A 144,179-nucleotide genomic window follows, 5' to 3' on the forward strand; every position below is an offset into this window, starting at 1 on the left:
GTAACGTATACCAGTGACATTTGGATTTTGGAATTATACAGCTATCTGGTTGAAATTTGGCCAGTTGAAAGTGCTTAACCGAAGAATATTGATGTTTGCGTATGAAATTGTAAATCTAATATTTGACATTTTAACATTTACACTCAAGGCAATAGAAATAAAAAGTTAGTCAGTTTTATTTAAGGGACTGTACACCAGATTGGCACTAAAGCATTTTTTTTCCGCTAGGGCAATTATTTTGTTTTCGATAATTGATAGGGCCAGCTCATTTGAATGAACCCAAAGGGTATTGCACATATTAATGGCTAGAGCCACTGATGGAATATCACTTTATTTATTTAAGGGGCTGCTGATCTTTTGGTTAATCCTCATCTTGGAGGACTCCTTTGAGAGCTTGTGGATGCAGTAATCTGCACAGCCGAGTTATCTCTTTAGGAGCCTTCCTCTGATGTTTGAAACATAATTATCTTTCTATAGATAGAGTTTTATTTCTTATTTCGGGAATGTAACGTATACCAGTGACATTTGGATTTTGGAATTATACAGCTATCTGGTTGAAATTTGGCCAGTTGACAGTGCTTATCCAAAGAATATTGATGTTTGAGCATGAAATTGTAAATATACTAATACATAATATAAATTAATAATACATTGTTTTCTGATAAAGTTTTGACATTTTAAAATTTACACTCAAGTCAATAGAAATAAAAAGTGAGTCGGTTTCATTAAAGGGACTGTACACCGGATTGGCATTAAAGAATTTTTTTTCTATAACGAATCTCATGGCAATTATTTTGTTTTCAATAATTGATAGGACCAGCTCATTTGAATGAAGCCAAAGGGTATTGCACATATTAATTGCTAGAGCCACTGATGGAATATCACTTTATTTATTTAATGGGCTGCTGATCGTTTGGGTTATCCTCATTTTGGAGGACTCCTTTGAGAGCTTGTGGATGCAGTAATCTGCACAGCCGAGATATCTCTTTAGGAGCCTTCCTCTGATGTTTGAAACATAATTATCTTTCTATAGATAGCGTTTTTTTTTCTTATTTCGGGAATGTAACATATACCAGTCACATTTGGATTTTGGAATTATACAGCTATCTGGTTGAAATTTGGCCAGTTGACAGTGCTTAACCGAAGAATATTGATGTTTGCATATGAAATTGTAAATCTAATATTTGACATTTTAACATTTACACTCAAGGCAATAGAAATAAAAAGTGAGTCAGTTTTATTTAAGGGACTGTACACCAGGTTGGCACTAAAGCATTTTTTTCCTTAGGGCAATTATTTTGTTTTCAATAATTGATAAGACCAGCTCATTTGAATGAACCCAAAGGGTATTGCACAAATTAATGGCTAGAGCCACTGATGGAATATCACTTTATTTATTTAAGGGGCTGCTGATCTTTTGTTTAATCCTCATCTTGGAGGACTCCTTTGAGAGCTTGTGGATGCAGTAATCTGCACAGCCGAGTTATCTCTTTAGGAGCCTTCCTCTGATGTTTGAAACATAATTATCTTTCTATAGATAGAGTTTTATTTCTTATTTCGGGAATGTAACGTATACCAGTGACATTTGGATTTTGGAATTATACAGCTATCTGGTTGAAATTTGGCCAATTGACAATGCTTATCCAAAGAATATTGATGTTTGAGCATGAAATTGTAAATATACTAATACATAATATAAATTAATAATACATTATTTTCTGATAAAGTTTTGACATTTTAAAATTTACACTCAAGTCAATAGAAATAAAAAGTGAATCGGTTTCATTAAAGGGACTGTACACCGGATTGGCATTAAAGAATTTTTTTTCTATAACGAATCTCATGGCAATTATTTTGTTTTCAATAATTGATAGGACCAGCTCATTTGAATGAAGCCAAAGGGTATTGCACATATTAATTGCTAGAGCCACTGATGGAATATCACTTTATTTATTTAATGGGCTGCTGATCGTTTGGGTTATCCTCATTTTGGAGGACTCCTTTGAGAGCTTGTGGTCATGCAGTAATCTGCACAGCCGAGATATCTCTTTAGGAGCCTTCCTCTGATGTTTGAAACATAATTATCTTTCTATAGATAGCGTTTTTTTCTTATTTCGGGAATGTAACGTATACCAGTGACATTTGGATTTTGGAATTATACAGCTATCTGGTTGAAATTTGGCCAGTTGACAGTGCTTAACCAAAGAATATTGATGTTTCAGCATGAAATTGTAAATATACTAATACATAATATAAATTAATAATACATTATTTTCTTATATAGTTTTGACATTTTAACATTTACACTCAAGGCAATAGAAATAAAAAGTGAGTCGGTTTCAATATAGGGACTGTACACCAGATTGGCACTAAAGAATTTTTTTCTATAACAGATCTCAGTCGTGTATTTGTGCAAACAGAATAGCGATAAATCTGAATTCTGAGATTTTCACGCTAGTTATTTAACATGTCCAAGGTATTTAAACCATTAACATGTGACCAGTTTAAAGTTTTTGAACGGTGTGTATATATTTGCTAAAGTTTAAGGGCGTTCACTGTCAAATCGTTTTTGCTCATGGCAATAACTCCGAGGTGAAAGGATAATTTCCGGCTAGTTATCTAACTTGTCCTAAACATGTTGCCCATGTTATAGCTAACATAAGTGCATGGACATTCTCTGTCGTTTTCAGATACACTGTGTTGTGTGTAGGCAGAAATGCAGAATGGTATCATCAGTTCCTTAAGCCACCATTCCTCTCACAGACAAAAGGCTGATTGGGATGGTCCCTGCAGTTTACAGCAAAGCCCTACAAACTTCAGGTAAGTGATAAATCTGGGCTTCAAGATATCTATGCACTTGCTATAAGTTCATACTTAATTTGAGCGAAACTCACAATTTCAACATCAAAATCCAGGTTTAGATCCCAGTCCGAACTTTGTCTCCTTCAAAAAAATGAAGATGTTCTATAAGCAACAAACATATTTACTAATTATAGCGGATAAGAATTTTCCCAATTTGATAATAAATGCTTATTCAAGACTTACACTCTCCTCTTGCAGATTAAATGCCGAGCGCTGGTGCACCAAGCCGGTTTTCCAGCCATGTGGAATTGACATTTCCAACTGCACTGGGCCCGGGAATAATATTGGACTCCTTACCAGCACAGTGAGCTTTTACATATTTATTTCCAGGCTGGTATACTCCACCAGACTTGGTGCGTTTAAGCTTTCCTTTCGTCATTTAAAATAAATAAATACCTCAAGTCTTTCAATGAAATCACAACTGTGACATCTTTGGAGACTAGATACAAATTAAGAAACCATAGTGTGTAGTAAGCCTTTAGGGTGATTTAAAATCAGATAAGTAAACAGGATTCTCATGGTTTATAAGAGGTCCTGAACTTTTGCATTTTTTCATGATTCAAATTTAAAAATGCATTGCTTTTTTAGTGAAAATTTTGAAGTTTTTGTATCATAAAGCTCTTAAAATCACATTTAAAATGGTATGAAGGGACCTAATCGGGTATCAGGAACAAGTATGACACAAACACTGTTACATGTTCTTTATTTCATGTAAATCTATAAATGATCACTGGAGAAACATCACATTTAGTCTGATCTCCATCTCTCTGATCTTCCACCTATGAGTATCACTGTCTTTAAATTGTTGTTGTGGTACAGTTTTAAAATAGCAATAGGAAAATAAGTGTATTTCCTTTTTAGATACACACTAAAGAGTTAGGAAAAGTAATAGTTTTTTAATGTACGAAGAATTTAAATCTTGCATAAAGGTGTCGGCCCACAATGAATGCTTCCGGGTTGTTGTACCCCTTCAAGTAGTTCTTAAAAAAGAGTTTCTCCCCATTCAGATAACACTTGATGATGTGTAGATTGTACTCTTGTATGTATTTTCGAGTTAACTCATGATTAATATTAGATTTGAACATAATTAAATAATGTGGTTTTGAATGATATTTTGCAGGACCTCTTTCTTGAGAAGAATGGATTCAGAGATGACTCCAGAGATGCGGCCATGACTGTGGCACATGGACATTATAGATAGTGACTGTAAAAAAAATGATGATAGCAGAAAAATGAAACTATCTTGATATGGTTTTCTGGTGTTGAATCAACAGACAGTGTTCATAATTTGTTGGAAAATAGTGTCATAGCTGAAATCTCTTCCGCAAATTCACAAGTGGTGAACAGGAGTGATTTTACATATAACAAAAGTGGCAATTTCATTGCGTGCCGTCCCGACATGCTTTAGAGCACTAAAAAACTGCATTACTTGACTCGTGTTACTTAAAAATCCCAAACTGTTTTATCTTAATTCATGAACCTTGGGGCAATACTAATGGGGTGTTGAAATTTTGCACTTGTTTTTTTTTTTAGCTGCACTTAATAAAACATGTGTTATCGCTCTTGATTGAGCAAAAAAAATGGTATTTCTTGTCCGGATTCCAAAAACTACAGTATATTACAAATAGTCATGAAAGCTTGGAGGAATATAAATGAGGTTATTAGTTGTGCATCTGGTGTTTTGTTACCTGCTGCAAAGAGTATAACAAGTGAAAAGCCCTTGAATAAGCAAAAAGTGGATTTTTGGATTGCTCCACTAGAGTCACACATTACTTCACCTTTCAGGTTGTGGAACTCATTATATTGATGCAGATGTATGAAGAAGGGACAATAATCGCCATGCAGTTGTGACGAACTTGACCTATTGTAGCATCGTGTACTATGGACACATTTCTCTTTGAACATGTGCCATTAAATGAAGATTATGTTTCCTCAAGTTAATGCATAGTTTGAAAAGATTTGCCATTGAAGTTTTCACTTTGTTCAGGATTGTTGGGAAAATAGTGAAGTTGTGCACACAAACTGGTTTAAACCCACAGTTAATACATTTTTCGGACCGTTCCAAGGCGGTACCTGACAATCCTAGTTCCTTTATAAAGTATGTATGCACTGTGTTGTTTGTGGAGTTTTGAGCTGTTGTTGCATGTTTGTAATTCTTTGTTTATGTGCTCTATATCTATGTGATATACCCTGTCCCATTTAACGGGGTATATTTTTAAATTTTTGGCTACTGAGCTTGTTTCTGTAGTTTTTCATATAAATATGTCTTTTAAGTAAGTTTACTTTTTGGCGTTGGAGTATTTCAATGGTTTTAAAGATTTTGGCGTTGGAGTATTTCAATGGTTTTAAAGATTGAATAAATTGTCTGGAGTTTTTAATCCCAGTTTGCCATGGAACAATTTTAAAATTTATTATTATCCGATTAATTAAAATGAAAAATAATTATATGCTAAAATGCCAAGAATTCAGTAGTACATTTAATTAAGCAGTCTTAAAATCAGTTCTAAAATGTATTTATGGTTCCATTACCCAGACATTTTCATTTTATTTTAGCAATATTATCCGCAGTTAAATAAAACAAGTGCAGATGTTTTACATTGCATTTCATTCTTAGAATATAGTTATAAGACAAAATTTAATTTGTTGACAGAAAATATCTTACCTATGTTTCTTTTTATGTTTTAACCCACTTAATAAGTTGATAATCTTGTATGTTGCTTTAAAAGAGTGCTTAGATTATGTTTCACAATAATTTTTGCAGTTGTAAAATAGCTGAATTGCTCATGTTTCTTGTTATAATATACCTGACTGCAAATAAATAAGATGAAATTGACCAAGTAATTATCTTTCAATTTTTAGCTCCACTGGCCGAAGGCCATGGAGCTGTTGTCGTCACAGATTGTCCGTCGTGAGTGCGTGCGTGCGTGCGTGCGTGCGTGCGTGCGTAAACTTTTACTTTAAACGACATCTCCTCTGAAACTGATAAGCGGATTTTGACAAAACTTCACAGGAATGTTCCTTTGGTGGTCCTTTACCAAAATTGCTCAAATGGTTCCGGTCCATTGCACAATATGGCGCCAGAGCTAATAATAGCAAAATCTTTAAACGACATCTCCTCTGAAACGGTTCGGCAGATTTTGATGAAACTTGACAGCAATGTTCCTTGGGTGGTCCTTTATTAAAATTGCTCAAATGGTTCTGGTCCATTGCACAATATGGCCGCCACAGCTAAAAATAGCAAAATCTTTAAACGACATCTCCTCTGAAACGGATAGGCAGATTTTGATGAAACTTGACAGAATTGTTCCTTGGGTGGTCCTTAACTAAAATTGCTCAAATGGTTCCGGTCCGCTGCACAACATGGCTGCCAGGGCAAAAAAATAGAAAAACCTTTAAAGAACATCTTCTCAGAAACCGATGATCAGATTTTGATGAAACTTAAAAGAAATGTTCCTTGGATGGTCCTTTACCAAAATTGCTCAAATGGTTCCGGTCCATTGCACAATATGGCCGCCAGAGCTAAAAATAGCAAAATCTTTAAACGACATCTCCTCTGAAACGGTTCGGCAGATTTTGATGAAACTTGACAGTAATGTTCCTTGGGTGGTCCTTTATTAAAATTGCTCAAATGGTTCTGGTCCATTGCACAATATGGCCGCCACAGCTAAAAATAGCAAAATCTTTAAACGACATCTCCTCTGAAACGGATAGGCAGATTTTGATGAAACTTGACAGAATTGTTCCTTGGGTGGTCCTTAACCAAAATTGCTCAAATGGTTCCGGTCCGCTGCACAACATGGCTGCCAGGGCAAAAAAATAGAAAAACCTTTAAAGAACATCTTCTCAGAAACCGATGATCAGATTTTGATGAAACTTAACAGAAATGTTCCTTGGATGGTCATTAACCAAAATTTGTTAAATGGTTCCAGTCCACTGCACACCATGGCTGCCAGAGCTAAAAATAGCAAAATCTTTAAACGACATCTCCTCTGAAACGGTTCGGCAGATTTTGATGAAACTTGACAGTAATGTTCCTTGGGTGGTCCTTTATTAAAATTGGTCAAATGGTTCTGGTCCATTGCACTATATGGCCGCCACAGCTAAAAATAGCAAAATCTTTAAACGACATCTCCTCTGAAACGGATAGGCAGATTTTAATGAAACTTGACAGAATTGTTCCTTGGGTGGTCCTTAACCAAAATTGCTCAAATGGTTCCGGTCCGCTGCACAACATGGCTGCCAGGGCAAAAAAATAGAAAAACCTTTAAAGAACATCTTCTCAGAAACCGATGATCAGATTTTGATGAAACTTAACAGAAATGTTCCTTGGATGGTCATTAACCAAAATTTGTTAAATGGTTCCAGTCCACTGCACACCATGGCTGCCAGAGCTAAAAAATAAAAAAAACTTTATACGACTTGTCGTCGAAACCGATGACCTTTTTTCGATAAAACTTGACAGAAATGTTTGTTTGGTGCTCCTTTACTCAAATTGCCCAAATCATTTCGGTCAACTGCACAACATGGCAGCCAGAGCTATTAAAGTAAAACATTTTTTTAAATAACTTCTCCTCAAAAATTGATGATTGTATTTCTATGAAACTTGACGAAAATGTTCGTTAGGTGGTCTTTGCTTGAACCTTTTGGCCAGTGGAGCACAGGCACTGATGTGCCTCTTGTTTATCCCTCCCCCAGTAAAATAAACATTGGAGGTTTCATGTTTAGGACATTAGATCTTATAATGCCACAGCACCATGCAGATTTATTTTTATTTTTATAATCGAAGAAACTGGAAAACAATTTTTGAAGATATGTGTAATCTGTTGGCAAAAGTTCTGGAAGGCATATTCTGGCTTGAAAGAGCATCATATTTAAAGATATATTTTTATTCTGTGCGTTGAATCTTGCGTACAGTTTATATTGAATTTAAAAGACATTGGCTTCAACAGACCCTTACTTAATAAAGGCATGTAATTGCTTACTGTAACTGTTATAAGCTACGTCAAATAGCATAGTACATTGAAGCATTTCTAATATGAATATGCATTTAACTGATTTAAAGTGGTTCAAACTTACGAAACTTGTATTAAGAATCTTATAAGCCATTGGATACATGATTATGGAGGGCCGATACGTTTGTGCTAAATCAGCTGAATCTGAGACGTTTTTAGCTCACCTGTCACTTTGTGACAAGGTGAGCTTTTGTGATCGCCTTTTGTCCGGCGTGCGTCGTCCGTCAACAATTTACTTAAGACATCTCCTTCTTAACTGCTGGGCCAATATTAATAAAACTTCATAGGAATGTTCCTTGGGTGGTCTTCTATCAAAGTTGTTCAAAGAATTCAATTCCATGCAGAACTCTGGTTGCCATGGCAACCAAAAGGAAAAACTTAAAAAATCTTCTTCTCCCAAACCACAAGGCTTAGGCCGTTGATATATGGTAGGTAGGATCACCAAATGGTCCTCTACCAAGGTTGTTCAAATTATGGCCCTTGGGTCAAAATTGGCCCCACCCGGGGGGTCATGGGTTTTCTCTATATGTTTATAGTGAAAACTTCAAAAATCTTCTCCTCTGAACTTATTTGGCCTAGAGCTTAGATATTTGGCATGATTCATCGTCTAGTGGACCTCTACAAAGTTTGTTCAAATTATGGCCCTGGGGTCAAAATTGGCCCCGCCCCGTGGGGTCATGGGTTTTCTCTATATGTTTATAGTTAAAACTTCAAAAATCTTCTCCTGTGAACTTACTTGGACTAGAGCTTAGATATTTGGCATGATTCATCGTCTAGTGGACCTTTACAAAGATTGTTCAAATTATGGCCTTGGGGTCAAAATTGGCCCCGCCCCTGGGGGGTCATGGGTTTTCTCTATATGTTTATAGTGAAAACTTCAAAAATCTTCTCCTCTTAACTTACTTGGACTAGAGCTTAGATATTTGGCATGATTCATCGTCTAGTGGACCTCTACAAAGATTGTTCAAATTATGGCCCTGGGGTCAAAATTGGCCCCACCCCTGGGGGGTCATGGGTTTTCTCTATATGTTTATAGTATAGTCTCCTCTGAACTTACTTGGACTAGAGCTTAGATATTTGGCATGATTCATCGTCGAGTGGACCTTTACAAAGATTGTTCAAATTATGGCCTTGGGGTCAAAATTGGCCCCGCCCCGGGGGTCATGGGTTTTCTCTATATGTTGATAGTGAAAACTTCAAAAATCATCTCCTTTGAACTTACTTGGACTAGAGCTTAGATATTTGGCATGATTCATCGTCTACTGGACCTCTACAAAGATTGTTCAAATTATGGCCTTGAGGTCAAAATTGGCCCGCCCCGGGGGGTCATGGGTATACTTGATATGTTTATAGTTAAAACTTCAAAAATCTTCTCCTCTTAACTTACTTGAACTAGAGCTTAGATATTTGGCATGATTCATCGTCTAGTGGACCTCTACAAAGATTGTTCAAATTATGGCCCTGGGGTCAAAATTGGCCCCGCCCCTGGGGGGTCATGGGTTTTCTCTATATGTTTATAGTATAGTCTCCTCTGAACTTACTTGGACTAGAGCTTAGATATTTGGCATGATTCATCGTCTAGTGGACCTTTACAAAGATTGTTCAAATTATGGCCTTGGGGTCAAAATTGGCCCCGCCCCGGGGGGTCATGGGTTTTCTCTATATGTTTATAGTGAAAACTTCAAAAATCATCTCCTTTGAACTTACTTGGACTAGAGCTTAAATATTTGGCATGATTCATCGTCTACTGGACCTCTACAAAGATTGTTCAAATTATGGCCTTGAGGTCAAAATTGGCCCCGCCCCGGGGGGTCATGGGTATACTTGATATGTTTATAGTGAAAACTTCAAAAATCTTCTCCTCTTAACTTACTTGGACTAGAGCTTAGATATTTGGCATGATTCATCGTCTAGTGGACCTCTACAAAGTTTGTTCAAATTATGGCCCTGGGGTCAAAATTGGCCCCGCCTCTGGGGGGTCATGGGTTTTCTCTATATGTTTATAGTATAGTCTCCTCTGAACTTACTTGGACTAGAGCTTAGATATTTGGCATGATTCATCGTCTAGTGGACCTTTACAAAGATTGTTCAAATTATGGCCTTGAGGTCAAAATTGGCCCCGCCCGGGGGGGTCATGGGTTTTCTCTATATGTTTATAGTGAAAACTTCAAAAATCATCTCCTTTGAACTTACTTGGACTAGAGCTTAGATATTTGGCATGATTCATCGTCTACTGGACCTCTACAAAGATTGTTCAAATTATGGCCTTGGGGTCAAAATTGGCCCCGCCCCGGGGGGTCATGGGTATACTTGATATGTTTATAGTTAAAACTTCAAAAATCTTCTCCTCTTAACTTACTTGGACTAGAGCTTAGATATTTGGCATGATTCATCGTCTAGTGGACCTCTACAAAGATTGTTCAAATTATGGCCCTGGGGTCAAAATTGGCCCCGCCCCTGGGTGGTCATGGGTTTTCTCTATATGTTTATAGTATAGTCTCCTCTGAACTTACTTGGACTAGAGCTTAGATATTTGGCATGATTCATCGTCTAGTGGGCCTTTACAAAGATTGTTCAAATTATGGCCTTGGGGTCAAAATTGGCCCCGCCCCGGGGGGTCATGGGTTTTCTCTATATGTTTATAGTGAAAACTTCAAAAATCTTCTCCTCTGAACTTACTTGGCCTAGAGCTTAGATATTTGGCATGATTCATCGTCTAGTGGACCTCTACAAAGTTTGTTCAAATAATGGCCCTGGGGTCAAAATTGGCCCCGCACCGGGGGGTCATGGGTATACTCTATATGTTTATAGTTAAAACTTCAAAAATCTTCTCCTGTGAACTTACTTAGACTAGAGCTTAGATATTTGGCATGATTCATCGTCTAGTGGACCTTTACAAAGATTGTTCAAATTATGGCCCTGGGGTCAAAATTGGCCCCGCCCCTGGGGGGTCATGGGTTTTCTCTATATGTTTATAGTGAAAACTTCAAAAATCTTCTCCTTTGAACTTACTTGGACTAGAGCTTAGATATTTGGCATGATTCATCGTCTACTGGACCTCTACAAATATTGTTCAAATTATGGCCTTGGGGTCAAAATTGGCCCCGCCCCGGGGGGTCATGGGTATACTTGATATGTTTATAGTTAAAACTTCAAAAATCTTCTCCTCTTAACATACTTGGACTAGAGCTTAGATATTTGGCATGATTCATCGTCTAGTGGACCTCTACAAAGATTGTTCAAATTATGGCCCTGGGGTCAAAATTGGCCCCGCCCCTGGGGGGTCATGGGTTTTCTCTATATGTTTATAGTATAGTCTCCTCTGAACTTACTTGGACTAGAGCTTAGATATTTGGCATGATTCATCGTCTAGTGGACCTTTACAAAGATTGTTCAAATTATGGCCTTGGGGTCAAAATTGGCCCCGCCCCGGGGGGTCATGGGTTTTCTCTATATGTTTATAGTTAAAACTTCAAAAATCTTCTCCTTTGAACTTACTTGGACTAGAGCTTAGATATTTGGCATGATTCATCGTCTACTGGACCTCTACAAAGATTGTTCAAATTATGGCCTTGGGGTCAAAATTGGCCCCGCCCCGGGGGCTCATGGGTATACTTGATATGTTTATAGTTAAAACTTCAAAAATCTTCTCCTCTTAACTTACTTGGACTAGAGCTTAGATATTTGGCATGATTCATCGTCTAGTGGACCTCTACAAAGATTGTTCAAATTATGGCCCTGGGGTCAAAATTGGCCCCGCCCCTGGGGGGTCATGGGTTTTCTCTATATGTTTATAGTATAGTCTCCTCTGAACTTTCATTGCTTAGAGCTTAGATATTTGGCATGATTCATCGTCTAGTGGACCTTTACAAAGATTGTTCAAATTATGGCCTTGGGGTCAAAATTGGCCCCGCCCCGGGGGGTCATGGGTTTTCTCTATGTTTATAGTGAAAACTTCAAAAATCATCTCCTCTGAACTTACGTGGCTTAGAGCTTAGATATTTGGCATGTTTCATCGTCTAGTAGACCTCTACAAAGTTTGTTCAAATTATGGCCCTGGGGTCAAAATTGGCCACACCCCGGGGCTGATGGGTTTTCTCTATATGTGTTATAGTGAAAACTTCAAAAATCTTCTCCGAACTCACAAAGACAAGTAACGTCTTAATTTAAACTGGATAACATATTTAGTACACATACCAATTTTCAATATAGGCCACATACAACAATTAATAACAAATATACATATATAGATACACACGTAAAATCAAGTAGTGACAAGAGCTTAGATATTTGGCATGATATATCATCTAGTTGACTTGTACCAATATTGTTCAATCTTTGGCCCTGGGTCAAAAAATGGCCCCTATCGGGCGGTCATGGGTTTCCTTATATATGTATAGGATGAAAACTTAAAAAATCTTCTTCTCTGAAACCAAAAGGCGGAGGCCTTAGATATTTGGTATGAAGCATCGTTTATCAGACCACTATTAAGATTGTTCAAACTTTAGCCCTGGGGTCAAAATTGGCCACACCCCGTGTTCATAGGCTTAGGTTTTCAATATTTGTATATAATGGAAGAATGTGCAATATATGACAGGTGAGCGATTCAGGGCCATTTGGCCCTCTTGTTTTTATAAAGGTCAGTCTGTAAGAGTGCAGCTTTGAAGAAACTTGTTCATGTTACCAGGCATCAAAAAGAAGTATGCAAAGTGATAGTGTTATTTTACACTATGTGACAAGAACTATTCCTATTTGGCGGCAATTGGGACATTGGATCAGATCTAGCTGTAAACTGATATACACGGATAATTATAATTTATTTAAAATGAATTATAAAGGGAGACAATATATGACTTGATTACTTCAAATCAATGTAGTGCTGTACAAAAATATAATCAACCCCAAGGAAAAACAAGCATAACCCGACCAGAATATTCATGAACAGAACAGAAAGTTTAATTGATTTGAACCATTACGGTATGTCGTTAAATGTGTGCATATGCGTAAATAAATTGATCAATAATGCATGCTAATATTAATAAAAGAATATTGGGTTCACAAGCCTTTTTTAGCCATTTCACGGGTCGGATATTCTTACATATTCCCGATTTCATTCCCAAATTAAGGCGATTATCATTAAATATTCCTAAATATAGGTGTAATTATGTGTTACCAAAATAAAAAAAACCTGGTACAATGCTAATCTTAAAAGCACATGGATTTCTCCAATAAATCATCGTGCACACATGATAGGCACATTCACCCCTATCAATGCGACCCACCCCCAACGCATCTTCCCGTTTCAGTCTGTAATGGGTATGCAAACATAGAGAAAGGTTTGGATCTGGTAAATCGGCATCCAGTTTAGATGTTTCTTGAGTAGGTAGGATGGGGATAATCGCTGACCATCGAGGTGGAAGTGGAAAAGCGTTCAAATTTAAGCATAGCAACAGCAATGTACAACATTTGCAAATCTGGCTATTTCATGACCAGTTATTAATAGAAGAATCAGTCGATATTAAGATATATCTTTATCCATAGATAGCTCGTACTATTGTGGCATCGGAGGGTTTTTTCCAAATAATACTGACCGTAAACAAATGTTGTTTTTCATTTCTATAATAAAATTACTCTTCTGGAATAAAATGATTTCTGGAAGCTAGGCAGTAAATAAGCTATTATTTCTGTTTTTCATAAGAGTTTTTGATAGGTCTGATAAACTCAAAACATGTGTTAAACTAAACATATGTAGTTTGTTTGTAAATTGCGACGCTTAAATTATCGGTAATTAAGATAAATAATATTCATTAGTTATGTGCCGGTTATGGAAGATAATTATCTCGATGCTGTTCAAATTATTATTGAATAAACTTTGCATAAACATGTCCAAGGGTCATTGTGCCTTTTATACAAAACGATCTCTACCATTCTTTTTCTTGCTGCAAAAAGGCAAATCACAGTCTAATTCAAATTTTATTTCAACACAACAAAAATAACTTATGTACGTGAAATTTATAGTCCTTGTTTTTAACTGTATAGAGGGAACTTGTTGTCACACAGCGATTTTAACCTCACAAACTGGAAAATACATTAATTATTCTCTGCTCTTCTGCTACATGATTGTGCTAATTCTCTTAACGTTAATAAAGGAAAAAGAATAAACAACACCAAATGATAGTCAATATGTATTGTTCACTTGTCGTGCCTTTGAATGCATATAATTAAACATTTTATGATTAAATAACCAGAAACATATAAATCCGCCAACCCAAAGCCCAACTCAACAAATCAAAGTACATTAATTTAACTCATACCAGACAATAAAACCTGCAAAATCAATACAAAACCATGGTCACCTCACTATATAAATAATTAGAAATATAGAATATATATATGTGAACAATAAGATGAAAACACAACAACAGCAAAAGTAACATTAACTATCCTACAACAATTGCTGAAATGGTAAAACCTAATATCTAAGAAAGATAATCAAACAATCATTAAATGAAACAAGACCATGGCTTACTTCCCTTAACAAGACAGTCCTTAGTAGGAATCACTATAAATTTGAAATGACTCTGAGAAAAAAATTCTCAAACGATTAATACCCTCAAAATGTAAATGCAGACCTCCATCCATGCGAGCAAACAAATGTTTTTGTTGTTTTTTTCGCCTTTATAACAAAATGGTCTATATGATCTGATTTAAGTCTTTAGCCATGACCTTTTCCAAGTATGAATTTAAGCCGTGAATAACGTTTTTTGACTTCGCATCATCTACCGGTCGAGGGAGTACTGACGACACTATGATACGAATATAAGGATGACGTGATTTTATTCCCCTAATCAGATCAGCAAAAGCACTGCACATAAAAGAAACATTTTCACCGTTGGCCACATTATTGGTGCCCACATGTATCAAACTAAAACTAAATTGCAGCAAACTAATTCCAGCAATTTGACGTGTTAGTCGTGAAATAATGGTCCCTGGAAATGGATACACATCTACTCCCTCGATCTCGATCGGTGATAAATGTTTTATTATAGAGTCTCCAACAATAATGCCTCTACGAACTTCTGAAAAATACATCAAAGAACATGTAAACCAATGACAAAATTTCATTTATTATTTTTGTAATATATACATTTATATGAACAAATTAAAGTAGCACATTTTACCTAATAACATAATCTTAATCCTACAATTAAGAAAGTAAAACTGAGAAGGACTTTAAACCTTTCTAAACATGACTTTAAACCTATCTTAAATTTACTGACCAAATACATGTACAAAAGATCCCTAAAGACTTTACTGGCATTTGAATACCATATCTTGTCCAGTGAGTGTAACCATCTCACTGAAAACAAAACCCCTTCGTTAGGACGAAGGAAAAAAGCCAGTCAGAAAACACCCTTGTACTCACTAACTTCAGGATCTTCTTACTTTATAATTTTAATGAATAATAATAATAATAATAATAATAATAATAATAATAATAAGTAAATTTTTATTTATTATACTTCGCATACACGTTAGAAATAATAAAAATTATATTTTATATACTATAAAATAATTATAAAATTACATAAGTTGAATAACATAGACCGGCAGACCTGAACGAAAGGCATAAGTCTAATACCTCGTCTAAATGAATGAGAAGAAAAGTCTACCGCATTCAAACCAATTAACATATTTTTTTCTTTCAATACACTTAAAAAATGACGATAAAATACTGGTTTCCCTGTCATCAACAAAAACAAAGGCTTATCAGGCGTTCTCCTAATTACATCAATCATATTTGAGTATGCTTTAACTGGACAAAGACTTGAATTATGCAATGCTATTAAAGGAATTCTCAACACACACTCCCCTGCCTGTATGGTCTTGGACCATCTAAAGTGCACTAACAGGCCATAATCAGTAACTATCACATCTTTTGATAAAAGAAACTTAGGATCTTTTAAATCTTTATTATAAGCCGGAACTAAATTAGATTTCCTTGCCATTAGAAAAAATTAAGGCAAATAAAAATAAACACCAAAAGACCTTTTTTCTTCTTTTTTATAAAACTTATTTCAAGAACAACTGTCAGGCACGACAAACAAAGATCGAATGAATATTTTAGCGCGGAAAAATTTGCACCAAAACTATCGCAATACAAAGCAATCAATCAGAATTGATATGATATTAATTACTGTCGGAAGTGACTGCCTGTAAACTTTGACATATTCGAGGTGAATAATTAAATATTTTATAGTTAATATAAAACCATGTTAAAACTAACTCGACGCTGCACAATTGCTTTATTTTCATACAATATTTAAAATAACAGAAATAAAATAATATTAACCTTTAATAATCTGACCACCGATGATTTAAGTCATTGAAATAGAGCCATAAAAAGTATGAATAAGGTCGTGTTCATTGCCAACATTGAGCTTATCGGGGTAACGACGGTCTCTATCGATTTCTCCTCTCAGTGAAATAGTAGCGTTAAGATACGCTTGTTTAGCACTTATGTATCTACTGGACGCAGTGTAAGATTAGGGCAGATAAGAAATATAGAATTTATGAGGGTCATAAAGTTGACCCGTCCTTTTATTGTTGCCACGGACCTATGGTTTATAGGTCCATGTTGTTGCGATAGAAAATTTCAGTTTTGACGATTTTAGATTTAGCCATAATTAGGTAGAGCGTTTCTGTCAGTTGATAAACTACTAAAATATCAAATCATCTCTGATACTTACTTCTTTTACAATTACATTCCGCGTCTTTTTGTTAAAATCTATCATTGATCGTTTATCAAGACATTTAATTGGTGCCGTTTCCACACCTTTATTTTAACAGTTTGGTATTTTTTCTAATAGCAGTGTAACACAAAATCGTGTGTGAAATTTCGGATAGGAACAGCTAAAATGAAATTTTAACTGCAGTTGCTATCATTTAGTACCGGTCTTTAACGATACAAATCAAGTAAAATGTCATTAATGTTGTATCGACAATAAGACAGGTATACCCTTTTATTCCATAACAACACGTTGATTTAATGGCATTTTGACACGTTAGAAAAACCTAGTGCACTCGTTATGCTACGTTTACACTATGTTCCCGGTGGCCACGGCAGTCCCGTTTCAGACCACCGTGGAGAAAACGGGATATACGTGAGACAGCGCGGGGGAACGAGATATGCAAACGTGACAGACCGTTTTTGCCGTGCATGCCGGGCCAGAGTTTTAAACTGTCAAAAAATTTGCCACGGCAGCCACGGTGTGGATGAGAAACGTAGTAGGTCGTAGTAAAACGGGGTAAACGTAAATGACACGTGACAGTACATGACAGTTCGTGACAGTGCGTAATAGGCCGTTACACAACTTATAAATCGTCCGTGTGTCTGTGTGTGTGTGTGGGGGGGGGGGGGGGCGGGAACCATATGTAATACCCGGCTTATGAAGTTCCTTTCCAGTTTTGTCACGTTGTGCTTCGTTTTGTCACGGTTTTCACGGCAAGCTAGGGTGGACGATAGCCGTTTCGTTACGTTTCATTTGCGGTTAAAACACAAAATCTTCATCTTGGAAATTCATGTTTACTTGTCGAAGTATTCTGATACAGTGATTGCTGTTGCTTGGGGGATTTTCTTAATACCGTGGACACAAACGTAATCCAAAGTTTTGCGGTGTTCGCGTTCGATGCATAGGAGGCCTTGGCAAAACGTGGAAAACGCATCAGACCTGGATGAAGACGTGAACAACGTGAGGGATCCCATCAGAACGAATCGGACCGGGACGCAACGTACATGCATCCCTGGTAGACCGCGCCCGGACCTTAGTGCGCCTTGGACGACCCACTTTTTCGCCCCTACGGCTTGTCACGGTTACCTTGATAAAACGTGAGGAAACATAGCACAACCTAACAAAACTTGTTTATGGAGACAAAAATGGCCAAAATCCCACGGCGCAATACGTTTCGGGTAAACGGGTCTGCCGTGGCTACCGGGAACATAGTGTAAACGTAGCATTACAAAAATATGCCGACAAAATTTCATGTAAGACATTTCTTGCCTAATCAAAATAATAATATTTACGCTAGATTTATAAACATGTTTGGTTGAGTGCAAAATGGTAGACCAAAATGTTTACCATTAAGAATTAGAACTTAAGCAATACTAATGAACATGTTGACTCGATGTAGATATGTAAATTATTATCTTCAAATACGTTATCCAAAATATAAATAAACACGGTCTATGGTTGTATTTTGTCCATCGTTATCTAGACCTCTCTTGGTTAGTATAAAATAATTACAAAAATAATCGTATGCATGTTCATTTTTCAATAGCCTGTTTCTTCATAGAATTTCTTGCTATTTGTAATGCCTTTGGCTGCATTCTCACAGATATACCGTTTTTACAACTTATATATTTTTTGTCTTTGAGAAATCAACATTTTTCGTAAATATATGCAAACCAGTGATAAAAGACTGCTGACGAAATATGAGATCGCAAATTTTCATATTTCAGTTCGAAAATTAAGGTTTTGTGGTTTAAACCGTTACAAGCGGTTTAAAAACATGCATACAACATACATTTTTTAGCTTTAATAAAAAACATCTGCGATCAAATTTTTGTCAACATTTTTATTGAACGGGTTCCATGCATTTTCGTTCAAAGACAATTTTTTTTTCAAAATGTTCAATCTGTGAAAGGGCAGCTTTAAAATGATACTACATTTTGTACTTAAATGATTTTCGTAGTTAGATAATTATAACTAAATAATGCACTAACATTATTAACACCATATGGACATTACAACTCATGTGAGCCTGGCAGTTTGCCTTTGCGTCATGTGGTTTATGTTTTAGACGACAATTCTTTGAAAATCTTCAAGTGAATTCTCAAAAGGGGATTCTCTTGCTCTTTATCACTTATCCTGTAAGCCTATCTTTGTGTGTTATAAACAACGTGACAGTCCGCATTGCAAAAGTGTTCCGTATATCATACAACTAAATGATAAAGTAGAAACCGGATCAATGTTCGCCCCAATTTGAAGTGCTGTTTAAGTGATTGGGAGAACAATCTTAGGCCATACACGTTTGGTTGTATGTTCAGCAAACGAAAGAAACAAAACCTGTCCTATTTGGTACTAAAAGGTGCACACGTACAGTATAGGTTGGTGCATTTTTATTTTAATGCACAATCGAAACAAAAAGAGATTATGATGTACCAATAAAAACAGCGATGTTTTGGCACATTTTAACTGAGGAATGTGTGGTCATTTAGCTAATATTTATATCTGTACCTTTATCATATGCTTTTTTTAAAGTCAAGGCATTAAAGTCAAATGACGGATAAAACAATAATGAATTGAAATTAAAATGCCTAAAAAAATATCCGTTTGTAGTTCATGTTAAGGTTAATAAAATTGGTATGATTAATTTTATTTGGTACGCAATACATATATTCTTATGATTTTTACTGACTGATTTTAAGTACTTGGAACTTCCACATTTTGTCTCATATTCCTACCAGTCAGCAGGGAGCAGTTTCCATTAAGGTATTGTTCGATTTCAGTCGTAATGTGAAAAGATTTTAGTTTCATTATTTTACAAATAAACACATTATTGAGGAATTTAAACAATGTGTTGCCATTTATGACATGTATACGAGAAAAAAAATTAAGATTATAGAAGTTACGACTAAGATATTTTATTGAAACGTGCCGGCCCCAATTTCTCGAAACTTCTCAAGTCCCTTATTACAGGATGAAGATAATCTCACTATCTTTGTAGTTCTATAAAATGTGTTATATTAACTTCTTCAAGAATTTTTAGAAGTTATGTAGGAATAATGTGTATGATTATCAGAATAAACCATTTTTCATTGATCAAAATCCATTTTCAGTATGTATTTTGGCTAATTGAAATAAGCGACTTAAGCCTGTTAAGCTTAAGAAGTTCGAGAAATTAGGGCCAGGTGACGTTAAACAGAACAATTTAAGCATCGCCTTATTAACGATGAAGAGGCGTTCCTTAAGCTTTAAAAGAAAAACTCACTATCAAAAGTTTTGGGATAAAACGCTTTATACTCTACGTCAGAGGTCATACTTTGGTCAACAAATCAAGCTTCGATATTTATGAAAGAAACCAGGAAGAAAACAGGTCCTTTAAAATAACTTTTAGATGTTGACTTAAATCAAGCTTAAGTTTGCATTTTACGCAGTTCTGATCACGACATTTAAACTCATCGTATAAATCAGTGAAAAGTATTTTCACATTCAGATTGTAAAACATCTATCTACTGGAGCGAAACGCGATTACATCAAAATACAGTATAATTAATGAAAACAAAAATGTCTACATCGGACGAAGAAATACTTCAGCGACTTAATTATGAAGAAGCTAAACAATACGTCGGAGGTGTTGTGTTTGTGACTTTAATCATGATTGCTGGCGTTGTTGGCAACCTCCACGTTCTCTTTGTGTACGCCTTCCGTATCAAGCCTTCCAACCATCAAGTGTTTATTTTGACGCTAGGGGTGCTGGATTTCACAACGTGTGTCATCGGGATGCCGTTTATTCTGGTGGATCTAAGGCATCCACTGACGTTCACGCTCATAGCTGCTTGTAAGCTGCTGCGGTTCGTCAATTACTTCATCTGCATGTCATCTGGACTCCTATTGGTTGTCATCGCTATTGACAGGTATTTTTTTAAGTTTTAATTGTTGTTCTTCTTCTATTGTTGCAATTTTGTTTAAAGTAACACCATCGCACTAGAAGAAGACCATGAAAACCGCACTACGTCCTGGCAATTTCAACGAACGCAGTGAGGACGCGGTAAAAATCTTTAAAAAACGCTTTACTCAAGTTCATACTACGTCTTCACTGCGTCCCTGCCATGCAGGCATTCACTGCGTCGAACACGTTCCAAATACGTTCTTACAGCGCGCACACCAAGTCTAATACGTTCTTTGTACGTTCTTAATACGACTAGGAAGATTGCGCCACGCGCTTACCAAGTACTTATCGCGTTCTCCTTTCGTTCTTATGTCTTGAATTTAACGTTTTGTAAATGTGATAGAGATGGAATGAAAGTGTTCTATTTATAACTGGCCCTTTTTATTCATATCTAGTGTTGGTATAAAGTTGAAGTTATAGGTGAGTTAAATCCCGTATTTATACATGATCACTGTTCAAGACCTGACAGGACGTGATAAGAACCTGATAAAACGTGTCTTAGACGTGTTAAGCACCGAACGAGGTCTTCTACAACGTGGCACGAACGTACCAGAATCGTAGTAAAAGCGTGGAGAGGTTGTGGTGAAAACTCCATTGACGTAGCAAGAACGCAATGACAACCTAGAGACAACGCGTAGAGAACGCCATTCAATATTTCCCGTCCAGTACCACGCTTGCTCTACGTCAATCAAGCTCCTAATATGTTTTAGTTACGCCGTCTCTACGTTCATGTCATCGTTAATACGTTCTTATTTTAAGTTCATACTACGTCCTGATTCGACCACGTCCTCACTACGTCTTTTTAACATATTCAAAGACCGCTCACGTCCTTCACGTCCTTCACGTCCATAAAGACCATACCACGTCCATATCGGTGTCGTCTGCTTTCATTTTATGTTGACCATGCGCTTACTGCGACCTGACAGATTGTTGAGGACGTGGCCTTGTGTGATGGGGGCATAATTTTTTCTAGAACAATCTTATTTGTTGCAGATATTGTTAGCTTAAGCATTGAACATAAAACATTCCGCGCAGAGAATGTTTATACCCTGTTTTTCATAAGAGGCGTCAAAGGGTGCAGACTTGATGCACTTTATATAAACTATTACTGTATTGTAGTAAATAGATTTACGATAATTATTTGAAAGCAAATTGTTGGTTTTATTTTATCCAAGTATCTTTTCGTAGTTGGCTCTTTGTTGCCAGCAAAACTACTCCGTTTAAAACAAACAGCACGAACAAACGTACGATGAAATAGCGCAAAAAAGGAAAAAAATAGTAAATGTTTTTTTCTTGTTATAGAATTAGTATGTTGTTGTTTTTCAGGTACAGAAAAATCTGCGTTCCATTTGGTCGCCAGATGTCACTCACACAGGCCAAGATTTCTTGCGCCGTCGTTTTGGGCGTGTCGCTTCTGATATCTTGGCCAGCCCCTGTGCTCTATGGGCGTGATACTATTGTGACGTCAGATGTAAACATCAACGGCACGCGGTGCTACGAAGAGGACCGATTCCACGGCACCAAATACATGGCCTACTTCAACGCCCTGTTAATCCTCGTCTTCTTTTCAGCGTTGATTATTCTAGCTGTGCTCTACTCTTTGATATGGCGAAAAATTAAGAACCATAGTGCCACCAAGAAGAAATTCAGCCAGAAAGAAACTGAATCAGGAACAAGTACAGCCATGTCGGTAGTGACAACTTCAGGCAGCAATAGTTGTTCTAAAGGCGAAAAGAATGACGTATCCAGTGATGAAAACATTCCTGAAAAAGTTGTGTCCAAAGGCAACAATGTGCTTCCCCACTCAGCAAAATGCAGCGAAGGGAATGATCAGAGGGCCAGTCGAACTACCGTCATGTTCCTCCTCATAACAGCCGTGTTTTTGCTTAGCTATTTCCCTCATCTGTTGTTGAAGATCATAACATTCCTTAACAAGGGTTTTGTGGAAAACATGACTTTTACGGGTAAAGTGTTTTATAACACGTTCATCTGGTGCTTTTTCATTAACAACATGGCGAATGCGTTCATCTACGGGTTTTTTGACAGACGGTTTAGGTCTGAAGTGAAGAGCATGTATTCCAAACTGTTTTCATATGGAAAGAAATAAAATGTGTGCATGCTTACCATTTCATTGTAAACATTTCTTTGCCACGTGTTCATTCATTTCATATAAATGTAAATTAACTCATAAACTCTTCAAAATCTATCATTGGCATTTTTATGTATTGGCATACATTAATATTTGATTTGAGAAATCCGGAAGCTTTCTTTTGTCTTGGACGAATATGAGGTGGCATGTTATTAAACGTTGCTTACTGACGAAGCCCATGGTTAAAAACATTATTATATGATAAACAATAAAAACTCTTTGTAACACTTCGACATAGCGGAACATCGAGATATCAGAGTTCGACATTGAATTTCACATCTTGTTACATAAGTATGCATTTAGCCCGCCCTTTGGTCTACAGTGTAGTCATACACTTTCAGGATTTAACACCAAACATTATGACCAAGTTATATTTTGAAATACTTTTCGAAAGGTTTTGAAGCGGATGAGTTTCGCTAGAAAGGCTATGACAACCTAAACACCTAAACACTTCACTTCCTTCAAACTGTTCTCATTTTTGTACATGTTATTGTGGTAAAGCTTTTACTTTGTAAGTTATTGGTACCGCAGCCACACAGTGACACAGTGACACAGTGATTATGATCAGAAGTACCAAAAGGAAGATAACAATTTAACAGTCATGTATGTTCATTTCTATTCTTTTAATGTCATTATTACAGATACAGATTGCATTGAAATGTGTCAACCACAGGAATAATTCACAATTAACATGAAAGAGAACTTCAGTTTTACACAGAACACAATACTTTCAAAACACACCATACAATACCAAGACACATATAGCCAAATAAATAATAAAAAACCTGTCACAAGTTTATCAGTCTTACAACAATTTATAAGTAAAATAACTGAAATTGATATGAAAGAAATATGTTAACCTTATTTCTAAGTTAATGGATAAGTTCATATAAATGTAAAACATGATATATTGGTCAAGTCTTGTAAACCATAAGAATTTTTAATATGAAATGTTATAGGTCAAAATATATGTATATTTAAAAAAAATGTAGATGTCTTCTTTGTTCTGTTCTTAAAATAGTTTTGGTATATCTTTTTCATGAATCATGACATATACATAGACAAGAAAAACATATCTATGAGTTTGCTTTAAATCTTAAATCTTCAATTTTCACATTGAAATAATGAAGCTAATACGGAATAAATTGACTACCGGTATGTTAAAAGACAGGGAAACAAACTACTGTATCATAGTAAAAAGTTATTATAATAATTGCTAAAAAATCAAAAAGTGAACATACACTATATACTTCTATGTCTCAGAGCGTTTTCTTTGGTGTTTTTTTTTCAAAACATTTACTCCTAACATCTGAGCCATTTCTAGCATGTGAGTAAATGATAATGCTTTTCACTTATACTGTACAATAGTTATTGAATGTTGTCCTTGACAACAAGTACAAAACAGTTCTTGCCCCCACTTCCTGAATTATTGAAATAAAACACTTCCGCCATGTGCCAAATTTCAATAACTTGGTTAGTGGGTGCAGTAACTTAAACATATATACATACACTGAACAAATAATACATACAACATTCTGTAGTTTTGGAATTGTTCAATTTTGATAAATAACAATCAATATGGATAAAAAAGTTAATCTATAGGGTAAAAGATACAAAAGACATAAAATGTTTAACCAAAAAGAGAAGAAAGCATTAACAATGGCAAAACAAAAACCATATAAAGTTAAACATGTATGTTTAAAGCAGCAATACTAGAATATATCACATTTTTGAGACTTTTTAAAGCCGCACTCTCACAGTCTGAACAAACAATAAGATCGCTTATTTTTATATCTAAGTTAAAAAATTGATGTTAAATGCATTTTTCTTAAACCGTTAGTAACGCTTTTAGCCATAAAACATTAATTTTCAAACAGAAATATGAAAATCTGCGATCTGATCTTTTGTAAGCAGTCTTTTATCACTGGTTTGCAGATATTTATGCAAAAATTTGCTCATTCCAAGACAAAAAAATAAAAAAACTTGTAAAAACAGTAAATCTGTGAGAGTGCAGCTTTAACACAGAAAACAAATCACACGTTGAACCCTGAACAGAATTAAATACATTTTGAGATGAATTTCATACGTCAAGAAAACAGATTAATTGAAACTCACTTGAACATGATGCTTTTTTGGCTGTACGACAATTACTAGAGTTAAGAAATACAATCAGTTTTCTGTTCAGTGTTGCTTAAGAGCATATGTCTATAAATTGGAACAACATAAAATATATAACAACTAAAGCTTTATGCATTACTGGTTCACATGCATTCAGAAATCTTTGTATAATAACTGAAGAAATAATATCAAAACTGTTTCATTCTTGAAGGCTTGGTCTGACGACACTGTTACTGCCTGAGTGGCCATATTTATAACACACGTATAGTAACATCAATTTATTTTTTTAATTCTGAGAAGTGATGATATCTATTTCTAAACAAAACACTTTATCAGTCAGTTCCAGCAAAGTTGAACTCATTTTGCAAGTAAAAATATAAATATGTAACAAAAAAAACTTTAAGAGGTTTTACGTTATATTTTGTCATAAGCTTGATTTTGACATGACCCCTTAGGTAGGTCTCAAGCTAGTTTACAAAAAGGTCCAAATATAAACCTCAATTATTGCATCAGCATTAATTACAGCATAACACTTGTAAAATAACAGGACAATTTATCAATTGATTGGAATTACAGCAAATTTTTTTTGAGCAAAAATTCACACGATCATTTAAGTCACCAGCTTGGATTCAGATAATAACTTCTGCTTCCTTTCTTGGCATAGCTGCATAAACTTCCTGAAAAGGAAATAGCTTACAGATTAAGGAGAGTAATCAACCTATGAGAAAAATGTGCTGTATTTTTCCGTGTCAGTTGTACTTTGATGAAAAACAAATCAGAATAACAATAGTCAATTTTCTCTTAAAGGAGAGAGGAAGTTAACAAAAGTTGACCATAAGTGAACCAGTGAGTGGCAAATCTGCCCTTCACACAGGCAAGTAAATAAAAACTTAATATTTGTTTGTTAAAATCATAACAATCAGCTCTTGTCAATAGAACAAAAATCAAAATTTGTCCAGTTTAATGCTAAATTAATGAATAAAATGTTGTTTTTCCTTTAGTGGCAAAGCAATTAATGATACATTTTAATTTCACCAGAATAGAGCACAAAGCATTGAAGCATGATAACAAGCTGTACCATACCCTTCATTGCTCGCAGATGTTTATGTTTACAATAAATGTCTATTTTGGTAGAGTAAACTTAAAATATACCTAACTTGACTATCGCTCGACACCATCAATCATGGTCTGGTTTTGTTTGTTAACATTGAGAGTTTAAATATTCTAAATATATAAACCTGTGACAGTTGCATGTTTGCAATTATTCCTACACTTTCTACATAAAATGGGTTATTTTATTACAATTAAATATTGTTTATGATACTGACTCAGTTATAAAAAATAGACTTTCGGATGAACAACCCCAATTCATATACCCTTGCTTAGCAATTTTTTTAACAAGTCCTGCTATATAAAATTAAGAATTTGAGCAAGCCCGGATGACATTTTGCCAGTGCAGGGCTTGCAGGCTTGTGCTAATTTCGACCACTGCTGACTCTGCGTTATTTTACGTATTTTGCTTATTTGGCAATCCAGTGTGCTATACGGTCTTCAATTGCTGTAACACCGAAGAGTAAGAATGTTTCTCACCACAGACATAACATAAGTAATCCGTTACAGCTAGAGATTGTTTTTTAATGCCGGTGAAAAAATACTTGAAATATGTACGGTATCTCCTTCAGATATGTAAAGGTAATTGCTTATCTATCCATTTCTTTAATCAGGTTGAACTTAATTGTTAAACTTCGGATAACAATTTCAAAATGCAACATCTATTAAGAGTTACATAATTCATTACAGTAGCACTGTTTTTTTTTATAATTGTCACTGAGGCCGAGAGAAGCACTGAACATTTAAAATTAACGACCACACTGAGGCTTCTGGAAGTCAATGCTTGTTCGTGACACAAATTTTATGAATGAGGCTTGCTAGATATGTTCACAGCTATTGAAAACATGTGTACCAAGTTTCATGTGAATATCTAAGAATGGTTCATCAGTAACTGCCAACAGAAGCTTTTTTCGCATGAATCCAACACAGCTTTGACATTTACGCCATCTACACCATTTTATTTTTTTTAAATACTTAAGTTAAATGCCATTGGAGAAGTGCATTATTTCAGATGCTAACAGTTTAAGTACCTAATGATATCTGGAAGTTCTGGTGCCATAAAAATGAGCTTGTGGCCATATCCAAGACTGGCGTTAAAGGGAACAAACTCTGCTGGGCCATACATGTCCGGCCTTGTTGATACAGCTGCTTCATAAAGCTGAAGAGAGATAAATATCATGTTACAGAAGCGGATAGTATGGGTATAATATTATACAGTCAAATATCATCATCATTCATTGAATGATAAATTAATTGAGTGAATGGGATGGTTGAACTATTTAAAAAAAACATGAAGCAAGGTAAAAAGCATTTCTAAGGGGGAAAAATCCAAAGAAAAACAATGCAACTGCCTGAATGTACTAAAAGAAAATCATCACCACTTTTTTCACTGTTTAAATGATCTACCATTAATGTATTGGTATATATGATTATAAAGTGCTATGTGGTTAACCATATAATATAATTGGATTTAATTTATTATAACAACAAAGGGGATCATGTAAAGCAGCTATCTATCGATATGGCTTGGCTGCCATATATCTGTCAGAAATATTGTTACCTTCACTCCGAGATGGAATGGAACTATGACGTCATCTTCTGCATGCAGGATTAACAAGGGTGGCGACACTTCAGCAATGCTGCAAACAAAGATCAGTCTCTATCAACTATTAATACAACAGTCCAATTATTATCTGCCTTGGCAAACTTAATGTAGCAGTTTCTTCCCTTTGCTGTGCCACTCTGCATATTATTTAGTCATGATAAAAACTAGCTTGTCAGAAAAAATGTCAACAATGTTTTGCATGCCAATGTTTCAATTATTGAATTATGGAAAGGTGAGAAAGATTGCTCTTTTATCAAATTCAAACAAAACCATGACCTTTGACCTACAGATATGGGTGTCTATTCATGGGAAACATTTGTTTTAAATCCTTTTGAAATCCGCAATATATGGCCAAGCTACAGTCTGGAAGAGCAAATATATAAAGAATTTTGACAAAATGACTATTGAGTGTGACCTTGACCTTTGACAAACATTCATGGGTCTTACAACCCTACATGCAATCTCTTAATTACACATCATTGGTATTGCTGTATAGATACATCAACATACATATTCGGTACCTTACGTACTAATTTTATTTTGTATCCATGTTGTAAAAATTGTAAACTAATAAAAACAAGTTTAATCTTCTATCTGGCTATCTGGTATTCTTCATGAGATGCTTCAAGAGAATGTGCAACCCACCAGCGCTCCAAGTTGGACATCTGGTGGGCAAAAATAGGGGTAATAAATGTTTGTTTTACTATGCAACCAAGCTTCCCATGGACCTCGGCCTCAGTGAGAGTATCAGTCTTGTAAAGTCTTGGGTTATAGTGAACAGACAGGATTTAAGTCAGATCATAGCTGGTTGTTTAATGTGTGCCAGTTTACAGCAATGACACATTTAATTGAGGATGGGACCCAATTTATCATCCCTGCTAGATGTTCAAGTGGTGAGGCAGGGGATCAAACCTGTGAGCCTGTGAAATGTCCTTTCTTACCAGACTAGTGGTTGATTTTAACAAACAAGGTAACCCGATCTCACATACATACCTTTGATCGCTTTGGAAGTGTATGTTGTTTTCTGTGATTGTGTCCAGGAAAAGCCAGTGGAACCAAGGCATTTTCTTGTAGGGCTGATTACCAAAAGAAATACTACAATTGCATGAAACTCTTTCCAGATAAACAGAAAATCATGATTAGTTTGAAAATCATTAGGGTAATTCTGTTTTTCTATTTTGTTCAGCTGATTAAAATGCCAATAATATGATTTTGCAATATGCGAAACTGACAAGATCTTAAAGCTAAAACAATTTTGAATCAACTTTTGTTCTTTAAAAGACAGGCAAGCTAAATCATATGTGATGGATATGATGGATATGATGATGGATGTTATGATGGATGTTATGATGGATGTTATGATGGATATGATGATGGATATGGTATATAATGATGGATATGGTGGATATGATGGATATGATGGATATAATCTTACTGAAGCCATGGGGTGATGGGTAGCCGCATCCAGTATGTTGTTGAATCCAGACTCCAGGAAAATTCCATCAGGTGCTTCATCTGTTTAACACAAAAATGTCAATTACTTAAAGTCACTATAAAGTCACTATAAAAGATTTAAACCTTCTGTGAGGTGAATTTTCAATGGTAAACTAAAATAAGTTTATTTGGTTTGGTCTTTAAACAGATTCTGCGTACAGCTGAAAAGTTGTAACAATAACTTTTAAAAGTGATAAAAAATAAAGCATGCTTTTTATATTTGCTAGCTAAATACATCTACATGAAACAATACTGCTTAAGTAAAATATCAAATACACTTTGGGGAAAATATCCTCCAAAAGAAAAGTATAGTAATCAGATAACATAACATACCATTTCTGCAAATGATTTTTGCTAGTTTGGCCGTCACACTGAAATAAATTAATGAGATGAATAACAATTAAAATATCCAACCAATAGTCATTGGCTTTCAGGATATGACAACAAATTATTAATGTTGAATAAAAATGGGGCATTACTCAATAACAACTACAGCCAGAGTAATGGGTCTTGCTGTTTATGTCCGTATTGGCTCTTGCAACATGGAATACAAGTTTTATTCAAATATCTTGTACAGTATTTGAGAACTGGCAATGGTTAACGATTTTGCACTTCGAGGCTGACACCAGCAAGACCATGACAATACGTTTTATAAAAACCCCAGAAAGAGTTAAGTAAGGTTAAAAGGTCCAACCAATTATATTTGGATTTAAGTTTATGACAGAATGATAGTTTCATTTTTTCTACCAAGTCTTCACCAGGAATTATACACAATTGACATTCCAGTGCTTTGGTAACAAAAAAATCCACCTAAGCATTTTGTATTAAATTCAACAGCAACTTAACAGTCAAGAGTTCCACATAAGCCATCTTACACATATGTTATGAATATGCTGTAAAAAGTCCAATTTGTATAACACAAATTCTGCTTAAACCAACTACATTAAACAAACTTGTACTCTCAGTACTCTGTCAAATATTTAACTTTTAATCTGATTCATCACTATTTTTCAAGCAAACAAGGAATTCTTAACAAGAGCTTCCTAAGCAGGTTTGTGCCATTTGATTGAGATACATAACTTAAATATTTTAGCTACAGTGCTATGATTTGCTACACCTGATGTTTTAACATATTGTCTGTTAATATAGTACATCAAGGTTTGTTGAAATGATTTCAGATATATTGCCAGTATTAAAAGGACTAGACACTAGATGGTCCCAAAATCGGCAAAAAAAGTATTTCCTTAAAACAAGCCTAGAATTGCCAATACAAGCTAGTATGAGGTTGATAATACATCACTTTAAATAATTAAAATAATATTTTGTCGCTGTCTTAGCTGCGTTTACCCCACACAAGTCTTACCCTGTTCCAAGTGAATGTCCCCAGATGAAAAATGGTGCATTCCCTTTCCGCTGCCGGAGCCAGCGATACACAAACAAGGCGTCTGACACAACACCATCTTCCGATGGACTACCTGAAGAGTCTCCATAGCCTGAAACAACAATAACAGCATTATAGATCATTTTAAAAGGATATTTGTTTATTTCAGTGTAGGATTGTATTTTATTTTACGAGTGTCATATAAATCCTATTTTCAAGAATGACAACAATGTTTGCTTGTAGTTTCTAGACTGACAACATGGTGATTAAAACAGTCAAAGAGCATGATTTCACATAATGAATAAAAGCGCTGTGAAGCCAAAGCCAATGCCTGGTCTGTTGCTGTTATTCAGCCAAACAAGGGGCATAACATGACAATTATTAAAGCCACAGATCTGGGCCATGCTATAAATGTGGGTACCATCTCTAACAACATATGAATTCAGTTTTATTTAAATATCTTGAATGATTCTTTAGTTTTGGCCAAGTTTAAAGTTTGTGCACACTGGTTTACACCAATGACACGCTGGTTTACACCAATGACACTGGTTTACACCAATGACACGCTGGTTTACACCAATGACATGCTGGTTTACACCAATGACACGCTGGTTTACACCAATGACACGCTGGTTTACACCTATGACACAAAGGCAAAGACAATACCAAGACTTTTTATTCCTTTGAAATACAAATAAGTTTAAAACACGCTGGTCTTTGTACACTGCATTTTGTCAACAAGTCCTAGACCAAATGCGGCCATGGTGCTTAACTGTTTATCAAATTGAATTTTATTGTAACCTGGAAAATATGCCTATTACAACTACAACAAGCAGTATCAGTGGGAAAGACCACATGTAAGGTACTCTTTATACGTAAATGTACCTCTGTAGTCCATTGCTATCACATGGAAGTTCATCTCGGCCAGCACTCGGTACAATCCAACACGATGCCACCCCGCTCTAAAATACAATATCTTGAACAATTAACTTATGGGAAAACAATCGTTTATAGAAAGAAACCCTCAACAAGAGTGTATTGAAAGTTTAAGGGGATTTATTCATTCAGTATTTAACTAATATTTTACAAAAAAATAATACCATTTTTTGAAATTTTCAAATGGTTGAACATATGAAGATATGTTTAAAATATATGCTTCCATATTTGACAAAAGAAATTTTCTGAGATCCAAGTGACTGAAAGCAGTTTTGCCGTACCTTGTCCCTGAGTTTCCATGAAGGTAGAGAACAACTGGATGGGAGTCATTTAACAGTGCTTCATACTTGTCAAAGGAAATATCTGCTTCTTTCAAACTCCCTGGTAACACATGCCTGAAATATGATGGAACATATACATGAACTATTTTGAACAACTCCCTTTTATTTTTTTTAAATAAATATATCTTTAATAGCAGTTTTAGTTAAGCTTCATTTATTTTACAATGAATTTGAATAAAGTTTTATAAACTTATTGTTGGCACGATGTTGTGCAAGAGTGTGGTATATTGTGTTGTGGGGAAAAAGGGAGAACCCTGAGAAAAACCCACTTGTCTTGCTTGGTGACCACCAACCAAACTTACAGGCTTCCCGTCCAGGAATCGAACATGGGTCCCCTTTGTAGCTAATTTACATGAAGTAGGTCTGGTGGTAATGTACTAAATACAAGTAATGCTAATGTGTACATTGTATATGCAAACATATTTGTAAATTGTTGGAAATTTTGTATTCATATTGAAGTACCTTTACTGCTTAATTATGACTGAAATCTCCAATATTCTGTATTGACAATTACTACCTTATAAGCTTCTTATTAAACACCTAGCTAATCTCTGCGATTGTGAACAATAGCCAGTTTGAAATTATAAGTACAGAAATCTCTACAGTAGCATTAGCCTGTTTAATAACAAATACAAGAACTGCCTGTTTCACAGCCTACCTGACTATCTGCCACACTTTGTCAATGGTAAGACAGTCAGCGAAATTAATCTATTGAATGAAAATGCCCAATTTTAATACTAGTATATGCTTTATTGAAATAATGCCAAATGTTTATTTCTCCCTATGATATCGTGTATAAGTCCCTCGAGACCCGAGTTATCCTTAAACCCTAATATACACAGTTTGTTATTGGTAGTTTGTGTATACCCTGGATCAAAGTCAAAGTTTTTGCACAACTACTGCCATAAAGACAGCACTATAAAATTTCCTAATCTTCCTTTAAAAAGGAGCCATGCTTAAACATAACACAATGAAATCCATTTATCCAATTGACTATTTACCATAGACCCAAGCGAATCTCATCATCTGTAGTCAAGTGAAAGTTTCTGGTGGGAAAATGAACAATGGCTTCTGCATCTGAGAAGTCAATGAATGGTGGCCACCTCACTGAAATGTGAATAAATTTTAAGCTGTATACACTGGGGCTATCTGATCCATACATCAAAGTATTAATGATCAAGGACTTAACAGTTACATATGAAGTTACTGTTACATATAAAATTGAACACATTGCTTGCAAATTCAAATCAAATATGTATGAACTGACAAAAACAAGTATTATTTTCTAAAAATTGTTACTACAAAGAAATATTAATTAAAAACGTGATACAATGGGACTGTACAAGATCTTCTTTCTTTCTGTTTTTAAATATTTTAGTTTATTATTTGTGTCCATAACTGGCTTAAATCTTAACCATAACTTTACAAATATAAGCATTTTTTTATGGTAAAGACTGGATTCTTGGAATAGTGGACATGAAAGATTCTTACTTTCAAATGATAAACGATTGTAATTGAACATGACTTCTTTAACGCTTTCATAGGTGAAAATTTGACATTTAAAAATATTGAAAATAGAGTGTTTGCCATTTTCACAGTAGTAACTGTGCAATATATAGGAGAACTATTTCCCAAAATACTGAATTCAGTATCAATAATTTAACCTTTCACCATTGCATTATTATTATTATAATAACCAACAAGGAACTCACAGTTATTCAGGAAGATGATTTTATTCTGTATCCAAGGATTTGTTTTCACAAACACCGGAATCACGATGTAAACCAGTGTAGCTGTAATCACCATGACCTTCAATAGTTTGAAAACAAACCATTTGCTGAAAGAGAGAAAACATATAAAAAAAAATATAATGGTATTTTATAACTGATCATCATGAATATCAAAACACGCTGTTTTATACCACTTACATTTTTCCTAAATACATATTCAATTAGTACATGTAGTTCACAATTTTCCTCTTTATCATAGCAACTGCTGAAACCAAAATACGCTTCAGACTCTAAAAAAGAAGATAAAAACACTTATCAATAATTCAGATTGTCTTCCTTGCACTTAATAGATCTCAAATGGTATTGAAATGGCTCACCATTTGCTGAATTTTCAAACTGCAATTAGTTCAATAATAGTACAATGTAAAGCTTTAATAATTGTTTTCACCAATGGAATCGTTTTTGTTTTTCCTTTTTTCCACCAATGTAATCTTAACTATGGATTGTTTCAAGATCTAATATTAATGTCCACTGTGCCTGTGGCTGATAATTACGAACTTGGTTAAAATCCAATAATTGTATATGCATCATTGTTATAGTTTAAAGATGATTATTAAGTATTGTCTGATGTCCTCATATATTTAAATAAGACAAGTCCAACCCTTAAATCAAATTTTCCAAGAACCATTGTGGATCTGATTGCAGATCAAAAGTGCATGATATTTCATAAAAAATAAACAAGGATAACATAACAATGAGGTTAGTTTTGACAACTTTCTGAACAGTTTAATCTACAGTGACTGTGACTGCAACAAAGCCATTACATGAAGTCGTACCAACATGAAGTCATACCAACATGAATGTTGAAGTCATACCAACCTGAAGTCCTACCAACCTGAAGTCCTACCAACATAAAGTCGTACCAACCTGAAGTCCTACCAACATGAAGTCGTACCAACATGAAGTCCTACCAACATGAAGTCGTACCAACCTGAAGTCCTACCAACATGAAGTCGTACCAACATGAAGTCCTACCAACATGAAGCCATACCAACATGAAGTGGTACCAACATGAAGTCCTACCAACATGTACCAACATGAAGTCATACCAACATGAAGTCATACCAGCATGAATTCGTACCAACACGAAGTCCTACCAACATGAAGCCATGCCAACATGTACCAACATGAAGTCGTACCAACATGAAGTCCTACCAACATGAAGACCTACCAACATGAAGCCATACCAACATGTACCAACATGAAGCCATACCAACATGAAGCCATACCAACATGAACTTGAACCAACATGAAGCCTTACCAACATGAAGTTGTACCAACATGAAGTTGTACCAACATGAAGCCATGACAACATGAAGTCGTACCAACATGAAGTCATACCAACATGAAGTCGTACCAACATGAAGTCGTACCAACATGAAGTTGTACCAACATGAAGTCGTACCAACACGAAGTCGTACCAACACGAAGTCGTACCAACATGAAGCCATACCAACATGAAGAGGTACCAACATGAAGAGGTACCAACATGAAGTCATACCAACACAAAGTTGTACCAACATGAAGTCGTACCAACATTAAGCCATACCAACATGAAGTCGTACCAACACAAAGTCGAAACCAACATGAAGTCGTACCAACATGAAGTCGTACCAACACAAAGTCGTACCAACATGAAGCCATACCAACATGAAGTCGTACCAACATGAAGTCATACCCAGAGTTTGTTGGACTTCTCCTGTTGACGACAAACAATAATGTTATTTTTCTAAATATAATTCTTGGATGATGTTTAAGAAGGAAGGGGTTGCTGAACAGGAATATATAATATGGAAAAGAGATAAACAGGGATATTTAGTATGGAAAAAAGCTGAACAAGGAAATTACGTTATTTACAAAAATGAGCATGGTCTTGACTTTAACTGTAATGTTGACATTTATTAATGCATTCTGTTTTTATATACATGTACACAAGCTATTTGGGGAAGGATTTGAAAGACAAACAGGACATAAGTTGTTCACATTTGAAATGTGAGTGGTTGATGACATCTGTTTTAGTTTTTTCGGCATTATCACATAGCTGACACATGCTAGAAAGTATCTGTCATTATTTCCATAACATTTTGAAAGGAATTATGAGATATGTTGTCAGAAGAATACAGGTAGATTCGCCCTGGGATCTTTATGAAAAAGCCTTCAGTGTAAACGGATGTCTCGAGTCTGCCAAGTACAGAAATACTAAAAAAACTCTGTAACATCCTGGACTAAATTTTATGGGATTGAGGAAGCATGCACTGCTAATTTTTGAGGGAATGCATTAACTGTAAGCGAATTCTCACAGATGAGATCACATAGGAGACCCTAGAATTATAGTCAAGCATAGATCTCTAGATCATTGCCATTTGACAATGGCATGTACATATTGTTCCATATGGCTGTGGAAACCAAGGCAGTGGCTTATATTTAGGCCTGCGAATGATAAATCATTATTGATAAATAATTTGCAAATAAGCCTTTTGTTACGTATGATCTGATGGAAAACTTGTCTGTATGCATAAAAGAGCATAAATTCTTTACAGGGGTGCCACTTAACCCCCTATTACATATTAATGTATTCATTAATGTGACAGTATGACAGGCTAAGCCTGAGGCATGCACATAGGGTCTCCTTTTTGTGTACAATTGGTGTAGCCACCTCAGCATAAAGTGACTTTTAAAATAACACTTGTGACGCCTTTTGTAATGGTTTTGCTTGTGTCCAATATTGTTACATGTTTATACAATTTGATTGACATGGTACTTTACCTTTGATCAGCGAACAAGCTGTCACTGGTTCTACTTTTACTCGATGATTTTCTGCCTGCCAAATTTTGTTTCATCGGAGTGCCATGAACAGAATCTCTACTTTTTCCCTCACCTCTTCGTTTCATTTTCAATGAATATAAATTTGTTAAATATCTTCAGGAAAGAAGCACTTTACTGTTGATCCGTTTTGTTGTTCTGTGTTGTTAGAATAGTTTCGTTACCAAATTTAACCTTTATTTTCATTGGGCGATTACAATCCTATCAGTCGAATCGTCCAACGTAAGAACGGTTGAATATTTCATCTAGATTGGTACCCTATGTTATTTTTTAATAAAAAGGGCACATTTCTATAGTCGGTGTCAACAATGACTTTTGCCAATTACTTGGCACATTTCCATAGTCATTAGCCAAGTATCAAGTTATGCCAGTCTTTCTTACAAAACAGAACAGAATTTTATTCGACTTTAACATAAAAAGCTCATCGTCACAACAATATGTAGAAACAAAAAAAAACATGGCATGTGACAATAATAACATAAGTTCTATTAATAAATAAATCATAAGTTTGATATAAATATTGTGAGAGTGTGTATAATAATAACAAGAATGTTATCTATATTGAGGTATAATATGAAAAGGTAATTATTTCGGTGAAATATACATATGTAGATCTATATGTATTTATTTCTCTATATATATACTTCTCCACGTTGATTATACAGCCATAAGGTTCATGCTGCGTGGTACATACATCTTTGTGGCTACCTGTTCAAGGATATTGATATTACAAAACAAACATCGACAACAAAAACAACACAGAAGAAACAAGACATGGCATATGATATATAAGGATTGTTCAAAATTTGTCTTAATTTCTTTAAACACATCTAGAGACGAAGACAAGTCTAATCCAGACATCCAATTGCTGATATAAATATATCTGAGTCAACTTTTTAGTACGGGAACAAATACGTCCATTTTTACCGACCCAGGGTATAACCATACTTCATAAAAACCAGATGATTGGAGAATGTCCTTAAGTTTTGATGCCCAGTTCGTAGAAGAATGATTTTCAATACTATAAATTTGATCCTGTAAATAACATTTAAAATGCAATTATCTTGCTTGACTATATGAAGTTTTAAGAAATACTTCTTATATGTCTTTCGATATACAGTGGGAACCTGCCCAACTCTCCATACAAAGCCAAAGTATTGGTTGACCGTTTCACATTTAATACCCATTAACGAAACTTTTTGTGGTCTCTTTCTACCACGTCCGAATTTATATACCCCCAGACTTCAGAACCATAGTTAAGGACTGATTATACGTATGCATAATAAAGTTTAAATATTATGTCTATTGGAACTTTAATATTACGAACAAGAGCCATCAAAGAGTGAAGTGATCTCAACCCTTTTCCAGCTTAAGTTTTTGTTGCTTGCATAAATGCACCGCCACTACTTAATACAATTCCTAAATAATTAATCGAGCTTACAATTTCCACTTCATTGTTGTCATAAAACCATTTATCATTAATCCCCAGTCTTCCACCCTTCCTGAACACCATTACCTTAGTTTTATCTTTGTTCACAGTGAGGTTCCATTTGCGACAGCTTGAATCTTAGTGAATGTTCGTAAGGTAACAAGATGACAAGCTCAAAGTGTGAGAGAGTGACCTACACCCATTAATGGTATGACTATTTCTGTGCAATATTCAAGCTAAGATGAATATTAGTCCAGCAAACCACAAAAATAACAATGTCAAGATTAAAAACTGGAAAATGAAGTATTATATTATGCATATGAAACTTGGTACATATATATTGCCAAATACAATACTCACTAAAGTCTCGGTTTCTAACATGGCAATCTTATTCACAGAAACAATATCTCGATTAACGTCATGTTAAATGTTTTAATACAATAAGTATTAAATAAGAAACGGGTATTGGTGATAGATTATTTGATATTGCGCGAAAACGAAGTCGGTAAAGTATACTTTTCTTTATATCAGGCGATTTGTAATAAAATGTTGAACAATTGTATGTAAAAAAATAAACGAACAGTTTTTCAAAAAATAAAGAAGGAGCACTTTTTTCAGCAAAACACGACGCCGTTTTGCCCGATTAAATTGACGTTTTAGGGGCATTAAAAGTAAAATACGTAAAACAATAATGAAAAATATGTCCGTGAACGTTTTCACAAGACGTACTTGAGGGAGAAATTTCATAGCGGAAAACAAAGAATTGGTGAACATAAACGTTATTGTAGCTGGAACGCCAAAAAAGGACAGACGTCCCAATATTGACGTCAGTGGTATTTTGAGGACACGTAGTTTCAAAACTTTTTCGAATATTGAAATGTAAAATCAGTCCCTAATTTGGCATATGCTGTCTTATTTGTATACCAATTTTCAGAGATTTACCGCGTTCCACCTTAAACTATGATTTTGGGGTTAAATATTTACAATTTTGTTGATTTGTAAAAACTCGATTATCTCCCTCTGGAAAAAAATGTGGCGCAGCATGGTGGCATTTCAATTTTGCTGATATATGTTTCTTTATAAATTGCGCATTTTTACAATTTATAAGAGAAATAGTTTTCATATTTTGACGCTTCATTTGAATACAAACTACATATGCACGTATTAAAAACAATCATAATGAAATTGCTAATCAAGTGTCTTACAAGGCGGGTGAATAACCGGTACAGGCGATAAAATGTTTCCTAAACTATTGATAACTGGACATACGATAATTGAAACGCAAAATCATTAGTATAGTTTAATCTTGAATGCATTCAATAGTTACTGCCCTTAGTTTCAATTTGTCATGGATTTTTCACGTTCTTTTCATGAGATAACATGTCGGCAGGAGGCGAATTCTTATTCAAAGCAAAATGACCACAAGTGGTCTGATGAAATGTGCGTAATTAACTTGACAAATTGGTAAATACATGTAACGTTTTTGTCTGTTGTTAGTGTTGAACAGTTTAATTAATCCTCTTCCCTTACCGTACACATTGTGGACAGTGTTTTGATACATGAACATTGTGAATTGTGTTTTGATACATGTATATAACATCAATTTACATAAATAATGTTTTTTTTAATTCCTTCAAAGTCCACAATTCCCCTGTTTAGCAGAAATTACTCTAAATTACCATTGTTCAGGGCCCCAACCCCATTCACAAAATGTAGAAAGAAAGCCCTGCAAATTATTATTCAGCTTTTTACTGAGTTATTGCCTCAATGGCCTTTTGTGTTACCCCCTTTATGGCCCTTTTTCAACTTAAAATTTGCCAAAATTTGGTGTATGGAAGATAACTTAAGTCTTCTTCAATGGATTTAAAAAATGAATTATAGAGATCTACACATGTTTTGTTCAACACTATAAAATACAGATGAAGTTCTTCTGAAGTAAAAAAAATGCCATTCCTCTGTCGAGGCAGCATGTGTGGGTATTTGTCACCCCTGTGACAGCTTTAGTTATGACATGTTGAGGGTCAGTTTCACTTTATTGATTCTTCCATTGTTAAAAAAAGTACACGTTGCCTAAAAAATGCACTTTCTTTAATGCTTTTTATGTAATATGGAGTTTTATCAGAGAAGTAACAACAGTAAAGATATCAACTTTTGGGACTACCTTTTTCATGAATTGTAGTTACTTCCCTTTGATCTCATAAAATTGAATTACCTCCCTTGCCAATAAACATGTACACTTAGTTGCGTCTGCAACACTTGACAGAAAAAAGTTTAAAAAACTAATAATTTGTGATTTATTGTATAATTAACACAGAAAAAAAGGTAAAAATCACGGACATAGGGCCGTAATCACGGACATAGGTCCGTGTAAAAATGGATGAAATTAACGAAAATGGCTTAGATCTCTTGATGGTAACATTTTTGATGCAGATAATAATTCTTAAATAGTGATTTTGAAATTAAACAAGTTTATGAACACACAGCTAGAGAAACAACAGAGTGATTACAAAATAATTTAACCTATGTTGACAGATCCATGCCAGAAGAGCGATCCCAAATTTCAGAAATGGTAAGTGGAAGAGAATCTAGAAATGTGAATGTAGATCAGTTTCTTGTACTTGAAGAAAATGTTAACAAAAATACTGTGAAAAAACAACAGAAAGTGATTTTAAAGTTTTCCACCAATGTCTTTCTCACAAGGGAGAACACCGCAACATATAATTTTTTACTCCTGATCACTTAAATGACTCTTGAAATCTGTAATTTTTTGCTATCTGTAACAAAAGAAAAAGGGGAAGAGTATGAACCGAAGCTTTGTCAGTTCAATAGACAGACATTTAAAGGTATCAGTATGCATCGTAAATGACATAGAGTTTGCAAAATGTTGAAGTGCTAAAAGGCAAACAAAAACCATTGAAAAAACAAGGGCTTGGAAACAAACCAAAGGTTGCAGAATCCCTGACAGATGAGCACATTGAAAAAAATGTATGAAGCAAAAACCCATGGAGATTTCTGCAAAGTCAATAATTCACTCCATGTGGTTCATATGTGCCTCTTTCTTCAGGATGCGCACTTGCATTGAGTTCCATAATCTAAAGTGGGGGGTGTCTCCGTTGGTCTAGATGAAGGCTCTTTGCACGAGTTCTTGCAGCTGTCTACAGAAAGACAAACAAAGAATCGTACTGGGGCAAATGCACACAACATAAGGTAACTTACACAGCAGTGCCAGTCATATCAAAGCTTACAAATAAAAAAAAATGTAACAAAATGCTTATGAGAATTTGATTTAAAAAAATAAAAACAATAGTACCAATAATTATTATTTCTAAACAAATGACTTTTCCTCCAAAAAAGACAAAACCAACCGAGAGCTTATGCTGTGCTGGGAGATCCTGTTCATCTATATAGAACATATAGAGACAAGCACCCAGTTGAAATGCTTTAGGAAAACATCCTGTTTTTCCTTAGCATCTGTACTTATTCAAGAGATTTGCAATGGGCGTAAACACAGTATAACATCCTGAATGAAATGAAAGCAGATGCCAGCATTGAGGAAGCAAGAATAACTCCCTACAGGTATATTTATCAACAATTTATTCAATAAAAAAAATCTCACCCTCCTCAATTCCAAGTTTTTCAGGCAAATTTTCCATAGTTGATTTTTTGTCTTACATAATAGTTGGGGTATCTTACATTATTTATGGGGGTCTCTTATGTTATAGTTGGGGTCTCTTGTGTAATAGTTGGGGTCTCTTTTGTAATAGTTTGGGTCTCTTTTGTAATAGTTTGGGTCTCTTACATAATAGTTGGAGTCTCTCAAGTGTTAACTCATGTAATAATTCAGGTCACCATAATAACCTGGGTCCCTGCATGCATTCACACTGAAAATTAAACCTATCTCTACAAACCTAGGATGGATAAGAGAAAAAGTAAAGTTACAATTAGAACTGCCAACTTCTGTACTAAGACTAAGCTTATATTGATATTGAGTCCCATGAAGGTGACACCATCTGTGCATATTTCTTACAACATTTATTTATTTATATATTGATGTGTAGTACTTTCAAAATTGCAACAATATTTTGTCATTACAGACTGAGGATTCGTCATATCTGCTGACTTCCTCCTGGATGATATGAGCCTGGTACCTCTTGTTCACCACCTCCGAGAACCTCCAGCACGTCCAACCTGGCATTGGTTAATTGACAGGACGTTTACTGTGTTGAGTAGTTTGTTCTTTATTTTATCTTGATTGTGAAGAAAAGCTCATAGCTTGTATTTCACTCTCAGTATTGTGTCTGTTTTGGGAGGCAATTAGAAAATAAACCTGGTGGGGACCGAACCCATAACCTCTTAAGTTAGAAGCAGACACAGTTATCACAAGAACACTCCCAGTCTGGTGGGGCTCGGACACAGAACCTCGTGGGTGAGAGTCGGACCTAATGAACATCACTTTTATTGATTAAGTGACAATAATCAATGTAAAACAAGTAAAAAATAGCATCCCCTTCCTTTGTAAATTTATGTATAGTTTACATTGGTTGTTGGATGGAAAAACATGTCATCGACATGTTTACATGTGAGATATGTAGTATAACATTATAACCAACAAGCCGTAACTATAGTTAATTTTTGTTCACAAGCCGAGGATTAATTTTGGGCTTGCAGGTTTTTGCTAAATCTGATTAGTTCCTGTATTGGCATAATAAACAGTCTTAATAATATGTATCACGTTGTTCTAATCTGGACAAAAAAATCTGACCCGAGAGCACGCATGTAAGGCGAGAGCACGCATGCAAGGCAGGATTCTGTGCACGATTCTGTCAAGAGAGATTGAAAATCGATATTGAAGAAAGTTTTCTTCAATAAATGAAGGCTGCCCTGTATGGTAGGTGCTATATAAATGTTCAAGGAAAGTCTAAGAGAAAAATTCATACCTCTGGATTAACTGTCATTAAATACTTGGAATAAGAAAAAAAATATATTTCAATTGCTTAATGATGTAAGACATTTGTTAGTAGAAATTATGTAATTAAATTGTACTTTTCTGTTAAGAAGTGTTTTGATTACCAGGATAGTGAATTATCTTTAATTTTAAAAGAAATTTTTTAAATGATGGTTTTTAAATAATTGCGTTAATTGTTAAGTTAATCTTCATAGAAAGCATATAGTATTTTATGCACACATAAAATTCTTTATATCATTGTGCAACAAATATTTCATTAGCAGTACCTTTATTTGTCAGCTGACTGCAAACAGTAAATCCGGATATTTGTTAGGCATGCGGGCTTATCAGGTCACTTGAACTCTCATGTGAACTCTGTAAACCAATCAGATTGCTTCAGCCATCTCCTCTCTTTACTTCGGCATAATAGAAGCATTCAACAATTTGGTTATTTTTTTTCAACTAATTGTTCAAATTACACCGTAACTGAGGTTGTTACTTATGACATGATATATATTAAGTTACGTTTTTATTATTGGACCTAATCGTTCGGGGCGGCATCTTGTTTAACATTGTGTTATTGGTGTGCAAGGTGTGCCGTGCTTATTACAGACTGGGACACCTTCAAAATGGCGACAAAGATACAGCTTTTTGGACATTGTTTGTGAAGCGGCTATGGGACTTTATTTGTGATTCCTAGAATCTTAATTATCACTTGAGATTTGCAAGTACCACCTCTCGTTTAGTACAAGGGTTTCCCGGGTGCCACAGCTGCATCGTTGTTAAAAAATCTGGACGTTGTGCATGATTCTGATGCTGACATTGTGATTCTTGTAATGTGTACTAATGCAACATTTACCATCCTGCTGAGTCGCCTTCAACAGTCACGCGTAACATTCTGGCTCTAGTTAACACGCTATTGTTCGAGTTTCACGTGCTGAAGGTACATTTCAGTTATCTGACCACATTTGATTACTAGGGCTAAAACTTAAGCTAACATGCCCACATGCCTTTCATTAAGCTTGCCTGGATTTGCTATTTGGCATGATATCTGTATACAAGTGGCATAAGCATATTTTCTTTTGATTTGCCCTGACAACAAATTATTTTATTTACTTATTTGCATCTGCATCGCTATAGTTAAGCAATGGCATTTGCTAGTTCACACACAGGCATTTTACCAGCTCTGCCTGAACATTACAGTTCACTTCGGTCGTTTTTGGTTGTTGTTGTTTTTGTTGAGTTTTATTATTATGGCTGTAAGCTTAAGCATGTTTTTGACACTGTCTACCACTCAAAAGGTCCACAGATTTTGTCTGTGTATGCCGCTTTTATTCATTCTGCTAGTTGTCAGCCGGTGTTGCTCATATACATATTTTTAGCCCTGCATTGCTTAGTTATGCACTGGCATTTGCTTAGTTTACTCACTGGCAAATTTGCATTGAGGCTAGAGCAACTTTTTGTACCCTGTTTTTGAGTATATTGGTATGGCGCCATGTCTCTAGTTTACAGCCATTTTAGGCCGAGGTATTTTCTTTGGTCCTACTTACATACTGCAACAATTTTTACCAGAATTTTCTTCAAACAGTTCCTTCTGTTCTTTATTCTACATGCCCGTATTCCTATCGGTATATTTAATATTCTTTCGCATTTCACATGCTGTGTCATACTGACAGTTTCATACATTCTTTGTGCGAGTATAGCTCCTGTTGACAAAACATGGGTCAGCCTATATTTCAATGTGTGCTATTTGCCCATCATTTTGATGCGCTCTTTTCAATGGTTATCCATTGTCTTTCAACTGTTTTACTATTGCTTTGAACGTAAACCTTGAACGACTATCACAGTACTATATTTTGGTTAACGTCTCTATTTGCAATATCTTTTTCATGCGACAACGCATGGTTTTGTTTATGTCAATGTTAATGTTGAATACAATTTCAGATGAAGTCTACGAAACGACATAAGCGGTCATCAACAACGAGCATGTGTATGATGCCTTGCTGCGCTCCTGTCGTGCCATGTGTGATCCAGTATCAACCAGTACCGGTAGTTTTATTACCACCAGAAGTCCCCTCAACTTGTGCGTGTCCCGGCCTTTTGAACCTGTCTCCGCCACAGTTGTGGCTTCCATGGTCGCTGAATTGCGTTGTCAAGAATGAACTTGATACCTTCCTCTCCCAGCGACGCTACAACACCACTTGGATCCCGCTCACCATTCCACCGTCTACAGTGCCAACTTACAGCTCTTCCGCCATTCCCCAGCTTCGGACTCCCCCAGCTATCCATGCACGCATCTTCGCTTCCTATCTGCCGTCTCATCACTATTCAACTTCTTCCGCCTACCAACCCGTCAGCATGCCAACACACCAGCCTTCCCTCCACCCAGGACCGTTTCCCTGTTTTCAACCCCCACGCAACCTCCGGCTGCCCATCACCCACAGCTGCTCGGCCATCTTTCTCACCAGCCGCCCCAACCTTGGGCTGCTCCTGCCGATGTTGATTCTTCCAGTTCTGAGGATAAGCTCCCAGCGTTGGTCAAGTCATTACAGCACAAGCTCAGGATCTGTTTCCAGGTAACGGTGTGCTTCCGTTTGACTCAATAGAATCGCCTATCTTTCATGAAGTGCCGAAAAATGTAAGAAAAGATATCTGGAAAAATAAGTTTGTCAATCTGGCCACTCTTCTCCCTTCTGTCAGTCCTTTTCCTCCTTCCAATCGCTTTACCCTCCAATTGGACTAGCACTCGAATATCTCTCTGAAAGCGTCCAATAATTCTTGAAAAATCACATCAATTGACATGTGGACTTCCGCCTTTCTCCGTTTCACGGCCATATACTCCATGAAATTCCTGTCCGAACACACAAACTAATGAAGTATGTCGAAATTGTCTGCGACATAGCTTCACGTCCGGCGGGCGTTGCTTTCTCTCACTATATGACCATCAATTTAGAAAGTACTGACAAACCACTCAACTCCCTTGGGATAGGTTACATTCAGAGTTTTGGCTTAAGGCCTGTACTGTCTCACTTCAGAATCAGACCCATTCTCAGAACTAGTCCTTTCATGTATCTCGCAAAGCCAAAGGTAGAGCTACCAAACGCTTCCTTGACAATACCTGTTGGACATATAACAGCCCAAAACAATGCCTCAAACCCACCTGCAACTGCCCCCACATCTGTGGCTACTTTCGGGGTTCTCATAACCGATTCAAGGCCCAACTCATCAATATTTGAACATAATTGATCATCAGAACATCACTGTTTATATTTGAAACATATGGTGTTATTGTTGTCAACATTTAGCTCTTAAAAAACACTGGCTCAATGTTGAATATCTGTATTCCCCCTTTCCCTTTTCAGTGATGAGCCAGTGTTCCAGCCAGAAAGTTCACACCTATTATAACAAAAACACAAGCAGTCATCAAAATTAGACGTTGAGATGAACAAGCCCGAATTCTTATCCTTTTGCTTGGTATTAAATTTTGGAACAAGCCCAGCTTAATAAAAGTCAGAATTTGAGCAAGCCTGGATGGCAAAACAAGACGTCAGCCATTTTGTTGTTGTTGATCAATCTCAATGTCTTGTGTGTTTTTTTTTTGTAGAGGGTCATGCAATGAGGCTTCCTGTAAAGATTCAGTGAATTTGGCCCTTTTCCGATTGTCCCCGTCCTTCGGCCGCTTGCACTAATCGATCAAGGCGAGCCAGGTTCTACGTCATTTTGAAAGAACAATGTCTGGCTAGTGTTTGTGATAATTCACATTTAGAAGAATTTTCGTCATATACCATTTCTCTTGACAAGAATACGAGTTTAAATGTGTATATAACGGGCTACTGCATCTATGAGCAAGGTATTTGATTGTAGCTTACGAAGTTCAAGGAGAATTGGTCCTTATTACATTTTCCCCGGGCGAACATTCTTCACTTATTTCATGTTACAAAATGATTGCTTAAGCCATTCATCTTTTATCATCACTTATTTCTGATTTAAATGTAAATAATCATTAGCGGTCGAAAACAGGTTGTTCCGGGAAACCATAATGCACCAATTGTAACAACAGCCCCCCCCCCCCCCCCCGGAAACTGCTGGTAAAATCTACGCCAAATGACCCCGTACCCCAGGTGAGGCCCATTCCACGCAAATTTGGCGTGAGGACAAAACCACCAAATTCACCCGGCACTGCGGGGCCACCTGAAAGTTGTATATACGGCCCATTTGCCCAGCTATCCCTTTTATACACCCCGGCCGTGGTAACAATTCATTGGTGCAGAACATTCAACAGAGAAAATATTCATGGTTAAATTTTTGCATGTTTGATTAAGACATGTTAAACTTTTGAAACGAATGCAATTTGTATGTATATTTTAAGTTTCTTTGGATTTGTGCTCGAGTTATGTGAGCATCACTAGTCAATGACGTCACTTAACGGAAAGTTGTTTACTTTTTGAAAATAATACAAAAATCAAGAAATATAAATAATTTGTGTCCGGTAAACAAAATAGTTGAATTAGAAAACATCAGAATAAAGAAAAAGTGTATTTTGGTGATTTTTGTGTGAAATAAACCGGTTTTAAAGTTTCCGTGTGGACTGAATCAGCTGATTTGAACATCCGGCGATATGCCAACAAAGTTAAGTCGACACATAGGTTTGAAACAAGGTGGATATTGATCTAAAGTTTCTTTTTTTTGAAGACTTTGTAAGGTAAATAACTTTATTTTATCCAATTTAAAGCATTTTAAACCAAACTCATAGATATGGAAAATGGCTGGAAAAAGAAAGACATGTAAGAAGATAAACAATACACAAAAAAACGTCGCCCCCTAAATAACCTATTTCTGTGAATAGTGAAACGTCCCAAAAACAACGCCTGAAGAAGCCAAGAGCCTCCTGACCAGATCAAAATATATCCTGCAAAACCTTGGATCCCGTGTGATCTGTCAACTATCCGGAATGAAGATGCCAGTGGTCCTTGGGACATTTTTAACACTTCTAGTAGTGATTCAATTTAGAAATATAAAATTGAATGAGATCCATTTTAACCACACCTTTATGCAAGAAAATTTTCCAGTGTCTCTAATGAATACAGAGAAAGCCCATCAAACTCCTACAGCGTCGAGATATCCTCGGACAGTTTCACTGAACTTATATATCAAGTGCAGTATCACCTGCAATATACTACCCGTGAAAAGGTACTCAAACCCCGGATCATTCTCTGTTTGCTACTACTATTAGCAGGAGATATACATGCCAACCCAGGTCCGGTCCGTAACCCCTGCACAGAATGTTATCGTCCAAATGCCTGCAACCATCGTGCTGTAAAATGTGTTGCTTGCTATCAGCGGTGGCACATAAAGTGTCACAGAATCTCACCTTCCGAGTTTGTTGAACTATCCACCAGTGGAGATTCTTGGACATGTCACGAGTGTTCTAATCCATATAAATTTAATGATTCATTCTTTGATGATATTACCTCCAGTGACCTTGATAGTTTTACTTCTAATCATCCAGACTACAATAATACTGAACAACATGATTCTAGTCATACTTCATCTGAAGATTTTTTGTACATTTGAATACAAGGTCTTTACTACCAAAATTATCAGAACTGAGACATTTCGCCACTACATGCAGAGTGGGTGTTATTGCAATCACAGAAACATGGCTTGATGAATCCGTTACAGACAACGAGGTAGCCATTCAGGGAAAATATTTCACGCAGGGACCGTAACAGGAATGGGGGAGGAGTGTGTTTATATATTAGGGAAGATGTTGCTTTCACATTGAGAACTGACTTACAAGTTGATAATGTAGAAGCTGTATGGGCTGAACTATTTTTATATAAAACTAAACCTATTTTAGTATCATCTGGTTATAGACCTCCAAGTCAGTTAGATTTTACTGAACATTTTGAAAATATTTTATCATGCTGATAGCGAATGGTATATTTTAGGTGATTTTAATATATGTATGAAAGATAAAAAATCTGCTCTCTACAGGAAATATAAATAATTTATAAATATGTTTAATTTTAAACAGTTATTAACAGTTCCTACTTCAGAGTCACAGATTTATCCTCAACTTTGATTGATCATATTTTATGTAGTCACAGTGACAAGAGCTCTCAGTCTGGTACATTACCAATAACTTTAAGTGATCATTTACCAATTTTTTGCACAAGAAAAACTACCATGGTTAAGCAACAAACACAATACTATTAATGTAAGGTGTACAAAAAACTACAATGTTGATGATTTCATCGGTAAATTGAAACTTTGTGATTGGTCTGAAATGTTTAAGATGGAATCTGTACAATCGTCTTGGATCTTTTTAAGATACATTTTTATCAGTTTTAAATAACATTGCTCCTATTAAAGAAGTACGTTTAAAACAAAGAAGTGAGCCTTGGATTGATTCGGATATATATATTGGACCTTATAAAGAATAGGGATTTTTATAAGTATAAGTTTAGGAAAACAGGCAATACAGATTTTTACAAGCCCTTTTGCTCATTTAGAAATAAAGTTCAAAAGGTTGTTAAGAATGCCAAATCTGAGTATATATGCAACACACTAGAGGAAAATAAACACAATCCAAAAAAGTCTGTGGTCTCAGTTAAAGGATCTAGGATACAGTAATAGTAGTAAATTGTCACCTAATGTCGTTCTTAACATAGGTGACAAACTTTGTTTTGACGCTAAAACAATAGCAAATTATTTTAATCATTATTTTACTACGGTCGCATCAGTTCTAGTGGAGAAACTGCCTGTTGCATCAAATTTGTTCAGTGTTTCATCTAGTGTTTTTCAAAACTTCTACAAGCAGAGAAACCCCGAGTCAAAATCCTTTAAACTACATACTGTTTCAGAGCAATTTGTCCTGAATGAATTATCCAAACTAAATTGTTCAAAAAGCACTGGGCTCGATGATATTCCTGCTAGATTTCTAAAGGATGCAGCTCCTTTTATTAAGATACATATCACATTTTTAATAAATAGTTCTATTGTTAATGAAAGCGTGCCAAATGACTTAAAGAGTGCCAAGGTCAAACCGCTTTTTAAGAAAAATAGTAGGTCAGAAGTTTCAAATTATTGGCCTGTTAGCATTTTATCAATTGTGTCCAAAATTCTTGAGCGAGCTGTCTACACTCAGCTGGAATCCTTCTTAGTAAAATATGGTTTGTTGTATGAATATCAAAGCGGGTTCCGTGGTAACTACTCTACCGACTCCTGCCTAATACACCTTACAGATTATATATGTAGACAATCTCCTAAAGATTTATTTACTGGCATGATCATGTTGGATCTGCAAAAAGCTTTCGACACAGTAGAACATGATATTTTATGCCGAAAGCTACAGGTCTTGGGTGTGGAGTGGTTTCGCTCATACCTAGCCGACAGAAAACAGTCTGTTCATGTTAACAATACCAGATCGGATTTTGATCAAGTTGTGTGTGGTATACCTCAAGGAAGTATATTAGGTCCTCTGCTGTTTTTATGCTACATTAATGACATGAATACAAGCATCAGTTCTAAATGAAAACTTATACTATATGCTGATGACACCGCTATCTTATTTTCTCATAAAGACCCTGATATTATTAGACAAGTTCTTGGTCAAGAATTGCAAAACTGCAGCATGTGGTTAACTGATAACAAATTATCCCTTCATCTAGGAAAGACCGAATGCATTCTTTTTGGCTCCAAACGTAAACTTGGCAAATTAGGGGATTTCAGCATTCAATGTAATTGCCATGAAATCAAGTCTCAAGATTCAGTCAAATATCTAGGGTCAGTTTTGGACTCTGATTTGTCAGGTACATCTACTTACTGTGAACAATATTGTTAAGAAGGTTAACTCTAGAATCAAATTTTTATATAGACAACGTGAATTTTTAAACAAATCTCTTAAGAAAACTCTTTGTAATGCATTAGTTCAATGTCATCTTGACTATGCTTCATCATTTTGGTACTGTGGCCTTACCATGAAGTCTAAAAACAGACTCCAGGTGGCACAAAATAAAATTGTTCGTTTTATTAATAATTTTCATTGTAGAACCTCGCTTTCAGTGGCAAGTTTTGCTGATCTTGGTTTTTTTATATGTCGAACAAAGATGTAGTCAACTTAGGCTAAATCATGTACACACAATATTTTATGACAAATGTCCAAGTTATATGAAGGATAATTTTGCCAAATGTAACGAAGTTCCCTCATATGGCAGAAGATCCAACTTAAAATTTTATGTCCCACATAATGCCAATGGTGGTTTTACAGCAGCTTCTTTTTATTATAATGGTATACGAGATTGGAACATGCTTCCAAATAACATCAAAGACACAGAATCAAAGTATGTTTAAAAAAAATAGTGTAAACTCACCTCTTAAAGGAGATGGAGAAGTTTGAAAAGTCTGTCTTTTTGTATTCATAATTTTTATGTATTAGATAAATATTTTAAATATTCCTTAACTATTTGTATAATTGTGTGGTATATTATGTAATTATGTGATACTGATAGTAGTTTATTTGTGATGAATGTCATATTTTAATTTAATTCATCGGAGTATATGATATAATATTATATAATACTGTTCACTAAATAATTTGATGCCAACTTTAATACCTTAGACATGGACCCCGTTGGAAATAAGCTTTTGTACTTGTGCAGATGTTTACAGGTTATCCTGTGCAATGTCATTTATTATGTTAAACTTTATCTGGTAATAAATTATATAGCTTTATCATTAACACCTGAAGTAATACTTGTTTTAGTAGATCTAGTATTATGTGTTTCATGTTAAAATTTCTGTGATATAACTTATTATGACTCTAAATATAATGCAAATACATTTGATATATCCTATATTGATGTAAAATGTACTGTTATTGACATAATGCACTAATAAAACTACTACTACTACTATTAGTGGTGGCTAGAAGTTGTCTGCAGTTAGTCAGGCAAAAACTACCTACTCACCAACGTCCCGATTTGTATCGGTCGATACCACATAGCCTAGGTTACCTGCCCTTACTTTCTGTTTACTCTATGCCTTCAAGGATATAATATAACAGTTTATTGTAGTATTTCAGAAGGGTTGGCAAAATTTTCGGACGTGGTAGCCATTACATATAATCTTCAGTCAATTCATATTTACAAGTCAATATTTATTTAATCAATAATTCATATAACCAATCAAATCAGTTGAATTAACAAAACTATACTTAAAAATAAGTTTTTCTGTCAATGGATGTGAGATAATTTTATCAGGATTTCTAGTCATAAACTGCATGATGATATCAAGACATTTTAGAATTGCTATTACAAAATTACGTATTTGTTCCCACAATTTAAGAACACATACTAGTATATACGATAGACAACAAAGAAACTTGCGTCATTGTCAAATATACGACTCTTATGAATAAGAAGAAAAGTATCACATGTTCACCATATGTTCTGTAAAGACAAAATAATATTAAACGTTATTATAGAGTTAGACCATGTATGTTTAAACTTGAACAGCTGTTTAATACCCAAAATAAATCTGAAGCGTTTATGGTTGGTAAATATATATATACCTATGTAGAAGCATTTATGTTTCAATATACTTTAAAGGGTACATCTACAGGTCAGGCCCAACCCCAAAGAAAAGTTTGAGGGCCATGGTTGCAGGCATTATCAAGTTATCACTCAAACATCTTTAGGTCACTGTGACATTGATGATTCCTAAAATCAAAAGGTGTCATCTACTGGTCAGGCACAGCCTTTGTCGAGTTATCTCTGGGAAAAGCTTTAACTTGTTTGTGTTAAAGGTCACTGTGACCTTGGTCTTTGACCCAATGACACCCAAAATCACCACCGTTCATCTACTGGTCAGGCCCATCCTTCATGTCAAATTTGATGACCAAAAGTCCAGGAGTTTCACTGTGACCTTGATCTTTAACCTGATGACTCCCAAAACTAATAAGGGTCATCTACTGGTCAGGCCAAACCTCAAAGTCAAGTTTGAGGGCCATCTTTGCAGGCATTGTCAAGTTATCAATCAGAAAACTTTTTATCATTCGAGGCCAATGTGACCTTGATCTTTGGACCGACATGTGCAAAGCAGTATAAGCTTTTGAGTAGTAGATCTACTGTTTGTTTCTTTTAAATCCTTTCCAGGTCTCCAGAGAGAATATAAACTATGCATTTGTGTATTCAGAGGCTTCAGCCAATGTTATGCAGTATTATATGATCGTGGTAAGATTTATTTGACAATTGTCCAGATTTTTAGGCCATTGTCCGGCTTCCTTCAGCCGGAGTGTCCGCTTTTCTGAGGCCACCATTATGTACGCAATACTGTCTGCATTTCTTTGGCCATTGTCCAGCTTTCTCCTGCCATAAAATGGTTAAAACTGGATATATAAACCGAACCTTTCTCAGTAAAGGGAGAGAGGCTAAGTAGAAGGAATAGAGAATGACTTTTGGACTTAATTAAATAGAGGTATTCCTAACATGACTGTAAATATAAAATTGTTTATGTGTGGTAAAAATAAAATGTTAAGACACTTTATGCTTGTAATTGTTTATTCCAATGATATTAAAATTGGGGTAGCAAAAAGAAATGGAAACAAATCCTAAACTAGAGCTATCACTGAATGTGATTTAAACCCCCGAACGCCGCCCTGATATGAAATTGCAGTCAACTATTTGGAAAACCAACCTATAAATGACAACTTTATTATATTGACTATCGTCAGTTATTCATTTTTTTTATAATGTTTTTAAAAGTTAGAAAAAAAGGCTTTAAACAATATCAGTGATGCTAAAACTGAGATGTTACTACTGATATATTTTATGTTCTAAAGCACAGAATATACGATTGCCCAAGACCATCTATAAATGAGTTAAGTTTCTTTTTTTATAAGTTCCATCCAATAGTTTTCAAGTTATGCTCCGGACAAGAAAAAGTAACAAAGGGCAATAACTCTGTTATTAGCTGAAATAGAATTGCGGTTCCTGTACACTGCACTTCCTTTCATTATGATCTATCACTGTATGAAGCTTAATTAAATTCCATCCAATAGTTTTCAAGTTATGCTCCGACAAGAAAAAAGTAACAAAGGGCAATAACTCTGCAATTAGCTGAAATAGAATTGTGGTTCCTGTACACTTAACTTCCTCTCATTATGATTTATCTCGGTATGAAGTTTTATTAAATTCCATCCAAAGTTTTCAAGTTATGCTCCAGACAAGAAAAAGTAAAAAAAGGGCCATAACTCTGTAATTAGCTAAAATAGAGTTATGGTTCTTGTGTACTGCACTTCCTCTTATTATGCTTTACCACTGTATGAAGTTTCAATAAATTCCATCAAGTAATTTGCAAGTTAATGTCTGGAAAAAAATGACCGCAAAAACAAAACAAATAAAGAGCAATAACTCAGTAATTAGCTAAAGTAGAGTTATGGTTCTTAAACACTGCACTTCCTCTCATTGTGCTTTACTATTGTATGAAGTTTCAATGAATTTCAGTACTTTTCAAGTTATACTCAGGACAAAAAAAAAGTAACAAAGGGCAATAACTCAGTAATAAGCAAGAATAGAGTTATGGTTATTGTACACAGTCTGCACTTCGTCTCATTATGCTCTACCAATATATGAAGTTTAATCCAATTCCATCCCGTGGTTTTTAAGTTATGCTCCGGACAAGGTAAATAGCAACTGACCGACCTACAAACTGATGGACAAACCGACCACAGGGTGACTCCAATATACCCCCTTCAAACTTTGTTTGTCGGGGGTATAATTAGTAAAATCATCAACACCGACTGTGGTGAAATTACCAAATAATTAAAAGCAACGATTTAAAGTAAAAATCAGCAAAAATATCCTGGTATGTACACTTTGATTGTTAATGTAATAAAAAGGCTGGAAGTCATCTGTCATGTGATTGTAAATATCATGAGTATATTATAAAATAACTATTATTTTTATTAGCTGTTGTACAACTATATAGAATTTAATTGTCATATCATCCGTATGTACAATTTAATTGTAATATTATGAGTATATTGTGAAAATGTTGAAAATTACAGGGATTATTATGGAATATACACATCATGCATGTGACCGTTCTAGGCCAATCAGATATTGTTATTCATGTAGGAGGTAAGATATTGTGCAATCCAATCAAATCACTGATTTCTGCAGAATTAATGGCCTCCAGCAAATGATAGGATATTCTATGTGCATCAGACTCATGAATCAGATCAGTGCTGCATCTCCCGACTTCACGTTGCTTGACCTCAGCTATGGCAGCTATTTGGCACATCGGAATCTGCAAATTACATCAAAGCCATGATTAACACGTACTAAAAATACCATCCACTACTGTGAAAGTATGCAAAATGCCTGTAAGCAATCATTTGAGACATACAAAATACTCTATAACTATATAAAGTATATACATTTGATGAATAGTGTAGATTTTTGGGATTCAATATTATGAAAAGAAATTAATTTTTCAATATTTTGCAATGAGTTTTTAATAACAAAGATAAAAATTCACACATTGTTTTCAAAAAAGCATTTTGGGGTGTCCAAACCACAATTGCTTAGAATCTCCTCTAACTTAGATATCATATTCCTTTCTCAAAAATAATCATTTTTTAATGAAACCAACAAGAATGAAACCAAACTTACACATTAAACTACAATTAATGATGCATTTAAAAAAACGTGATGCAAAATATACACTCAATACTACAGTTTTGATGCATTTCAAAATGTAAATGTTAAATACTAAAATATTACCACACCAATCAAAGTTTGGCAGTCTGGTCCATTATCAGGCAGACTGGTCCATCATCAGACAGACGGGCCCATCATCAGGAAGACTGGTCCACCATCAGGAAGACTGGTCCATTATCAGACTGGTCCATCATCGGGCAGACTGGTCCATCACCATTTGCCCCGGCCTGTTCTAACAAAAATAAAGTTATGTTTAGGGAATTGGATAATCAATATATATAAACAACAAGAGCTGTCACAGTATGTGACGAATGCCCACCAATGTGACATTGACCTATGAACAAGGTCAGTACATGAAAAGTTGATCTTGCCATTACGTGTTAAACACATATGGCAAGTTATTTTAAATTGCCTCTGAACATAAAAACATACTACCCATACCTGACAACCTACACTCTAATGTCCTTATATTCAGCGGTCCATTGTGAATAAACACTAAGTGTATCTTTCACCTTAGAGGTAGGAACTAGGGTCTTGCACATGACATGTTGTCTTGGTATGTCGACCACATGAGGCAAGTCATTCTAAAATCTGTCCATACAACAGAAATTTACAGCTTGGACACAACAACCTATACTCTTATGTCCTAATATGCAGCATTCCATTGTGAATAGACAACTAAGTGTGACCTTGACCTTAGAGGTAGGGACACGGGTCTTGCACGCACACACCTCGTTTTGGTATGTCAAATACATGTGGCAAGTCATTTGAAAAATCTGTCCATACAAGAGAAAGTTACAGCCCGGACACAACTATCAATACTCTAAACTTGAATTTTGATGCTGATATTGTGAGTTTTGCTCAAAACAAGTGTGGACTTATAGCAAAGTACCTGAAGTTTGCTGTAAATTCAGGGACTGTCCGTGCTGGTGCTGGTGCCTGCGAGGGGAAAGGTGGATAAGGTGACTGGTGGACTCGGCATTTCTGCCCACACACAACACGGAGTATCTGAAAATGACAGAGACTGGCCATGCACTTATGTTACATAAACTGGAAATAAGCCTCTGTACACAGGCAGTTATCAGATGACACTTCTGAACAACAATTGTTAGGCGCCCAATATAGCAGTACTGACAACAATGCCATAACATATATCTGTCATGGAGCTGTGTTGGTTCTGTGGCATCTTTTGTCACCCATTGCACACCCAGAACATCTAGTCACATGACAGTAGTATCATAGGGATCTTAAATTAACAAAAAGTATCATAAATCTGTTGAATACAGCATAATGCTTAAATTTGAGGCAGGCAAATATTTTCAAGGAAAGAACTATTGTAGAAGTTTGTAAAAGAATATCCCAAGCTCCAGCTAGATGATTTAGGCCTTAATTCGAAGTGTTCATCAGTATCATGGCAAACATCATCAAAGTAACTCAGAAAAATAAGAAATTTAATAAGAATAGACTTTTAACTCTGTCACATTCATGGCAGAATGTCTGATGATGGTCTTTCATTGAGTTATGGCCTTACATTTATTCACTTACACAGAGTCACATTCAATCAATTAATCAATCAATCAATCAATCAGTCAAATAATCAATCAATCAATAAATACACACCTGGGAAGCAATGAAACCCTTTGGAAGAGATGAATCTTGCAGTCTGGTAGACGGATGCTGTCATAACTTAAATAGACCCATACAGTAACTGCAATTAGAAAAACATGTTGTTTACAGTCCAAAATGAAGATGTCCACGTTAAAAAAGCCTAATATTGTGAAATGGCTACATGCTGCAGAAAATGTAGAGAAAGCATTATCATGGCCAAATTTGAATTTTTCTTTTACTTTAAGTATCTGTTTTTAAGGCTCAATTCCGTACAAACTAAGAATACAGCACATTACCATTGTATATAAGTTGTTTAAATGAAATGACATGCTTAAAAAACTCATTTGAATCATTTACACTTAACCAAGTACTACAGAGTTGACTAACATCTTTATTCTCTTAAAATATTGGATTCGGAGGTGCATCTCCTGGATTCATATTGCAGGACAACTTTTTTAATATGATGTAAGACGCGCACTTAAATTTCGGACTCTGTTCTGCTATTTTACTGACTATTTTGGACCGAAATTAGAAAAAAGAGAACAATTTTCAAACCAATTATTTTAGCCATTTTCTATATATATTTATATATATCATGGGAAAATTGACAGACAAAATCTTGTTGATATAAATATGCATGGGGCAGGGGAAACAACTCTTCATCCAATTAAATCACATGCTACAAATAAATACTCTTCAATAACCATGTACTGTCAGTTATATCAGCAGGCAAATGATCAAAGTGGCTGGTTTCAAATTTGAAGTGACCCAGTTCAACTCAAGCCTTTGCCAGATTTCTTTTAGCACGAGTGTCTGTGTCATTTCACAAGAGAAATTTACTTGTGGAACCTATGAAATTGCCTAATTAAATATTTATGAGGACGTGATTGCACAATGAAGCATAGCACAGTAGTGTACCTGGGTATTCCTTGATGTATTAAGTTTTTACTCCTCCTGTTTTATCAGATAATAGAATTTCTTTTCTTTTTAAAATTTTTCATGAAACTTGAAACAGTACTTTAACCTGCACTCACACAGATTGAACGTTTTGATAACTTTTTTATATTTTGTCTTGGAATGAGCCATTGAAATCCATTGAAACCAGTTATATAAAACTGCTAACAAATAATTAAATCGCAGGTGTTTATATATTAATGCAATCTTTAGTCATTGGTTTGCAAAAATTTGCTCTTCCCATGACAAGAAATAACAAGAGATGTTAGTGAAACATTTATGCCCCCTTGGGAGCCAAATTGTTAGTAGGATTTGGACACTTAAATAAAATATGGACAATCAGAAAACCTTTTTTCAGCTTACAGTCACACTGACCTTGACCTTTGACCCACTGACCTCAAAATCAATAGGGTTCATCTGCTGGTCATGACCAATAAGCCTACCTAGTATGAGGTCCCTGGGTCAAAGCGTTCTCAAGTTATTGATCGGAAACCGTTTTTCATGTTAAGGTCACACTGACCTTGACCTTTGACCCACTGACCTCAAAATCAATAGGGTTCATCTGCTGGTCATGACCAATACACCTACCAAGTATGAGGTTCCTGGGTCAAAGCGTTCTCAAGTTATTGATCGGAAACCGTTTTTCATGTAAAGGTCACACTGACCTTGACCTTTGACCCACTGACCTCAAAATCAATAGGGTTCATCTGCTGGTGATGACCAATACACATACCAAGTATGAGGTCCCTCGGTCAAAGCGTTCTCAAGTTATTGATCGGAAACCATTTGGTATTCCGACCGACCGACAGACAGACCGACCGACCGACCGACATGTGCAAAACAATATACCCCACTTTTTTCAAAAGGGGGCATAAAAAGTTGGAGAATGGCATATCTGTGAGAGTGCACCTTTAATAGGGCAGTAACAAGTAACATACCTTGTGATGTGAGAAGGATTAGATCCCTTGGGTTTTCTTTTCACATACTGGACTTTCCCCATGGGATACCAATGCATTGTTTCCTCTTCCTGGCTGTATAACTCTGCATCTGCAAAAGTGAAGGAGATTTGAAATTAATCAATAAACAAGAGTGCTGCTGAGGGAAAACCAATGTTGTCTAGCGTTTTCAATTAACAAGAGGGCCCTGAAAGCCCAGTATCGCTCACCTGATCCAATTCAAGTGTGAAATAAGTGTTTTCAGGGCGAGGGCAAGTGTGACAGGGAGAGGGAATAAGTGTTTTCAGGGCGATGGAAAGTGCAACGAGAAGGGACTTAATTAAACAAATTTAGGACAAGTTTTCAATGCTGCATGTTAAATATTAAAGTTGAGGGTATTACATTTTTAGAGAATTTGAAATGTCAGTCTGGTGGTCTGCTACCTTAGAAAGGATGCATTCTTGTCTTTGTTTGTACATTTTTATGTTCTGTTCTTGTTATGGTTGGAGTATAAACATGAAAATTGTTTCATTTAATTCAGAATGTACATGACACATGACCCAGATTCGAACTTGGCCTAGAGCTTATCAATATTAACATTCTTCCCAAGTTTCCTGAAGATACAGTCATAAATGTGACCTCTATAGTGATAACAAGCTTATCCTTTAATTTGACCTGGTAACCTAGTTTTCAACCCCAGATGACCCAATATCAAACTCGTCCAAGATTTTATTAAGGGTTACATTCTGACCAAGTTTCATTGAGATTGTGCCCAAATTGTGACCTCTTGAGTGTAAACAGTCAAATTGTTGACGACGGACGATGACGAACAGCTACGACAGCTTATGAACACAGGGCAATCACAATATCTCATCTTGAGCACTGCGAAGAAACAAGACCATTATTGCATAAGTTCGTAGCATTGGTATCTTAAGGCAGTGCAGTTTTCACACCTGATCGTACAACTGACAAAAAAGATTTTGACAGAGCTGAAATTTGTTCACGTTATTAAGAATAAATTCATTTTCTATGTGATAATCTTATTCATATGCGAGTATGAGATAGTTCTATCATTATTTATATCATGCGAAATAAAAACTAACAAAACGTGGGTATATGTTTACTTTTATTGATGGAAACCTTTAGACATATACATATATACATATGCATGAACCATATTTATCAAAAACCTAAGTAGTGGCAAGTTTTGGCCGCAGCGTGACGTAAAATCCCGTCGGTCGTAAGACCGCTGGTTGAAGCATCCTAAATGCTTGTAAATGTAAAATAAGAAAAACTGTTCACAGATGTTAAACCTAACAGTTGTACACGAGCTGGCACTAGCTCAAACTAATATTAATGCGAGCTGGCACTAGCTCGGGAGCCGGCACTGGCTCTGACAAAACAACGTTAGCCTTGACACATGGTACAATATCAGGAATGACCTTCCCGACGGCCATGCAAGACTAAACTAACTTGTACAACATGTTTCCTAACTATATTTAAAAATTGGTGGACTGTAACCTCTAAACCATTGTAAAGGACATGAGACCGGAGCCACGCTAAACGCTGGTAGAGGTCAAAAATCCAGTAGTCATTATTTTATAGTCAATAAATGATTTATTATATTAAACTTATTAATATTTATGTGCCAACGGTCAACCAACCGACAGAATTTTACGCCACTTGCGACAGACTTTTTGAGTCAAATTGCAATATAATCAGTTTTATAGACACCCATTTGAAATACATTTAAGACTATCGAATGATTCGCACACACACTGTCAGTGCACACCCTGTACTTGCGACGGTACTTCTGCATGGACAAGTTCTTAGCTATTGTAACGAATGATGGCGAGTCCCTTTTGCGTATTTAGCATTCCTTCCAAAGCTAACGTCTTGGGCCAACACTTGCGGTAGGGCGACTTGTACTAGACACATGCAGCCATCCAGGTTTTTTGTTGATTGTGGTGTACAATGACAGGTGGACTATCCCCATGAGGTTCCAACTGAAACGATAAACTATAACGGCAGTATCGAGGCATTTAATGGTATCGTTCGAGTATAACATAGCACATATATTAACGTTTGATGGGATGTGGTGGGCGGGAGAGTTTTTGAATTGTAGCGGCCGCTACAGTATCGCCAAAGAGAAAGAACTATCGCGAGATCTCGTCACGTGATGAATAAAATCACGTGACCTTGATAACGGTGACATGCAAATGTATCCGAATGCCTTAGAAACGGCATCATGTAGCTAAGTAAAACTATTTCTTAGCAAATAATTTGAATTATATTTATGCAAACATAATTGCTATTATTTAATTGGAGAATAACCAATGCTCACATATGATTTAATTTAGTCACAATCATAGAAGTCAGGGAAAAGGGCTTGGCAGTTAATATGTGAATTGATTCTGGTACCAAGTTTTAATATAATTTTTAGTGAAAAAAGGTGAAATGAAATACACTATGATGGTGCAAACTAGGTAAGGGCTTGCAAAAAAACAATGACCTTTTATAAAAAAAGACAAGCATACAAACTTCTTACTGAGTTCATGGTTCCAGATTTAGAGAAGTATTGTGACACATCCTCGCCATGGCTGCTGTTGGCCAGATACAGGGGAGCAAGATGGTATGATCCAGCCCAGTCATACTCGTCGTCGCCTCCTGACCTAGATTTCGTCATCTCTTCATGGATACTAACAAACTTCTTTTTATGTTCCAATGTAGCCTGATAAAATAAAGCGGAGATATTCCTTCTTTTAATTGAGTAGGGCAGCTAGTACATATATGATTTGTCTTCAATAATACAATTTTGGTAGTCTTTATCTATAAATTAAAGAAAGGCTCATTACTATTAAGTTATTCAAAGCCTTAAAGACACTCGTTTACGTTTTATAGGGTCAGACATATACTTTTTTATTTTTGTGAAATGTGAACAATATGCTTGTGGCAATCACAAAATGTAACTAAAGGCTTTTATAACAATTCTTGAATGAAACAAGAGATGTTTGTCAAACATTATGCCCCCCTGAGCGCCATGTTGTCAGGATTATATGGACAATTGAATGAAATATGCATGGACCGAAATGACAGCTGGTTTGTCACTGGCATTGGATGCCGTTGACGCAGTTTTAAGACCATTCAAAGTGTGAAGAAAGAGTGTGTTATGACCTTTGACCTCAAAATCCATAGATGTCATCAGCTGGTCACAAAAAATCTAAATGTCAAGTTTGAGGGCCCTGGAAGTAGGCATTGACAAGTTATCACACAGACAATATTTTTTTGTTCAAGGTCACTGTGACCTTGACCTCTGACCCCTAAAATCATAAGGGGTCATCTACAGATCAGACACAACATCAAGTCAAGTTTGAGAGCCTTGGTGAGGGAATTGTCAAGTTATCACTCGAAACATTTTTGCATTCAAATACACTGTAAACTTGACCTTTGACTCGATGACTCCTAAAATCAATAAGGGTCATCTTCTGGTCAGGCCCAACTTCCATGTCAAGTTTAATGATCATAGGTTCAGGCTTTGTTGAGATATCACTGGGAAAAGATTTGTTAACTTTTTTGCTTTAAATGTATCTGTGACCTTGACCTTGGTCATCTACTGGTCAGACCCACCTTTAATATCAAGTTTGATGACCATAGGTCCAGGAATTGTTGAGTTTGCTTTCAAGGTCACTGTGACCTTGACCATCGACCCCTAAAATCAATAGGGGTCATCTTCCAAGTCAAGTTTGAGGGCCATGGTTGCAGGCATTTTCGAGTTATCATTCAGACAACCTTTTATCATTTAAGGTAACTGTGACCTTGACCTTTGGCCCAATGACCATTAAAGCCAACAGGGGCTATTTACTGGTCAGGCCCAACGTCCATGTCAAGTATGAGGGCCATGGGGGCAGGCATTGTCGAGTAATCACACGGACAACATCTTTCCATTTAAGGTCACTGTGAACTTGACCTTTGGCCCAATGACCCTCCAAAACAATAGGGGTCGTCTACTGGTCAGGCCCAACCTCCATGTCAAGTATGAGGGCCATGGGAGCACGCATTTTCGAGTTATCACACGGACAACCTTTTACCATTCAAGATCACTGTGACCTTGACCTTTGGCCGATGACCCCCAAAAACAAAAAGGGGTCATCTACTGGTCAGGCCCTACTTCCATATCAAGTTTGATGACATTGGTCTAGGCATTGTTGAGTTATCACTTGGACAAGCCTTCAAATTATTTTACCATAAAAGGTCACTGTGACCTTGACCTTTGACCCGATAAGCCCTAAAATCAATAGGGTTCATCTACTCGTCAGGCCCAACCTTCATGTCAAGTTTGATGACCATACATCAAGGAATTGTTGAGTTATCACTCGGACAAGCTTTGGTCTACCGACGGACGGACGGACATGTGCAAAGCAACATACCCCTCTTCTTCGAAGGGGGGCATAATAAATTAGTGAACTATTGGTGTCAATATATACTTAGTAATGAATTGCAGGTTTGATGTCATTCGTACTTCACACACATTGACCAGCCTAATTGACTTTACGACAGGATTTGATTGACAGCTCCTATCAGCCAATCAGAATACAGCGTTGATAAGCCGTGTTGTTATCAGCAGTTTTGTCCGTCAAACTAACCAGAGTCTGTCATATACATGAGCTGCCATTTCCTCCACTTTTTAACAACTATGGCACTAATGTAATTCGGATACAAGGTATCCAGACTGACTTAAAGATGGTGTGGAATTTGTTACGTTTCCGAAACCAGCGAGTAATTTAGAAAAATGCAAGCGCTGGATCAGACTGTGGAGGACCTCACCAACAGCTGAACTTGTACATTTTAAAAGATCGTTCAAAGGCAAAACATCTATACGTCTGTACAAAAGTATGTTTCTGAACAAATATCGCAATTATTTGCTTAAATAAGGGGGGCAAATCAATCTTCTTCAAGTTCATTTAATACTGAAGTTGTCTGTCTGTGACCAAAATTAGTGTTAATATTTTTAAACTTGAAACATCATACATTTATGCTTTCGCTTGTGTTGTCAAATCGGCATGAATAACCATTTAATATCTGGTTCAACATGGACACGATTGACTTGATTCAAGATAGAGGTATTTTGTTGATACCGTTATACATGCTTTGCTTTCAAAGTAAATCAGGAAATATTGTACAATGATATTTTTGTCCGAACGATGGCATGCTTCCGAATCTCATCCACTTGTATGGTTACTGGTGTCGGATCACAACGAAAATGCCCTTCTTGTTCAATGTAAAATCACTCCAGTTCACCACTTTATTATGATTTTGCAGAATAGATTTCAGCTATGACATTATTTTTCCACAAATAATGAACACCTTGTCTGTTGATTTAACACCAGAAAACCATATCAAGATAGTTTCGTTTTTCTGCTCTCATCATTCCTTTACAGTCACTATCTATAACGTACATGTGCCACAGTCATGGCCGCATCTCTGGAGTCATCTCTGGAGTCATCTCTGAATCCATCCACCCAAGAAAGAGATCCTGCAAAATATCATTCAAAACCACATAATTATCTTCAAATATGATATAAATCAAGTGTAATCTTGAAATATACATACAAGAATACAATGTACACATCATCAAATGCTACATGAATGGGGAGAAACATTTTTTTTAAGAACTACTTGAAGAGGTACTACGACCCGGAAGCATTTCGTTGTGTGCTGACACCAGTACTATGTAAATAATGGTTACTGTAGCGGTCATTTCAACACATTTTCATAGATTTAAAATCTTTTTATCAGCACTTTGTCAAAAGAAATCAAATCAAGAAAACCCTGACCCTCAAGCAGCTACTGTATTTGACCAGCTCACACCAGCTAGACTTCCTCCAAAAATCAGATCAATATCTGAGACACCAAAGAAAAAATCAAGAACAGTTAACTATCTGAATCATTTTGGTCTTTTTTACTGTGTAAATCAAATTATTTCACTGTGCATTTTATCAATGATGATGTTTATTATAACATGATTCTACCAAACTGGAGCTGTAAAGAATCAAATAAAGAACAAGTTGAACATGCATATGCTTTCAAAGTAATTTTCATATTTGTAGCTATTAACATAAATCTACAATCTTTAATAATTAAAGGTTATACCATATTCAGCTTCTGGATCACATGAAAATAAAGAATACTAGTATTCTTAAAGTTACCGTATCACATGAAAATAAACGATTACCAATATTCTTAAATTTGCACTCTCATTTATTGTCTGTTTTGATACAATGCTATTTTTTAGTCTTAGAATCGGCTGAAGTAAACTCACAACCAAAACATAATAAATGTAATCAGATCTTTTGTCAGCTGTCAAACAATCAATCTGTAAAAGTGCAGCTTTAAAGGTGAAAAAATACTTATGCTATACATTAAGTATAATTGCCATTTGCAAAATAGAGACATATAAGTAGACGAAAGCACACAATATAAAATAATGTTAAAGCTGCACTCTCATAGATATACCATTTTTAAAACTTTTTTATTTTTTTCATCTTGGAAAGAGCAATTTCTGCGCAAATATCTGCAAACTAATGATAAGATTACTGACAAAAAATCAGATCATGGATTTTCATATTTCTGTTCAAAAATTTATGTAACTGTTACTAACGGTTTAAGAAAAATACATTAAACAACAATTTTGGAACTTAAATATAAAAATCTGTGATCTAATGTTTGTCAGCAGTCCTATATAACTGGTTTCCATGGATTTTCGCAAAGATTGGCTCGTTCCAAGACCAAAAAACAAGAGCCGTCATAAGACAGTGAGCTCGCCTACGCCGCTTTGACTTAGAATACAATAACGATGTAATAATACCAAGTTTGGTCTTTTTATGTCTACTTAACTAAAATTATTCGATACATAAGGTGACTTTGATGCTGCCCTCCAACCAGCCCGCCCGAACAATGATGCAAGTCATTCAAATCACTTGATTTCCCATTATGAAAATGTGGTTAAGAATATACAAATATGCCTATCAAAGGATTTTTTTTTTTTTTAAATAATTCAAGGGCCATAATTTGTAGTTAGGCTTAAAACGGAATTATGTTTCTTGTTGTAAGATGGTCGTAAATAATTTTCAATTTGATTAAGTGCATTAAATAAACCGTATAGAAGTTTTTTTTATTAAAATCCCAACTTGCCCTTAACTTTTACTTGCCTAAAACTTTAACCTAAGTCAATCAGGGGCCATAACTTGTATTAAGGATATGGAGTTATGTAACTTCATTGGGTGATGGTCCTGAACAACTGTGTGAAGTATTAAGTCAACTGAATGAAGGGTATAGAAGTTAATATGAAATAAGGCACTGCCTTAGACGTGCTCTAGGTATGTTATCAACTGCAGAAACTGCTAATGCAGTACATTTTTTCTTAGGTAAACAAGTGTCAAAGGCAAAATTCATTTTATATGACATACTATGACTTTGAATACACCAATTAGATTACTAAGGTGCATAACAAGTGAGGTTAAGGCAATGCAAAGCAAATTTAATATTTTAATGTTTGAAAAAACTCATAATAGCAAACACAAGTATATTAATTCACCTAATACTGAATATCATACAAGCATTTACAGTACAAATAAATGATTCCTACTTTAAACATAAGAAGGTAAACGAAACAGATTGAGTTTACTTATAACTAATTATTACAGTTATCTGACAATTAACCTGTACTAAACTATTTTAATATGTAAAACAGCATTGTGTGTATTTTAGATTTTTAAGGTTCTGCAAATAACCTGGAAAAATGGTTAGACCTCAGCAGTTTGAAATGAATATAAATTCCCTGTAGTTGATGTTGTTAGCACCATTCCATCATTGAATATAACAATGTATGCAAAAAGTATGAAAATATTTAATTATTTAAAGTATGAGTCTTTAAACTGAATTACACATCTATAACATTTAAAAAAAACAAGAGGGCCCTAAAGGCCCTGTATTGCTCATCTGATCCAATAAAGATCATCAAGACAGACATGCCATATTTTCTGGAGACCATTCAGGGGGATTTGTTCAAAAGTCTGAAAATTCAGGGGGATTTTGGTAGTATTCAGGGGGATTTTTTAGCAGATGTAATTCGGCAAAATTTCAAAGTATTTTAAGACGCAAGTACGAAAAAAACAAATTGTATTAATTTTGAAAGGCTCCCAAGGGGATTATGTCCAGAATTTCAGGGAATTTGGGTCACATACCAGGGGTTTATCATCGCCATGTAGCATTACGGGCATGACACACGTGCCAATTCACCTTGTTTACCCCTTTTTCCAGCACTTCATCTGTATTTTTATGAGACACAGCCATAGGCCCATATTGCACAATAAAAGCACTCACTTGCAAAATAGAATACTTCACAGAAAAATATGTTTCAGATACAATTTAATGGGCTTACCTTCCTCTAAAATTGGATACAAAATCTGCTGCCTATGATCATAAATGATGACTTTCAGACTAATAGAGAGAATGGAGGAATGTCAAGAATAACAATCTGATCAAGTTCCATGAACATATGGTCATAAATGTGGCCTCTAGAGTGTTAACATGTTTTTCCTATTACTTGATCTGGTGACCTAGTTTTTGACTGCACATGACCCAGATTTGAACTTGGCCTAGAGCTAACCAATATAAACATTCTGACTAAGTATAATGAACATACAGTCATAAATGTGACCTCTAGAGTGATAACACGCGTTTCCTATGATTTGACATAATGACCTAGTTTTTTTGCCGCACCTGACTAAGATTGAACTTGGCCTAAAGCTAATCAATATAAACATTCTGACCAACTTTCAGGAAGATACAATTGTAAATGAGACCTCAGGCCTCAATTTCTCGAAACTTCTTAAGTCCCTTATAACAGGATTAAGCTAAACTCACTATTTTTGGTTTTTAGTCATTTGAATAATATTTACTTCTTTAAGAGTTGTTATACTTTAGATATGAACTATCTATATGTTAGTTAAATTAAACCATTTTTCATTTATCAAAATTCCATTCAAGTATTATTTTGAGTAATTGAAATAAGCTACTTAAGCCTGTTAAGCTTGAGAAGTTTCGAGAAATTGGGGCCTAGAGTATTAACAAGCTTTCCCTTCAATTTGACCAGGTGACCTAGCAGATGAAGAGACTATCACACTAACAAATGAATTCACCGTTGTTAAAAATATGTAAATATGGCCTAAGACCACAGTTATTCTAACTATATGTTTCATAATAGACACTAACCTTGAGCTTACAATGTATCTCTTCAAAACAGTATTTTCATATAATATTTTTGCAAAAACAGACTTCAAAACTCCTATAGTTCAATTTCAGGCTGTGTGCAACACATACTGAAAGTTTGGCAATGAAATGATATTTTAAACACTTTTAGAATGAGTATAAGCACCTGTGGTGTTTTCATAAAAAGCAGAAATAGCCACTTCCATAAATCGGTAAGCCACAAACTTTTAAACAGCCATTATTTCCTCATGCATTGGAATAATCTGACCAAGTAAAGTTTATATATATATATATATATATATATATATATATATATATATATATAAGACAGCACCATAAAAATGGCCCGCCTACTCTATTAAGATTTTTTCAAAGCAAAATAAGATTTTTCCACTTTATCAGCTTAAGTTTATATAAAAAATGACATAGAGCCAAACTGAAATGCTTCCAGGAACAAATGGCGCAGCAAAGGGAATGGCAAAAAAACACCAAAACTGTAAGATTCATGACAACTGCTAGTGTTTTCATGTATGAGATGGCTACATGATGTAGAAAATGCAGTGATAGCATAATTATGCTAAGTTTAAAAAAAAAAAAATTGCTTTAAGTATCTGTTTTGAAGGCTAGATTTGCCTTAAAATTAAGATTACAGCTCTTAACCAGTGTCTATAAGTTGCTTATTTACACCTGATTAGTATAAATCCCACTCTTTGGAATCATTTACACACAAACAAGTACTACAAAGTTAACTTACATCTTCATTCTGAAATATTAGATTCAGAGCTGCAACTCTAGATCTAGATTGCAGGACTGCCATGGGTGAAAAGCCGCAGCAAACTGGAGCTTAGTGGCACATCAGATTCTGCAAGCAAGACACAAAATCAATGTTTGACACAGAATAAGACTATCTTCTTCTAACGTAAAAGTATGAAAAATGCCTGTAAACACTCATTTGAGACATACATAACCTTTTATGTAGGAATTATGCTCCAGTCAATTGTAAACACCCCCCAAGCCCAGGGAATAGCGGGGACTTTGACTTTCAGTCAAGCCAACCCAGGGTAAAATCCCCGCCCTGCAGGAAAGAAAGCGTCAAAGTTTGGCCCGATAATGACCCGAAAGAAAAGTGTGAATGAATCGTTCCTTAGAAATACATATTTTCAAGGACAGTTCCTATCGAAACCAACCACCTATGGACTACTTAATGAAAAGATAGCTAAGGTTATGTATGTTAAACAAACAGGGAACATCTTCATGATGTTGGTCTAGTCATTAACCCAAAATATCCCTTTTGGGTGCATCGCCTGATGCTGTTGTGTGTGATGATGGTTTGGTGGGGCTGCTAGAAGTCAAAAGCCCCTACTCCGCTAGAAAATATACGCTTCAAGAATCCGTAAATCACAACATCAAGGACTTTTGCCTTAAACGGCATGGAGACAATATTGTCTTAGATGAAACGCATAAACATTTCTTTCAAGTGCAAGGACAATATTAGTAACTGGATTACATTTCTGTGATTTTGTGGTTTACTTTCAGGATGGTATTTTTGTACAGCGGATACAGCCATACATTAATATAATGGAAAATTTGCTCAAAAGACTATGTGACTTTTACTTTCAGCACTTTAAACCCTACTATGATCAATGTAAATAAATTTATTAGTATTTTGTAAACCACAGGAGGCAGAAACAAATTACTTTCATTTTTCTTCTAGCCTATAAAGAATATTTATAGAGTATTATAGCGGAAAATAGCCTATACAGTTTAAATATAAAATTATATTAAGATATACATATGCTTCTGTCATTTGGTTCATTAAAACACAATAAAATGATATGTATATATATATATACTTGATACACTGTACAGGCTTGTGAAAAAAACAATCTGTTTCTGTCACCTGTGATGTAAACAGTGTATTAACAAACCATAGTCATTGCTTTCAATGATGACTGAGGTGTATTGGTTTCTTCATTTTCCTCTGGAGATATTCCTTGTAGTTGATCTTCATGATGAGTTGGTGGGTTCTTGGAAAGATTTACCTCTGTTGTGTTAGCCTCAGTCCTGGAGTATAACAGCAGTTGTTGCATATTCAGATTTATTGGGTTGAATTCACATAAATTATATTACCATTTTGCAAACATTTAAAACTTTTAAGCTACATTCTCACAGATTGAACGTTTTGACAACTTTCTCCTTTTTAGCTTGACTATTCGAAGAATAGGTGGGCTATACTACTCGCCCCGGCGTCGGCGTCCGGTTATATTGTAGGGCAAGTTAGGATTTTCACTTAGAAGTCCAATACCCTACATTCAATTGACTTAATACTTCATGCAGTTGTTCAGGGCCATCACATGATGAGGTTAGATAACTCCATATCATTCTTTACACAGATTATGGCCGCTGATTGACTATGGAACTTAGGTTAAAGTTTTAGGGCAAGTTGGAATATTTATTAATAACTTCTATATCCTTTGTTCAATTGACTTAATACTTCACACAGTTGTTCAGGACCATCACACAATGAGGTTACATAACTCCATATTATCCTTAATACAAGTTATGGCCCCTGACTGACTTATGTTAAAGTTTTAGGGCAGGTTAAAGTTTTAGGGCAAGTTGGGATTTTCACTTAAAACTCCAATACCATTCATTCAATCGACTTCATACTTCACACAGATGTTCAGAGCCATCACATAATGAGGTTAGATAACTCCATATTATCTTTTATACAAATTATGGCCCCTGATTGACTATGGAACTTAGGTTAAAGTTTTAGGGCAGGTTGGGATATTGTTTAATACGGGCTCTAAACCGAGCAAAGCTCGACAGAGCCCTATTACGTTCACACATAGCACTACTTTTGTTCAAAAGTTGCACATACTATCAGCCTGAAAAAAAGACGTAAAGGTGATGGAACCAGTATTTTTCTGTTCATAAACTATATTGAGAGCATGCATGCGGGACACCAAAATCATCAGAGCGTGACGACATGGAAGAAAACAGGCTGATGAAATTTTAAACTATGAGATGCGAAATAGCGCCCCACTAGCTATTAAAATAATTCAAAATATGCTTATAAACAATTACTATGAATACTTTTGGTAAACTCACAAAGACAAATAAAACATATTTCTGTAGATTGTCTGAGATATATATACTTTGTTTTCACTTGTTTATTAAAGATATTCATACGCATTGTTTACCATTCTATACAAAGGTCACACTTGACATTATTAGTTGTCATTTTAGGCTTAACAATATCCATACTATTTAGATGTTTGACAGTTGTTGATCGGATAGAAATTGCGAAGAATTAATTCCTGTTGGATTACCGATTTAATTACGACCATGGATTATACCGGTACACATAGCAGAGCTTGTCACGTCAGCCAGGTATGATTACTTTGTATTTATAAAACACTTTTTAGTAAATCATACAATAAAGATATCAATTTCATAAACTTATGGCATGCGGTTGACCAGTTCAGAAATCACTATGGCTGAGCGAAATATTGTCACTGAAAAGATGGATGGGGTGTACCGTCTGTGAGCCTCAACAATGGATGAGTGAGATATTTTGACTGAGATCAAAGGATGGAAACACCAACACGCTGGTTGAGAGATTGAATCTAAAAAAGATATACAGGAATTGTGTGACAGGTGAACTCTTGTGCCATGCAACACCACTTTTGTGTAAATTAAGAAGTTGGGCGGGGAGGGTGAGGGAGGGGTATCCCCTCCTGCCAAGTGAAACCATGGCGGAGCGCAAGATTATGACTGAAAAGATCAATGATAAAGATTGTATGTAATATAAAAATATTTAATGTGTAAAAATATACGACCAAAAGTGGATTATTTGTTTATTATATGTATCATAGAGTACACAAACACATTTTTTTATAATTCTCAGACCAAGAGATCACCCAAGGGACCGAATCACCCCAATCAGATAGCTCGACTAGCCACAACTGCAGTCCAAATACCAGGTAACTGAAATGCAACACCACTTTTTTGTGACAGATGTTATTAAATTAAGAACGGGAGGGCGCGGGACTGGTTTCCCCTCCTGCCAAAAAAAACCCTGGCGGAGCGCAAGATTATGACTGAAAAGATAAATGGACGGTTGCGGTCCAACACCATGGCTTTGTGAGCTATTGTGACTGTAAAGATGAATGGTTTTGCTTTGCATAGGCAGATCCAGGGGGGGGGGGGGGGGGGGGGGCGGACCCGGTGTGCACCCCCCCCTAAAATTTTCGCCCTCCCCCCCTAAAATTTTCCAAGTATATGTATAAATTATTAATATCGTTCCATCATTGTAGATAGCTTTTAAGGTCATGATTTGCTCCACACAAAAAAATAGATCTTGATTTACCGTGGTTGTATCGAACATCTATTTGGCCACATTGGACTCTTACAAAACATAATTGGTCCGAGACGTTGTGGAACGCTCTTATCGATTAAATTATCTATTATGACGTATTCAGTAGAATGTGTTAGCGTTTGGCTATCCTCCGTTTTTACGGCTATACGCAGGAAGTAAAACGCCGTTCAATCGGACACATGAGTAGTTTTGTAGTGAATATCAGACGGCTGAAATACATGCGGGGAATATCGGACACAATAGTCCGCTGAATTATCATGTGTTTTGTCATTAAAACTTGTTTGGTCCATCTGAAAACTGGTAAAACAGTTGACTGAGTGTAAAACCGCTTGGATCCAGATCAGACGCCGAGTTAGTTCGTCCAAGATGGTTAACTTTAAAATTACACGAGAATTCAGCGGACTACTTGCTTAAAGCAGACACTTTCACTCGGTGTCAATGAACAAACATTAAAGTTTGCCCAATAACTGTATGAATTACTTTTTCAATTTTACCAAGGTCTTTCAATTTATGCGGGGGAAAAAACTTGATCTATAGGGAGGTGACGATCAGCTTAACGGCGTTACTACGTTACAAAGTGTCTCTCGCAGTTCAAGCTTTGTTAAAACAGTGTAAACTATGGAACGCCGGGGCGCAATGCTTCTTGCGAAATGCGAAATACTTCATGCTTTTTGCATAATGCTTAATGTTTTTTGCAAAACGCTTAATGCTTTATGCGAAATGCTTTTTGCGAATTGCTTAATGCGAAATTCTTTTTGCGAAATGCGAAAAGCTTCGATTCAATATTTTTTACCGTTGTTAGCATAAATTGGGCAGAATCATTTTGTATGAAATGAAAAAAGGAACACATTAATTTGAAAAATACTTTTATCTGCATGTAATAGAGGTGAAAAATAATACGTTTGTTGTGTCTATTCATTAGAATAACATATATAAACACACCAATACAATATAATATTCAGAAATGGTAAAGTAAAGAGGTGTCTTAGAGAAAATATGCCAGAAAGTCAGTTAGATTACGAATAGCAATATGTGCAACTCTGTATATTGCTTTAAACGCATTAGGTTAGAAAGAGTATCGTTTCTTCCACCGTATAATAATATTTCTGTAGCAGTATCAGTAGCCTATGTCTTACATCCCCTTCACTGCCGGGAGCAGTTCGGAACGTGCACAATATTTCGTCCGATTCAATTTGATTGTGTTATGCCATATGCGAAATGCTTTTTGGGAAATGATTTTTGTGCAAAATGCGAGATGCTAAATGCTTTTAAAATGCTTCATGCGAAGGAAATCCGTTATTCAGGAGGTGTTGCTATATTTAGATTTCACATAGCACGAGCTTCCGTAATTCGGTACCCGGCCATTCGATTGGTCGAAAATGAAACTATTGTTCTATATATAGCATTTGCATAACGCATTTCGCAAGAAGCATTGAGCCCCAGCGTTCCATAGTAAACACATGCAATAGTTTATGAGCTTGAGGCCGTTGTGAAGGCCTCCGACCCCCTGAATTACCATGAAAACACATGGGGGCCTTAGCGGCCAACAGAAGTCAATTTCAGAAGTTACGCCCCCCCCTAACTGAGAAACCTGGAACCGCCACTGCTTTGATCCACAGATATTGTGAAAGATTGTAAATAAATAGTGCCGAGTGACTACTCGTGCCAAGCAACACTATGGGAGATGAGAGATTGTGACTGAATATGTTGAGAGGAAGGCATAAGAGTGCAAGATTGTGATTGAAAGACAAATCGGCAAATGCAGGTTGATGGTTTTGCTGTGGGCCACAGATCGTGTGAAATATTGTAACTAAATAGTCAGTCCAGGGTGTGGAGAAGGCGAACCATCCTGCCAAACAACCCCCATGACTGAGTGAGAGTTGCCGTACCCTTTCCATGAAACAACATGGCTTTGTGAGGGAATCATCAATACTACTAAAATACACTTACTTTACAGGTGCACCTGTATGTTATTAAGCTGTGCAATTCTTTATTCATATATTCTGTTCTATATATATTTTAAAACTTAAAAATTGAGGTGCACTTCTTACATAAATACAACTGCACCTTTCTATTTAAGATGGAGGTGCACATCTTTAATATACAACTGCACCTCTATATTAAGACCGTCATGCCTTTTCTTAGACCCGCATATTAAAAAACTCCATTTTTATCAATTTACATCGCCGTTTAGTAATTTTTCACCCAAATGGTAAGTCAAACTGTACTGGCTTGCTCACACTCAATCTCATGGTCAAGTTTGTTATAAAATTGCCATTGTGTCAAAATTTCTGTTTGTTAATTAGTAAAAAAAGTCTAAATGAGATGCCTAAAGAAGTTTGTGTTGTTGACAGTAAATACTGTAAACACCCTCTGCGATTCACTGAAATCTGCATGCGATAATGCACCAGTCAATTGTACCCCACGGGGAATAGTGGGGACTTTGACATTTGGTCCAGCAGCCAACCCTGGCTAAAATCCCCGCCCTGTGGGGACGAACAGATGGTAAAATCCCCGCCAAATGCCCCTGCACCCCAGGTAAGGCCCATTCCTTGCTATATTTCTAGTGAAGACAAAACCACCGCATTCACCCGGCACTGCAGCCACATGAAAGGTAAACACACGGCCCATTTCGCCGTCTATCCCCTGGACCGGGGGGGGGGGGGGGGGGGGGGGGAGTGGTTACAATTGACTGGTGCATAAGACCCCAGCTTCTCAATATCTCAATAAATCTTAAGCGTAACGGACTAAAAAAAGCTTGAACCTGTTATAAAATATTTCCATAAATTGGGGCAAAGAAACATGACATACAAAATAAAAAAGTCATGTACATACAGTGTACTAATGCTCAATAGCAATATGTTTGGTCATAAAGAAGTTGTGTTTGTTTAGAACAATTAGATTTCAGTGTAAATCACTTGCAAATGGGATATGTAAGATTAGCACAAATTACATACTTTTTTGTATTTCAGAATGCATCCATTCTGGTTTTTGACATTATTGCTGTGGACAGATTTTCAGCAATGCAGGTATTGCCATGTCATGTATAACTGGAGGCAATAAGTTTGGAAATAAACCAGACTTTTGTCAAGGTTTCCCTGAAATAAATTGCCAGTATGTTTCTTGCTCTTTGATATTAACATTCCCTTGTTATGACATCATGATCAGTGTTTATTTCAATAGTTCATTGATGAACTGTTTCTTTCCGAATTGAATTTCTTTCATGCCATTTTTGTTGCAGCTTTGAGATAATATCATTTTCTAATAAAACTGCTGCAAAAGGTGTTTGGTCTGTGGAGGATAAACTGTTGCACATCAATGTTCTAGAACTTAAGGTTTGCCAACTTGGACTGTTATCTTTGTGTAAAACAATAACTAATACACATGTTTGAATTCTCACTGTTAACACAACTTAATCTGCTTATATCAATAATTTTGGTGGGAAGAAATCAGAACAAAACAAAGTAGCAAGGGACATATGGATGTGGTGTTTATCAAAACATATTCATTTGAGTGCAGCTCATATTCCAGGCTCTACGAACTATGAAGCTGACAAACTGTCAAGAACATTTAATGATGATCTAGAATGGTCCTTAGATGTAAACATTTTGTTTCAAAGTCTTGAAACAAAATATGGACCTTTTGATGTAGATTTGTTTGCATCTAGGCTGAATGCCAAGAAAGCTCATTATGTTGCCAGATACCCAGAATCTGAGGTAATGGCTATTGATGCTTTTACATTAAAATGGAATCACGATATGTTATATATCTTTCCACCTTTCAGCCTCATTCCCAAGATTTTACAGAAACTTCAGTTTGATCAAGGGAATGCAGCACTGATTGCGCCAATATGGACGACTCAGAGCTGGTGGCCACGCCTTATGAGCCTACTGAATCAAGATTGGATTCAACTACCATCCCCACAGAGAATTCTACGCTTACTTCACAAGCCAGAGGTTCGCCATCTGTTGAAGCAAATGAGGATGGGAGTTTTCCTATATCAGGGAAGCATTACGGAAACAAGGATTTTCAAATGATTCAGTGGAAGTCATTATGGCTTCTTGGCGAACATCAACACAGAAGACATATAGCACATACATTAAACGATGGTTGAAATTTACAAAAGATTCACACATTAAACCTTTTAATCCAACAGAAGTTCAATTTGTTTCATTTCTGACAGGACTGTGTTAAAGCTAAATTGGGCTATGATTCATTAGGTACAGCACGATCAGCAGTAAACCAATTACTAAGTATTTGTGGTGGGCAAGATTTCAGTAACTCTCTTTTAGTTCACAAATTAATGAAAGGTTTTTTTGAATTGAAACCATATTTTCCTAAATATGTACAAATCTGGGATGTAAAAACTGTTCTTAATTACTTGAAACAACTACCTAAAAATCTCGCTCTATTAAATTTGTCATGTAAACTTTGTATGCTTTTTCTGTTATTGATGTCACAAAGGTGCCAAACACTTCATTTACTGAATTTACAAGATATTTATTTTGGATATGGAAAAATGATTATCTGCATCAATCAAAAGTTGAAACAAACAAAACCAGGAATTTTTTTACAACCAATTGAATAAGAACCTTATTAAAAAAATAACAAACTTTGTATAGTAAAAGTGTTTCAAGAATATATGCAACGTACAGAACATTTGCGTGGTACTACACAACAGTTGCTAATAACAGTGGGCTGCCACAAGGGACACAGTGTCTCGATGGATTAAAACCGTGTTCATAAAGGCCAAGGTTGGCGAACAATACAAACCACATAGTGTTCGGGCAGCATCAGCAAGTGCAGCGAAATACAATGCTGTTACTTCAAATACCATTATAAAGACAGCAGGATGGAGTAACGCCACAATGTTTGCCCGTTTCTACAACAAACCAATTGGGCAAAAACAGAAAACAGTACAGAATGCGTTACTGGAGTAAAGTTAACACAAACAAACATTCAGATTGTGAAAATGAACAGTTATTATAATGAGTTAACATACTTCTACTAGTGACTGAAAATGATTTGTACAATGTTGAATGTTTGTTCAATGTTAATATGAATATAGAAACATAAATTTCATGACATTATCTTTCATATTATTTTATTTTTACTGAATTATAGAATAAGCGGCTCTAAAATCTCTGTCAGGGAACCACTCAAGGAGCTATTATGCAGGAGATAAAATTGATAGATTAAACGAAACTTACCCAGGTGAAGTTTAATCTGGATTTAATAGACTGCAAACTCCCTCGAGGGTTCACACACCCACCCTCCCATATCCCAGTGTGAACGCTTTTTCCATAATTTCCCAACATCCAAACTTATCATGGGCCTCTATGATAGTTTGGAGTTAGCTCTGAAGACTGATTCTACATAATTGATGAGCTACGTCATCTCTGTGTGAACCCTCCAGGAGTTTGCAGTCAATAAAATCCAGATTAAACTTCACCTTGGTAAGTTTTGTTTAATCTATCAATTTTGTTTGCTCTTTTAAGCAAACATTGCATTAATTGCAAAAAAGTATCACAACTTACTACACATGATGCAGAATTAATGTTTCATTTAGTGTGCATATGATTAGCTTATGAACATGAAAAACATCTACTTAAACAATAACAGCAACACAATGAGATCCCTATCTAAAGAAATATTGCTACTTTTCATTCATTCATACTGTCAATCAATCATGAATATATTCATTTACTTGAAGTTAATACTGTAACACATTTTGCCTTCGTCAGGATGGCTTCTATTCTAATTGACCGTTGGAACAATTTCAAGACTTTCATTTCCGAAGACGTCTAATTTATGGCTCCCTTATTTAAATATACATGAAACACATGCATATAAATTAACTGGTTCATAGCGGCGCAACGCAGTGTCTCTTTGGAAGCAAAACAATCATTATTATCATGTCTGCGTAATTATAATCAGTGTTTTATCTTCACAGTAAATAAATAATATTAGCTTTTAAATAGCAATGTAACTGTAGAGTATATTTAGTTTGTGTTTACATAGTGCCTACCAGTTTTGGAATTACATATGGCGTTGCCATTTTAGGATTTCTAAGATCTTGTCGTGTTAGAATGTTAATGGTTGAGTGATCAAAAATATGATATCCACTGCCAGATTACGCCCCTTATATACTCGACAGTCGGTTTGGATTTTAGGAATTAGGAATTCTGACCAATCAAAAAGTCTTTAGGAAATTACCAGCCAATGGCATCGGTGCTTGGAATTCCTAACCCTAGAAGGCAGTACTTCGGTCGAGCAAACAACAACAATATTATGCATAAATATCGAGTTCAACATACAAATATTAACAAAGGGCAGTAACTGTCGTCATGGAAATATCAATTTAATACTTTGTGACCTTGGTTCATTTGCAAAAGTCACAATCAAAATAATTTTCATAACCTTGGACTTCCGAGTTAGGAACGCGCGGATGTTACAAAATAGTTCAAATACATATCAGTTCAGAGTAATGCATCATGTGATGCATCTGTTGAATTACGATTTGCTATTAACAAATAACATTGTAAGACAGTTTAAAATTACATTAAAAGTTATAAATAATATTCATGTTCTGAAAATGAACCGATGTATCATGCCGCACTTGCAAGATCCCAGGTCTCAAAATGGCGGAAATGACAGTTCCATGACAACTTTAGGAATTCCTAAAATCGGTAAATACTTCGAATAAACGTTATTTCACAAGATAAACTATGAATGATTACTTGCATACATTTGCATTGTATTATATTATTTGTGGATTAACATGTATACATAGTGTTTATGAGAATGAAACAGCAATTAAAGATGCACTTTTGCAGAGTCAAAATGTCCATGCAGTAATTTATTACAATACATTGAAAAACAAGAGGCACATCAGTGCCTGTGCTCCACTGGCCAAAAGGTTCAAGCAAAGACCACCTTACTGATTATCATTTAATATATTTATACAAGCAGCATTCAACACGCATCCACTTAGTCCTGCATAAGACCATCTTTTTTTCACTTCTGATGTGATGTCAGGTCTTTTGCCACTCGCGACACGTTGTCGCTGTTTAAGATATAAGTTTTTCCTTTAAACTATAAATATTGACCCAAAATAATGCTTAAAAGTTAAACAATTAATAAACATTTAATCTGAATAGATTATGAAGCAAATATCTAACCTGAACAAGAACTGACGAGATAGAATCGACTTGGGTGTTTCACTTACACTTTTCGGCCATTTAAGTTACTAAAAATAGCTGTTTCATAAACTTTCAGAATGTCACTTAAACGAAAATTAATGTTCAGTCTATATATACTTTCCTATGTATAAATGTAAGGTTTTTAAATTGATCTTTTTGTGAGAACTTTATGCTTATATGTTTACTCATAAATTATTATTGTTTAAAAATTATTTAAAGATGCTATACGTGAAAAATTAAGACATTTTTTTTTTTTCTATTAAAGGGAGGTAATTCAGTAGTAAAATGTAATCAAAGCTATTAAAGCATGGCATTTCTTTTCTAACCATGTTGATATTATTACAGTCTATTCAAGCAAGATGCCTTTTGTTTTTACATAGTACCCATAGGTTCTGAAAAACAAGGAGCACTATTCCCAACAGAAGGATGTCACTCCCTATCACTGCATGAGCATCATAATAAAGAAATGTTTACTCAAACTGCAAGCTGCTCAATTGAAATAGGTATTTACCTCAAGCATACAGTTTTATAATGTGGCAAAATAGTCGGACTACTAGATTGTCATTCGGACTAGTAAAATATGCCATTATGCTAGTCCAACTGGCTAGTAGGTTAAAATGTTTTTCGTGAAGACTGCGGACGAGAAGTCCTTAAAGGTTTTTCTATTTTTAACTCTCGCAGCCATGTTGTGCAGCGGACCAGAACCATTTGGGCAATTTTGGTTAAAGGGCATCCCGATGAACATTTATGTAAAGTTTCATCAAAATCTGATAATCGGTTTCTGAGAAGATGTAGTTTAACGTTTTTTTCTATTCTTAGCTCTGCTGCCCATGTTGTGCAGCTGACCAGAACTGTTTGGGCTATTTTGGTTAAGGACTACCCAAGTAACATTTCTGTCAAGTTTCATTGCAATACCATCATCGGTTTCTGAGGAGAAGTCGTTTAAAGGTTTTTCTATTTTTACCTCTGGGGGCCATCTTGTGCAGTGGACCGAAACCATTGCAGCAAATTTGATAAAGGACCATCCAAGGAACATTTCTGTTAAGTTTCATCAAAATCTGATCATCGGTTTCTGAGAAGATGTTCTTTAAAGGTTTTTCTATTTTTTTGCCCTGGCAGCCATGTTGTGCAGCGGACCGGAACCATTTGAGCAATTTTGGTTAAGGACCACCCAAGGAACAATTCTGTCAAGTTTCATCAAAATCTGCCTATCTGTTTCAGAGGAGATGTCGTTTAAAGATTTTGCTATTTTTAGCTGTGGCGGCCATATTGTGCAATGGACCAGAACCATTTGAGCAATTTTAATAAAGGACCACCCAAGGAACATTACTGTCAAGTTTCATCAAAATCTGCCGAACCGTTTCAGAGGAGATGTCGTTTAAAGATTTTGCTATTTTTAGCTCTGGCGGCCATATTGTGCAATGGACCGAAACCATTTGAGCAATTTTGGTAAAGGACCACCAAAGGAACATTCCTGTGAAGTTTTGTCAAAATCCGCTTATCAGTTTCAGAGGAGATGTCGTTTAAAGTAAAAGTTTACGCACGCACGCACGCACGCACGCACGCACGCACGCACTCACGACGGACAATCTGTGACGACATAAGCTCCATGGCCTTCGGCCAGTGGAGCTAAAAATTCATCTCTGATGGCAAAAGCAATAAAAAGTGTGCAGGGGGATTGAGATAAGAACCTTTTCCCTTTATGCATTAAAAAAAAACCCAAAATACACTCAAAATACCTTAAAGGGTACACCAGATTGGCACCAAAAAGATTTTTTTTTCTGTAGCGAATCTCGGGACAATTGTTTAATAAAATTTGATCAAAACGTTCAATCTGTGAGAGTGCAGCTTTAATAAATTAAAAACACTAATTTATTGTTTAATTAATATAGCCAGCCTGGTTGCTGAAGCCACAGAGGTATTTTCAAGGACAAGAACCAATGCTGATCAAAACATGGTCTAGTGATGGAATTCCATAACCATTCTTGGCAAGGATTTTTTAGAAAGGAATATTGTCTGCAAGTAAGAAAGATTTCTGGTTTAAAGGCTTTCAAAATGCATCTGGGTACTCAATTAGTAAAGATTAACCTTTGAGTTGTTATTGCAAATTGTCCAAAAGACTATATATTTAATATTTTTGTCATAATTGTTTTGGAATTAATGAACTTTTCTGCACATTTATCGCATTAATGCACCAGTCAATTGTAACCTTGGACCCTCCAGGTCCAGTGGTAAACTGGGGATAGCAGGGGAAAAGGGCTGTGTTTTTACCATTCAGGTGTCCCTGCAGTGCCGTGTGAATGCGGTGGTTTTGTCTTGGCGCAAAATATAGCAGTGCGGGGGCATTTGGCGGGTATTTTAACATCTGTCAATCTAGGGCGTCTTTCATCGAACCATTCGCTTGAGCCTGCTTGTGATCTTGTCCTTTGCTCAATTTCCCTGCTTTTGTTACAGTTTTCAGCCAGCTTCTTGCTGCTTTCTACACTGAGCTGGAAATCAACAGGCATTGCTGTATCCCCACATCCTACTTCTTTCCTTGGCTCATAAAGTGATTCCATGAGATTGGCCTGAAATTAAAAATAGACTTCATTAAAAATCATCGTTAACAAACATTTTCTTAACTTTCAGATGAAAGTGGTCTAGATATGCTGGTTCTAGCTGCAGAGAATGAAAAACTCAAACAACAAATTGCCAAACTTATACTTGAAAATGAAAACATTCTTCGAAGCCAAAAACCACGTCAAAAGGAAAGCTCAAGCAGCAACAAAGTATTAAAATGCTGAATGTCTGAGGCAAAATACAAAGAAAGATGAATTTCAATACTACACTGGGTTGAAAAAAGAACAATTTGAATCCTTTTTTCATTTTGTAGTGCCAGTTGAAAAGCCTTTTAATTTTTCAAAAAAACTCAGCTGTGTTGAACAAAATTCAATGGAAGACCAGTTGCTAACCCTTGCAGAAATTATTTCGATGTGTTTTCAAATCCTAACAATTCCTATGATTTCTTAGCAATTACCAATGTTTTCTCATTTGCAAAACATTGGAATTCTTTGGAATAGACAATCCTAACAAATCCAAAGAATTCTTTAGACCTCTTGGATATTTAAATTGGCAAAGAAATAAAGGAAAAGATTGGAATAATAATCCAAACTTATCCTAGCTTTTCTGAATTGGAAAAAGCTATCATTACTTAGAAATGCAAACATTTTTCTGTAAAATGAAAATCCCAACATTAATGGATTAGTTAGGAATTTAGTATCATGACATTGAGCACATAGGACAACTTAAGAATTCAACAGTTTCCTTTTTCAGATTTTTTTCAATATAATGTCTAATGTTTACCAATGGTATTAATTAATATTTGTGATGAGTATTTTGTTATCACCTGTTGCACAGTATTCATCAAAACATCAGTCCATGAGGTATTTTCATGAACCTTACTTCTTGAACTTGAAACATTGAAGTTTAATGAATTTGATAAACTGTTTAACCATTCAAAAGATGAGACGACCAGCAGAATATAATAAGGTGCATCAGCAACAGGCAGATAGTTGAGGTAGCTGTGGTTACAACTGACTGGTGCATTTAGAGTAACACTATTGGCCCAGTCATAACCCAAAGATTATCAATTAAAAAAAATAACATGCTTAAAGTAAATTCAATATCAAAATAACATGAACATTAAAATTAAATTTATTTTAATTAAAGCACCACGTATATCATATGTATCATGTTAGGTGCCATGGATTGTTCCACTCACAGGTGATTGTCACATTGCCTGGATACAGTAATATATTTTTATAATTTTTAATATTTTTTTTATTATTATTTATTATTTTTGTCAAGATAGTGAATATATGTCATTTAAAAAAAATATTACTAACTTTTTTCATGAAAAATTGTGGAATATTTTTTAAATGACATATATTCACTATCTTGACCAAAATAAATAAATAAAAAAATAAAAATAAATAAATAAAGATATGTATATGTGGTCAACACTGGTTAATTAGTTGTCAAACAAGTTAAATGTACCTTCTTTCAAGGTTCATTAAACTAAAACGACCCTACAATTATTGACAATGACGCAATGCGATGACCAGTTTTTTCCAACTGCCGGTTTCGCTTTTGTCTTTATTAATTAGAAATAAAATTAGATGGACCATGATCTCTGAGTATGAAAATGCAATTGATTTGCTTGTAATCGATTGTCTCACAAATATTTACAAAATAGTCATATTCTAACGTAGCTATATTCTAACGGTAACCATTTAGTATGAAACGCTCTTCACTGGCGGAGATAGTTTCAAACACCCACCTGTCGAAATAATGCGCCAAATTAACTGAAGTGTCGTTTTCTTTATTTAAGGTAATTTCAAGCGAAGTAAGGGGTATAATTCAATAACTTTTATAACGATCCTTTACTATAACAATATTGTTTAAAATAACATACTAGCAACATTTTGAAGTAAAGAGCAAATATGTTTTGTTATAATACATTTTCGCGACAAATGTACGAAATACGTTTGTGTAAAACACAGTTAAACTAGAACTGTAAGCCAAAGGCTAACGAATACCCCCCAACCCTTCCCTGTCTAGGTTGTTTGCCCTGGCCTTAGTTATGGTATCATTAGAAAGCACAAGGCAATACATTTATTTAGTTTATTTAGAATACCTATTACTGAATCAGGGACTGCCATGGCACTGCAGCAGAGATGAGGGTGAATTTGACAGTCTGCCAACCCAATTTCTGTTTACCCACCCCCACCACCTCCCCCCCACACATGAGTACCAAGGAAATAATACAGGAGCACAAAATCACATATACAAAGGTTCACATCATGGTCATGGATAGCTGAAAGTTTGAGAAAAATATATTGAAAAATGACAAAGGAGTAGGCCACCAAAGCGAATATTGTAACAAATTTAAGGCCTGTATGCACCTAACTTCAGGACTTTTGATGGTCTTTTTAAGGACAAAATCAATTAAAGGTCTTTTTAAGGCCATGCAAACATTCTGATTAATACAGGTGCACCAAATCACATATTCAACAGTTCATATCATGGTCATTGACATCTGAAAGTTTGAAAAAGATTTATAGAAAAAATGAGAAAAAATGACCAAGGATTAGGCTAGACAAAGCTGTATAATTTTTGCCTATTTTAACTTATTCAGGGGCCATAATTGGAGACATGATCATGTGATTCCAACCACAATCACAGGGGCAAATGTTCTCACCATGGCTAAAAGTTTGAAAAAGATTCATTCAAAAATGACGAAGGAGTAGGACGAACAAAACTAATTTTACCCAATTTAACTCATTAAGGGGCCACAACTCCACTCAGGATCATGTGACTCCCACCAAATTCATGGAGGCAAAGGTTTACATCATGGCCATTAATATTTGAAAGTTTTAAAAAGATTTGCTCAATAGCTTCAAAGAAGAATCCTGGACAAAGCTAATTTTGCCCAATTTAACTCATTAAGGGGCCACAACTCCACTCAGGATCATGCGACTCTGACCAAATCCACGGAGGCACAGGTTTACATCATGGTCATTAATATTTGAAAGTTTGAAAAAGATTTGTTCAATAACGACAAAGATGAATCCCGGACAAAAAAAAACGGACGGACAGACGGACAGACAGACAGACAGACGGACAACCCGATTCCAGTATACCCCCCCAAACTTTGTTTTGGGGGGTATAATAAATGTTTGTGACTAGTGTACAGCTAATACTTCATTTGTTATATATTTTAACAGCTATTATATTTGTTTCTTAATGTATGTAAGCTATTTTTGTCTAGAAAAAGAATCAATTGCCATAAAGGGCCGGCAGCGATGCAAAAGTGGGTGGGGAAGGTCCAAAACTAAAACGTTTAAAAAGTCCATGTTTTATTATAGTTTTGAGGAATGATCTTTTAGGGGTGTGAAACATATATTATTGGCAACATGTTTTGGGGTAGTAAGGAGTTAACAAATTTTACAATAAAAGATTAATTAATATTTTGGATCAAAAAAACTTTCACATTTATTCAGAAAAGTCTGTTGACATTGCTTTTCACTTTGTTTTTACGTCAAAATGCCCCAGACTACCTATTCAACAATGTTGTGAGTTCTTTATTATATCTTGTCAAATAAAAAAAATAAAGTTTTTCAGGAAAATAATGAAAAGTAGTGGATGAGAAATCATTTCTTGGTTTTCAAATATCTTTTTAAATATAGCTGCAATCAATACAAAGCCCCAGTTTTAATAAATTTGACTCACAAATATACCCTTTGTTTAAAAAATCCCATTATAGCATGATAAAATCTTATTTTGTAAAATATGCTCAACTCCTAAACCGCTTCCGAGTCTTAGATGATTTTTTATTTGGCGACTATGTGTCCAAATCCCACTTGTTGTTTTCTTAGCAAAGAATGACAGATCCTAGCGCTAAGTATATTGAGCGGAAAGGTAACGGGCACCTGCTAGATGGTTTCAAAATGGTGATGCTTTATTGTCAGAAGTCTATCTAATTTAAACTTATTATTTGTGTTTCATTAAAAACTTAGATGTGTAATAAGTAAAAGGTATGGGCTAAAATAATTAAAGTGTAACTTTTGTGTTATTATTTAACAGTGAAGAGTTAAGTATCCACTGCACTTAGTAAAACCAGAGTTATTATAATTTAATCAAAAAAGTATTTCACAGGAAAACATACAAACCTCAATCCAAGTGATGACTTTATAGAGTTTACAAACTTTAGACTTTATTATTATGAGACTGTTTGCAATTGGATAATGTTGCTATGATTTAATGTTAAATTACCCGTATTCATCGTAAAGTAAAAAATAGCAATGTATCAAGTAAGCAGTATTCTTTTCTTGTTCCAAAATTGTGAAACAAGTTTTTGCAACTCTCATTGGCACACTGATACCAGAGAGTGTGGTCTTGTGTAGTAAGGAACCGGAAAATCCGGAAAAGAAACCCACTTGTCCAACTTGGCGACCACAAACCAAACTCACACTCCCCTAGGCCGGGCATTGAAAGCAGGTTCCTTAGAAGAGAGGCGAATAGGAAATTCCTATCGAACCCATTGGTATAGTTCTATACACATCATATATCTTTTCTATTATTTAACATGGAAGTGTTATTTTATTAACTGCTTAGAAAATACTTGCTCTGCCTTAACAAATCAAATAGTTCTTGGATGGCTGTGCTTAATTTCATCATTACGGACTGTATATTCTAATACATTTGATATTATTTCATCTTATGATAACATTAAATCAGAGAGGGATATACATGTTGTAAGCAAACAATCATATTTGTATACTTTAACTATTTAGTTATCAGGTGGTTTTGCCAAAGGGCCAACAAAATAAAGAACACATTGACATGTCTGTAATCTCATGTTTCAACACCATACTGTTTGTACATATAAAAAATGTTTTGTAAAAATCTCTGCAACTTTGAAGAAATAAAAAGTATCCGTATTTTATGGCAGAATGTTAAATCACATCTCTGCTTAAAGTTACTTGCCATTCATGCAAATGATTTAACTTGTCGTTTCTCAGAATTCTTGTGCATTTATGCAAAAACAGAATTTTGGTTCATATTGTAAATGTTGACGAAAAGCTGTCATGAGATGCAACATGTTTTGCCTTTTTTATTTAAAAACAAACATTGATTTTAGTGACAGAAGTGTGATTATTTCCTTTTTATATTTATTTTTCCAAATAAACATGTAAATCCATATGTTAGGTAGTTTTTTTATCTGTGTAAAAAATCCTTAATTATCTGTTATCATGTATAATAAATAAATTCATAAGAATGGTAATTGGCAATTACTATTTTTACATTTGATTTTTTTTTTATTGATAAATGTTTTATTTTCTGTATAAATGACATGATAAATGTTTTATTTTCTGTATAAATGACACTATTGTACATCAGACTCATAAGGAATACATTTATAAGTGACAATAGAGGTGTTTTGGTTAAGGGGTAATTTGCTGCAAGACTTGAATTTGAAGTGGGTTTGTTGAACATCCCATGGAAATTATCCCGGTCCGAAATATCCAGACTAAGCATGAATCAGGTTACACACAACTAGGTCCGAATATATTCGGACCCCGCATGGTAAGGGTTAATAATTATCCCAACCTGCCCTAAAACTTTTACCCAAGTTCCATAGTCAATCAGGAGCCATAATTTATATAAAGGATAATGTTGAGTTATCGCACCTTATAATACGTGATGGCCCTGAACAACTGAGTGAGATATTAAGTAAATTGAATGAAGGGTATTGAAGTTAAAAGTGAAAATCCCATCTTGCCCTAAAACTTTAAACAAACGCCAATGCTCAGGGGCAAATAGTAAAGCCCTCCTTATTCTTCGAATGGTTGAGCTAAAAATTCTACAATACATGCACTGTCAAACTGTGTTAGAAAATAACTTCTGAAGTAAACAATTACCCTGGCATCCAAAGGGATTTTCTCTGTCTTGGCTGTGGTATTCTTCACGCCACTTTTCACATACATGGCCTGTGACACGCACTGGCCAGTACCCATATTACACTGATTCATGCCTGCTTTAGTTCCCGCTGGTGAACAGCCACACTCTGTGAACAAGAAAATCAAAGTACAATGCTTGTCAAGTTCAAACATTCATCAATTTAATGCAGCTTTTTAAAGGTTGCTTTTTAAATCATATGTATTTCTGTGTAACATCAATCAACATTAGTTTATCAACTTTTGAACCAATTTTGACAGACAAAGGTGACACTTGTATTAAACAAGAGCTGTCGTATGACAGCGCGCTCGACTATGCCGCTTTGACTACGCCGCTTCAACTTAGAAGTGAATACAATAACGATTTAATATTACCAAGTTTGGTCTGTTTATATCAAACCTAACTAAAATTATTTGATACATAAGGTGATTTGATGCTGCCCTCCCACCAGCCCGCCCAAACAATGACCCAAGTCATTCAAATAACTTGATTTCCCATTATGAAAATGTGGTATGAATATACAAATAAGCCTTTCAAAAGAAATTTAAAAAAATAAAATAAAATAAAATTTAAGGGCCATAATTCGTATTAAGGGTTAAAATGAAGTTATGTTTCTTGTTGTAAGATGGTCATTAATAATTTTGAATTTTATTAAGTGCATTAAATGAACAGTATAGAAGTTTATTTTAATAAAATGCCGACTTGCCCTGAACTTTTACTTTCTTAAAACTTTAAACTAAGTCAATCAGGGGCCATAACTTGTATTTAGGATATGGAGTTATGTAACCTCATTGGGTGATGGCCCTGAACAACTGTGTGAAGAATTAAGTCAATTGAATGAAGGGTATTGGACTTATAAGTGAAAATCTCAACTTGCCCTTAACTTTAACCGGACGCCGGGACGTATAGTATAGCCCACCTATTCATCGAATAGTCAAGCTAAAAATGAATACAATAATTGATAATAATTGTTTACTGAAGTGTAAACATCAGTTTGATATTATCTCCCTTTTGCCTAGCGTTTAGGGCTATTCCATTTAAACATATAACCCAGGGGGGGGGGGACGGCAATTTTTTTAATCATATATGGTCTTTTTCGCTAATTTGCATCTGAAGGTTGTTGTCAAATTGTGAAATTTGCTTCTGATGGGGGGGGGGGGGGTCGATATTTTAATGATTTAATGATGTAAGGGTGAAAATCCCTTCAGACCGATCGAACAGATTATTTGTGTTACTTCCCTTGAAATGTTTATACTTTGCAGAATTCTTCCGTTTTTTCCATTGATCGCAACTTTGCAACATGCCATAATCCTTTGCGGCATAGTAACTTCTGGTTTGTTTCAGGGTTATAACTAAGTATAATAACAGCGCTAAAATCGGATTAATTACCACCCAGGTTTGCTATAAATGATATTTTTTCATTAGATATGGCATTTCAATGGATTTATAATACATCATACTAAAAATATAATATGCATGACATAAGATATAAATCGTTTGCACACTACCTAGACAGGAGTTTGTGTTGGTAAACTGTTCAGAAAAATATATGTTGTTCCTACTCATATTTGATTGTTGTTTTTGAATTTTTTTTAATCAAATAGACAAAACATTTGTTTTGAGAACATTATAACTCTGTCTGATTGTCCCAATTTAATGTGGAATTTGTTCTATATCTATATATAAACATATCATCAATATAGATCATGATGTTTACATTTAATAAGTCAAACACATTTGATGAACTTGTGACTTTACTGACTTTAGTAAGGATTGTAATTGTTTATAAAAAAATCCTATATAATCATGAATACTAGTGTCAATTATTTCCCGCAGAAACGTGACAATTAACCTTATAACTGCTGTATGCACATTACTATAATACTACATTATAGTCATGCTCATTATCTATATAAAAGTAAATATATCATGCTGTAACCTGTGTAGTGTTTTTTGAAATGATTTGTCAGTAAAAATTTCATAATATCAGTCTAATAATAATAATATCGTAACTGGGTTGCCCGAAGCCCGGGACAAGTTAATACTGTTTCGGACAAGTCAAAATTTCCAGGTGGGTGCCCAAATGGGCAAGGTTTTTTCCCGAAATTTAGATCCCTCTGTTTTCATAGTTTCTTCAGCAACAATTCACAAATCCTGACTGAAAGTTATTATCATATTGAAATATTATCTTCCGTATATTTACTCATGAATTGGTTATTTTGGGCAAGTAAAACTGTTTTTGGGCAAGTTGTTTTCTTCAATTACTTGCCAGAAAGGACAAGTGCTGAATTTTTTTTAAGGCAAAGACTGTTATATGATGGCCATCAGACTAGTTCCATACATGGTACACCCATGCTGGAATAAAATCAGACCAATCACACTAATTGCTAAATTAAAATTAAATAATACATATATATATATATATATATATATATATATATATATATATATATATATATATATATATATATATATTTATATATATATATATATATATATATATATATATATATATATATATATATATATATTTTGCTTATAATCATACATGTGATAATTTCTTGGGTCGATTCCGGGACACCCATCGTAATGTCAACGCACACTAGGGGGGTCCGGGGGCATGCCCCCCCCTGAATTTTTTTTAAATGGGGAACGTCTGTGGTGCATTCTATAGCATATCTGGGGCTATTTTAGTCGTTTTTAACGTCGGGAAAATGTACCTATTTTGACTGCCAAGACGTATTTTTTACTTGACATGGTAGTTTTTTTTCTGCATTTTCTTGAAAAAATAAAACCACCAGATATTTTCCCAGGCTTTAAATGAAGTGCTAACCAGGAGGATATGCAGTCTACTTTCTGTTTCATCAAAACAGGAAATAAACAACTATACGGGCACCTGTTTTCCCGCGCTTTTGAGAACATGCGTTACAAAATATTTATTTTTTCATCACATTTAAAACGTTTGCAATTTATGACACACAATATTTTTCAGACGATAAAGAAGATTTTCCAGTCGATGAGCTTTTTTCCGTTTGGAGATGCATATAATTTTGATAGAAACGTGTCAACAATCGGCTGTATAAAGCGATCACGTGACTTACCATGGTCACGTGATTAAAGCACTCTATATAACCACCTGTAAACCCCATATCGTCAGTTTTATTTCGGCGTAAAAATACACACGATAGTTCGGAAAAAAGGTCAAAACACTAAAATTCCTTATGGACGCATAAGTTGTTAAAAGTATAACGACGTATCGACTTTGAAATTTGAAAGGAATATGGGATGTTTTCCGTGTTTTAATTTTGTTTTTTTTACTCATTTTGTCACTTTCTTTGAACTTACCTTCATGCTCGTTTGTTGGTAAAATGTGTGAAAAATATCAATTCATCAATTAAAAGCTATCATTCATAAGACCAAACAAATCCATATGAAAACAATGAATTTGTATACAAGAACCCTCCCCCACTCGTTAAGCACAACAATAGGCCGATAGATCAATTATCGGGTGATTGACGATGACCTCGACGACACACGTACCAATTAACGGATTAGTGTCAACATGTCCTGTGTTTTACGACCAGTGTCCCGGACAGGCAAAATAGCTGACTTACATTGGTAAAATTAAGATAATCGATTCCGATTCCGAGATTATTTTTTTTTTCGTTTTTTTTTTATGACTTTCCGGGACAAACATGCACCCTCCGTGACTCCGTGACAGAGATACGATTTCCGGGACAATCCCGGACGTCCGGGACGTTATCACATGTATGTTATAATGCTCCCTTCCTTTTTCTACAGATATGATTCAAGTACGCTGATGTTATGTTTTGAGAACGTTACTTTCATCAAGATCATTCACTAGAATTGGTTTGGCTGCTAGTACACCCGGGACAGCAAGTGGACAGTGATGGACAACTAGTGCTGGTCGAAAGACCACCGTTGGCTGGACAGCTTTTGTTTATTGGACCGCAATTTTGGTTGGACCATGAATGTTGGTTAAACACCTATTAATACTTGGACTGTAAGTGTTGGTTTGACAACTCGCGGCCTTAGCGCAAAACTGTTTTAACTGACATTTTGAAAATTGTTCAGGAGAGCATAAAAACTGATTTATTTTCCTAGTTCCTATCATTTTCACTTTGTTTTTTAATTGATAGATTACCCGAGACTTACCTTCGTAGAGGGGAAGTTGAAGGTTGATTTGTCTTATCAAATCCACCCCACCCTGTTTTTGATGCATCACTGTAAATTATTATTTCAGGTGTGCCATGAGAAATATTTTTGTATGAAGATTGGACATTGTCAATCCACCATTCCAGGGTGATGTGTATTGAAGTTGGAACGTTCATAAAACTATCGAAATTTCCCTGATGTTTTTTCGGTTCTGAATCTTTTACTTTTTCTAATGGTTTTATGAAAAGGGGTGCATATTCTACACCTGGAATAGCCACCACCATTTTCCCTAAGAGTTTTGCAAATTCTGTTATAGCTGTTTTACTTGTTACACGCATATTTTGGCACATAAGTTGGATTTCAGTTTTTCTTGTAGCCGTTAGCTGTACTGTCATAGTTAATGAACATAATATAAATCCTAAGAAAGTGATTTGTTGACATGATTCAAGTACAGATTTCTCAATGTTGATGGTTAAACCTAACTTGTCAAACAATGTAATCGTGTAAATAACATTTTGAGCACATTGTTCTTTTGTTTGACCTTGTAAACATGAGTCTCTATATATATGAGGAACTCACATGCCCTTTTGACCTCAATGTTGCACATGCAGGCTTTAAGATTTTTGAGAAAACTCTAGGACTGCTTGATAATGACCATTACTAGAGCGCAAAATTGATGTTTTCTGCCATTAAACACCAACCGCAAGAAATTCATCTTCTTCACAGATTGCTATGGAGTAAAATGCATCTGTCAGATCAAAGATGCAAACCAACAGTTTTTCCTGATGGCTGCAATTGCCATTGACAATGTTTCAATTTTGAAATATATTTTATTTGTAATTTTTTTATAAAATGGCTTCAAGTTGAGTATTATTCTTATCTTAATATTGGTTTTTGGTCTGTAAAAAATGTTCGATAATTATAAACTCTCCATCCTCTGGTGTGTTTTCAACTTCTTCTACAATATTTTGTGAAATGTACTTCTTAATTTCTGTGTTGATTTCATTTTGTTCTTGAGGACTAAACTTATATGATATTGATGAATTTACTTGAACAGCCGATCTGTTTACTTCAAGCTTGTATCCCGTAATTGTTTTTATAATCCATCTATCATGTGTAATTTGTTTCCATGCATTAAGAGCTAGTTTCGTTTTTCCTGCTTTAAAATTTTCTTTTGTGTTCTTTAAAATGTATGTGATACCACTTACCGGTACATTTATTTTTTGTACTGATTCTGTTGTATTTTGTTGAACATCCCTTTGCGTTGGAAGTTGTTCGTTTTCCTGTTGGTGAATGATGGGTTCCATTATAGTTTTAATTTTGTGTACTTTTCATGAATAAATCACAATAACACCTTGCATTCAATTTCTAAAAGAGATATTTGTAAAACAGTCAGGTACAACCGTTTTGCACAAAAAATTAAGGAATTTTCTCAATTTATTTTTGCGCAAAAGGTTTGTAACAGTCAGTTATTTTGCGCAAAAGGGTAAAGTAACTGAATCTTTTTTTATAATATTTCTTTGATAGCTTTAAGATATTTGACTTTTAATCACCATTTATTACTAACAATGTAAATAATACTTAAATACATCAACTGATGATAAAAGCTATTATTTTTTCCAATATTTTTTGAAAATTGAGTTGTGTATAGAACATCTTATATGCATATTTTTGTTAATATACTTAACACAAACAGGAGTTTGGGTACAATTTTAGTTTAATATCACATTTATTATATATGAAAAACAATTAAATTATTATATATGAAAGACAATTAAATAAATAATTTATTTATTTAAACAACAACAATATATATTGCAATTACCTTGAACATCATATTTTAAGTTAATAATCAGCTTTAATTTCAAACTGTTAATGATGAATAACAGCATTTTGTTCATACAATTATGAAGTGAATAGCAATTTCATTAACTCATTAATGTATATGCATGTATATTTCTTATTTCTAGGTTTTAACTAAAATGATATCAAGAAACATTTTTACAAATTATCATAGCATACTATTGACATCAGCTCTTATAATGACCATCATCGTGTACAAAGTGTACAGAATATACAAGAACTTGAAATTTAAATAATCATTTAGCAAAATTTTAGATAATAAATGAAAGCTATTTTAAAATTGACAATGACTAAATCCTGTACCAAAACATCATATCCGGATGGAAGGGGTAAGATATTTCCAAAGCTCATAAATATCAGACTTCCATCGATCTTCCAGTACTCCTTTACTCAACACAAATTCCATCTCCTCCACCCATGAATATCAGAAACTTTCCATCTACTCTTAACAAATCCTTAACCCCAGCATGATTTCCATCTGCTTATGAATATCAGAATACTTTCCATCTACACTAAACATCATTAACCTGCATGATTTCCATCTACTTGGATCATGATAATCAGAATGACTTCAATCTACTTCTAACAAACCATTAACACCAGAATGATTTCCATCGACATGGCTCATGGATATCAGAACGACTACCATCAACTCTAAACAAATCTTTTAACCCCAGCATGATTTCCATCTAAATGTCTCATGAATATCAAAATTACTTCAATCTACTCGAAAGAAATTCTAACCCTGGCATGATTTCCATTACTTGGCTAATGGATATCAGAACGACTACCATCAACTCTAAACAAATCTTTTAACCCCAGCATGATTTTTATTTTAATGTCTCATGAATATCAGAATTACTTCCATCTACTCAAAAGAAATTGTTAACCCCAGCATGATTTCCATCTACTTAGCTTATGAATATCAGAATAATTTCCATCTACTCTTAAACAAATCATCAACTCCAGCACAATTTCTGTGTTTAAGCTCATGAATATCAGAATGATTCCATCTTTGAGTACTCTAAACAAAGCAGTGACCCACAATTTCCATCATCTTGGCTCATGATTATCAGAATGCCTTTCATCTATCTCCTCTAATTAAGTCACTAATCCCAGTATGATTTACATCTACTCTAAACAAATCATTAACCCCAGCATGATTTCCTTCTACTTGGCTCATGAAAATCAGAATAACTTCCATCTACTTTTAAACAAATCATTTATCCCAACACAATTTCATTCTACCTGGCTCATGAATATCAAAATGTCTTCTATCTTCTCGAAACAAATCATTAACCCCAGCATGATTTCCATGTACTTGGCTCATGAATATCAGAATAATTTCCATCTACTAGGCTCATGAATATCAGGATGTCTTCAATCTTTTCAAATCATTAACCCCAGCATGATTTCCAACGACTTGGCTCATGAATATCAGAATAATTTCCATCTACTAGGCTCATGAATATCAGAATGTCTTCAATCTTTTCAAATCATTAACCCCAGCATGATTTCCATCTACTTGGCTCATGAATATCAGAATATTTTCCATCTACTCTTAAACAAATCATTAACCCGAGCACAAAACTTCCATCTACTTGGCTCATGAATATCAGAATAACTTCTATCTTCTCTTGAACAAATCATTAACCCCAGCATGTTTTCCATCCAATTGGCTCATGAATTTCAGAATAACTTCCATCCACTCGAAAAAAATCATTAACCCCAGCATGATTTCAATTTACTTAGCTCATGAATATTAGAATGATTTCCATCTTATCTGATTTCTATCTATTTTTTATCAGGCAGTAATTGTAGTAGTGACCAGCATGACAACCATGACAATGTTGACACCATCTGCTTTCTTTGACTTGCAACTATTCATACTGCCTAGCCAGTTAAAAACACCTGCATGGCTTAACTGACTTAGCTTATGAATACCAAAATGACTTAAATTGAGTTACTTCTTCGCTAGTCATAAACACACCAGCATGACTTCAAACTGTATAGCTCATGAATATCAGAATGACTTTACATAGCTACTTCTCAGAAATGTATAAACACCAGCATGAACTTGACTACAGAGTTCATGAATATCCAAATGATCAATAGATCTTCTTCTTCCAAGTCAAAATCACCAGCATGACTTCAAACACCAGAGTTTTTGAATATCAAAATGACGTACTAGATATTAGCTAGTCATAAACACCACAATGGCTTGAAACTATATAGCTCATGAACATCAGAATTTTATCCATAAGATTTAGTTCACATCAGCACGAATTCAAACTTCAGAACTCATGAATGTCGAAATGACTTCAATAGATCTACTTTTTTGCTATTGAAGATCATTTAATCTAGCAAAAGCTCATGAATATCATATGAACAAAAAGAAAGAAGGACTTTATTTTTTACTTGGAGAGTGTCAAGAAATGCAATAAATCGGTTGCAAAATAGTTTCCATTGGAGAAAGTTTTCCCGCTGGAAATAAGCGTGTTATAGGATATGAAATATTAAGTTAAAGTATATAACATTCTTCTTGAAATAGTAGGGGAATTAAATTGTTTTCACCATTTATGATGTACCTTAATCATTAGATCAATTGCCTTTGTTTTTCATTAGTTTATAAAACTTATGATTCTGTGTACAAAACATTTCAATATTGCCAAAATATGAAATTTTAGCCTGCAAACTCATTTTACCATAAAAAGCCCATAAAATATAAATAAATAATAAATATTTACAAATAAAAACTACTAAGAGAAACAATTTTACTCAAAGTTTTCTGAGCAAAACGGTTGTTAAAGTGCAGTTACAACCGTTTTGCATAAAAATAAATGGCCATTTTCAGATACAACCTTTTGACAAATATGTCTTTATATACATTTATCCTTAGATTACAGAGCTATTTTTTTGGGATATTATGGAGGCTTGTAAAATAGATTAAAAAATATGAAAATATCACTTTTGGAAAAAATGTCAGTTACAACTGTTTTGCGCTAAGCCGCGAACTGTAGTTGGGTGAACCCTTGGATGGACAGCAAGTGTAATGGACAGCTAGTGATGTTTGAACTGCTACTGTTGGTTGGACAACTATTGTTTCTGGATGGCAATATATATTGATTGGACCAGGAGTGTTGTTTGAACAACTATTAATAGATTGTAAGTGTTGGTTTGACCATAGGTGTTGATTGGACAGCATTAATGGATGGACCTCTATTCATTGGTTGTGTTTGTTAGACTGTTGTTATTTTTTGAGCCATGTTATTGATAGTCATATATGTATAAATTATAAGTATGTATAATTAAGCGCTTATTATTGTCGCCGATTTTTACTTTAATCGGTGCTTTTAATTATTCGGTATTTCCACCACAGTCAGTGTTGTGGACTTTTACTCATTTAGGAATTGTTTCCTTTTCTTTCCGCTGCCACCATCCAATATATCATTGGAAAAACAATTAAAACCATTAAGTGTCTAACATTTTATTTCTACACACATACACAAAGTCTTGATTAATATTTACAGTTTAAAAATACAACTATTTAATTAAGTCCAAAAGTCATTCTCTAATTTCTACTTAGTCTCTCTTCTCATCTCAACTCAATTCCAACTCCCCCTTTCCTCCGAAAGGCTCGGTTTATATATCTTGTTTAAAACACAGTGGCCGAAGAAATGCGGACAGTACTACATAATAGTGGCCCCGAGAAAAGCGGACACTCTGGCCGAAGAAAGCCGGACACTATGGCCGAAGAAAGCCGGACAATGGCCGAAGAAAGCCAGCCACTATCATATAATACTGCATAACATTGACTGAGGCCACTGAATACACAAATGCATGATTAATATTCTCTCTAGAGACCTGGGAAGGATAAGAGTGGCAGGAAGTAGACATTACAGCTACTACTCAGAAGCTTATACTGATAATTTAGATAACACCATCTGTGCATAATAATTTCTCCCAACAGAAATGCTAATTAAAAGAAAACTTCACTTTTCAGTGTTTTACTAAACATTTTATAGATATAAAATTGCCACACTATTCCCCTCCCAGTTCTTGACACCTCCTGGTGTCAACTAGTACATAATCAATTATATACATGTACATGTTTATTTAAAAAAAAAAAAGAATTTAGGTAAGTTTTTGAAAACGGTCTGAAACTTATATATAAAAAATTGTAATAATATACATGTACTTAAACATATTTTAATTATATCATTTCAAAAACAAAATGATTAACAAATTACTGAAACAAGGAAATATTAAGTTGATAATGCAATCAATCATAAATTGAACACAATGAAAAAGTAAAACAAATACTATTTCAAAAAGAAGTGCAAAACAATATACAACTCAGGTACTATAATCCTCCTTATCAATGAAATATAAATTTGGCAAGGCCCACAATCAAAATTATATTTCTGAAATAAAATGACACACAATACTGTACTAAGTTAGGCATCCTGTATTACATTGTACTTAAAACTTTATTCACTGTATTAGTGGTAAATACTGTTAAATCAAAATAAAACACACACAAATACAGCCAAAAAGAAAAACACATAAATGTTTAAAATGTTCCTATTACATATTGTTTTCTTTTGATTTTTCAAAAGTAGTTAATGTTAATTTGGCTAATTCTGAAAAGTAGTTACTCAGAATGTCTTTAGTTTTGTCTTTTGAATTAAAATGAACTGCAGCTTGGAAAAGTTCTTTTTGATATTGAATGGTTTTGTCCATAGCTGACAAGATTTCTTCCTGCTTCTGAGAAATTTTTGCTGTAATGTCAGCATGATTTTTGCTGATTTGCTCTTCCAGCTTTATCAGTTTATTACAACAAGTGTCACAGGGTGAAAGTTCATCATACAATGGAGTTGAAGACCTCTGCCTTTTTCGCAAATTTGGCGGAGAAGGAATCTGTGTAGCATTTTGTTGATTATATGGATTTGGTAATAAATTTGAAGAAGTCTGTAAAGGATTGTAGATGCTCTTTGATGTTTGTGGCGTATAAAATGCACTATTCAGCGTTTCATGTTGGCATTGAGGAGGAGTTACAGGTTCATAGTCCTGTAGCTCATTGTCTGTGATAAGGTTTTCCATTGTGTTCACAGTATCTTTAATTTCAAAATTTGTTAACACTTTACTTTGTGTAAAAAATGATATATCATCACAACTAAATTCAGTTTGAGATTTTCCAATAAAGTGATTTATTTTTTTATCAAAATATAATTTCCTTTCATATAACACACTGACTTCTTTAAATGATGTTTTGAGGTTAATTTTGTGTTTCTTGGAGAAAGCGTGTTTAATCAGTTTAAGTTCTGATTCAAATTTTTGTTCACAAATGATGCACACATAATTACCAAAGAAATATGGTAAATATGAAAGATAATGTCTTCGTAACTTTCGCAAAGATTGAAAGAATTTATTGCAGTTTTTACATTGAATCATTATATATATTCCATTTTTAAAATTATGATTTTGCAAGAAATCACATGATAAAAAAACACACACTGCACAATAAGATAATTATTAATCCTTCCAGAACTGAACTGCAAAAGGAGTTATAAATCCTTTTGATTTAATATGGTAAAATTACACACACATAATAAGGTTCACATAGATATATTCCAACTATGTGAATGTACACTTTAATAAAACAATTAATACATAAAACACATTCCACAAATAATGCCACTTTTATCTGTATTGTTTTTAACTGAATTTTCCCTGAGCACTGTTTATAAAATTCCACTGAATCTGTTGATAATCTCAGCACATATAGCAAAACTGTATTTTAAAACTTGTCAAAATTACTTGAATCAATTGACAGTTTTCAGGAACAAAAATGTTTTGCCATATCTTGTTTAGTTGTTGTGACCACTGTGAGGGACTGCTGTAGATGTGTTTAGGTTTATAGATATCCTCATAATCTTTGAAAGTCAATTAGGGGCCAGACTATGACTAAATGCACAGCATGCATTCAATGAATTTCTCATCACCTCTTGTCAAAATGCACATGTAGGCTTGTATGTAGAACAATAATCCATTTTTAATGAGAACTGCATCATTGACAGTTCTTTGAAGTGTTTTCGGATGTCAACTGTAAAGTGTTTATGTAAAGCTTAACGATTAATTGAGTGTCAGATCATTCAAGACCGTAAAATTTAGTTTGTTTTCTTGTTCTAGAACCACGTCTTAACGGTCCATCTGGTTCCAATTTCTCATATGAAGGTCCCTTTGGTTTATTGATAGATATCTTTCCCTTTTTCTGTGTAGATTTAACTTTATTTTCGCATTGAAATGAATACACCCAGGCAGGAACAATGTTGGATTGGTACTTTTTGAGTTTATCATGGTGAACAATTTTTGTCTTGGAAGATTTTGCTCTGATTTCAAACAGCAAGTCATTTATTTTTCTTGAAATAACAAAAGGTCCTTTCCATAATATTGGTTCTAGTTTCTTTGATCTTCCAATTCGCTTTGTTTTATCCAAACAGTATACCAGACTTCCTACTTCAAATGTGTTTGTGTGAATTCTGGTATCATAATCTCGCTTTTGACGTTTTGTAGAGGATTTTGTGAACTGCCTTGCCATTTCATTGATTTTAACCAATTTTTCATTTAAGTTATTGATATACTGGTTTGGATTTGCATTTTCATTTTTTGGGAAACACCCATATTCCAGTTGCACAGGTAACACAACTTCCCTACCAAACATAAGCTTATTTGGTGTAAATCCTGTAGAACTATGAACACAAGCCCTGTATGCAGAGGTTATTAACTGTAAATCCTCATCCCAATTTGTTTGATTATCATTAATGTAGGTGGTTATCATGTTATATAAACTTTGATTAAAACGTTCCACCATACCATTTGCTGAAGGATGAAAACTAGATGTTCTTGTTTGATTAAGTATACGGCACATTTCTCTAAATAGATGAGATTGATAATTAGTCCCTTGATCACTATGAATGTCTAAACACATGCCATATCTGCTTAAGAATTCATAAACAATTTTCTTTGCAACTGTTTCGGCTTTCTGATCTGGGAGTGCATAACACTCCACAAATTTGGTGAATTGGTCCATAACGACTAAAACATATTTTGAATTTTGATTGGAAACAGGTAATGGACCCACCAAATCTGTACAAATGCGGTCCATCGGGAAAGAAACTGTATATTCTTTTAAGTGAAAACGTCCCGGATTCTGTGGCCTTTTCCTTGCTGCACACATTGTACAGTTTCTGATATATTCCCTTACATTATCTTTCATTTTATACCAGTAAAATGACTGCTTAAGTTTTGACACTGTTTTATCAACACCCAGATGAGCTGACAATTTTGAGCCATGAACAGATTTCATTAACTCTTTCCTATTTAAAGAAGGCACAACTAATTGTTTGGTAACATTCAATTTATCCAATTTTACATTGCAAAATAATACTCCATCTACTATGCATAGTGAATCCCATTGAAGCCACAAATTCCGTACTTCAACTGGTTCACCAGCAATTTCATCTCGGCTGGGCTTGGTATTATGCTCCAAAAAGTTTATGATGGATCCAACATTAGGGTCTTGTCTCTGAAGTTTAGCTATATCCTCCGGAAGATATTTCACTTCTAAACATGGTTTAAAACTTTCACTGTTGGCTGTTAAGCCAGGACTTCTATTTTGTGAAATGCCATCACCAGTATCAATTTTAACACCTTCTTTAAAATCCTCAAATTCAGAAGTACTTGTTTCCTGAATAGATTTTCCCTGAAGTCTGAGACGTCTTAGACTTATTGACCCTATTGTTTTGCATCCAAAGTTTACAACCGCAGAAAGAATGTTGGTCAAAACATGCCATAAGAGCATAATAACTCTTAAATGCATTCCTTTGCTATCATTAACATGAACTCGGGAAACAGAAGTGTTTCTTTCGAACAAAGGTACTACATCATCTACCTGGCTAAATTCTGACCATTCCTGATGCCGCCTTCTGCATATTTTGCACCCTCCACAAGGCAAGCTTGTGAGGACTGAGTTAATATCATAACAGTCACATTTCTCTGGATCACATGGAATCCGGCTGAGACTGTCACAGTTTAAATGCTTTATTCCCTTCCTGTGCTCAATTTTAAAATCAAATTGTGACAAAACCTCCAACCACCTGGCCATCTGATCTGTAGGTGATTTGAACGACATTATCCATCGGAGACTCGAATGGTCCGTCCTAACCAGAAATTGCTTTCCCAGCAGATAATGTCTAAATTTATGCATGAAGGTTACCATAGCAAGTAATTCCCTTCTTGTGACACAATAACGTCTTTGGGTTTTGGTAAGAGATTTACTAGCAAACATGATAGGTCTCTCAACTTCACTCTGAGATTTCCTGCACCATTGCATCTGAGATAAACATCCCCCTATTCCTGTGTCACTTGCATCAACATCCAGTATGAATAATCCATCATTATTTGGGTATGCCATCACTTCATTTCCCATTAATGATGATTTTAGATCCAAAAATGCTTCTTGTTGTTCTGGACCCCATCTAAACAACTGACCGGCCCCCATCAGTAAATTTAGTGGTGCTGCTCTAGTAGAAAATGATTTAATGAACCGTCTATAATATGAGCAAAATTGGACAAAACTTCTCACTTCAGTAATATTCTTCGGGACAGGCCAATTCTTTATTGAAAGTATTTTATCATTTGTTGGTTTGACACCTTCCTCACTCACAATATATCCGAGAAAATTGACTGAAGTCTGGAAAAGGTTACACTTTCCAGGTTTTAATTTAAGATTTGCTCCCCTGAGTTTTTCAAATATTTCTTTTAACCTGATCAAATGTTCCTCAAAATTCTTGCCAAAACAGATAATATCATCCAAATATATAAGTAAAGTTTTCCACTGCAATCCCCGGAAGATAAGTTCCATGCAACGTTGAAAAGTACTAGGGGAATTTGATAACCCCATCGGCATAGTCACGTATTCGTAAAGTCCGTTTTTACTTGTGCAAAAAGCTGTTTTAGGCCGGTCCCTTTCATCAAGTGCTATTTGCCAAAATCCTGAAGACAAATCACAACAGCTAAAATATGCTGCATCTTCTAAACTGTCCAAACATTCGTCAATTTTTGGCAAAGGATATGCATCTTTCACTGTTACATCATTTAATTGTCTGTAATCGATACATGCACGAGTAGATCCGTCCCTCTTTTTCACAAAACAAAGAGGAAAAGACCATGGACTATTACTTTCTTGTATGACACCAGCTTCAAGTTGTTGTTGTATAATTTTGTCTTCTTCACCAGCAAATGCACGAGGAACACGCCTTGGTGGAATTTTGATTGGTTGGGATCGCCCAGTGTTAATGGTATGTTTAACAACATTTGTCCTTCCGAGGTCAGATGGTCCAGTTGAGAATATATCTTTAAACTCGTCTAACAAAGTAAGAAGCATTAATTGTTGCTCATTGTTTAAGTCCTTTGAAGAGCGATCAAATAAATCTTGCAATGGCTTACTCCAACTTGATCTTATATTACTGGTGTTAAGTTTGGTTTTCTTAGAAGATGATGTAGAAATAGCATTCTCGAAACTGTTACTTAGAATATTGTCTTCATCTAACTCTTCAATATATCCCAATGGAGTTCCTTTCTTTAACACTAAGGTTTCTTTGGAAGTATTTAAAAGTCGAACCGGAACAACATTTTTATTTATCACTTGTTCAGTCTTTAAAACAGCACTTCCAATGACTAGGTCTTCACTTAGATTATTACAAGTGTTAATTCTTTCAAATTGGGCATATTTAGAGTGTAAGTCTTTGGATTTTATTTCACCTGATATAATACATTCACTATCAGCAGAAAGAATAGTGTCCTCTTTACAACTCACTCTGACAGCTCTAAATGGCACTTGTTCAAGCAGTATTTCATATTTCTTGCCGCAAAGTTTAAGTCCATTTTTATTCATATTATAATCAAAGTGATGAAGAAAATCAAGTCCCAATAATCCATCTTCACGAATGGTAGCCACAAATACATCCCACTCATAAATATCTTTACCAATTTTGAAATCCAAGCAGGTTTTTCCTTGCACTTGTAATAGTCCGTCGTCAGCAACTTCTAAACGCAAAGAAGAACCCACAGGTTGAAGATCTGGCCTTAAGTGATTCGGAATTTTATTGAAAAGAGCAGTTGAAATTATGGTTGCGCTGGCGCCTGTGTCAACAACAAAATGAGCCGATGTGTCACATACAGATACAGGTAATAAGATAGAAGTCCCAAAATTTATTCCTCTACACTTCAAGATATCACTGTCTTTAGTTTGGACTAATACTGGGCCGTTGGCATTAGTCCTTTTTAGTTTCCCTTTTTAGTTGGGTCATTCAATTTTAAAGGACAATTTCTGGCATAATGTCCCATTTCATGACACTGATAGCATTCCACATCTTGCAAATAGTCCTTATTTACCCGTCGATTTGACTGGTACTGATAGGGTTGCCTTCTAGCTGGCTTGCCATTTGAAGACATACCAGTAACATGCTGGGATAACTGGTCAATTTTCTTTCCCAATGATGTCTTGATGTCTCGACCAAATGCTTGCAGACGTCCTTCTGTGACAAAATCTGCAGGTGTAGCTTTTTGAGTAGATGTGGCATCTACACTGCGTAACCTGGCACCACCTTTTACTTCCTCTTTGAGACTGTGATATGTCTCCAAAATTGTGCGGGCTTCATCAACGGTTTGGGGGTCTTTCATGCCAATGAACAATGCAGCCTGCTGATCAACCAATCCCTTTATAAAATGGCGAACATTTATAGTCTCCCTAGTAAAATTGTCTGCAGTCGGGTATCCTTTGATTACCAATTTCCGGATATCTGAAACATACTCAGCTAGCTTTTCTTTTGGCTCCAGTTTCCTATTTTCAAGCTCAGCAAGATATGAAGAACTTGTCCTGCGTTCCTTATACCGTGACTCCAAGGCTTCCATCAACTTATCAAATGACTTCATGGTCTCTGGTGTTGTTTGGTTAAATGCGAAATCAGCTGCTTCCCCTCGAAGACTGCTCTGTAATCGAAATAATCTCTCTCTATTATCCCATTGGCATGTATCTATTAGTGCTCTGAATGGTTGTGCAAAACTCTCCCAAGTTATTTTACGGTCAAAAAGAATTTGTCTTGGTAAAGGTATATCATGCCTTTGCTTCTCAGGCTTGCTAATATCACTCGTCACTTGTTTTCTATAGAGCTCATGTACCCGTTCTAGTGTTTGGATTTCATCATTCTTTTGACATGAAATTTTATTCAACTCTTCCTGGTGTTTTCCAATTATAATGTCCTTTTCACGAGCAGATTCAGACAATGAATTTTCACGTGTTTCTTCTGAAATTCGTAATTTTTGTCTTAACGCTGCTATTTCCTGCCTTAAATCAGATACTTCACCACTCATGATGTCGTCTTCTTCATCAGATGATACATCCTGTGTAAGAGCTTGCTTTTTGGGAGGCATTTTGTCTAATAATACCTTAAATATCCACAGGCAAACAGAATGTCTTATTTAGTGGTCCGAACATTTCACAGAAGGTAAATCCAATCAACACTTCTGCTCTTTGTATGTATTCCATTATGGTATTCTTTGCATGTTTTCCTTTTGTAATGACAAAATGTTAATGGTCCTTTAATGTCTTGTAAATCACCTTCCATATTGAAAAACACCTAAACATTAGTCTCTTCAGAATTGTGTTGAAGTCCAATCCCACCGCTGGACACCAGTGTCGCCGATTTTTACTTTAATCGGTGCTTTTAATTATTCGGTATTTCCACCACAGTCAGTGTTGTGGACTTTTACTCATTTAGGAATTGTTTCCTTTTCTTTCCGCTGCCACCATCCAATATATCATTGGAAAAACAATTAAAACCATTAAGTGTCTAACATTTTATTTCTACACACATACACAAAGTCTTGATTAATATTTACAGTTTAAAAATACAACTATTTAATTAAGTCCAAAAGTCATTCTCTAATTTCTACTTAGTCTCTCTTCTCATCTCAACTCAATTCCAACTCCCCCTTTCCTCCGAAAGGCTCGGTTTATATATCTTGTTTAAAACACAGTGGCCGAAGAAATGCGGACAGTACTACATAATAGTGGCCCCGAGAAAAGCGGACACTCTGGCCGAAGAAAGCCGGACACTATGGCCGAAGAAAGCCGGACAATGGCCGAAGAAAGCCAGCCACTATCATATAATACTGCATAACATTGACTGAGGCCACTGAATACACAAATGCATGATTAATATTCTCTCTAGAGACCTGGGAAGGATAAGAGTGGCAGGAAGTAGACATTACAGCTACTACTCAGAAGCTTATACTTATAATTTAGATAACACCATCTGTGCATAATAATTTCTCCCAACAGAAATGCTAATTAAAAGAAAACTTCACTTTTCAGTGTTTTACTAAACATTTTATAGATATAAAATTGCCACATTATTATTACAGGTACAATTATTCAATAATAATATTTACAATGTGGACATACTGTTTTATACTATAAACAATAATTTATAAGATATTTTAATAAATTACAAATCTGTACAACCATGTTTTGTTTGTTTTCCAATTATTTTTTAAGATAAACACATAAACTTTCTTCAAAAATGATAAATATGCCAACAAACAAACAAAGAGTTCATGGCATAAATTATATGCTGATTTTCATCAAAATGTATAATATAAGTACAGTTGCATCATTAAATTGTATTTCACATCAATTTCTGATGCCTCATTAGGGTGATGAGATCTCTTTGCCAACTTGAAGTCAAGGGACTTTCAAACTCCCTTGAAGAAGAGCTTTTGCCAATTTCTGAGAAAAGGTTAAAGTGTATGTTTAAGAATTAAAGTTAAACTCAAGTTCTCTTTGACAAATGGACTAGAGATGTGCCATGTGATTCTTCCTATAGCGGTAAATTGATGATTTCAATGTGTCTTCAGCAACAAGATAGATTGAACCATAAAACATGGTGCCTTTAGTCTCACATTAAAATGATAGTAACCCTTCAAATCTTTGAAAAATGTTGTGAATTAAAACAGAAATGGTTCAAAATCTGTATCATCATTAACAGCATCCGTAATGCAAGATCAGTGAATTAAAATTTTAACCTTTTATACTTGTAAATTTTAAATCGCTTCTGAAGGGGGTTATTCCGCTCCTATAAAAACAAATCGAGGTAGGACCCCCAAATGGTTTATTTGCTTCTGTAGGGAGGAGGTCTAGTTCAAAAGTGCCTTCCTCCCGTGGGTTATATGTTTAAATGGAATAACCCTTACTTTTATACCTTGTGCAGTTTACTTAATGCTGTTCTGATATTTTAATTATTTAAAACATAATATAACAAATTGAAGCTGTGTATTATGCAACATTTAAAACAGACCAATAAATCCATAACTGACAGTACAATATGGTATAACCTCATGTAATAGTATTCATAAAATAAATGATAAAATTTGTTTAGTTTTGAAGGCAACACTAAAAAAGTACCTTTCAGCTTTCACCTTTCATGTTTAAACCTAAGATACATAAATAAAATACATTCAATAATCATGCTTGTGAAGAAATAACATCAAAGACAACTTATATACCTTCACAGTTGGGGAAGTTATACAGGCCCTCACTGCAGCGTTCACACAATGTCATGAGGAAGTTGGAGAAACAGTCACACTGGCCTGTTTCCTGGTCACATGAGGAACCTCTTGAGCCAACCAGATCACACTTACAGGCTGTAAAATATTGTGGAAAATGGTTCTTATTTAGTGCGCAAGCTTCTCCAATATACACATACCCAGCATATGTACAAGGACATATACAGTATAAGAGGAGAATGAAGCAGTTCATCTGAATTTATTGAAATAAAGTATTCTCTAATATAATGAGGTCAACACAAAGGAAATATTTGCCTGTTTTCCTTACTACTTTTTTCATGTTTGAAAAAAATGTAATTCAAATACTTATACTTACGGACACAATCTGGGTGTCTTGGGATACCTTTTCTGCCCCAACATCGTCTTTGCCTCAGTTCGCCATATTGTTGAGGTCCTCGACCTGTTCACAATGAATGTGTCGTGATAAATGATAGTAATAGCTCATGAACTGTCAAAATGTTTAAAACAAGAGATGTTTGTCAAACATTATGCCCCCCTGAGCGCCATGTTGTCAGGATTATATGGACAATTGAATGAAATATGCATGGACCGAAATGACAGCTGATTTGTTGCTGTTTTAAGATTATGACCATTAAAGTGTGAGGATAAAGTGTGTTATGACCGTCATGACCATTGACTCTATGAACTCAAAATCCAGAGTCATCAGCTGGTCACCAGAAACCTAAATGTCAAGTTTGAGGGCCATGGGTGCAGGCATTGTCAAGTTATCACATGACAAGTTTTTTTTCGTTCAAGGTCACTGTGACCTTGACCTTTGACCCGATGACCCCTTAAATCATAAGGGGTCATCTACAAGTCAGATGCAACTCCAAGTCAAGTTTGAAGGCCATAGGTTCAGGCATTGTTGAGTTATCACTCGGACAACCTTTTACCATTCAAGATCACTGTGACCTTGACCTTTGGCTCTATGAATCAATAAAGGTGATCTACTGGTCAGGCTTAACATCCATGTCCAGTTTAATGATCATAGGTTCAGGCATTGTTGAGATTTCAGTGGGGGAAGATTTGTTAACTTTTTTGCGTCAAAGGTTACTGTGACATTGACCTTGGCCTGATGACCCCCAAAGTCGATAGGGGTCATCTACTGGGCAGGCCCAACCTTCATGTCAAGTTTGAGGGCCATGGGTGCAGGCATTGTTGAGTTATCACTTGGACAACCTTTTATCATTCAAGGTCACTGTGACCTTGACCTTTGGCCAAATGACCCCTAAAATTAATAGGGACAATCTTCTGGCCAGGCTCAACCTCCAAATCAAGTTTGCGGGCCATGGGTGCAGCCATTGTCAAGTTATCACTCGGATAACCTTTTACCATTTCAGGTCACTGTGACCTTGACCTTTGGCCTAATGACCCCTTAAATCAATAGAGACCATCTTCTGGCCAGGCCCAACCTCCAAGTCAAGTTTGAGGGCCATGGGTGCAGGCATTGTCGAGTTATCACTCGGACAACCTTTTACCATTCCAGGTCACTGTGACTTTGACCTTTGGCCAGATGACCCCCAAAAACCATAGGGGTCATCTCCTGGTCAGGCCAATTCTCCAAGTCAAGTTTGAGGGCCATGGGTGCAGGCATGGTTGAGTTATCAATCGGACAACCTTTTACCATTCAAGGTCACTGTGACCTTGACCTTTGACCCATTGAGCCCCCCCAAAAAATAGGGGTCAGCTACTGGTCAGGCCCAACCTCCAAGTCAAGTTTGAGGGCCATGGGTGCAGGAATTGTCATGTTATCACTCGGACAACCTTTCACCATTCAAGGTCACTGTGACCTTGACCTTTGACCTGATGACCCCCAAAAACAATAGGGGTCATTTATTGGTCAGGCCCAACCTTCATGTCAAGTTAGAGGGCCATGGGTGCAGGCATTGTTGAGTTATCACTCGGACAAGCTTTAAAATTATTTTACCATTAAAGGTCACTGTGACCTTGACCTTTGACCCGATGACCCCCAAAATCAATAGGGGTCATCTACTGGTCAGACCCAACCTTCATGTGAAGTTTGATGACCATACGTCCAGGAATTATTGAGTTATCACTCGGACAAGCTTTGGTCTACCGACGGACCGACCGACCGACATGCCTGTGCAAAGCAATATACCCCTCTTCTTCGAAGGGGGGCATAAAAATATCATCCATCTGCTCAGTAACCTACTTTAACAAGAGCTGTCACAAAGACAGATCGCTCGACTATTCCGCCGCTTTTCGGTGTATGGATTGAAAAGTTTTTGCGAAGCATGCATGGATCACTGTTAGATTAGATTTCAATGCAATGCAATACATGATGTGCTGAGATATTTACGTAAATTGAATGGAAAATATTTCAGGTGGTACGCAAACTTTAACGTAAATTCTAAGACGAAAAAGGGGCATACTTTTGTCAAAATGCTTAATAGAGTTACCTCCTCCTGTGTACAGGTTGGGGGTATGATGGTGAAAAAGCCTGCAAAGTTACCTAGCCAGATGTCAATGGACATTTAAAATATTTCAGGTGGTACGCAAACTTTAACATAAATTCTAAGAAGGGGCATAATATGCTTGATAGACTTACCTCCTCCTGTGTACAAGTTGGGGGCATGATGGTAAACAAGTGGCATCTATGAATAAATATGTATTTTACACCCGAGGAGGGCCACTAAAATTATTATGGGGATTTACCGTGAGTGGCACCAGAAATTAATGTGGGCAATAGACAGACAAAGATTGAACACAGTAGCTCACCTTGAGTAATTTGTGCTCTGGTGAGCTAATAAAAACAGACATATCTCTAAAAACGATGGCTCCATAAATAAATAAGGTACCATAAATAAGGAGGTTCCTGCGAGTGGCCCAATGCAGTTTTAATTCTGGCAATGTCACCGACTGGCGGTTGGATAGAATTCTGTTGACACACTCTTCCAAGATGACACAGTTCAATTTGTCTGTAAGGAAAAAATACCAATCATATTGGATCAATATGCAATATTCTTATAAAATGAAAAACATTGTAGGGTATTATTTATAAACTAGAAATGCTGCTATGTGACGAAACCAGGTTGTAATGATAAGCTTTCAGAAATCTTCCAAATAGAAAATTTCGTGTCCAAAATACAAGGCTGTATTGAACATCATTTTCACTACTATTCATATGCATTGCTGTGCCACAATGACATCTTTGCACAAAATCAAAGATATTTACCAGCACATGCATGCACACAATGTAAACATCTTTGAAAACAAGAAGAGATGAAAATCAGTATGGTAGAATTTGAAGTACAAATTTTCAAAACAAGTCATGCTTCTTTTTGCAGTAATGTTGTTTCTGAGATTCTTTGGGTACAATTCTTACCGGCTATTAATGTACAAGTCAGTAGGACGGCTGCTGCAGGTATGTAGATGTTGTCACGGTTGGACCTCAAGATCATTGACTCCAACAATTAAATACAGCGCCTCCCACCGATGGTCCTATAAATAAAAATTCACATTCACCAAAAGGCTAGCCCCATAAATATACAGAGAGACACCTCTACGGTGGTACCAAAAATATGTATGAAGCTCTAAATATGTATTTTACACAGGAGTGGCATTTTCAATAAATAAAGAGATATCCCAATGGATAGCACATGCAAGTTAACAAGAGAAGTTTGTTAAACATTATGCCCCCCCCCCCGCCACCTGAATGCCCCAAAATCAAAAGGGGTCATCTACTAGTCAGACCAAACCTCCAAGGCAAGCTTGAGGGGCTACCGTCCATTAACCGTGAGTGGCTCCAGAATCTGGGCAATACTCCGCGGCTCAATCCATACTAAATGGATTATTTGAGTAAATCCCACAAGTGGCACCTATGAATAAATATGTATTATACACCCGAGGAGGGCCCCTAAAATTATAATGGAGATTTACCATGAGTGGCACCAGAAATTAATCTGGGCAATACTCCGCGGCTCAATCCATAGTCAAAGAATTTCTTTGAGTAAATCCCACAAGTGGCACCTATAAATAAATATGTATTTTACAACCATGAACCCCTAAAATTATTATGGAGATTTACCGTGAGTGGCACCAGAAATTAATCTGGGCAATACTCCGCGGCTTAATCCATAGTCAAAGGATTTCTTTGAGTAAATCCCACAAGTGGCACCTATAAATAAATATGTATTTTACACCCGAGGAGGGCCCCTAAAATTATTATGGAGATTTACCGTGAGTGGCACCAGAAATTAATCTGGGCAATACTCCGCGGCTCAATCCATAGTCAAAGGATTTCTTTGAGTAAATCCCACAAGTGGCACCTATAAATAAATATGTATTTTACAACCATGAACCCCTAAAATTATTATGGAGATTTACCGTGAGTGGCACCAGAAATTAATCTGGGCAATACTCCGCGGCTCAATCCATAGTCAAAGGATTTCTTTGAGTAAATCCCACAAGTGGCACCTATAAATAAATATGTATTTTACACCCGAGGAGGGCCCCTAAAATTATTATGGAGATTTACCGTGAGTGGCACCAGAAATTAATCTGGGCAATACTCCGCGGCTCAATCCATAGTCAAAGGATTTCTTTGAGTAAATCCCACAAGTGGAACCTATAAATAAATATGTATTTTACACCCGAGGAGGGCCCCTAAAATTATTATGGAGATTTACCGTGAGTGGCACCAGAAATTAATCTGGGCAATACTCCGCGGCTCAATCCATAGTCAAAGGATTTCTTTGAGTAAATCCCACAAGTGGAACCTATAAATAAATATGTATTTTACACCCGAGGAGGGCCCCTAAAATTATTATGGAGATTTACCGTGAGTGGCACCAGAAATTAATCTGGGCAATACTCCGCGGCTCAATCCATAGTCAAAGGATTTCTTTGAGTAAATCCCACGAGTGGCACCTATAAATAAATATGTATTTTACACCCGAGGAGGGCCCCTAAAATTAGTATGGAGATTTACCGTGAGTGGCACCAGAAATTAATCTGGGCAATACTCCGCGGCTCAATCCATAGTCAAAGGATTTCTTTGAGTAAATCCCATGGGTGGCATCATCAATTAATATATGGGGATACCCCTTGGGTACACCCATAAGTAAATAATAAGCTGGTCCTATGATTAAATATATATTTTACACCCGAGGAGGGCCACTAAAATTATTATGGAGACTTACCGTGAGTGGCACCAGAAATTAATGTGGGCAATAGACAGACAAAGATTGAACACAGTAGCTCACCTTGAGCAATTTGTGCTCTGGTGAGCTAATAAAAACAGACATATCTCTAAAAACGATGGCTCCATAAATAAATAAGGTACCATAAATAAGGAGGTTCCTGCGAGTGGCCCAATGCAGTTTTAATTCTGGCAATGTCACCGACTGGCGGTTGGATAGAATTCTGTTGACACACTCTTCCAAGATGACACAGTTCAATTTGTCTGTAAGGAAAAAATACCAATCATATTGGATCAATATGCAATATTCTTATAAAATGGAAAACATTGTAGGGTATTATTTATAAACTAGAAATGCTGCTATGTGACGAAACCAGGTTGTAATGATAAGCTTTCAGAAATCTTCCAAATAGAAAATTTCGTGTCCAAAATACAAGGCTGTATTGAACATCATTTTCACTACTATTCATATGCATTGCTGTGCCACAATGACATCTTTGCACAAAATCAAAGATATTTACCAGCACATGCATGCACACAATGTAAACATCTTTGAAAACAAGAAGAGATGAAAATCAGTATGGTAGAATTTGAAGTACAAATTTTCAAAACAAGTCATGCTTCTTTTTGCAGTAATGTTGTTTCTGAGATTCTTTGGGTACAATTCTTACCGGCTATTAATGTACAAGTCAGTAGGACGGCTGCTGCAGGTATGTAGATGTTGTCACGGTTGGACCTCAAGATCATTGACTCCAACAATTAAATACAGCGCCTCCCACCGATGGTCCTATAAATAAAAATTCACATTCACCAAAAGGCTAGCCCCATAAATATACAGAGAGACACCTCTACGGTGGTACCAAAAATATGTATGAAGCTCTAAATATGTATTTTACACAGGAGTGGCATTTTCAATAAATAAAGAGATATCCCATGGATAGCACATGCAAGTTAACAAGAGAAGTTTGTTAAACATTATGCCCCCCCCCCCCCCCGCCACCTGAATGCCCCAAAATCAAAAGGGGTCATCTACTAGTCAGACCAAACCTCCAAGGCAAGCTTGAGGGGCTACCGTCCATTAACCGTGAGTGGCTCCAGAATCTGGGCAATACTCCGCGGCTCAATCCATACTAAATGGATTATTTGAGTAAATCCCACAAGTGGCACCTATGAATAAATATGTATTATACACCCGAGGAGGGCCCCTAAAATTATAATGGAGATTTACCGTGAGTGGCACCAGAAATTAATCTGGGCAATACTCAGCGGCTCAATCCATAGTCAAAGAATTTCTTTGAGTAAATCCCACAAGTGGCACCTATAAATAAATATGTATTTTACAACCATGAACCCCTAAAATTATTATGGAGATTTACCGTGAGTGGCACCAGAAATTAATCTGGGCAATACTCCGCGGCTTAATCCATAGTCAAAGGATTTCTTTGAGTAAATCCCACAAGTGGCACCTATAAATAAATATGTATTTTACACCCGAGGAGGGCCCCTAAAATTATTATGGAGATTTACCGTGAGTGGCACCAGAAATTAATCTGGGCAATACTCCGCGGCTCAATCCATAGTCAAAGGATTTCTTTGAGTAAATCCCACAAGTGGCACCTATAAATAAATATGTATTTTACAACCATGAACCCCTAAAATTATTATGGAGATTTACCGTGAGTGGCACCAGAAATTAATCTGGGCAATACTCCGCGGCTCAATCCATAGTCAAAGGATTTCTTTGAGTAAATCCCACAAGTGGCACCTATAAATAAATATGTATTTTACACCCGAGGAGGGCCCCTAAAATTATTATGGAGATTTACCGTGAGTGGCACCAGAAATTAATCTGGGCAATACTCCGCGGCTCAATCCATAGTCAAAGGATTTCTTTGAGTAAATCCCACAAGTGGAACCTATAAATAAATATGTATTTTACACCCGAGGAGGGCCCCTAAAATTATTATGGAGATTTACCGTGAGTGGCACCAGAAATTAATCTGGGCAATACTCCGCGGCTCAATCCATAGTCAAAGGATTTCTTTGAGTAAATCCCACAAGTGGAACCTATAAATAAATATGTATTTTACACCCGAGGAGGGCCCCTAAAATTATTATGGAGATTTACCGTGAGTGGCACCAGAAATTAATCTGGGCAATACTCCGCGGCTCAATCCATAGTCAAAGGATTTCTTTGAGTAAATCCCACGAGTGGCACCTATAAATAAATATGTATTTTACACCCGAGGAGGGCCCCTAAAATTAGTATGGAGATTTACCGTGAGTGGCACCAGAAATTAATCTGGGCAATACTCCGCGGCTCAATCCATAGTCAAAGGATTTCTTTGAGTAAATCCCATGGGTGGCATCATCAATTAATATATGGGGATACCCCTTGGGTACACCCATAAGTAAATAATAAGCTGGTCCTATGATTAAATATATATTTTACACCCGAGGAGGGCCACTTAAATTATTATGGAGACTTACCGTGAGTGGCACCAGAAATTAATGTGGGCAATAGACAGACAAAGATTGAACACAGTAGCTCACCTTGAGCAATTTGTGCTCTGGTGAGCTAATAAAAACAGACATATCTCTAAAAACGATGGCTCCATAAATAAAAAAGGTACCATGAATAAGGAGGTTCCTGCGAGTGGCCCAATGCAGTTTTAATTCTGGCAATGTCACCGACTGGCGGTTGGATAGAATTCTGTTGACACACTCTTCCAAGATGACACAGTTCAATTTGTCTGTAAGGAAAAGATACCAATCATATTGGATCAATATGCAATACTCTTATAAAATGAAAAACATTGTAGGGTATTATTTATAAACTAGAAATGCTGCTATGTGACGAAACCAGGTTGTAATGATAAGCTTTCAGAAATCTTCCAAATAGAAATTTCGTGTCCAAAATACAAGGCTGTATTGAACATCATTTTCACTACTATTCATATGCATTGCTGTGCCACAATGACATCTTTGCACAAAATCAAAGATATTTACCAGCACATGCATGCACACAATGTAAACATCTTTGAAAACAAGAAGAGATGAAAATCAGTATGGTAGAATTTGAAGTACAAATTTTCAAAACAAGTCATGCTTCTTTTTGCAGTAATGTTGTTTCTGAGATTCTTTGGGTACAATTCTTACCGGCTATTAATGTACAAGTCAGTAGGACGGCTGCTGCAGGTATGTAGATGTTGTCACGGTTGGACCTCAAGATCATTGACTCCAACAATTAAATACAGCGCCTCCCACCGATGGTCCTATAAATAAAAATTCACATTCACCAAAAGGCTAGCCCCATAAATATACAGGGAGACACCTCTACGGTGGTACCAAAAATATGTATGAAGCTCTAAATATGTATTTTACACAGGAGTGGCATTTTCAATAAATAAGAGATATCCCATGGATAGCACATGCAAGTTAACAAGAGATGTTTGTTAAACATTATGCCACCCCCCACCTGAATGCCCCAAAATCAAAAGGGGTCATCTACTAGTCAGACCAAACCTCCAAGGCAAGCTTGAGGGCCTACCGTCCATTAACCGTGAGCGGCTCCAGAAATTAATCTGGGCAATACTCCGCGGCTCAATCCATACTAAATGGATTATTTGAGTAAATCCCAATAGTGGCACCTATGAATAAATATGTATTATTCACCCGAGGAGGGCCCCTAAAATTATTATGGAGATTTACCGTGAGTGGCACCAGAAATTAATCTGGGCAATACTCCGCGGCTCAATCCATAGTCAAAGGATTTCTTTGAGTAAATCCCACAAGTGGCACCTATAAATAAATATGTATTTTACAACCATGAACCCCTAAAATTATTATGGAGATTTACCGTGAGTGGCACCAGAAATTAATCTGGGCAATACTCCGCGGCTCAATCCATAGTCAAAGGATTTCTTTGAGTAAATCCCACAAGTGGCACCTATAAATAAATATGTATTTTACACCCGAGGAGGGCCCCAAAAATTATTATGGAGATTAACCGTGAGTGGCACCAGAAATTAATCTGGGCAATACTCCGCGGCTCAATCCATAGTCAAAGGATTTCTTTGAGTAAATCCCACAAGTGGCACCTATAAATAAATATGTATTTTACACCCGAGGAGGGCCCCTAAAATTAGTATGGAGATTTACCGTGAGTGGCACCAGAAATTAATCTGGGCAATACTCCGCGGCTCAATCCATAGTCAAAGGATTTCTTTGAGTAAATCCCATGGGTGGCATCATCAATTAATATATGGGGATACCCCTTGGGTACACCCATAAGTAAATAATAAGCTGGTCCTATGATTAAATATGTATTTTACACCCGAGGAGGGCCACTAAAATTATTATGGAGACTTACCGTGAGTGGCACCAGAAATTAATGTGGGCAATAGACAGACAAAGATTGAACACAGTAGCTCACCTTGAGCAATTTGTGCTCTGGTGAGCTAATAAAAACAGACATATCTCTAAAAACGATGGCTCCATAAATAAAAAAGGTACCATCAATAAGGAGGTTCCTGCGAGTGGCCCAATGCAGTTTTAATTCTGGCAATGTCACCGACTGGCGGTTGGATAGAATTCTGTTGACACACTCTTCCAAGATGACACAGTTCAATTTGTCTGTAAGGAAAAGATACCAATCATATTGGATCAATATGCAATATTCTTATAAAATGAAAAACATTGTAGGGTATTATTTATAAACTAGAAATGCTGCTATGTGACGAAACTAGGTTGTAATGATAAGCTTTCAGAAATCTTCCAAATAGAAATTTCGTGTCCAAAATACAAGGCTGTATTGAACATCATTTTCACTACTATTCATATGCATTGCTGTGCCACAATGACATCTTTGCACAAAATCAAAGATATTTACCAGCACATGCATGCACACAATGTAAACATCTTTGAAAACAAGAAGAGATGAAAATCAGTATGGTAGAATTTGAAGTACAAATTTTCAAAACAAGTCATGCTTCTTTTGCAGTAATGTTGTTTCTGAGATTCTTTGGGTACAATTCTTACCGGCTATTAATGTACAAGTCAGTAGGACGGCTGCTGCAGGTATGTAGATGTTGTCACGGTTGGACCTCAAGATCATTGACTCCAACAATTAAATACAGCGCCTCCCACCGATGGTCCTATAAATAAAAATTCACATTCACCAAAAGGCTAGCCCCATAAATATACAGGGAGACACCTCTACGGTGGTACCAAAAATATGTATGAAGCTCTAAATATGTATTTTACACAGGAGTGGCATTTTCAATAAATAAAGAGATATCCCATGGATAGCACATGCAAGTTAACAAGAGATGTTTGTTAAACATTATGCCCCCCCCCCGCCACCTGAATGCCCCAAAATCAAAAGGGGTCATCTACTAGTCAGACCAAACCTCCAAGGCAAGCTTGAGGGGCTACCGTCCATTAACCGTGAGTGGCTCCAGAATCTGGGCAATACTCCGCGGCTCAATCCATACTAAATGGATTATTTGAGTAAATCCCACAAGTGGCACCTATGAATAAATATGTATTATACACCCGAGGAGGGCCCCTAAAATTATATGGAGATTTACCGTGAGTGGCACCAGAAATTAATCTGGGCAATACTCCGCGGCTCAATCCATAGTCAAAGGATTTCTTGAGTAAATCCCACAAGTGGCACCTATAAATAAATATGTATTTTACAACCATGAACCCCTAAAATTATTATGGAGATTTACCGTGAGTGGCACCAGAAATTAATCTGGGCAATACTACGCGGCTTAATCCATAGTCAAAGGATTTCTTTGAGTAAATCCCACAAGTGGCACCTATAAATAAATATGTATTTTACACCCGAGGAGGGCCCCTAAAATTATTATGGAGATTTACCGTGAGTGGCACCAGAAATTAATCTGGGCAATACTCCGCGGCTCAATCCATAGTCAAAGGATTTCTTTGAGTAAATCCCACAAGTGGCACCTATAAATAAATATGTATTTTACAACCGAGGAGGACCCCTAAAATTATTATGGAGATTTACCGTGAGTGGCACCAGAAATTAATCTGGGCAATACTCCGCGGCTCAATCCATAGTCAAAGGATTTCTTTGAGTAAATCCCACGAGTGGCACCTATAAATAAATATGTATTTTTCGCCCGAGGAGGGCCCCTAAAATTATTATGGAGATTTACCGTGAGTGGCACCAGAAATTTATCTGGGCAATACTCCGCGGCTCAATCCATAGTCAAAGGATTTCTTTGAGTAAATCCCATGGGTGGCATCATCAATTAATATATGGGGTTACCCCTTGGGTACATAATGAGCTGGTCCTATGAATAAATATGTATTTTACACCCGAGGGTGGCCCCTAAAATTATTACAGAGATTTACCGTGAGTGGCACCAGAAATTAAACTGGGCAATACTCCGCGGCTCAATCCATAGTAAATGGATTCTTTGAGTAAATCCCATGAGTGGCACCTATGGATAAATATGTATTTTACAAGTAATTTTCCATGTAGCTTTCAATGGTGTCTAGTAAACAGCATCACAAAATGGCCTGATCCAGCTCATCTTCTGCCGCATCACGGTCTTGCTGTTTATTAAACAAGTTAAACAAGTAAGAAAGTAGTTAAAAACTTATTGCTAAAGGTTTGATAGTTGACAAGCACCATGCTTTGATGACTTATATGCAGTTTTCACTTGAAAAACTCTGATCAAATTCAGATTACTCTGGCATCATTTTAGGCCAATGTTTTTTTATTGTTTGTTTTACAAACTCGCCGCTCAAAACGTGATTTCAGAAGAAAAAAATTGGAAATCTCATTTTTTTTCATTCTCTCTGCTACGAATTTTACCCGTCAATTAAAATAAAACGTCTGGGAAAGAAAGACAACTCCTTTCAAATAAACTTTTCATCGTTTTTATAGCAAGTCCATAAGTCATCCAATCGTAAGCGCTGTTTTTTTGTTTCCAGACATTTGATTGGTCACCAACGCTCGAAGAAACATGGCGGACTCAGGTTACAGTTAATCTTTTTCTTGACAGCAAACAGCAAATTCATTTGTTAAAAAAATGAAAATGATACTGTCTCCGAAATTATTAACACAAGCTTACCCTCACATACACTCATTAAGAATGTTTGTTGATATCGAACGGCTGGAAGTGCAAGTAAACATGAAGGTTGATCGTTATATCAAATGACATGCCGGGCTCCGAGTTGATACAAATCAGGGTCATTTTCGTTGTCAGACTCAAAGTTACAGAAATAAGGTAAATACGCAATTAAAACCATAGAAAACATAATTGTTTTAAAAATCGATGAGTAACAAAGAGCATTAGAATAGGCAGAATACGCAATTAATTTGAAAGGACCCTTAATGAATTAAAAATGAAAGTTGGAAACTCATTTCATCTAATTTGATATTCGATTAATGTATTTAACTTAGTTAAAAATAGATAATGGTTTCCGTAATTGGCCGATAATTTTCTGGAAGCAAGCCGGAAATAATTGAAGACCACGGGGTTTTGCTTTAAGACGCTTTCTGTTGATAAACGAGTAAATACGAAGATATACGATAATAGACAGATGCAGGCATGGTAATTCACATGGGCTATTTAAAAAAAAAAATGGTTAGAAAAGTTGAAAAATGGTCTAAATTTAAATCATAATTAAATACAAGGCTGTATGCCTAGTTTTGATGAACAATCTTTGTAGTGTACAAAATAGGTTTTGAATGGAGAAAACAACTCATATTAACATTTTTATCAAACTTTTATCTAACTAAACATGGAATAAAAACACCAAATACATGAACACTTTTAATGTCATTTTTTCTTGAAATAACCCGAGTTAACATGTCTCCCAATTATTATTTTAGTAGCTCTAATGTCAGCATATATTAATAGAATTTACTCAGTCGCTCCAATTTTCTGAAAAATTTGATTTTTTGTTCTTTTTTTACCAATGAAATGTGATATTCAAAGGTTGTTGTTTTTTCTATTCAAATTGTGCAATTAAATTTAAAACAAGTTGCCAGAAATATTTGGACAATTGAATGAAATATGCATGGACTGAAATGACAGCTGATTTGTCATTGGATGCATATGAGGCAGGTCATCTACTGGTCATACCTAATCTTCATGTCAAGTTTGATGACCATAGGTCCGGGAATTGTTGAGTTATCACTCGGACAAGCTTTGGTCTTCCAACAGACCGACCGACATGTGCAAAGCAATTATATAACCCCTCTGCTTCGAAGGGGGGCATAATTAAACTAGATGTTCACTGAAAACTGATACTTCAACTCATGCATTTAGTGACATATAAATTTCTACTGTCTACTATATAAGAAAATAAAATATGGACAATCAGAAAACCTTTTTTCAGCTTACAGTCACACTGACCTTGACCTTTGACCCACTGACCTCAAAATCAATAGGGTTCATCTGCTGGTCATGACCAATAAGCCTACCTAGTATGAGGTCCCTGGGTCAAAGCGTTCTCAAGTTATTGATCGGAAACCGTTTTTCATGTTAAGGTCACACTGACCTTGACCTTTGACCCACTGACCTCAAAATCAATAGGGTTCATCTGCTGGTCATGACCAATACACCTACCAAGTATGAGGTTCCTGGGTCAAAGCGTTCTCAAGTTATTGATCGGAAACCGTTTTTCATGTAAAGGTCACACTGACCTTGACCTTTGACCCACTGACCTCAAAATCAATAGGGTTCATCTGCTGGTGATGACCAATACACATACCAAGTATGAGGTTCCTGGGTCAAAGCGTTCTCAAGTTATTGATCGGAAACCGTTTTTCATGTAAAGGTCACACTGACCTTGACCTTTGACCCACTGACCTCAAAATCAATAGGGTTCATCTGCTGGTGATGACCAATACACATACCAAGTATGAGGTCCCTCGGTCAAAGCGTTCTCAAGTTATTGATCGGAAACCATTTGGTATTCCGACCGACCGACCGACAGACAGACAGACCGACCGACCGACCGACCGACCGACATGTGCAAAACAATATACCCCACTTTTTTCAAAAGGGGGCATAAAAAATACATGTTCATAGAATTTAAACAATAACAAGTAACAGTCACAAAAACATCATAGGAGGCATTATGATTTCACTTCACAGAAAAAAATAAAAACAGGAACAATATTTTAAACAAGAGGCCCAAAAGGGCCTATGCTCTACTGGCATGGCTTTTGTGGTCATATCAATCCAGAGCATGTATGTATGGGTAAAAGGCAACAGACATATAGTTTATGTTTTGTGTTTGGGTTACCTGAAAACGTAGCACGTTCAACATCTGAGACCAGAAAGTATTGTAAGCAGATTAGTTGCATGAACTATTTTAATATGTGCCAAGTAAAAGTCATCTGACAAAAAAAAAAATGCTTTCAAAACTGTACTCATAGTAAAAATTTCTGTAGTTTTAAAAGTTAAGAAAAGTTGGTCAAAAGGTCAAAGTCAAGGGCATCCTAGGACAACATTGATCAATTTGAACAAATATTCACAATCAATTGTGCTGAGATGGATGCACGAACACACAAAAAAGATTTTCAAACCTTTCCAGATTTATGTTTACCAAACCTGTGAACCCTGGGTGTGGCCAGTAATGACACCAGGTGCATACCTTAAACATTCACAACCAATTTTGTTAAGATGAATGCGCAAACTACAGAACTTAAAGCTAAAAAATGGCCTTTGGGCTTTCAACAAGAACAAGGCAGAGTAATTCACAAAATCAACTGCAGAAGCAAAAAGCAAATTGTCTCTCAAAATCCTAGACTTGCAAATTGTCTCCCTTAACTCTAAACTTGAATTTACATGTACATGTAAACTTGGCTAAAAATAGAATTAGCTCATGCAGACCTGGCTAAAAATAGAAACCATTTCTTTAAAACTTTCATGGCCCATAATCTATGCATTCATGGGCGGATCTGGCTGATTTTCCAAACGAACCGAGCTTTAATGGATATCTAGATACTGTACAAGTTTCATCGAGATACAATCAGAACTGAAGACTGTATCGTGTTCACAACCAATTGTTTACACATTTAGCATTTTTTTATACTATCAAGGGCCATAATCAAGGCATGCATGGGCGGATCTGGCTGGTTTTCTTAAGGAACCCAGCTCTAATGGATATCTAGATACTGTACAAGTTTCATTGAGATACAATCAAAACTGAAGACTGTATCGTGTTCACAAGCAATTGTTTACAGACGCACGGACGCACGAACACACTGACGCACAGACGAACATACTACGTACACATTACCATCGCATAAGCTCTTCTGGCCTTTGGCCAGTAGAGATAAAAATTGTTACACTCCTGACGTATGTAGATTACAACCATTAAATAGATTTCACTTAAAATGTCTCAGTATAAATCAAAGGAAATGCAATTACAAAGTAATTGATAGCCAGTGAAACATTATAAAACAAATTTAGCATTGACAAATTGGGATTTTACATAATCTGAGAAAGGTTTTTCAAAACCATACAAAAGTGTTACTGTTACTTAATTCTTGCTCAACTTGTAAAAAATTGCAAAACTCAATTGAAATAACAGTTAAGTGCTACAACAGTAACACTTTTATTTAATTTAACTAATGGTATTCAGTGTAAGTAACTAAATACAACTGTTCCGAATTGTTACACTCCTGACAAAACATTTCAAGTTCAAGTTACTATGTATCAAATTTCAATTTTAACCCCAAACTGAGACATAAGTGTTGGCAGTGTTGTTTTCTTAGTATATCATTCTTGGAATGGCCATGATATATCATCTGCATTTGATCAGGTGTACATCCCATTGAAGGTAGCTCACTGCATAATTCTGATCTAAATATCTGAGCGATCATCCACTTTTAAGACATGTTCATTAGAAAGTCATATTTTACAACATGTACATAAAATTATAATCTATCCTATCATATATGATGAATAATATACCCGGTAATAATATAAATTTATTGCACATCTAGTGTTGAATATTTATTTTACCTTTGCTACATAAAGAGACTTGCACTAATACAGTGGCACTAACGTGACACTTGATATATATTGTGTCACCAACTTTGTAACTTGAGGCCACAAGCTAGTACCTTATATGAGGCCGCAACTTATTAAACCGTGGCAACAATTTAGTTACTTGTGACTACAACTAAGTAACAACTATTAATTACTATGTTGTGGCCACGATTTAATGAGTCATGGCCACAATAAAGTTACTAAGTTGTGTGCTCAAGTTTCTAAGTTGTGGCCACAATATCAATAAAGTGATGTCCCCTCTGTGTCACTGTAGAGACTTCTTTCTGCATCAACTGTCAAATTGTCAGCCACAAAATGATCCGGTACAAATTGAAAGTAATGGCTCATACAGATTATGAATATAGTCCACACCCCAATTCTCACAGTCCCAGGTATAGTGTCAAAAGGACATTATCATACTGATATGTCAGACAGCTCTCTATGGTCAGTGAATTTGCCTGGGCTGCCTTTTTCAATTCATTTATCAGCTGTTCTAGACTTCAGTTTTGAACTTGGCATTTAGGTACTGGTACATGACTTCCATTTATATGCAAGGTGTCTTTTTCGTTGGGCATGATTCTGGAATTGCTTTCAAGAAAAAAACTGTACAGCTTACCTTCCCAAACTGCTTTATATGCTTTTGGTTTTGACAGTGTACTTTCAATTGTGTATCTTTCCTCTTCATGTATCTATTTAGACATGACTTTCTTCTGGCCTTACTATTTTTCTTGTCTGCAGATGCCGACTTACTTTTGACATTTTTGTTCTCATACTTTTGGACGGCTTACTTTGCTTATTTCAAGGGTTTCCTCCACAACTTCATGGTCATCTTTGTCAACCACTTTGATCGTCTGTGAGCAGTTGCCTTATTCAATAAAAGCTTTATTGTTTTGGCCCAAGCTTTGGGATTTTTTTTAAAAGATTCTTCATAACACCGCTATTTTTCTGATTATTGCTTGGTTCTCGTGTTTCCTGTGTTTTCTTATTTTTTTTTCATTTTTTTTAAACTAATTTTGAACATTGTCATTTTTGAGATTTTCTCTGTATTTCTTAATTCTTTTCTCTGATCTAGTTCTAGTGACTTTCTTCCTTGTATTTAAACTTTTCTTGTTTTTTTGTGCCCCTGGAAGGCTTACAATTAATTTGTCCTTATTTCCTATGATATTTCATCTGTAAAAAAATAGTATTCACTAGTGATGGGCCAATGATTGATTATAATCGAAAAATCGGCGATAATCAATTGTAAATTATCATAATCGATTATCGCGGAACATCAAACAAATTTATCAAGAGAGGTTACTCAGTATTCATTTACAATTTTTTATCTTGCCGACATTTCCGTTTATTTTTCTTTGGGTACAATTCGTAAGAATGGCAGACGACAATGACGATATGAGGTACAATTATCCGGGTGGAAAAGCAAAATCCAAAGTCTGGCTCCTTTTTGCATTTAGAAAAATCAAACCAGGACCTCCAACCAAAGAAAACCTTGACATAAGCAAGGCGTATTGTTGCCTTTGCAAAAAGGCTTACGCGAAAAAGGTATACAGTAACTAGATCACAGGTGATGAGCAAGAAGAGATGTAGAATGAACCCATATCTCTTTGACCAGACAATATTTCCAAACAAACATTTACTGATAGATTCATACTGGTGACTTTGAAATTTCTGATGTATACATTTCAGTTTAATGTTTTTTTCTTTTTAACTTAATTTTTTTTTTCTGTTTTATGTTTGTTAGTTTCCTTCAAGTATATCACTAGCAACCACTGCTTTATAATATCCGATTATAGCCAATGTCTAATCGGTTGATGGTCTCCGATTGTAACCGATAATCGATTGTAAAATTCAACCGATTGCCCATCACTAGTATTCACACTCATAACCAATATTTGGTCAGGAGTGTAACATTAAAGGACATGTCAACAGTCATGCTGGAAATTAAAGTCACATAGTTTTAAATGAATTAAATTATAGAACAGGGTCATCAGTTTGCCTCATTGTAGCAAAAAAATATCATTTGTTGATTGTCTGTCACTGTATGATTTTTCTATTAGTTGCATAGTAATAAAGTTGCTTAAAATTCAAACATTTTTGATAAAATTTATAGGCATTAATGGTTTAAACCTACCTTATTTACATCATATTGACAAAACGTATCCTTCACTTCTCATTTGAAATATTAACATATGTACAAATATACTGCAATACTTCTGAAAATGATGATATAATAATATGCCAAAATTCGCAAAAAAATGTTACACTCCTGACAGGCACGTATCATCTACATGCTCAGTAACCAATCACTATCTTCACTTATGATCATTTCTTATTATCACTCCATGACATAGACTTCCAGGAAACACCCTTATTAGTACATTTTTAACTGTTCCCAAACACTGTGTTTCATTTTATATCAAATGTTACACTCCTGACATTTTTAGGTCAGCTTCTTTCTAGAAAGCTAAACAACAGCAATAGTAATAACACACAAAAAATAGTGTACCCATGTAATAATGATGTATTATCCTGAACTTTAAATAAATTAATTGTAAGTTGTATGATAATTCATCCGAGCTATACTTTAAAAAGAGCTTTTTAATGAAAAAAAATGTGGAAAAAATTCAAACACACATTATCAGTATCAGTAATATTTCATGCATAAATATTAGAATATTGCTTAAATTTTTATATCACCTTGACGTCAACATATGTGTTTTTTTGGAAAATAAAGTTATTACATTGTCATTTGCCAATGTTGTTTACAGTAATGCTTTAAATTGAGTGCTTTTTGTAAAGTGTCACATTTTTTTGTTACACTCCTGACAATTTTGGCCTGTTTTTTGTGCATAACTTTTTTTCCGCTGAAGCTAATTTAGTCAAACTTCCCAGACTTTTAGATGACACAAAAATACAAGATATGGGAAAGAAGAAATAATGATAATTTGAATATTATTCATTTTATTTAGGAAATACTCAAACTAGCCATTTTTTTAAATAACCCACATGTTATTTTCAACTTTTACCGCGAAGATGTCAACAAGGAAAGTAGGTTGAAAAAAGATAATTCCAACCCATTCAAACTTGCTAACTTCTTATCTAATTTGAACTAGTGTGACCCAGCACGTGATAACCGGGGTGTTGCAACCAACAACAGGTAACTGCAAGTCCACCGCGGCTCAATAGAAGCATATGAGAGAACGGACAAAGATAGAGAACAAAAACATTCTTACCACTTACAAGCACTCTGAATAGTTATTTTAAGGTGAAATGTAAGAAAATGATCAATGAAAATGGGGCACATTTTTTAAGATTCCCGGATGTCATCATGTGATCGAACAGTCAAAACGTCCGTGAGAGAAACGGTCAAACCCTACCCGGTTACAATCCTAAGTTACATCTTGCTTGCATTTTTTCCTTTTTGTATGTTTAACCAATGAGCGGACTGCCTGATAATGTCAACTTGTAAGCTGGTAGTCTGACAGATTACTGTGCAAGACATGTAGTGTTCGTCAACCTGTAGATTTTTTTTCTCCCCATCTAATACTTTATTTTGCAGTAATGTGGATTAAGCAATTTCCTAAAAAAATATGCATTTTTTGAGTGAACATGTCAAAATATTAAATGTAGGAGGTGAGTTAATGCCACGTTTTAGTTTGCTTTCTTCGAACAAACAAACTATGACTTTTAAAGTTATCATATACTGACGTAACAAAGGAAATAATCATTATTAATTGAGTCTGACGTTATGTATTTTTCTTTATTAATTTATTTTTGAGTGAAGGGGGCGTGGTCATAGGGATGTGTCATAACAACGCATACCGCCCCTGTGATTTTAAGTGCGCGCTGCTTTACCAACAATCGGAATATCAGCCATCTCCGCCATACGGACGCGGTTACAGACTACTAAATATATCCCCATCTACTTATTTTTTTAACATTCTTAAGTTCGCATTTCAAATATTCCCATTTGAATTTGTGTTTCACGATGTCAATTCTTCGTGTTATTGAATAACTGTTAGTAAATGAAATAGGCAACTACAGCCACAGGGGCAGGGTGCGATGTTTTAACACCCCCTCTCCTTCGACATTGCCCCCCCCCCCCCCCCATTAAAAAACGTAGGATTATTAAAAATGGTGAAGGACAAGTTTCTAGTGATGTACAAAGATTATAGAATAAAAATTCATTTTTTTTACAATTCTCCCATCGTTATTAATAAGCTGGTTCTTAAAAGAATGGGAGGGGGAAGGGGCGTGATCAGGGGATGTGTAAAAGCAACGCACCCGGCCCCTGTGGTAACAGCGTTAAATTTCCTTAATGATATATTACTGAATGACATTTCTTTCATCATAGATGTCTTGTGTGCGGCTTCATTATAAAAGGCGACTTCGCTGCACCAATCCTGGACCCGCCCCTGTCATGGTTGATATAAACATGGCGATGCTTAACTACTTATGGTTACTCATACAAACCCTTTTTTGGTTTAAAAGTTAATTGGTATATAATAACCACAATGACATCTTGTTATGTTACAGTGTTCCGATAGAACCATCGTGTTTTCGCCCTTAGCGCGCAGGAGCAAACACGCGTATGGACGACGGCGAAGACACGAACGTACGTTTTTGGGCGTCTTCGCCTTCGTGTCTTCGATTTCCTAATCGATTTTCCTAATTGAACACCGTAGATATTACTACAAGCTTTGTTGTGTGTAATTTTTCTATGACATTAGCTACTTTGTGTTTCTATTTAAATTGTTCATTGGTACGCATACTTAACGGTAGTTATGAACAATATCTTGGCAGTGAAGCAATAGCCAAAATTCAACTCCCAAAAAATGCCCGTATATTTTATATTTATATTCCTTATTAATTGCACAACAAATTGAACAAAAATCTTTTTCTGAGGTATTTGCAATCAGAGTTTTCCACGGAAATAAATTACAAAATAATGCCCGTCGAAATGACGATTGGATAACTGCATTTAACCTAAACGTTTATACAGCACTGCTCTAGTTTGTACTTATACTTGTTTATTAGTCAACGTGACTTTATAATATACGTATAACTCTTTAATACGTGCTTTACGTTGAGAATTCTTTATCAAACCGATCCGATAAGCAATAAGGCGAGCTGGTTGCAATACACATGCATAGTTAAGAAGTATAGTTAAATATAAAACAGCGGAGAGCCGCTTTACTTATGATCGATTTCAATATGATCAAAATATTATAGCAGCGAGAAAAAGTATGTGAACACATTAAACATGTATTCTGAGTCGTAGGGCAAACACTTTATTGACCTTGTTGTTGAATGTAAACTGATTTATATGACAATGTTTATGCACCAGGTTATTAATTGCTACATTTTATTAATCATGGTCGTTGGCACGTTGTTACGCGAGAGTGAGGTCTTGTGTTGCGGGAGAAAACCCACCTGTCCGGCATCGCACGTTCGTGTCTAACAAGTTGGCCCACGGAAGCTAGCCCTGGAATTCGTGTTAGAACTGCGAGTAAATCATTAAATCATGTTGCATCCGTTATATCCCACACTTTTGGGAAATGTTTAATGTAAATTATTTATGTAATGGAAAACTAGAAAAGTTTTAAGACGTGATAAGGGAAGTAATTGCGTAAGCTGTCGTTAGAAATGTATAATTGAGTTGCGTCCCTTTGACCATAAATTTCCAGTGTGATTTGAATGAATGGCTCACATTTAAAGTTACACTCTTATTGAAAATACATGCATAAATTGTGTGTAATAAACCTTTAACTTCTTACTAAATAATGCATTTATGGAAAATATTAATTACTGATAACAAGATTGAAACAGTGTATTTAATAGCTGAAAGCGCAAAAAATATTAAATGATTGGCAAGTTCTGAAAGATTTACTGTGATCTACTATAGTCTCATAAGGCAGATATACCATTGTTTTTGCACCTTTCTTTCAAATCAAACTCGGAATCCTTCATAAGAACTATTGTTTTCGACATTTATTCATCCTTTTTGGTATATCAAAACATTTGTATGAATTGTGGTAAATCTTATTTGGGAGTAAGAGTGCATTTTTAAAGCAGACTGTAATGACGGAGACTGACTATAGAGTATAGAGCACGTCTTATTTATGCAAGACAAACAATAATTATTGCTCTTGTGTTAGCGATTATGTTAAAATTTCTGTTGACAGTGTATTCTTTTCCAGTAAGCATAACACAGGCAGAATCACTTCCCAGATGCTGATGATGATGCTGATGATGTTTCTTATGACGATTTTGTTATTAAGCACGCCGTGTCAAGACTAGTGTTTTTCGGCCAATGCGTCCATATCGCCCGAGTTTGTAGTGACTGATGTACATGTACATCGGCTGATCAACGATGCAAGATAACGCTGATATGGATCTTTTGGCATCAATTTGGGTTGATATTATTGTGAACGAAAAGTCCGAGGTAGGGACCCTTATTGCATTGTAAATTGTGAGTCCGTGTACCAAATTAGCAATTTTTCGTCCGCTCTCTTTAGGTCCAATTACTCAATTCACCCTTAACCCCCTCCCTAAAACCTAAAGTGGGGTTTATTACAACCTTTCATATCTGGGGGGTATATATAGGTACTTAAACGGGCTTAATACAACTTACACAGGAATAGTTTGTCGAGTTGCATTTATATTCGATATGCATTATTTATTATATTTGTATTGAATTCATGGATAATTGAAAAAATGTTTACAAAGGCCTGAAATAATCTGAAGTATCATCAAAGCGCTCTCCCTTTTTTAGCAATGTCAACCACTTACGCATTGTTGTTTGCATGGGCCGATTCAAGTTTAACTGGTTTAAACCCCCAGTAAATTTACATTTTACTGACCGTTCCAAGGCGGTACCTAACAATTCTTGATAAACATACCAATTATTTATATTTATATATAGTATTTATGCACTGTGCTGTTTGTAGAGTTTTGTGCTGTTCTATGTTTCTTGTTTGTGATTTTGTGTTCTATGTCTTTGGCGTTTGCCCATTGCCACTTAACCGGGTATATGTTTAAACTTTTTGCTTCTGAGCATGTTTCTGTAGCTTTATGCATATATATTGACGTAACTCTACCATATTCCATATTGGCATGAAATGTCGGCTTGGTCGCCGATAAGCCCCCTCCCCCTTTTGAATCGTTCGTGGTCTGTTCGTGATCGAAACTTAATTTAGACAGTTTGATGTATCTTGAAAATACAGACCTAATCCCCTGCTGTTCCATTAAAGCGAATTTATTTTAAAACAGTTTCCATAGAGTTGACTGCACTCCGAAATGTATACGGTTCAGTGTACGTGTGGTACAGGTAGCCAGCTATAATAAATCAATACATCATCTCTGCCCAAGACGGAATTAACGTCATTAATTTACCTATGGTATTCTACACTATCTGAACTCATGAACACATTAAAGTGGTACCACTTACACGTGGCATCATATGATGTTACCAAAGTCACGGTAATATTAACCATTGGTTTATATATCCATGCCACTGGTATGAAAATGTCATCAACATTGTACTAAATACCATTACTCATGCAGGCCAAGCCAACCTTTATGACATTTCATCGTCAACAGTAACATTTTCAAACGGACCATGTCTCCAAACTTGGCCAAAGAAAATCCGAACACAATTTTTAAAGTGATTTCATTCCGTTAACAGTTATTGAAACAAACAAGTGCACCGTGGAGAGAACGATAACACTCGTGACTTGTCTATAAAAAAATTGTACAATGACAACAAGGTAAAACAGACGAGATATTTACAAAAAAAACTGCACAAATAGATCATATTGTTTACTGAAATACACATTCGAAATCACAATGATATATGAAACAACATGTGAGGAAGTGCAGTACACAGGAACCATAATCCTGCCCAACATATTTCCTTAGTTATCTCCCCTTAACCTGATGTTTTTCGACAATGGGTTCTTGTCCCAGCCACATCTGGGAAAATACTGAAGGGATTTAAATGAAACTTGGAATGTGGAAAGATGGCAATAAGCGGAAGTGTAGAAGCCAAGTCCTATCCTGGGTATTTATTTATCTCCTCTTAACCCCAATAGTTTTCCATAATGGCTGCTTTTCTGGGGCCATTTCTTGAAATGTACTTAAAAAAGCTATTCAAATGAAACTTGGTGTGTAGATTGCAATGACAGGACGTGCAGTACCCAGGAATAATAACCCCATCCTGGATATGTATTTAGTTATCTCCCATAAACCTTCTTTTTTTTCAATAATGGGTGCTTGTTTGGGCAATATCTTAGAATGATCTAAAGGGATTCAAATGCAACTTGGTATATAGATGGATGGCAATAACATTACACAATGTTTGAATATCCATATTAAGGCTTACATGCAATGTTCATCTTCTACTGATATTTGTGAATTTCAATTGCTGCATTTCTAATAAACTGCTTAAAATTTACTTCAGAAACGAATTGCCAAGTCTTTCAATATATTCCATGTTCTGTTTCTTTAACTGGTTTATAATAATGCTAAAACCATTCACCCTCTACCAGCAAATTGAAATTTCTGCCTTTTCATAGAAAATAAGATTTCGGGTTCAGCAATACCCGTTTTTACTATGTAAAGCCCCATAACTTTTGTAAGATGAAGCAAAAAGTCATACAAATATCAGGTGCTCAATTCCCATACTGACCGACATTCCTATGAAGTTTCATGTGTTTAGGTCTTTTGGAGCTTCATGTGACACAAACTTTTTCAAACAATTTTTTACTAAGTAAAGGGCCATAACTCTTGTTAGACTGTATGATAAATGAATGTCATACAACTAGTAGGTGCTCAATTCCCATACTGACCGATATCCCTACTAAGTTTCATGTGTGTAGGTCCAACTCTTTCGGAGCTGCATGTGACACAATATTTCCAAACCATTTTTTACTAAGTAAAGGACCATAACTTTTGTTAGACAATTTGAAACTGGAATGTCATACAAATTGCAGGTGCACCATTTCCCGTGCTGACCAAGATTCGTATTAAGTTCCATGTGACTTGTTGCAATACTTTTAGAACTCCTACAATATATAGCTTTCTGGGTGTGTAATAAATAAACGAATGCACAAATAAATGATGTATGATTGACAAAGTAACAAATGAAAGAATAAATTAAAACAAATAATTGAATGAATGGATAACTGAGAATCTAACAAATAAATCATCAATGAATAAAAGAAAGAAAACAACAACAAAAATAGATTGATGACTTTAAAGCTAACAAGAGCAGTCACAGACTCTCATTATACATCATTCTGTATGATATGGTAACAAAATTTCTGTGATAGCTGCCAACCATGTGCGATACAATATCATGAATAATCATTATACCTTGTGGGTAATTGACTTTTAAAGCCCAAACAATTTTTGCATCAATTGCTTTTTACAGCTTTAAATGGACATCTAAGCTTGGCACCTATCATTCATGCTACTCTTATATATTTTTATTAAAAATGATTCTACCCATTTTCAAACTGTTATTATAATCATCAATCCATTTCATGAATTTGTCAAATAACTATGTTGATAGTAAACTGTAATTATTATTATGATCAACACTAATTTGGCCATTGCAGCTCATAAAACCCTATACCAGAGCTTCTAAAAACCGGCAATTTGCCGGTCTGGACTGATTTTGACCAAGCCAAACAGATTTCAGTTTCAAAATAATGTATGTTAAAGCTCACAAGAGTTTTTGTTGTACTTGATGTGATTTTGCCAACCCAAAATAAATCTTATCTTATCAATCAGTAACAACTTTGCCTTAGAACAAAGGAAAATAATGAAATTTTCAAAGGGCAATAATTAAAATAATATGACAGCCAGAGTTATGGTTCATATGCACAGCACTTCTCCTAAATGAGATCTATCAGTATATGAAGTTTAAAATCAATACTTTAAAGACTTTTCAAAAAATAAGGATGAAAGTAAACAAAGGACAATAACTAAAATAAAACTGCAAAATGAGTTATCTATCTGTATATGAAGTTTGAAGTCAATACCTCAAAGATCTGGTAATGCTATGGACAAGATTGATCTGACGCACACACACACTTTTACCATTTATACCCTTTGGCGAGGGAGGAGGGGGGGGATTTTTAAAAAACTAAAGCATGAATGAAAAATTGATTGACTAATTCCCGAAATAATAAAATAAATGAACGGAAATATGAAATGCATAGAAAATTAACTACATCTAATAATTTTATGGCAAAACAAATGAACAACTAAATTAGCAACTAATGCCTCATTCATGCGGTGCCTGCATGGTGGAAATGTCTACAAAAATCAGCTTCAGCTGGTACTGACTGCCAGTGTAATCAATGTATGTCTTCTCCCTCATATGGAATACTGTTCCTGCCCTGCTGCTACTCATCCACTGTAATGTTCTCCTGTATCCATCCTTGTGACACTCCATGCTCTTTACCAGTGCAGCGTTTGGCCCAAATAAGACTTCCTCGCCAATCACAGTATAAAGATCATTGTCCACTGGGTCAGGTCAGGTTGAACAATTCCTCCGTGTGTGAGTGATCCTCTTTTAAAAATCACAAATCCTTGATTTTGAACTGAAAAACGAACAATTAAATATGTAGAAACAATTAACGAAAATATATGCCTGTGGCAACTCAAGATCTAGTGAATATACACAATTATGATACCTACATGTAGTATCAACAAGACGGTCATGATGGCCATATATTTCTCACCTGCCTTCCATGATCGCCATACATTTCTTACCTGAGGACACTGCCTACTTTGGCTAAATAGTTACCTACCTTTTTAACCCGAGACAACTTATTTGAAATTAACCAAAATATCAACACAATCATTTTTCCAGCCCCTATTGAATAAAAAGTTGTTCAAAGTTATGTTAATGACCCAAAACGAACTGCTTTATGTTTGAACTTGAACTATGTTATTATTGTCTTGTTTGGTAAAGATCAGAAGAGAAAAGGCTCAAAAGCAGCCTCTTTTGCATAAACAAGTTTTTTCTAACATTGACCTAGTTGTGCACCACAGATGGCTTGATCAGAATTTCAAGTTTCAGAAAGATCAAGCCCACATATCAGGAATATACTCTTTTATAGTCATACCTCAACCTTATCTCATTTTTCCATGTATCACAGTGTGTGTATACCACGTGATAAATTACGTCATACATGCTACGTCGGAAGGCAACAATTTGCATAAATTAAAGACTTAAATCAAAGATAACTTTTCTTTTACTACACCATTTTAAATAAAACAAAGGGCAGTCTATGCCACTTAAAAAGCCCCAGCTTCGTTTCATTACCGAAGTTTGATTTGGTGAATAGTTTCCTCAAACACTTCAACAAACCTGTTTCCATAATATTGTTTTGTCAGTACTCCTTCAGACGGCCGTATTTGGAAAAGGTTTGTCGAAGTGTATGAATAAACTAAACTCCCAATCAAACTCTGGTAAAAGACCGAAAACGGGGCTCCGTGAGAGGCGTATACTGCGCTATGTTTCATCTAAAATGGTGAAGAAATAATAAAGTTATCTTTGTTTAAAGTCTTTATTTAAAGCAAAATATGGCCTTCCAACGTAGCATTTATGACGCAATTTATCACGTGGTATACGTGTACACACTGTATCAGTAGGGCATTATTCAAAGTTATACATACATGTCTCACTCTTTTTAAAAGTGCATTCTACAGAGAAGTTTATTTAGAGAAAAAATGTACCTTAATATTCACTTAAAAATAATAAACTGCACTTAATAAAGTTAACTACTTTTTTGTATCATACAACAATTTTCGCTGTAGGATATTGATGAATACATATATTAATGCTCTGGTGAGCTATAACAACAATAAACATTATTTAAAGTGAGTTAAATGTTGTTTTATTTAAAGTGAGTTAAATGTTGTTGTTTTTTAATTTTCAGATTTTAACAAGTTTTAAAACATGCTATATGCAAATTACTTTCACTACCTTCAAATATGGCCTTCAAAGATTCATTTGAACATATTAAAGTTATTCAGTTATTAAAAACAGGCAAGCTAATATAAATGACAAAGACAAATGCAAACTTTCGAATTGACTCTGGCTTCATATACCTCCTCATCTTCAATGACTTGTTGTTTCACTTTGGCTACTGCAGGAGTTTTGCAGGAGTTGGGTCCACCTCTACCCCCTAGATGCCATTTTGTTGGAGCTGGACCTCTTCTGATACCACTGGGGCAACTTCAGCCTGTGTCAAGCAAAATAAAATTTTAAACCTAAAGCACATCACCGAAGCATTCACAATTAATTCCTGTCAACACCACAGATACTATACGTGTTCATATAAATGGCTACAATAATGGAAAAGAACACATTTTTGTCAAAGCATAAAACTACTTCCACAAACAAACAAATTTGTGGGAAAATGAGAATATTTTATGTCTGGCCTAGTCTTGAAAGATGTCCAAGAGAGAAAAGTTTAGTTAGCACTTTTGTTGTATAGGCTATAGACTGTTGTTATAAAAATACCATAGAGAATAATTATTATGTTTTTTTTATGCACAGCACTTTTCCTCAACACAGTCAATATGTGTATGAAGTTTGAAGTCAATACCTCAAAAATATATGGAGTTATGAAGAAAAGTAAACATGTTCCAGTAGAAAACTTGACGACTGTTTTTGTAATATGCACATGATCTGATTATGGTGAACATTAATGTGGCAAATAATTTACAATCCTTCAAGAGGTTCAAGAGATATGGAGCAGACACGAAATGTAGTCATATGACTTTTGACCTCTAAGTGTGACTTTGACCTTGAACCAAGCTGGGTGTAGCATAAGCTCTGCAATATGGTGAACATTGTGTCTCTTACTCTAAAAATACCATACACAAACTAATATTTTTTGCATTGCGTAGAGTTTCTCCTCAACATGGTCAGTATGTGTATGGAGTTTGAAGTCAATACTACAAAAAAAATTGAGTAATGGAGAAAAGCAGACTTGTCCAGACAGACAGATGGACGGACTGATGAAGGGACAAATTATTACTAATTAAAGAATATACTCTACGAGAAAACAGCAAATAACCTGTAACATTGCTGTTGATCTGAATCCGCCGCAAGAACACAGACCAATCTTGGACTTCAAACACACAGTTGTGCAAGGTGGGTGATGTACTTAAACTGCTGGATGTTGTCGGAACCACGCCCCAGAAACATCTACCCTACTGCTCCACCCAGCTTAAATGGAAATGAATCTGTTTCATGAAAAACAAGACAACAATGCGGCAACGCCGCATTAAAGCCAGATTTTTTATTTGACGATGCAATTTTTTAAACCTTTTAGCTAGTGACCTAGTATTTTTAACCAAAACCATATTTATACTTATCGGAGATATAGTTCATACAGAAACTATTCCATTTGTGTGAGGAAAAATGAACATTTTATAAATACATCAGCTTTTCCAATAAGATCTGTCCCAGAGACCTAGTTTTTGACCCTAAATGACAGACTTTTATCATCTAAGATTTCATGTAAACAAATATTTTAAAAGTTAATTAAAATTTAAGTTTTTGAAAAATATGGGTAGATATGAAATTCATGATTGGGATGTGTGTTTATAAAATAGCAATTGAATTTAGTTGTTGACTGATATTGATAGGTTTGGTAAGCATAGAATTTTTTAATGACATCGGGAATATATTTCCTTAGATTTGACCCTAAGTGACCTAGTTTTTGATCTGAGGGGACCCATATTCACAAATGTTTAAGACAACATGTAGACAAGTATTCTGAGTGACCAAGTTTCATGAATATTTGACAAAAATTAATGATTTTTTATGACCGTGGAATTCTTTATCCTAAGATTTGACCTTGTGACCTAGATTTTGACCAGGGATGACCCATATTTAAGAACTTTCAAGATATAATGCAGAGAAATATTCCGACCAAGTTTTATAAAGATTTGACAAAAATTGTTATATTTATGACATGGAAAGATTTTCCTAGGATTTGACCTAGTGACCTAGATTTTGACCCATATTAAAAATATGCAAGATATAATGCAGACAAGAATACTGACCATTTTTCATCAAGATTTGATAAAAATTGTTGAATTTATTACCGTGAAATATTTCTTCTAAAGATTTTACCTAATGACCTAGTTTTTGACCTGAGATGACCCATATTCATATATATATAACATGCTGACAAATAGTCTGACCAAGTTTGATAACTATTGGATAAAAAGTCCTTTTTATTACATAAAATGAAAACTTAAACGCAGAATTGTTAACTCTCACCAGCCTGCCCAAACATTGACGCAAGTCATTCTAATATCTTGTTTTCCCTTTGTATAAAACTTGGTTTTGTGCCTGTCAAAAGAAATAAATAAAAAAAGAAGAAAAAAAGATAGACAGTCACTCGAGTTATGTAACCTTATTGTGCCAAGTATTAAGTCAATTGAATGAAGAATATAGAAGTTTTTTTAATTAAAATCCAAACTTGCCCTAAAACATTAACCCTAGTTAACCTCAGGGGCCATAATTTGTATAAAGGATAATATGGAGTAATCTCACCTCATTATGTGATGGCCCTGAACAAATGTGTGAAGTATTAAGCAGATTGAATAAAGGGTATTGGACTTATATTACGACCTATATTATATGCAAAATTTGAACCACTTCACTTTTTGATTGTCAGAATGCAATGTTTTTATTATAAAAATTTAATTTAATTTACCTTTAAGTTAGTCAGAATAAAAGCCTTCTTGTCGGCAAGGTGTATCGTTGTTGACGTCTTCATCAGCATGTGCAGATTCAACTACATCAGTACAGATGTTCATCCATCACATGGTTGTCGAGTCAGTGATCGGCTACCAAGTATCATCCTCAGTCTGGTTTTTGTAGATACTTACCTTTAAATCTTAAGTCGCCTGCATGTTTATCTTCTCGCGGATCTGTGTGTCTTGTAGGTAGGCTGCATCATCATTTACCTCGGCAGTGACAGCATTTGGGGACTGAAATAGGACTTAAATGAGTCAACACCATCATCATAGTATCATTATACATATTGTTTATTTCCATCGTCATTGAATTAATACCCACTAAACTTAATACCTGTATGATACTATTGCTATTTAAGGCATCAAGCTACTCAACATTCTGATCTTAATCCTTATCCTCATCCTCATGTTAGAAAGCATAATAACCCTTCCTTACTGGTGTACTTCACTCTAGCTGCTCCATCTCTGACACGTCATCTGTATATGATCTGTAGAAGCTTCTCTTCGAGACTTGGCTGGCAGACGAACATCAAAGGGTCACCCATATTGGACTTTACTCTGTATGTGGTCTGGGAGAACTTTTTTTCTGAAAGAAACATACACTGGAATGTATTATAGTAATGGTTCTACAATCTTCACTTGAACTATCAGCGGAATAAACTATCAGGGTAAAACAAATAAATATTGGACAATATGTTTAAGCAACACAGTTAATAGTGGTGCAAGATTTGGATCACCGCTCTGAACTGAAAAGATCAGTGGAGCCTTGTTTACATGTATCAGATGTCATATAAGATATTGACCAAACACTGAAAATTGACGTGTGAAAATCGGTGGTAAACTAACAACATACTTTACATGTTTGGGTCTGTTTTATTTACAAAAGGAAGAATAGTACATGTCCACTGAATTTACGATTCATATTTACCTCGAATTAACCTAACAAACAGGTACCACCAGAGCCACAGAGGATCATCAAAAAAGAGATTATGCGTGAGAGTGGCTCCCTGCCTAAGTGGCGTGGGACTTGAATGAGTGTTTTTCATTGTAAAGTTAATAATTAAGATGTTACCCTAGAGCCTCACCTTTTCTCATATCGCTATCATCATTACTGCTGAAGAGCAACAGAATGGGCTGGTATTCCTTGGATTGCCTGTCTGCTTCTTTGGACTGAAGTTTGAAACATGTCTTTATGTATACATGTATATCAACTATTAAAATGGAATGCAACTAATAACATCTTGAAATTAATAAGTCATGTAGTATATTGACTTTCCTCAAGAATTTTTTGCACAAGTTATGTTCAATGTTATAAATGAAACATGCTTATGTTGTCTGTTTTTCAAAGAATATAGTAAAGGTACTGTCAGTTTTATTGGCTTCGGCGAAGTCGTCTTTGTGCATAAACTTTACCATGGTAATAACAAGAAAAATTCAAATGAAACTTGGTAGATATGTACAGCAAGGCCCATCTGGCTTTAATGCTGTTGAGGTTTGCCATTTTGTGGAATGCTAATCAAGAGACGAATGTTGGCGTTTGGTCCGTGGCGCTCTTGTTTTATGGGTATCTTCACAGACCTATAGGTAATTACCACCTTGGAGGGAAACAACAGGTCTTTTATTGAAAGACCCCAAACACAACATACTTGTATGACCATTTTCATCGTTCATATTTACATACATCTCACCTCCTACATGAATGATGCTATCCGATTGGCCGAGAGTGGTCACGTGGACGATGTGTATAATCCATACCCACCACGCCCCTATAATTTCCAGTATGTTTCATACCACCCCTGTAACTTTCATACTCCGCAAAGACATAACAAAATGGCGGACGAAAAAATTGTAACTTCTCGGCTTATCTGTTCACTGTAGGGGAGCAAACTCATGCACATAATTGAATATCGATTTTATTCAAGCAATCTGTTGTGTGTAACCGACTGTTTACATGAGTCAATGGTTACAAAATGGCGACAAAAAAAACGTTTTACAAGCACAACAAGTGATGAATCTCTCAAAAAGGTTAAAATTCAATTCAGAAGAGACGCTTCAATGAAACAAGAAATCTGCAAATGTGCTGAGGAGTTACCTTCAAGACATTGTTAAAAAATAAATGTTAAAAACAGTTAACTGTTGTTGTTTTTCTCATTATTACATTTATTGACTGTGATACATCTTTCTTGTACAGTTATAATTTAATGTAACCTTACTGAGAAAATATATATGCTGTCAAACAGTGTTATTACTATATTTATATTGTTATTGTATTTATTCCAAAAATTTGTATTTCTTAAAATATAATTTTGAGACAATATTTAAGCGTCACTGAATATTTTCATAACAAATACATTATATCTTAATATAATCTTATTATTAAAGGTACTCGGTGAGATATATTTGTTACACTGTTAGAAGCTGGGGGAGTATGTGATATACACCCCCAGTGGTTTCATACCACGCTCGAGCTTCATTCTCGCATGGTATGAAACCACTGGGGATGTATATAACATACCCCCCCAGCTACTAACAGTGTCACTAATAGTACATGTATGTGTTAAATGTGCACGGAAAAAATACTGTTATACTGGGAGGTTGGGCGCACATAAACCTGTTAAAGCCTCAGGGAGTTGTTTCTTGTCTCGTAGCACTGTTCCTCTTAATTGGTGCTCGCTTGGCCTTAATTCTTATTTTTTAAACAGGATCTTGGTTAAATTTGAGGCTTCTGGGCTTGTCCTTGTGCCTGTGACAGTTTCCTGTACTTCTCCTCTTGTCACTGGGTCCCAGCATCTGTGTACCGACCTCCTCCTCTTGTGACTGGGTCCAAGCATCTGTGTCCCGATCTCCTCCTCTTGTGGCTGGGTCCCAGCATCTGTGCGTGCCCCGACCTCCTCCTCTTGTGGCTGGGTCACAGCATCTGTGCCCCGACCTCCTCCTCTTGTGACCGATGTCACAGTATCTGTGTCTTGACCTCCTCCTCTTGTGACTGGGTCACAGTATCTGTGTCCCGACCTCCTCCTCTTGTGACCGATGTCACAGTATCTGTGTCTTGACCTCCTCCTCTTGTGACTGGGTCACAGCATCTGTGCCCCGACCTCCTCCTCTTGTGACCGATGTCACAGTATCTGTGTCTTGACCTCCTCCTCTTGTGACTGGGTCACAGTATCTGTGTCCCGACCTCCTCCTCTTGTGACCGATGTCACAGTATCTGTGTCTTGACCTCCTCCTCTTGTGACTGGGTCACAGTATCTGTGTCCAGACCTCCTCCTCTTGTGACCGATGTCACAGTATCTGTGTCCCGACCTCCTCCTCTTGTGACTGGGTCACAGCATCTGTGCCCCGACCTCCTCCTCTTGTGACTGGGTCACAGTATCTGTGTCTTGACCTCCTCCTCTTGTGACTGGGTCACAGTATCTGTGTCCCGACCTCCTCCTCTTGTGACCGATGTCACAGTATCTGTGTCTTGACCTCCTCCTCTTGTGACTGGGTCACAGTATCTGTGTCCAGACCTCCTCCTCTTGTGACCGATGTCACAGTATCTGTGTCCCGACCTCCTCCTCTTGTGACTGGGTCACAGCATCTGTGCCCCGACCTCCTCCTCTTGTGACTGGGTCACAGTATCTGTGTCTTGACCTCCTCCTCTTGTGACTGGGTCACAGTATCTGTGTCCCGACCTCCTCCTCTTGTGACCGATGTCACAGTATCTGTGTCTTGACTTCCTCCTCTTGTGACTGGGTCACAGTATCTGTGTCCCGACCTCCTCCTCTTGTGACCGATGTCACAGTATCTGTGTCTTGACCTCCTCCTCTTGTGGCTGGGTCACAGTATCTATGTCCAGACCTCCTCCTCTTGTGACCGATGTCACAGTATCTGTGTCTTGACCTCCTCCTCTTGTGACTGGGTCACAGTATCTGTGTCCCGACCTCCTCCTCTTGTGACCGATGTCACAGTATCTGTGTCTTGACCTCCTCCTCTTGTGACTGGGTCACAGTATCTATGTCCAGACCTCCTCCTCTTGTGGCTGGGTCACAGCATCTGTGTCCAGACCTCCTCCTCCTGTGACTGGGTCCCAGCATCTGTGTCTTGACCTCCTCCTCTTGTGACTGGGTCACAGTATCTGTGTCCCGACCTCCTCCTCTTGTGGCTGGGTCCCAGCATCTGTGTCCTGACCTCCTCCTCTTGTGGCTGGGTCCCAGCATCTGTGTCCCGACCTCCTCCTCTTGTGGCTGGGTCCCAGCATCTGTGTCTCGACCTACTCCTCTTGTGGCTGGGTCTTAGCATCTGTGCCCTGACCTCCTCCTCTTGTGGCTAGGTCACAGCATCTGTGTACCGACCTCCTCTTGTGACTGGGTCCCAGCATCTGTGTACCGACCTCCTCCTCCTGTGACTGGGTTCCGTGTCCCAAGCCATGCTCTTATCCAAGGCCGTGAGGCCCTTCAGGTAGATGTCTTTGTCTTTTCATACAGAAATTTGTTTCTATGCAAACCACCACATGTTTATCGAACCAAATAAAATGCAAATGACTGTATTAACCAAGTTAACCAATAGGAACCATAACCTTAATCTTCATTGCACCATTAAAAAAATCAAATATGACTAAAATATATCAATTACGTGTTGGTGTTTAAGAAAAATGCTATATTATAATCAAGAAATAAAACATGTATTACATGATCACACATTGCTTTTTTTAATATCATTCATAACATCTTAACTTTTCCCCCATTCATGATGGCTATTTCCTACCTATATTGCTGTTCAAGCTACCATTTCTTTCAATCTGAATTTCGTCTTGGATGCTGACTGGTTTAGGTGTTGGCAAGGAATGAAATTCCCTTCTTTGCTATATGTTAAATAACTCCTGTTTATCATCTATAATATCCATATGACACAGTCATGGCCGCATCTCTGGGGTCAACTCTGAATCCATCCACCCAAGAAAAAGGTCCTGCAAAATATCATTTTAAACCATGTTAATGTCTTCAAATATTATACGGTACAATGAATGTGTTAACTTGAAAATACATATATGAAAGCAATGTACACATCAAATGCTACATAAATAGGGAGAAACATTGTTGATTAAGTCACTTCACACCATTTCAAATGTGTTTTGTAGAGCTTTATGATAGAAA

General features: G+C 35.7%; 4 protein-coding genes and 1 long non-coding RNA gene across 5 annotated transcripts; 2 read left to right on the top strand and 3 right to left on the bottom strand.

Moving 5' to 3' along the window:
- Window positions 1–19,975: 19,975 nt before the first annotated feature.
- On the top strand, window positions 19,976–23,086 carry LOC128209405 (cholecystokinin receptor type A-like). Its single transcript, XM_052913428.1, has 2 exons — window positions 19,976–20,571; window positions 21,933–23,086. The coding sequence occupies exons 1-2, from the start codon at window positions 20,210–20,212 to the stop codon at window positions 22,711–22,713; spliced, it is 1,143 nt and encodes a 380-aa protein (XP_052769388.1). The 5' UTR covers window positions 19,976–20,209; the 3' UTR covers window positions 22,714–23,086.
- A 126-nt stretch (window positions 23,087–23,212) lies between these two features.
- On the bottom strand, window positions 23,213–36,515 carry LOC128207554 (lysophosphatidylserine lipase ABHD12-like). The gene is made up of 12 exons (XM_052910537.1): window positions 36,298–36,515; window positions 33,454–33,578; window positions 32,743–32,848; window positions 31,682–31,795; window positions 31,350–31,426; window positions 30,447–30,576; window positions 29,417–29,454; window positions 29,025–29,104; window positions 28,583–28,665; window positions 27,545–27,623; window positions 27,015–27,142; window positions 23,213–25,550 (listed from the first exon to the last, which is right to left on the bottom strand). Exons 1-12 carry the CDS (start codon window positions 36,420–36,422, stop codon window positions 25,484–25,486), a joined length of 1,152 nt encoding a protein of 383 aa, XP_052766497.1. The 5' UTR covers window positions 36,423–36,515; the 3' UTR covers window positions 23,213–25,483.
- A 19,075-nt stretch (window positions 36,516–55,590) lies between these two features.
- Window positions 55,591–61,636, bottom strand: LOC128208470 (uncharacterized). Its single transcript, XM_052912035.1, has 5 exons — window positions 61,492–61,636; window positions 58,954–58,989; window positions 57,074–57,161; window positions 56,346–56,461; window positions 55,591–55,685 (listed from the first exon to the last, which is right to left on the bottom strand). The coding sequence occupies exons 1-5, from the start codon at window positions 61,634–61,636 to the stop codon at window positions 55,591–55,593; spliced, it is 480 nt and encodes a 159-aa protein (XP_052767995.1).
- LOC128209710 (laminin subunit gamma-1-like) lies at window positions 60,071–117,110 on the bottom strand. The gene is made up of 15 exons (XM_052913881.1): window positions 116,906–117,110; window positions 116,354–116,469; window positions 115,828–115,947; window positions 113,866–113,981; window positions 113,339–113,458; window positions 111,380–111,495; window positions 110,853–110,972; window positions 108,350–108,433; window positions 107,974–108,111; window positions 88,269–88,414; window positions 82,078–82,373; window positions 70,149–70,284; window positions 68,975–69,082; window positions 64,407–64,483; window positions 60,071–61,681 (listed from the first exon to the last, which is right to left on the bottom strand). Exons 6-13 carry the CDS (start codon window positions 111,453–111,455, stop codon window positions 69,065–69,067), a joined length of 1,014 nt encoding a protein of 337 aa, XP_052769841.1. The 5' UTR covers window positions 111,456–111,495; window positions 113,339–113,458; window positions 113,866–113,981; window positions 115,828–115,947; window positions 116,354–116,469; window positions 116,906–117,110; the 3' UTR covers window positions 60,071–61,681; window positions 64,407–64,483; window positions 68,975–69,064.
- Window positions 89,594–93,003, top strand: LOC128209712 (uncharacterized). The gene is made up of 3 exons (XR_008257054.1): window positions 89,594–89,701; window positions 92,107–92,329; window positions 92,570–93,003. It is a non-coding gene; the product is annotated as an uncharacterized LOC128209712 (long non-coding RNA).
- Window positions 117,111–144,179: the final 27,069 nt, after the last annotated feature.

The sequence above is a fragment of the Mya arenaria genome, chromosome 11, assembly GCF_026914265.1.
Source record: "Mya arenaria isolate MELC-2E11 chromosome 11, ASM2691426v1".
Lineage (NCBI taxonomy): Eukaryota > Metazoa > Mollusca > Bivalvia > Myida > Myidae > Mya > Mya arenaria.

What these genes read in the sequence shown, in the direction of transcription:
- LOC128209405 (XM_052913428.1), top strand. Translation starts at nt 20,210, where the DNA reads ATGAAAACAAAAATGTCTACATCGGACGAAGAAATACTTCAGCGACTT. An exon ending in GTTGTCATCGCTATTGACAG is followed by an intron (nt 20,572 to 21,932) that starts GTATTTTTTTAA and finishes GTTGTTTTTCAG; the next exon opens with GTACAGAAAAATCTGCGTTC.
- LOC128207554 (XM_052910537.1), bottom strand. Translation starts at nt 36,422, where the DNA reads ATGAAACGAAGAGGTGAGGGAAAAAGTAGAGATTCTGTTCATGGCACT. An exon ending in AATCATCTTCCTGAATAACT is followed by an intron (nt 32,849 to 33,453) that starts GTGAGTTCCTTG and finishes TTCACATTTCAG; the next exon opens with TGAGGTGGCCACCATTCATT. An exon ending in GAGATTCGCTTGGGTCTATG is followed by an intron (nt 31,796 to 32,742) that starts GTAAATAGTCAA and finishes ATCATATTTCAG; the next exon opens with GCATGTGTTACCAGGGAGTT.
- LOC128208470 (XM_052912035.1), bottom strand. Translation starts at nt 61,636, where the DNA reads ATGACGAAATCTAGGTCAGGAGGCGACGACGAGTATGACTGGGCTGGA. An exon ending in AGGGTTTCATTGCTTCCCAG is followed by an intron (nt 56,462 to 57,073) that starts GTGTGTATTTAT and finishes TGTCATTTTCAG; the next exon opens with ATACTCCGTGTTGTGTGTGG. An exon ending in GAATTTACAGCAAACTTCAG is followed by an intron (nt 55,686 to 56,345) that starts GTACTTTGCTAT and finishes TATTTTTGTTAG; the next exon opens with AACAGGCCGGGGCAAATGGT.
- LOC128209710 (XM_052913881.1), bottom strand. Translation starts at nt 111,455, where the DNA reads ATGATCTTGAGGTCCAACCGTGACAACATCTACATACCTGCAGCAGCC. An exon ending in GACTTGTACATTAATAGCCG is followed by an intron (nt 110,973 to 111,379) that starts GTAAGAATTGTA and finishes TTTTCCTTACAG; the next exon opens with ACAAATTGAACTGTGTCATC. An exon ending in TAACTTCCCCAACTGTGAAG is followed by an intron (nt 88,415 to 107,973) that starts GTATATAAGTTG and finishes TCTTGTTCACAG; the next exon opens with AGTGTGGCTGTTCACCAGCG.